The 104,327-nt window shown below is 38.5% G+C and overlaps 9 protein-coding genes, 1 long non-coding RNA gene and 1 other non-coding gene across 21 annotated transcripts; 7 read left to right on the top strand and 4 right to left on the bottom strand.

Moving 5' to 3' along the window:
• The first annotated feature begins 21,083 nt into the window (after positions 1-21,083).
• LOC126410599 (uncharacterized) lies at positions 21,084-25,123 on the top strand. The gene is made up of 2 exons (XR_007574855.1): positions 21,084-21,233; positions 23,303-25,123. It is a non-coding gene; the product is annotated as an uncharacterized LOC126410599 (long non-coding RNA).
• LOC116266212 (pentatricopeptide repeat-containing protein At1g66345, mitochondrial) lies at positions 21,266-25,998 on the top strand. Of its 7 annotated transcripts, none has more exons than XM_031647333.2 (3): positions 21,266-24,216; positions 24,307-24,411; positions 25,608-25,998. In XM_031647333.2, exon 1 carries the CDS (start codon positions 21,421-21,423, stop codon positions 23,227-23,229), a length of 1,809 nt encoding a protein of 602 aa, XP_031503193.1. In that variant the 5' UTR covers positions 21,266-21,420; the 3' UTR covers positions 23,230-24,216; positions 24,307-24,411; positions 25,608-25,998. The 7 variants fall into 7 exon arrangements, with proteins under 7 accessions (XP_031503193.1, XP_049936718.1, XP_049936716.1 ...); XM_050080761.1 differs by lacking the exon at positions 25,608-25,998 and adding an exon at positions 24,540-25,123 and having other exon boundaries at positions 21,266-23,926; XM_050080759.1 differs by lacking the exon at positions 25,608-25,998 and adding an exon at positions 24,540-25,123.
• On the top strand, positions 23,805-23,902 carry LOC116266497 (small nucleolar RNA snoR113). The gene has a single exon (XR_004175394.1). It is a non-coding gene; the product is annotated as a small nucleolar RNA snoR113 (small nucleolar RNA).
• A 1,244-nt stretch (positions 25,999-27,242) lies between the features above and the next one.
• On the bottom strand, positions 27,243-31,284 carry LOC116266215 (mediator of RNA polymerase II transcription subunit 11). 2 transcript variants are annotated; one of them, XM_031647336.2, is made up of 4 exons: positions 31,093-31,281; positions 30,301-30,413; positions 30,093-30,209; positions 27,243-27,584 (listed from the first exon to the last, which is right to left on the bottom strand). In XM_031647336.2, exons 2-4 carry the CDS (start codon positions 30,364-30,366, stop codon positions 27,408-27,410), a joined length of 360 nt encoding a protein of 119 aa, XP_031503196.1. In that variant the 5' UTR covers positions 30,367-30,413; positions 31,093-31,281; the 3' UTR covers positions 27,243-27,407. The 2 variants fall into 2 exon arrangements, with proteins under 2 accessions (XP_031503196.1, XP_031503197.1); XM_031647337.2 differs by lacking the exon at positions 27,243-27,584 and adding an exon at positions 27,755-28,200 and having other exon boundaries at positions 31,093-31,284.
• A 10,265-nt stretch (positions 31,285-41,549) lies between these two features.
• On the top strand, positions 41,550-42,778 carry LOC116266213 (uncharacterized). The gene has a single exon (XM_031647334.2). It carries the CDS (start codon positions 41,795-41,797, stop codon positions 42,626-42,628), a length of 834 nt encoding a protein of 277 aa, XP_031503194.1. The 5' UTR covers positions 41,550-41,794; the 3' UTR covers positions 42,629-42,778.
• Positions 42,779-48,638: 5,860 nt separating this feature from the next.
• LOC116266214 (ras-related protein RABH1b) lies at positions 48,639-56,978 on the bottom strand. The gene is made up of 6 exons (XM_031647335.2): positions 56,680-56,978; positions 55,708-55,778; positions 53,892-53,980; positions 53,308-53,419; positions 49,361-49,451; positions 48,639-49,050 (listed from the first exon to the last, which is right to left on the bottom strand). Exons 1-6 carry the CDS (start codon positions 56,794-56,796, stop codon positions 48,904-48,906), a joined length of 627 nt encoding a protein of 208 aa, XP_031503195.1. The 5' UTR covers positions 56,797-56,978; the 3' UTR covers positions 48,639-48,903.
• A 4,185-nt stretch (positions 56,979-61,163) lies between these two features.
• On the bottom strand, positions 61,164-68,328 carry LOC116266210 (SH2 domain-containing protein B). The gene is made up of 12 exons (XM_031647326.2): positions 67,858-68,328; positions 67,556-67,732; positions 66,643-66,849; positions 66,425-66,526; positions 65,038-65,115; positions 64,779-64,946; positions 64,267-64,653; positions 63,888-64,159; positions 63,581-63,743; positions 63,141-63,484; positions 62,350-62,415; positions 61,164-61,585 (listed from the first exon to the last, which is right to left on the bottom strand). The coding sequence occupies exons 1-12, from the start codon at positions 68,314-68,316 to the stop codon at positions 61,549-61,551; spliced, it is 2,460 nt and encodes an 819-aa protein (XP_031503186.1). The 5' UTR covers positions 68,317-68,328; the 3' UTR covers positions 61,164-61,548.
• A 3,977-nt stretch (positions 68,329-72,305) lies between these two features.
• LOC116266211 (pentatricopeptide repeat-containing protein At4g19890) lies at positions 72,306-77,327 on the top strand. Of its 4 annotated transcripts, none has more exons than XM_031647328.2 (4): positions 72,306-75,290; positions 75,440-75,513; positions 76,611-76,827; positions 76,916-77,327. In XM_031647328.2, the coding sequence occupies exon 1, from the start codon at positions 73,002-73,004 to the stop codon at positions 75,231-75,233; it is 2,232 nt and encodes a 743-aa protein (XP_031503188.1). In that variant the 5' UTR covers positions 72,306-73,001; the 3' UTR covers positions 75,234-75,290; positions 75,440-75,513; positions 76,611-76,827; positions 76,916-77,327. The 4 variants fall into 4 exon arrangements, with proteins under 4 accessions (XP_031503188.1, XP_031503189.1, XP_031503187.1 ...); XM_031647329.2 differs by having other exon boundaries at positions 76,611-76,833; XM_031647327.2 differs by having other exon boundaries at positions 76,611-77,327.
• A 4,218-nt stretch (positions 77,328-81,545) lies between these two features.
• On the top strand, positions 81,546-85,086 carry LOC116265999 (uncharacterized). The gene is made up of 2 exons (XM_031647035.2): positions 81,546-81,906; positions 84,429-85,086. The coding sequence occupies exons 1-2, from the start codon at positions 81,813-81,815 to the stop codon at positions 85,019-85,021; spliced, it is 687 nt and encodes a 228-aa protein (XP_031502895.1). The 5' UTR covers positions 81,546-81,812; the 3' UTR covers positions 85,022-85,086.
• A 154-nt stretch (positions 85,087-85,240) lies between these two features.
• On the bottom strand, positions 85,241-92,320 carry LOC116265853 (cell division cycle 20.2, cofactor of APC complex-like). Its single transcript, XM_031646807.2, has 8 exons — positions 92,195-92,320; positions 89,864-90,217; positions 88,520-88,639; positions 88,234-88,413; positions 86,503-86,769; positions 86,318-86,420; positions 85,920-86,242; positions 85,241-85,645 (listed from the first exon to the last, which is right to left on the bottom strand). The coding sequence occupies exons 1-8, from the start codon at positions 92,318-92,320 to the stop codon at positions 85,355-85,357; spliced, it is 1,764 nt and encodes a 587-aa protein (XP_031502667.1). The 3' UTR covers positions 85,241-85,354.
• Positions 92,321-92,939: 619 nt separating this feature from the next.
• Positions 92,940-97,104, top strand: LOC116265943 (UDP-glucose flavonoid 3-O-glucosyltransferase 7-like). Its single transcript, XM_031646955.2, has 2 exons — positions 92,940-94,467; positions 97,046-97,104. The coding sequence occupies exons 1-2, from the start codon at positions 93,009-93,011 to the stop codon at positions 97,096-97,098; spliced, it is 1,512 nt and encodes a 503-aa protein (XP_031502815.1). The 5' UTR covers positions 92,940-93,008; the 3' UTR covers positions 97,099-97,104.
• The last annotated feature ends 7,223 nt before the right edge of the window (positions 97,105-104,327 follow it).

Here is a 104,327-nt window from a genome sequence, read left to right as displayed (position 1 = left end):
CGACGTTCTGACAGGGCCTCATGGCCACGGCTTGCGATGGTCTACTATGGGATAACCTGAGTGATGGTGTGCGAGTGCGTAGCACTCCTCATTTAGTCCACAGTCCTAAAAGATCGATGAATGCTTCCGCAATATTAAGAGAAAGTCAGGCTAGCCAAAAATTTGGAGAATGCTTTCGCGCCACGCGGGTCAAAGATGGCTTGAAAAAGTCGGTCCGTGACAAATGGTATCAGAGCAGACGATTCTCGGAAAGAACTTAGAAAAAATGAGAATGTTGTGATGATAACAAACAATGGTTCAGAAAAAAACGTTGACTTGTTAATGGTGCCCTATGGTTTGGGCATGTTTGTCGGACACTAGTTCAGGTGACCGCGTTGGTGTTGGCCAGATGGAGATCACACGTTCTAAAGAGGGTATCTAGGCATTAGGAGTAGAAGGACCAAGAGGGTCGCTCGCTGAGAACAGATAGGGATAGAGGCCCGACGTGGAAAATGATTGTCCAGGAGGGCAAGTGCCCTTAGTGTTGACATGACTCAAGCAAGGAGCATGCGCACAGGTTGGCAACACGACTTGGAAGTTTGAGACTTAGTGGTCGTCGGAGATGTTCCAGACTTTACAAAGGAAAGTGCAAAAATTGACAGAAAAGTAGGAAGATACCAAGGTGAGACTAGAGGCAAAACACCCGATAAGCAGATAGCCTCGACGTGATGGGTGCGTCAATCAGACGAACGGACATGAGCTCAGTTGAAAAGAAATGAAAGGGAACAGTTGCTGAACTTCTCTCGCTTGGGGCAAAGTGACTGAGGACAATGACGATTTTGGCGGTGGAGAATGTTGCCGGCCGACTATGTACGGCCCGACCAAGCCAATAAAAGGTTATGCTGCTTGGCCAGCTTAGGCATAGCTCGAAAAACATGTGAGATTCAATCGGACGTTAAGTCAAGCATAAAGCAATACACGTAGAATGTGCAACACAGTGGTGTGACGACAAGGCGTATAAATGCATCAAGGTCAGCGGTCCCTTTGGAAGTACAAGTCTGTCGTTGGGGAATCAGATGGATTCCCCACGCGGAGCGTTTGGATGCGCAAGGGGGTGCACGTGGTTTAGGGGCAATTTCCTCAGTGGATGTATATGTTGCATCCACAATCACGTAGAGTCACGCGGGGTGAGTAAGTGAATGCTCGTCGTCGAGTAGAGCGGTGGTCGGCCGCCTTGCTTAATAATTGTTTGCATCCCAAAATTTTCATTGGTTTTGGAGTGCTCCAGAAAAATAAGGTTTTTGTTTTGAAAGAGGAAAGAAAGGGACTCGCCCGTCGGTACGAGGATCGACCATTCCCGGCGCCTTTACCGGGGGTAATCAACCCAAGGACTATGTTTATCATTGATGCATTTCGTTTTAACTTAAACATCTTTTTGATTCTATATGCGGTGTAGAAAATATTGAAAGTTTGGAGTTTCAAACTTTGAAAAGGTTCTTGAAGAATTGCTTGAAAAGTGAAATGTTTTGAGGAAAAAGTGAAACTAGTAAATATCATCTGAAAAACTTGTGAAAACATTTTGAAATCACTTTAGTGTTCTCTTAAGACTTTAAGTAGGTTTGAGATTTTGCTCTAATTCGGTTACCACTAGCTAGAGCTTCATCCTTCTTGCTTAAGTTCTTTTAGAGATGTGCTTGTGATCATAAGTGAAATAAAGTGGGTGAGAATGCATGAATGCATTTACCCTATATGATTGAAAAAAGTAAAACATTCCCTACCACAACATTCATCTAATATCATTCCTACCACAACATACATCTAAGATTTCGTTGTTATAATTATTATATATAAGAAGGAAAAGTTTTTGAAAATGGATAGAGATTGTAGACCATCAAGCATGATTCAATATTGGGTCATTACTTGATTTGTGGTCTTATTGAAGTTGGTAAATAGAAAGTTCATGAGATGAGAATGTTAAGAAGAATACAAGAGATAAAACACTCTTATGAAAGGAAGAGAGAGATATAAAAAAGACATGCATATTTGTGTACATATCATCACATATAAGAGAAAAAGATGTATTGATTCGAAGAGAAAGAGAGATTTTAGAGGAAAGAAAAATATCGTACGCATATATGGGTATGAGAAATGTTATAAGAGAAGATATTTGTCTTGAAAAGAGGATAAATATTTGAAAGAGAGGAGATGGAACACATGTACATACGTATTCATGCACAATAGGAAAGTGAAAGCATAGAGAGAGAAAGATGGGGGTCATCATGTTGGCATAAATGTATATAACATGTGTATACATCCATACCTTCACAAGATTAAAAAAAATCAAGGAACAACTTAAAATTACCAACTTCAAATTTAATGTGGGCGGAGGGAGCTTGGACTCATGCAAGAGTCTAAGCTAAGTCCCTAAGGCCATATTAGAAGGTTCTTTTTGAAATGTTTTGGAAAATATGATTTATATAAGTATAGAATGTATTATTTAGTTTGTTGTAAGGGCTATATTTCTTCCACCGTTGGGTATGAAAGAAAACAAGCAACATAACGAAGCACTCGTTAGGGTTCCTAATGTGATGATTAAGAAAGAATCTAGCGCAAAATGTCATGAAAATGCATATTAATATGTACATTTTCGTGAGGGTTTATCCCGGGTTGGACAAGTCCCAACCTCAAAAATTAATATGAAAATAAAGAGTCCCCAAACCACACTCTCATTCCCGACATGCATTCACATGTAAGTAAAGAACCAAACAACTATGCATGCATAATATATAGATAACTTTCAAGGAAGGAAAGAAAGAAGAGGATAATGAAAAAAGCAAAGTTCAATTAGAAGGGAAGACATGATGTAACTATGAATTGATATACCACCTCATCTTCTCATGTTCTCGGTGCACTTGAGTATAGCCTCTTGACTCTAAAATAAAGATTGAGAGCTATCTCTTTTGGCCATGGAGAAATGAGGAAGAGAGGAAAATAAGAAACAAAAAAAAAACAATAAGAATGTATTCATGAAAAGAAAGAACATGATTAAAATGAAAGATCATCTCATCTTTCTATGCTCCCGGTGCACTTTGAGTATAGCCTCTTGTCTCTAAAAAGAGATTGAGAGCTACCTTTTTTAGCCGTGGGGAGATGAAGATGAGAAGAAAATGTAGAAAGAGATACAATAACGAAGAAATGAAATAACAAGAATAATATATTGAAGAAATGAAATAACAATAACAACAAAAATATATTCATTAAGGAAAAGAATAACAACAAGAATATATATTGAAGAGAAGAAAGAGCAAGAAGATATTGATAAAGAGAAATAACAAGAACAACAAGAATACTTGAAAGAGCATGATTTAATCATAAAATAAAATATCATCTCATCTTCTCATGCTCCCGGTGCATTTGAGCATAGCCTCTTGTCTCTAAAAAGAGGTTGAGTGCTATCTCCTTTGGCCATGGGGAGATGAAGATGTGAAGAGAAAATGAAAACAACAACAAGACTATATTTAAGAAAAAGAAATAAATAATAATAAGAATATTAATGAAAGAAAGAAGAGAGAAATGAGAGGGATGAAGATTACATACCTCTAATGGAAATGACCTAAGAAAGATGAACACCTCCACTTGAAGATCCCCTTTTGAATGAAACTCCAAGAGTGCTTGCTCTAAGTTGGAGAAGGAAATGGAAAGAGGGAGAGGGAGAGAGAGAGAGCTCAAGAGAAACTCTAGTCTTCAAGTGAGAATACACTAGAGTTTCTCTCAAGGACAATCTTGCCCAAGAGGGAGGATATGGGGGGGTATTTATAGAGGTTTTTGGAGCCAAAACCCAAATTTGAATTTTTTGACCTAAAAATACTAAAATCACCCTCCAAAGGAGATTTTTTTGGCCAAAAGGAAGGACAAATCGGTCTTGTCACCCAAAAAGACTAAAATTACCCTCTAAAAGGATGTTTTTTGGTCAAAAGGAGGGGTAAATTGGTCTTGTTTACCAAAAAGACTAAAATCACCTCTAAAAGGAGGTTTTTTGGTCAAAAGGAGGGGCAAATCGGTCTTGTTTAAAAAAGACTAAAATCACCCTCTAAAAGGAGGTTTTTTGATCAAAAGGAGGGGCAAATCGGTCTTGTTTAAAAAAAGACTAAAATCACCTCTAAAAGAGGTTTTTGGTCAAAGAAAGGGGCAAATTAGTCTTAAATGATTGATTTGGATCTGAACTTGGGTTTTGGATCTAAAATTAGTATTTTTGGATTTAATTTGGATCTGAGAGTAGTATTTTGGATTTAATTTGGATCTGAAAGTTGTATTTTGAAAATCTTGTGCCTAAATTGAATTTCGCACTTGGATAAAACATCATAGTCCTTTAGAAAAATTTGGGGTGATTACAGATGCCCCTCTTTGTTAATAAGCCGGTGTTAGCCGTGCTTAGTGACAAAGATAAACGCCACAAATTTTTCAAACAAGACATTTTCATAGAGATGTTTCAGGCTTTACCCCTTACCTGAATGTGTTGTTTGAGCTTAAATTGCAGGTTTAACCCCTTACCTGCATGGGTTTGCCGATTTCAAATTCAGGATTAACCCCCCTGAATGGGTTGCCTTGACTTGCATCACAAGTTGAACCCTTTAACTGTGTGGGTTGCTTTGGCTTGTAGCACAGGTTTAACCCCTTTGCCTGCATGGGTTGCTCTCAAGCTCTGAGCGATAAAAATAAAAATGCCCCAGTGTAATTGTCATGTTTTACAACTGGGAAGAATTTAGATTGAATAGTCGATGTGGAAACACAAATGATTGACATTGATTGGAAAATGAATACAAGAGAACTAGGCATAAAATTTCTTGAGGTGAAGGGCATTAACAGGATCGGCAAATTCCACCCCATCAGCATCAATTAGTCGGTATGAATTGTGGGGCAAAACTTCCTTAATGACATATGGGCCTTCCCAATTTGGTGCCCACTTGCCTCGTGGTCGTCCTCTCAGGTACACTGAAGATCGTAGGACCGAGTCATTCACTTTGAACTGTCTCTCGATAACTGACTTGGCAAATTGTCTGGCTACCCTTTGGCGATAAGCTTCAGCATGTTCAGCCGCTTTTAGCCTCTTTTCATCTAGCAAATCGAGTTGCATTAGCCTTTTTTGTTGATATTGAGTAAGAGGGAGCTCTATGAGATAAGCGAACTTCAAAGCAGGTTTCAACACATGTAATGGTAGAACCACTTCTGTTCCATAGACTAGCTCTGCTGGAGTGGCATTTGTTGGAGTTCTCATAGTGGTGCGATATGCCCATAGAGCGTTGTGCATCTTTTCATGCCAATCTCTTCCTGTTTCTACTGTTCGTTCCAAGATGCGGATCAGGATCTTGTTGGTAGCCTCTGCTTGTCCATTGCCTTGGGGGTAATAAGGAGCTGAAAAATGGTGCGTGATGTGGTATTTGCTGCACAACTGTCTCATCTTTTCATTCTTGAAATGAGTTCCATTGTCTGATACTATATCATGAGGGACTCCAAATCTGCAAAGAAGATTTTTGTGAATGAAGGACACTACATGACGTCCTTCCACCGTTCTAAGTGTGACGACTTCTACCCACTTGGTAAAATAATCTGTTGCAGCAAGAAAATACTTATGGCCGTTAGAAGCTGCAGGGGATATCGGTCCGACTACGTCAAAGGCCCACATTGAAAACGGCCAAGGAGATGTCACAGAATGCAAGTGAGATGCTGGGGCATGAATTACTGGAGCATGCAGTTGACATTCTTTGCATCTTTTGACAATTGGTGACAATCTTTTTGCATGGTAGGCCAATAATACCCTGCTCGAATTATTTGTTTGGTGAGGGTTTGGTAACCAACATGGCCTCCACAATCTCCTCGATGTGATTCTTCGATTACTTTCTTTGCCTCATCTTCATCAAGGCACCGAGAGTATTCAGTGCTAAATCTACGTCTGTATAATACCCCTGCTAGGATAAAGTACCTTGCTGACATACGTTGTATTGCTTTTTGTTCATTTTTAGACATTTCAGTCGGGAATTCTCCGCTTTCAATATACCTTTTGATGTCATGGTACCAAGGCGTATCCCCCCCTTGGATATGATGAACATGCGCCATCGTTTCAAAAGCAGGGTGTTCTAATCTTCCAATCTCAAAAGAGCGGATTGCTTCATTGGTTCGAAAAGTGATGGTTGATCCTAAGCTCGCGAGGCCATCCGCAATAGGGTTACCTTCTCTCTTTACGTGAGCCAATTGTACTTCTTCGAATTGACAGATTAAGGAGGTAGCAATTTCTTGATATGCACCAACTTTTCATCTTTGACTTGCCATTCTCCATTCACTTGGTTTATAATAAGCTGAGAGTCGCCGAAGGCATGCACTCTTTTCACTTGAAAACTCAATAAAGAACGAAGTCCTTGTATGAGGGCTTCATATTCAGCCATGTTATGGGTACATGGAAAATCAAGTTTCAAAGAGTACGAGATCATTTCGCATTCTGGAGTGATGAGTAAGATGCCTATGCCTGCTCCCATCACATTTCTGGACCCGTCAAAGTACATCTTCCATGTCGAAACCGTTTCCAATCTTAGTACATGTTCATCTGGAAACTCATCATTTGTTCTGATTTCTTCGTACTGAGGGAAGTCTGCTAACTGATCCGCAATTGTTTGTCCTTTGATTGACTTTTGAGACACATATTCAAGATCATATTGCATCAACAGAACTTGCCATTTTGCGATACGCCCATTAAGGAATGGTTGTTCCAAGATGTACTTGAGAGGATTTAGTTTGGAGAGTATCTTGACCTCACAAGCCAATAAGTAATGTCTCAACTTCTGACACATCCAAACCAATGCCAGACAAGTTTTCTCTATTGGAGAGTACTTCTTTTCGTACTGAACAAAAGTCTTGCTAATGTAATAGATTGCATATTCGATGCGACTTCCTTCCTCATATTGTGCCAAAAAGCCGCTACATGCTGACTCATTCACTGTGATGTAAAGCAGCAGTGGTCTTCCCAACGTTGGTGGTTTTAGAATTGGTGGATTTAGAAGGTATTTCTTGATCCTTTCGAATGACTGTTGGCATTCAAAACCCCATTCAAACTTGACACCTTTCCTCAGTAGCTGGTTGAATGGCTCGCATCTCATGGCCAGATTGGAAATGAATCGTCTGATGGATTGGATTCGTCCTTGCAAGCTTCGCAACTCCTTGATATTGGTAGGTGGTGACATATCGATTATTGCCTTGGCTTTTTAAGATCCATTTCAATTCCCTTCTTACTGACCATGAAACCCAACAGTTTGCCTGACTCAACCACAAACACACATTTTTGAGGATTCAGGCGAAGCTTGTACTGTAAAAGCCTCTCGAATACTTGGGCAAGAGTTTCAATGTGATCTTCTCTTGTCTTGGATTTGATCAATATGTCATCGATATATGCATCCATGATTTTATGCATCTGGTCATGGAAGATGGCGGCCATGGCTCTTTGATAGGTTGCTCCAGCATTCTTCAACCCAAATGGCATTACCGTGTAACAAAAAGTACCCCATGGTGTAGTAAAAGCGGTCTTAGGTTGATCTTTGACTGCTAATTTGATTTGATTATATCCCGAATATCCATCCATGAAAGAAAACATTGCATGGCCTGCAGTACTGTCTACCAATAGATCAATGTTTGGAAGAGGATAATCATCCTTTGGTGTGGCTTTGTTCAAGTCTCGAAAGTCGATGCACAACCTAACTTTGCCATTTTTCTTGGGGACCACCACGATGTTCGCCAACCATTCGGGGTAATCGATGGCACGAATGAATTTTGCCTTTAGCAAGTCCTCTAGTCCTTCTTTTACAGGGCCTTCTAGTCGAGGGTCAAGCTTGCGCAATTTTTGCTTAATCGGCTTGCAATTAGGATTTAAGGGCAAACGATGTTCAACCAATTGGGGGTCTAAGCCTGGCATATCTTCATAAGTCCAAGCAAAAGCTTCTTGGTTACTTATAAGAAAGTCCACCAATCTTTTCTTCTCATTCGCTGACAAACTGGTGCCAATTTGAAGAATTTTAGGATCTTCACTGGTTCCAATATTAATTTCTTCAATTGGATCATTCACCAAAGATGAGGGATGCTCTTGTTTCTGAATCTGAGTGAATTCTGGTAATTCTGACTCGGGTATTGCCATAGGTTCCATTTCACCGGATGCTTGTTTGATAAATGCTTTCTGGGGGGACTTTCGTGGAAAAAGAATAAACTGAGACATATTGAGTTCCGACATCCTGTAAAGAGGATAAAGGAAAGAGTTGGACGAAATTGACAACAAAAAATTACTTGCATTTGCATATATATAAAAAAAAGTTCTTAGTTCATAGAATGGGTTCTCTCATGAGACGAGACAAAAAGATGTTCAAAATTACAAAATTCATGGGAGGATTTTGAAACAAAAGTGAATACTATCAGCCCCCAAGATCTTCTTCAAATTCCTTCATGATATCCCAGTCCTCTCATGTTCATCTGAAAAGATATGCTAATTGGTTGCAAGATGCCATCTTCATTTTTCCCAAGGCCAGTGAATGGACGGTAGCCACCTCTCAGAAGCAACTGAAAACCCTTGGGGTTTTTCATGAAATGAACATACAATAGGTGTTCTTGGTAACTTGCACAATTGCTTGAAATAGCATAAGCATTCCCGGATGGTTCATCTATCTCCATGTTCTGCATCCATTCTTCCAAAGGTCTGTCATTTGTTGTTCTTAAGCTCGGTACATCTACCGGATCAATTGGCCTAGGGAGCATAGGTTGCATCAACCTCTTGACTGAATCCTCAGCACGGACAGTGATGACTGATGGACCAAAATTCCATTTTAGGCATTGATGAAGAGTGGATGGGATCGCTCGTACTTGATGGATCCAAGGTCGTCCCAAAAGCAGGTTGTATGATGGTGGTACGTCTACCACATGAAATACAATGCAATGGCTAGTATTTTCAATGATCACATTCATGTCGAGGGTACCTTTGCTGTTCATGCCTCGGCCATCGTATCCGTAGATCTTGGTATTATCAGAACGATATCCGTTTTCACGAAACCCCAATGTTTTAGCCGTGAGATCAGGACAAATATTCAAACCACTTTCTCCATCAATCAAAACATGTGGCACCGTCATCCCATTGACCTGAACAACGATGTAAAGAGCATCTTCATGGAAATATCCCCATTTTGAGAGGTCTTTTTCTGAGAAGGTAATTGACTGATTTTTAGAAGCTTGAATCGAGTCTCCCTCATCCATATGCTCTTCCAAGGGGAGAACGTCCAAATAGCATGGATCTTCATCTGAGGAGTCATTTGATGATTCGTCGCCTTGTAAGATAAAAGTCTTTGGAATCATAGGAAGTTTCTTGGGCAAACTTTCTATCCTGCCTTTCATCATAGCAATGAAATCTAGAGGTTCCTTACCTTGGTCTACCACCATGATTTTGTATGAGCTGCTCCCAATATAAGGTCGAATGTGCTCTTGTGGATGGTACGGAAGTGGAGTGACTTAGTGATCATGGCTACTACCGCCTTTCCGTGGTCAGGGAATGGATTCCTTAGTATTTCAGGGGTACTATCATCACAAATCTTGAGATCTTTGTTGATGAAGTCTTGAATAATATTTTTGAGAACAAAACAATCCTCAGTGTCATGACCAGGGGTACGATGAAACTTGCACAGTTTTTCTTTATTTCCTCCCATCATTTTCGGAGGCTCTGACACTTTTGGCAAGACGATAGTTCCTTTGGCGAGAAGGTATTCCAGGATCTTCTCCCGAGACTGGCTCAGAGGAGTGAATTTTCAGTCGTAGCTCCAACCTGGGTGTTTGTTCTTCCTTTCATCGTCGCCTTTGAGAAACTGTGTGTTCTTCTTGAAACTGACTCCCTTGTCATGCTTGTAGTTATTATCATGGTCCTTTCTAATGCCAGCATTGGCTATGAATTGTGCAGGCAGTTGTGTCCTTCCTCCTTTCTTTCCATCTTCTTTGTACTTAGGAGCAATAATTCCATCAAAATCTCCTTCATCAATCCCTTCTTCTATCGAGTTTGCTTGTTCAATTAAGTCAGCAAAGGTTTTGATCGGGGCATTGCGGATGAGACTTTTCAAGGGTTGGGCAAGATTTTTCCTAATGAGTGATAAGGCTTGTGTCTCAGAAATGGGCTCCTTCATCTTATTGCATTGCATTCTCCATTTTTGGATGAATTCTCGAGCCTTTTCTCCCTGTTTCTGACGAAGACTGCAAATGGTACTGAGGGTTGGAGCCATGGGAGCATTTTGTTCAAATCTTTCAACAAACATGTTAATCAACTTGTCAAACTCCTTCAGCTCGATTGGATTGATATTTTCTTTATACCATTGTGCGGCAATGCCTTCAAGACTTCTTGGAAAATATCGGAACAAAGCTCTGTTATTTGTCCGAATTTTGTAGCAATCATTGAAAAAGGTTGAAACATGAACGTGTGGACAGGTGGTTCCATCATATCTGATGAATTCTCTGGGCAAGCCTTTCACGTCTTCGTCTCCTTCAATGCCAAGGTAGTAGTCCTCACATGAGTATGAACGTTTCCCCTTCCCCCTAAGCTCAAGATTGTTCATTCTTTTCTCCATTTCGTAGAATCTGCGCTTAGTCGGACTTTCATCATCACTTGATTCGACCAATTCTGGCTTGGTCTTTTTCTTTTTGCCCTTGATCTCCTTTACTTTTTCTTCAGAACTCTCACTGTCTGAGCTGCTGCTAGTGATGTATTTCTTTGTCTTTTTTACTTTCTTGGTAGGTTTTCTCTTCCTTTTGGGCTTCTCTTCCGAACTTTCAGTGGTGATATGACTGGGTGAGCTGTTTTCTATCATAACATCTTTTCCCTTTTTATTTTTCTTTGTTGTCTTTTTCTTTTTGAGAGAAGACAGTTCGGGTTTTTCTTCCTTACTAGTTGTCGAATCTGAACTCAAATGGCCTTCATCCTCAACAAAAGACTTGTTTTTCTTCTTTCTTTTCTGCTTGGCAGTCTTTTCATTATCCGTCTCTGGAGTAACCATCAAAGCCTTTTGCTCTTCTTGCTCCTTCATAAATCGCTCCATGAACAAACGGAACATATAGTAAGCTTCTGGCTCGATTGCTGGGAGGCCAAGTGTTTCTGGACGGAGTTCAGAGGATGAAGCCTCGTTTTGAGGAGTCTGCTTAGCTTGCGATCTAGTTTCAACCATCTTGTTGGCTTTCAAGTATTCACCTTATGACATAAGAAAATAGAGTTATTGGATGGAAATGACGACAAAATGAAGGTTCATATTACATTACAAGTTTTAAAAGTTACATCCATAGACACTAATAAAGATGACAACGACAGAAGGAATACAAAGTTGACAACATAAAACTTTTAGGGAAGGATGGATGGTGGTCGGTTGGCATCCCACCACTCAGCATATTCCTTCTTCACCACTGGGCCTATGAACCAAGTGTATGATATTTGTGTCTTCCATTCTTGTCGAGCTACTGCAAACAATGCCGTCCATTGAGGAGAACTAAGGTCAAATTCAGGAATAGCTCCAATTGGTGCATGCACAGAGACCATCTTCTGCCTTTGAGAGAACTGTCTCATACATCTATCAGCACAATAATCAACTATGAAGTAAGGGCCCAAGAGTGTGGTACGCCCATGATGATGGTGAGTGTATCGAGGTAGGCTCTGCCGACGATCACAATAATCCCAAATGATCTCTCCTTCATTCAATTGCTCGATCAAACGACGGTATTGCTCCAAGGTTGTTAATGATCCATCAGTGTTTCTGAATAGACTGGCTTGGGGTCCCGCATGCTTGAGGAACCACAATTGTAAAGCATATGTGCATCCTTCTATGAAGTCGATATCTCCAATGGTAAAGCGAGTGAGTCCTCGGTAAAGGAAGGCTAAAGCTGTCATTGCTACTGACAAGTGTCGGGTCCCTCTATGCCCCCATACTCGAAAAAGTTGGGCAATACGGACATCTAAAAGGTCACTTCCATTGGTAAAAAGGGTCACTCCTACTGTGCAGAGTATCATACAATGTTTAATTCTCCCTATGGCTTTTCGAGGTAGGGTAGAAGGTTCAACATAGGTTCCAAATTCTTCATACAAATTTTTCATGTTGATGCTTTGATTTTCATGGTTTTCTACTAAAGGCCAAGTTTTCCGTCCAGTAAAGTGAGCAATGAGGTCATTTGCATTGACCTTGGTTGGGTTCATAAGGAATTGTTTTTCCAATAGATCATTTGGGTCACAAGTTGGGGTAGGGAGGTCTAGTATTTCGGCAAATTCATCTAGTAATATTGTCATTTCTCCCCATGAAAACCAAAAAGAGGAGGTCATTGGGTTCCAACGCTCGGCGATTGCATGTACCAAATTTCCATCAACTGACTGCATTCCTCCAGCTGCCACTGTCTCTAGCCCACATTCTTCAAAGTAAGAAGGAAACATCCGAGAGAAGGTGGGATGCCAAGTCCGATACCATTCGGGAGCCAAAGGTTGAGACTCAAGAGAAATGTAGGTGGACCGTTTGGGACCTTCCCCAAACAGGATGTGATCATAAGGGAATGTGACACCACGTTGGAAAGAATACATCTTGAATGATGACTCTAAAAGATAAAGATGGAATTAATGGAAAACATTGACTATGTTGACAAAGACAATATGAGGTAGATGTGCGGAATGAGGTTGCAAATCATCACATAAGGTTTCACGCACATAAACATCTATCATGATTTTTTTTTTTTTTTTTTTTTTTTTTAAAAATTGGGTATAGGAACCTAATTGAGATAATTTTATATCACGATAATCCGATATCAAGTTATGCTTATATACCTTACCCAAATGGCTTAGTACGAGCATAGATTCTTCCTTAGGCAACTAAAGGTATAGCTCATGAACTTCTTCTTGATCACTCGTCGATATACCATAAATTACCACTCATGGTACTAACGAAGGGGCGTTCCCGCCCAAGGTGTGGTCTAGTTGTAAGGCTTAGTCTTGTGCTACCGCCAAAGACCAAGCCCGACAACATGATGACCGGGACAAATAGGTATGAGGAATTTTGAAATATAAGAAATCATATAAAATGAGTTGTCTCTAATGCAATGTTGCCTAAGTTTGAAGATTAAAATAGAAGAGCAAACATGGTTTTCAAACAACTCCTAAATTGAGAAGGGTGGTATGTGATCATAGATATGTGTGAACATGATTGATCCTTCTCAATTAGTCTTATGTGCAAGAAAACAATCACAATCACAATCACCAAACAATACAATGAAATGCCAATGGGGTCGAGGCCAAAAGAGAGGACATGCTTTATCATTGGCAATGTATGAGATGTTCAAATTATTGAAAATGTATCAATTATAATCATAGCCAAACGATAACGGGCCCCATCACGGTCGCCATCTGTTTGCATCCCAAAATTTTCATTGGTTTTGGAGTGCTCCAGAAAAATAAGGTTTTTGTTTTGAAAGAGGAAAGAAAGGGACTCGCCCGTCGGTACGAGGATCGACCATTCCCGGCGCCTTTACCGGGGGTAATCAACCCAAGGACTATGTTTATCATTGATGCATTTCGTTTTAACTTAAACATCTTTTTGATTCTATATGCGGTGTAGAAAATATTGAAAGTTTGGAGTTTCAAACTTTTGAAAAGGTTCTTGAAGAATTGCTTGAAAAAGTGAAATGTTTTGAGGAAAAAGTGAAACTAGTAAATATCATCTGAAAAACTTGTGAAAACATTTTGAAATCACTTTAGTGTTCTCTTAAGACTTTAAGTAGGTTTGAGATTTTGCTCTAATTCGGTTACCACCTAGCTAGAGCTTCATCCCTTCTTGCTTAAGTTCTTTTAAAGAGGTGCTTGTGATCATAAGTGAAATAAAGTGGGTAAGAATGCATGAATGCATTTACCCTATATGATTGAAAAAAAGTAAAACATTCCTACCACAACATTCATCTAATATCATTCCTACCACAACATACATCTAAGATTTCGTTGTTATAATTATTATATATAAGAAGGAAAAGTTTTTGAAAATGGATAGAGATTGTAGACCATCAAGCATGATTCCAATATTGGGTCATTACTTGATTTGTGGTCTTATTGAAGTTGGTAAATAGAAAGTTCATGAGATGAGAATGTTAAGAAGAATACAAGAGATAAAACACTCTTATGAAAGGAAAGAGAGAGATATAGAGAAAGACATGCATATTTGTGTACATATCATCACATATAAAGAGAAAAAGATGTATTGATTCGAAGAGAAAGAGAGATTTTAGAGGAAAAGAAAAATATCGTACGCATATATGGGTATGAGAAATGTTATAAGAGAAGATATTTGTCTTGAAAAGAGGAATAAATATTTGAAAGAGAGGAGATGGAACACATGTACATACGTATTCATGCACAATAGAAAGTGAAAGCATAGAGAGAGAAAGATGGGGGTCATCATGTTGGCATAAATGTATATAACATGTGTATACATCCATACCTTCACAAGATTAAAAAAAATCAAGGAACAACTTAAAATTACCAACTTCAAATTTAATGTGGGCCGGAGGGGAGCTTGGACTCATGCAAGAGTCTAAGCTAAGTCCCTAAGGCCATATTAGAAGGTTCTTTTTGAAAATGTTTTGGAAAATATGATTTATATAAGTATAAAATGTTATTATTTAGTTTGTTGTAAGGGCTATATTTCTTCCACCGTTGGGTATGAAAGAAAACAAGCAACATAACGAAGCACTCGTTAGGGTTCCTAATGTGATGATTAAGAAAGAATCTAGCGCAAAATGTCATGAAAATACATATTAATATGTACATTTTCGTGAGGGTTTATCCCGGGTTGGACAAGTCCCAACCTCAAAAATTAATATGAAAATAAAGAGTCCTCAAACCACACTCTCATTCCCGACATGCATTCACATGTAAGTAAAGAACCAAACAACTATGCATGCATAATATATAGATAACTTTCAAGGAAGGAAAGAAAGAAAGAGGATAATGAAAAAAAGCAAAGTTCAATTAGAAGGGAAGACATGATGTAACTATGAATTGATATACCACCTCATCTTCTCATGTTCCCGGTGCACTTGAGTATAGCCTCTTGACTCTAAAATAAAGATTGAGAGCTATCTCTTTTGGCCATGGAGAAATGAGGAAGAGAGGAAAATAAGAGGAAACAAAAAAAAAACAATAAGAATGTATTCATGAAAAGAAAGAACATGATTAAAATGAAAGATCATCTCATCTTTCTATGCTCCCGGTGCACTTTGAGTATAGCCTCTTGTCTCTAAAAAGAGATTGAGAGCTACCTTTTTTAGCCGTGGGGAGATGAAGATGAGAAGAAAATGTAGAAAGAGATACAATAACGAAGAAATGAAATAACAAGAATAAGACTATATTGAAGAAATGAAATAACAATAACAACAAAAATATATTCATTAAGGAAAAGAATAACAACAACAAGAATATATATTGAAGAGAAGAAAGAGCAAGAAGATATTGATAAAGAGAAATAACAAGAACAACAAGAATACTTGAAAGAGCATGATTTAATCATAAAATAAAATATCATCTCATCTTCTCATGCTCCCGGTGCATTTGAGCATAGCCTCTTGTCTCTAAAAAGAGGTTGAGTGCTATCTCCTTTGGCCATGGGGAGATGAAGATGTGAAGAGAAAATGAAAACAACAACAAGACTATATTTAAGAAAAAGAAATAACATAATAATAAGAATATTAATGAAAAGAAAGAAGAGAGAAATGAGAGGGATGAAGATTACATACCTCTAATGGGAAATGACCTAAGAAAGATGAACACCTCCACTTGAAGATCCCCTTTTGAATGAAACTCCAAGAGTGCTTGCTCTAAGTTGGAGAAGGAAATGGAAAGAGGGAGAGGGAGAGAGAGAGAGCTCAAGAGAAACTCTAAGTCTTCAAGTGAGAATACACTAGAGTTTCTCTCAAGGACCAATCTTGCCCAAGAGGGAGGATATGGGGGGTATTTATAGAGGTTTTTGGAGCCAAAACCCAAAATTTGAATTTTTTGACCTAAAAATACTAAAATCACCCTCCAAAAGGAGATTTTTTGGCCAAAAGGAAGGACAAATCGGTCTTGTCCACCCAAAAAGACTAAAATTACCCTCTAAAAGGATGTTTTTTGGTCAAAAGGAGGGGTAAATTGGTCTTGTTTACCAAAAAGACTAAAATCACCCTCTAAAAGGAGGTTTTTTGGTCAAAAGGAGGGGCAAATCGGTCTTGTTTAAAAAAGACTAAAATCATCCTCTAAAAGGAGGTTTTTTGATCAAAAGGAGGGGCAAATCGGTCTTGTTTAAAAAAAGACTAAAATCACCCTCTAAAAGGAGGTTTTTTGATCAAAAGGAGGGGCAAATCGGTCTTGTTTAAAAAAAGACTAAAATCACCCTCTAAAAGGAGGTTTTTGGTCAAAAGAAAGGGCAAATTAGTCTTAAATGATTGATTTGGATCTGAACTTGGGTTTTGGATCTAAAATTAGTATTTTGGATTTAATTTGGATCTGAGAGTAGTATTTTGGATTTAATTTGGATCTGAAAGTTGTATTTTGAAAATCTTGTGCCTAAATTTGAATTTCGCACTTGGATAAAACATCATAGTCCTTTAGAAAAATTTGGGGTGATTACAATAATATATAGTCGTCAATTAGCTTCGGCTGGGGACTTCTTTCCAAGGGAAGTCTACCCCCATCTAGATTTCGTTTGGTAGTAGATAGACATTTGGAGGAATGACGACGTTCTAACAGAGCCTCATGGCCACGGCTTACCGATGGTCTACTATGGGATAAACCTGGGTGATGGTGTGCCGAGTGCGTAGCACAGCTTGTCTAGTCCACAGTCCCAGAAGATCGATGAATGCTTCCACAATATTAAGAGAAAGTCAGGCTGGCCAAAGGATTTGGGCAATGCCTTCGGCACCACGTGGGCCAAAGATGGCTTAAAAAAGTCGGCCCGTGACACTCCTACTGTGGCTTTTAATTTCTCTTTATAAACTTGATATGTGTTTGTATGTAAAAATTCTATTGTTATAGTTGCAATATATTTTTCTAGGATGTCTAATGAATTTGTTGTTGAGCTTCCTTTATTATCCATTTATGTTTAAGAGAATCTTTTTTTTAACTAGATAATTGTTCAAACCATAATTTTACATTTTCTATAAACGAGTTTTCTATGTATTTTAAAGTTGTGTTGCTGTCTATTTTCGTTTTTGTTATGTGCCTACTGATTTCTGACTTCCATATGTTTATTAATACCAATATGTTTTTAGAATTGTCTAAGTTGAGCATTTCTTGTTCATCGATTATATTATCTGATTTCACCTTTCTTCTTGCTTCCCATAATTTTCTTTCTCTATCAGTTTTCTCATAACTGTCGGTATGTCTATTCCTAGAGGGATTTCATTTGTGTCCTTGGCTCATGAATGTATTCTTGTTTAATTTTTACTTCTTCTTTAAGGGTTGTATTCATATTGATTTCTGTTTTTTTGTTTCTTCTATCAGGTCTGTATATGTTACACTTGGGTTAGAATTGTCACTTTCATCATATGTAAGATTTATTTCATAGATTTATAGATTTTCTTCTTGTTTCTGTATTTCTCTTACCTTTTATAGTACTTCATTATTTTGTTGTTTAATTTCTTTTATTTCTTGTATAATACTGTTAACTTTTGCTTCTACTTTGCGGATGAGTTGTTTAAGTAAGCTTATTACTTTATCCATTTGATCTCCTTGATGTGCTGGGCCACCATGTACTGACTGTGTTGTGTAAGCAGGAGGTCCTTCATATTTTCACACCTTTCCTTTTTTAACATTATTCTCTTCGTATAGTCTATTCATTCCGTCTAATGTAGACTCGAGTTTCATTTATTCATCGTCTATTATGAGTCTGAGATCATCTTCATGAGGTTCTAGGAATTGTCTGTCATAGTTTGTTTTTATAAGTCTTGATTTTTGTCCATAAGCATATATCTTTCTTGAATTGGATTCTGTTATTGTTCTTTCAACTATCAAATTATTATTATAAATTATTGTTTGATATGTTATTTTTCTATCAACTATGTTTTTAGAGATATAATTTAACCCTTTTTTAATTATATGCCTTGCTGTTCAGGTTTTATGTTTCCTATTCTTCTTAGGAATTCTACGAGTATATTATACATCTCTTTCTGATTTTCTAATATTAAAATCATGGTTGTTTTCATTTCATCCTTTGGTTCTATTACCATGTTCTTAGGTTGTTATGGCATAAGGAATTTTCAACTTTCTTCCTTCCAGGTTTCTGATCAATTCTTACTGTCCAAGTGTGTGTTGTGTGAATGTTAATCTTTTATTGTATACACACATCATAGGCTTTGGGTAGTATAGTCATTTATGGTTCTAAGATCTTCTGTCAATCCTGCTACACTCACCACGTAGCTATTATTTTTCCCTTTTGGCCTCTGCCTCAATGGATACTCGTCGGTGCCTTTGTCTCTTGGGTTTCAAAAATTTCAGATCTCCCTTATTATCAATTATTCTTATACTATACTTCAACATTCATCTCATGCATACAATATCAAATTAAAACTCAAACAAAATTACTCGAGGCTAAACATTAACCACAAGTCTTTCAAGAAAAAAAGATTCTATTCCATATACTGAAATAAAACGTACATAAGGAAATTACACATAAGGAAAATACATACCACTATTTTTTACTCACTTTCTTCCGAAGTCATGCTCCGAAGATCTACATTGGCAATTGGAGACTCAGGTACAAACTCCATTCTTGAACTACTTACGGAACTAGCTAAGGAAATCTATCCTAGGCTCCGATACCAAGTAGTGCTTGTTTTTATAGTTGGTGTTCATCTCACCATGTGAAGTCTGCACAAAAGGACCAATCTCGGGGGATCAAAACTAACAACTAGACTTTTACAGTATGCTACATTAAAAGGAAAAGACAGAGAATTTTAGTGAGCCCTATGGAAGCAGCTGTCCATAATGGGAGGCTGATTTGATGTTATGTTACTAACATAGGCAATAGTGTTTCATAATTTACTTAGGTATATTAAGTTATTTTCTAAAGATACCTTTTTTTTTTACTCATTCCACTTTTGCTTAATAGTTGAAGTTCTGCATTTAATTAATGGGAATGACATGTATCATGTATACATACTCACACATGTGAATTTGAAGTATATATGCAAATGAGGGTTCCTCAAAAAGCATAAAAGATCATGGGGATTGAGCTAGGGCCAATCTCAACTGCAACCATAGAGAACAAGCTGAATCAAACAAGTTTTGTTATTGACTTGTCTATTTGGGAAAATGGAGAGCATATTAACTTTATCTTCTCATTGATATTCAAGATCGATCTGCATAAATGTAGTGGATAATTTGTTGCAAGTGTGATGATAACTAAAAACAAACAAGAATTACTCAAATTATTTCATATCAGCAATCTTGCAAGGAAATTGATGCAACACCAGGTAGAGCCCAATGGAGTGACGGTGCTAGGACTTTTTTGCTGTCACTCGCGTCACCAGTGCAAGTCCGGTTTTGGCACCCCATTTAACTTTTATATCATCATAGTGTAATTTTAAGTTCTTTCAAAGAAGTTATCAGCCCCCATGTATCTCCGCAACTACCCAAAGTATTTATAGGACGCACCATTTACCGAGATACATCTGGTTGATTGAGAAGATAGTTACAAAGGTTGCTTGCAAAGCTCATTGCTTAACTTGGCCAATATGTGTAACTTTAGCAAGGTGAACCCTAATGATGGAGTGAGGAACAAGATGTGTTTCCCTTAGCTTTTTGACAAAATGGCTAAAAGTTGGCCACACAAACTCTATAGGTCTTCGTCCATAGTTTAAAAGGCGCATTTAGAAAGGGTGCAACCTTTGATCTAACCCTATTATATATAGCGAATAATTTGGTCCAATAATAGTTGCCACTAGGGCCAGGTTAGGTGAATTAGAGTAGTCAGTGTGCATTAGGAGAATGGAATGAACCATGATATCTCATGTCTCGGGCAAGAGAAGGGAAATAGATAAATGCACCAATTTATAAGGCCATAGGAGAATGGAACATCAGATTAAACACAAGGCTGGTGTGCAATTGAAACTAAGCTCTAGGCTGAATCGAGTTTTAGTAAGAGCCAGTGAGCCACAAAAATTTTCTAGAGGAACACTCATTCACAAAACTTCCATATCCAATGGGACACTCGTATATATATATAATATATATATATATATATATATATATATATACACACACACACACACACACATATATATATATATATATATATATATATATATATATATATATATATATATACACACACACACACACATATATATATATATATATACACACACACACACACATATATATATATATATACACACACATATATACATACATATATATATAGAGCAAATATTTGAAATTGTTAATATAAAAATAAAGAAACATTGAGGGACGGTGAAATGTAGCTCCACCGTTGGTAAGAGCTGATAGTTGCAGGAGATTTGGCTAAAAAAGACTGGCACTTTGAGAGCCTAATCATACAAAAGATATGCAAGACTGAGGTACGTGAGCTCGTATCCGAAACACAATGTATGCTCATATCCAAGGTTACATAACATGCTTCTAGGACTATCTTTTATTTTTTTCTAAAAAAAAAAAAGACTTGTTGAAGTCCCTAATTGACTTGCTCCAGGCATTGGGATAGATTTGGTCAAGAAAGCTGAGTTCATAGCCCTTGCTCAGCAGGTATGTCCAAACAAATGAAGTATATTTGGTGGAAGCTTTGGCTCTTCTCTAAGCGACAAATAAATAAATTTTGTACTTTATATGTGTATTGCATTCTCAACAAAATCATCGTGAATTAACTTTTACGAAGGATCCATGGGCTGCTCTAGCTCAGTATATTTGGTAATCAACGTAAAAATGAGCTCCTCAGAAGAGAATGTTAATAATATATGACTAGTTTGATACTATAACCAAAGGATGTGGGCCTAAATGCAAAATCCACTCTGGCTTTTAAATCAGGTTCCGCGCGTTAGGGTTTCGTTAAACGGTCGCCGCATCGTATTCTTGCCGCGAAGATCTCCCGCGGGAGCAACTCTTTTGGGCCCTACGAGGTGGCGGTGGCGGTGGTCTAACCATCCTTCTTCTTCCTTCCAGTTTATTCTGTTTGTTCTTCTTCGAGGTAACGCTCTGTCACATCGCATTCACTCGATGAGAACTTTTTGGGTGGGCTGGGTTTTTTTCTTGTTGTGTGGGGTGGGGTGGGGTATCGCGACAGTATAATTGCTCTTCTTGTTAGGTTTCTTAAAGGACATCAATGGTTGTAAGTTTGGTTTCCTCGATTTGCTTTTTAATGTCGCATATAAAGCATGAGTTTGCTGAGATCAGTTACCAGAAAAGGTGTGTTTGGTGCACGTTGGTTATTCTTATATAGTCACAAATCCGATCCCAGAGTTCTCTTAAGACCGTACGTTGTCAACGAACGAAAAATCTGTGGTACCCAAATCGAGAAATCGAAGGTTGGACCTGAAAATTCTTGGTTTTGGAGTGAAAAAATCAATGATGTGGAAGTAGTCAGGTTGGTGTCTGAATTATTGAGAAGGGGGGATGATTGGGATTGGCTGAGCGGTAAACTGGATCACATCCGACTAACGGATTCGATTGTTGAAGACATATTGCTTCAGCTGAAGGAGCCCTCGGATGCAAAGAAAGGGCTTAGTTTTTTCCATTGGTCATCAGTAAGGAAAAAATTTGATCACAGTGTCCGGTCGTACTGTATTCTAGCTCAGATCCTTTTTCATGCACGGTTAGATACTCATGCTAAGGTGATGCTGGAATCGGCAGCGAGAAAGAATTCGTACCGTGAATCACCGTTTAGATTAGAGGAGTCTTTGTTAAGTACATATGCCGTTACTTGCTCTAGCCCCCAGCTCTTTGACCATTTGATACAGACATATGCCAAATTGAGGATGTTCCACGAGGCCATCTCTAGCTATCATTACTTGCAGGAGCACGGTTTCTTGCCCAGTATAGCTACTTGGAACATGTTGCTTAATGTTGTCCAAAGATCTGACAAGAATCTCCTAATATGGAGAATTTACGAGGATATGATCACAAAGAAAACATTTCCAAACGCTGTGACTTCCAGGATTATGGTTGATGCAATGTGCAAACAAGGGTTGCTGCAGAAAACAATTGATTTACTTGACAAAATTTCCAGCAAAAGATGCCTTCCTGGAGTAATTGTTAATAGTGCATTGATTGTTCGGATGATTGAAGATGATCGTGTGGATGAAGGAATTTTGTTGCTAAAAAGAATGTACCGTAAGAATATGGTCACTGATAACGTCACATATTCTCTAATCATTTTTGGCCTATGCAAGCTGGGAATCATGGAACATGCTCTTGCAATGCATGATGAAATGCTCAAGAGAGGATATCCTGCAAACTCATTGACCTATACCTCATTAATTGGTGTCCACTGTAAGGATGGAAGATTTCAAGAATTTGATCAGTTGGTGCAGGAAATGGTAAAACAGGGGTTAGTGCCATATAATGAAACCTATAATTTTTTAATAGAAGGGTGCTGCAGAGCAGGGAAATTGGGGTATGCTACAAGATTCTACCAAGAAATGCTTCAAAGGGGCTTGTTACCAAGTACACATGCTTTCAATCAACTCCTTGAAGAGATCTGTGAAGCGGGAGATGTTGATAAGGCCAATGACATTCTGACTACTGCACTGGAAAAGGGACTTTTACCTGATGAGGTGACATATGCTCACCTTATTGATGCATATTCTAAGATGGACAATGTTCAGGAAGTTCTCAAACTGTACCATGAAATGGAATATCGAGGGCCTGCTCCAGGATTATTGACTCACAGTTTGCTTGTGAGGAGTTTATGCAGATGCAAGCAGTATGACAAAGCAGAGAAAATTTTAAGTGCTATGAAAGAGAAAAGTTTGATTCCATCTACTTATATTTACAACTGTATCATAGAAGGTTTGTGCATGTCAAATAACACAGGAAAAGCATTCCAACTCTATGATGAAATGAGAACAACGGGAGCCAAGCCTAATTCTCATACTTTTGCTGTTCTAGTTGAAGGAATGCATAGATTCTATACTCTTCAGACTCCAGAAGATGCTATAGATAACTTATCTTCTGCTTTTAATTAGCATGTCCAGCTGTACAGATTCCTGTCTAGCTTACACATAACTATAATATGAAGTTGACTTTCTCGGTCCACAGGTCTTTGTTCCAAGGTTAAGGATGAAGGCTGTCTGGCGGCGTCTGCATAAACATGACTATCTCACCAAATATTTTGTCTGTTGAGCTCTTTTGTCTTCTACACCCAAGGGCTATTGATAGATGTTCGTCTCAAATTGTTGCATCTATAAAACATTGTGGCTGTAATGTTGATCAAGCAACTTCCTTCTTTGCCTTTAGTTGATTACTTGTTTTGGCATGTCTGCTACAAGGTTAGCTGACCCTAACCTATAACAACAAGAGGCAGCCTGTATTAAGTGTGCAGTTGAACTGCTATTTCCTTCTAGGTCTGTGTCCGTATGTGTGTGGCAATACACATCTGCTTGTGTGATTGTTGGAGGACAAGGGAGGGTTGGTGTTTTATCTAACTCTAAAGAAGTTAAAAGCCAGTTAACATGAAAGGCCAGAACATTCTTAAAAGAAAGTGAACTCTTTTAGTTGTTTTTTGAAGTGAAAAAGTTCTTTTCTTTGCTTTGATCTCAACTGGCAATGAGGACACAAAGGCCGGACTTACAGCTGCTCTGGTTACAAACCTGTTGGTAGTAGAATGATGTGGCACTTTGTGAGGTGTAACTGAGTCAGTGGAGACAAAATTGAGCTATCAATGTAAGCTCACCTTTTAAATTGTTTGTGAGCACTTTACCTGATTGCCTTTAAGAAAAGATTCACTTAATTAATCTCCAAATATTTTAGAACTTATGTTGCTGAGAAATCATCTATTTAGCAAGTTTCATTGAAGATTTGAAGGCTTCTTCTTCTTTTTCTTCTTCCAAGACCTCATTTAATTGCAGGGGAAAAAGTCAGCAAAAACTATTTTCTCCTTTTTTTGATGTCCTGCATGTTGAATCAAAACAAGGAAGAATTTTGTGATGAAGATTTCAATTCCCTGAAATCTGGTGATTCTCGTCTCCACACATGCACATGTCATGTTTGTCTGTGTGTGTAATTGATCAACCAATGCCTTTGCGGTTGTCTCCCTTGTGCAGATCACTGTATAGGTTCCTGCCCTCTGAGTTCACACCTTCCTGCTTCACTAATTAGCCACTTAGCTGCTGCTGCGGAACTCCTCCTCTGATCGTAGTTATGTCAAGGTCTCTCTCTCTCTCTCTCTCTCTTCCCCTGTTTGTGTCTGTTCTCCAGTTCCATGGAATTAGTCATGACGCTGGGCCGTCCAATGCCAAGGACATATCTAAACCTTAAGGAATGTCATCTCATGAAGAGTTCAGGTCTGAAAGTACGTTTCAAGGTTGCGGAGGAGTGGGTGTGTGGAGTTATGGAAGGCCATGATTGAGGTCAATGAAGACAGTGTCTTTGCTGGGATCCAGATAGCAGAACCGATAAAGGCATCCCCAATACTAGATCCTCGAAATAAGAGGGTTCAGGATTTGATCAACATGTTAAGGGAAGATCAAGGCTTTCTTGGCGATGCACTCAGTTCACTGGAATACGAGGGGTATCCTAGATTGATGGCTGATGATAAGGCTGGGAATTGAGATTTATTAAGGAGAATGGACTCAGAAAATATTGAAATTAACTGATCAGTTGTACCTATCCTTTGTTTTCCTGCAAATATAGTGAAGTATCTTTGTTGGTTTTTGAGATAGCCAAATTTGGGGTATTTGTTCTTTCTTTATTCTTTTCCTGTAGAGTTTGATAGATGATTGGCTATCTTTGCCTATTTCTCTACTCCAACCATGAAGTACTATTGTAATGAGTCTTTTGGTTGAATTTTAGGGATACTCAAGACTAGACCTTGAGACGTTGCATTGTACAGCTAATTGAATGTAATTTTAGGTGTGTCTATATGGTGGTACTCTCGAGTTTATGAAAAGATGCTGGTGGTTTTTCTGCTTTTCTACTATCATATGTAGGAAAATCAAGCACTTAGGGTTTGTAAATGCAGGAAGAAAAGGAAAATGGAAAAGCTTTCCTCTAAAATGTAATTCAAGTGAAATATGATTCCGAAAACTTCTCCTTCTAAACTTGTAAATGCCTTTCAACCGGAGGGAGTATCTGGCATCTTATAAATGCTCTCACGCCCTGTTGTGGTGGTGAATGATTTAATGTTCTTGCGACTTGCTTTTGAATCTATTAAGTTATGTTTCACTTTGTCTAGTTTGAGCCTTCGGTCTGCAGTATCATTCTTGGCTACACCCTTTAGGTCTCATTAATGCCAAGAATATTGATCTCACTGCTCTTGCCTTTGAGTGTGTAGATTTCTCACAAAGTTCTGTAAGTTTCATTTCTGCAATCTCAATACCCAAGTTTCTTGCGTCTTTCTGTTCAGGTGGTAAATTGATGAACACCGTTGGCATGGCTTCAAGGTGAAAAGTGAAGGTTGAGCATGATCGCAGCCTCTTGCCTTGTCGCATTGAGATATTTGTGGAACTGCGTGCCAAAATTCAGTTCGTCAAGTCCAGAGGCTGTTCTGTTTGCAACGCATGTCATTTCACGTGCTGATTGCTCTATTTTGTTCGCAATGCACGCTACTGACCATGGGTCTGTACATGCACAAAACTAAATTCTTTTAAATTTGAGGGATTCATAAAATGCAACCCGTGAACATACTTTAACAGCTTTTTTTTTCATTTTTATAAATTCGAGCTGTCGGAGCTAATTCGTGAACATAAAATGTAATCCGTTATGTATATGCGTATCTAAAGTTCCTATTTCTTGTATACTTCATATTTCGAAGCCTTAATTAATATTTTTATTTTAGCTCTTAAAATAGATCGATGTATATATACGAGCACCAAGTACAACCCCTGATAAGAATCTACAATACAAAGCATCAACTGTGGAGTAAATCTGAAAAAAGCATGAACCTTGTCTATTTTCGGATTAAGTCCAAGAGAAGGCTGGATTCTGAACTCTCACAGTAGCAGCGGCAGGATCATTGATGCAGCACTTGGAAATGCATCTAGATCTGGGGCCAAAGGCTCCCCACAAGGTTTTACAAAGAACTGCCTCAATGCTAATTCTTTGCTAAAGAAACGAAGTGCCGGGCCGAACTCCATTTGATGATAAACAAGTCAGTCCAGCTGTCCCTCAAGCATTTGCTTTTTCTGGCATGTTCAGCTTTGTAATGTATATTTTTTCAGTTGCGTTGCGAGTTACAATTTGAACGTCTACTGTTTAACAACTCGCAAAACATGTTTCTATTTTTCATTTTTCTAATTTTTCCTTCTTGAATACATGGCTTTCGCATTTCATAATATGTTATTTTTCCAACGTTTTATTAGATGACATCAAAATAGATGAAAGATGCGCTCTTGAATCAACTCCAACTCAATTCAAAAGAGCCAAAGGAGATCAACCAGTGAATTTGATATTGGGTCCCTTAACTTTTTTTTTTTTTTTTGTGTATTTTTTGGTTACACTCCTATTGAAGTGGGTAAAAGAAGATTTCTGGTCGTTGATTGTTCACCCCTTTCAACTTGGGAGGTTTTAAGTCTAAAGTTCTAAACCCCTTGCCAGGTCTGTCTACAGAAACCTTTTTACCATGTTCCAATTTAAGAGACGCAGTACTTTGAATGCAAACAAGGCATGAGGGCGGGCTTTCGAGTTGTACTAAAATTATTACATTCAACTTCATCAAATTGTCATGTCTGATTTCACCCTGTTATATTATACTGTCAAGGGCGACGTATCACCGGTATGCAACTCTGAAGTAAAGTAAGAACGGACGATAGTCGTCATAGGATTGATGACCTCGAAAATGTTCTCTTGCTTCATCCCATTTTGCTTCTCAGATTCTTCCAAATGCCATGCTTCATGTAGAGCGCATGAGGTGGGTCTTACTCTTACCGGTAGCAGTTCAAAAGGGAAGGAAGCACGATAGACACCATTCACTTTTCCTTTTATCAGGATGCATAAATTAGGATCAGCAGAACTTCCTAGACTTTTGAGCATGTATACACACTTTTGCAGCAAGCATTTTCATATTTACTAGTAAGAATTGCACAGAAGTTAAGAAGTGAGGGTGTAAGCATCATTCCTGCAACATCCTGGTTCACAAACACAGAGAGCACACGTGGCTCCTGAAAAATAGCCAGTGCATAAACTCATGCATTCACCTGAAGGAACGTTAGTTTCCACCATTGCACTCGTTGATGGTCTCTTTCATCTCATCCAATTTATCTATTACCAACTCAAGCTTCCTACAGCAAATCTCATTAGAAATCCGGGCACTGTAGTCACACTGTTCAAACGGCCGATACTCGCAAGCGCTCTTTATTTCTTCTCGGAGAGTCAGCTGAATGTCCTGTTTACATTATTTAATCTGCACTTAGCATCTCAAAAAACCAATAGAATGGTACTGAAGAAGCCAACTGAAGCAGAAGCCACGGAAGCTGGCTACCAAAAAGCCATCAGGTGGGAGGAAATAGGACGTCACTTAAACTAATACATAGAACAAGAACTGACTGACATGTATATAAAAGCTAAAAAGTAATACCTCTTTCACATAACAGCACAAAATCATGTATGCAACAATTGGTCTTAATTATGAAACTTGCTACAACATTTTCAATGACATAACAGACTACAAAGAAACAAACTTGTATACCCCCAACACAATAACAGCAATGGAAGAAACTACGGCTCCCTATGAGAATGATCAGCTTCAAATTTCTAGGTTTAGCAGGGATAATCCTTCTCCGTCACATCCTTATTGGCCCAAAAGCTGAGAGGAAAAAGTTTCGCCCCTAATTTAACTTTCAGACCCTCCCTTTGACTGTTGAAAGCTGGAATAACATCCTGAATTCTCCCCTATTGAGAAGGTCTCCTACATTGAGGTATGGCAGCTTTGTAGTCAAATTCTTATCCATTGACCAACTCAATGATGCCAACAGATATGATGGACCTGAGGTAATGGGATTCTTTTGAGGAGAGACAATCAGGTTAATATCAAAAAGCAAAAAAGCAAGAAGGTAAAAAGATGTCAAAGGAAAAAGAAAAGAGAATAGGACCACAGAGGATTTGCATGAAAAGACGACAAATGCAAAAGAAGAAAACATAAAGGAAGAAAACAACTACAAACCAAAACCAGAGCAGAAAAAGATTTAGCCTCATTGTGCTTGCAAATTGAAAAATCTCTCTCTTTCTCTCTCTCTCTCTTTTGCTCTCACTGGTGCTCCAGAATTTTCTAGCAGTTTGTTCCTTCCAAGGATGTTGCTTGAAAGTGGCACGAGGCATTCATTAGCATGTTCCACATGAGTAAGAAAAAGCTCTATAGCTTTTCCCCTTACAAAGGTAACTTTCATCATTTCTCCCTGTCAAATGTCAATTCACGTAATTCCCTAGATATTATTTACTATGTGTTACAGCCTTTCACCATTTAGGAGACGGATGCAAAAGTTTCACAAGCTGCACCAAAGTCCAGCCTCATTGCTTAGCTTAGAAAAGTTAGGTTTCCTGTTACTTCAGGAAGAAAGTTAGTCCCTAACAATGAAAATCAACACAACATAATACAGTTTCTGTGTCATCTCAATGTAAAGAACATTATCCCAAACAAATAGACAGAAAAATTAGGTTCAGGTTCTCCATGTCAAACTTTCTTTAGATGGCCTTATTGATATCTGCACTTTGTAGAGCACAAGATAATAAGAGATTGATTAACTTTACAGTGAACTGGAGCTACCAGCACATAATGCAAGTTATTTAGAGTAGATGATCCAATTGTTCCTGGATAGCCAAAGCCCTCTTGTGCCTAGGCTAGTCTGACTAGTTCATCTAAGTAGGTCATGAATCAGCTCTAGCATGTCCTCATGGTAAACATGTCCACTATAGAAGTGATTTAGTTCTTGATCTCACAGCCTATTGACATAGATGTGATTCAAGTACCAAAGTTGCAGAGAGGCTTATTAACTATTCAAGCTAATGTCCAAGGAAACTATGAGGTATGAGCAAATAAAAATGGTGTTTCTATGATACACATTTATATTATTTGGCCTGTTATATCAGTTCATTGCTTAATGAAATATTTTACTAAGATCACACCATGATAACCGCAGTGTGTAAGTATTACACCTTGATATATGGTGTATCCAAGCAACTAAGAAACCATACTTATGCTGATTAAGACATTCATACTATTCTTATTGAAAACAGAGACTTTCAAGATGTCTGATTTGCTTTCTGACACCCTCATTGTAAGCAATTACAACTTTGTCAACTGAAACTAGAAAAATAACTAAAAGTAACCATGACTATGTAATGGATGCCACCCCAGATCCACACTTCAGCCCATATCGCTAATTGAGACAGGGAGTATGGAGCCCAATAAACAACTAAAACGGTTCGTCCTATCTCTTAACATGTAAAGAATGAGTTCGTTGATCGGCATATGTTCATGTAGGATACTGTATTAGGGATATTTCTATTTTCTCAGTGCTGCAAGTTCTTGTACCAATCAATCAGAAAGCTTTTGTGACTGGTGTACTATTATCCTCTATTCAGCAACATAGATATGGTAACAATGGCAAACTGGAACCTGATCCTGAATCCAGTTGACTCAAACGGAGGACAAATAGATGGAGGAATTTACGCCTGGACTAAAAAAATCGACTGTTTTCCTCATATTCCAGCATGACTCTGATAAGTCAATCACATCAAGACCAATCTGAGATTCGATACTAGTGTCCTGTCAGACTGTAATTTCAATCAGCTACCACCATTGTAAATTATTCAATCTCACCACATTTGAAACAGTAACAAGACTAAACTCGTGTGGAAAAAGGCGTATTTGTAGCATTGTATCATAGGTCCAGACCTTTATAGACTGCATGAAATCGAGACAGTGGCTATTAAGCACATCCATCCTAGGGCCGGTCGCATTTCCCAACTCCTCCATTACACCTCCAGCAAGCTCCAAAACATGAACAATCCTCTGAAAACCAAAACATTTAAGGTACAAAAATTACAAGCTTAAAATTTACTAGAATTGCATGGCAATATGACATACAATTGCCAGAAAGTACCTTCTCGACATGATGAAGCCGCTGTAATGATGTGCTTTGGGCATTCTCTGTACTGGGTGGATTCATAGGACCACCAAGATCTAGCTACAGCTAACGGATCAAATGGCTTTTGTCTGCACCCAATTTCAGCAAAAATATGAGGCTACAGAACCAAAAAGTTTGAGAAAGAGTATTTTTCTTCTCCTCGACTTAGGGTTCTCTCATGAATCCCTGTATCGAACAACCACTTTTCTTGTAGCAAGCAAGGGAAACCTAATGGCAAGTTCCTCAGACATCGTTCTTGAAATGATTCACAGGAATAAGCTTCAAGACGAAGAAAATCAAAACAGAAAAAGGGAAAATAAACCCTCAATTAAACAGATGGCAGAACTAGTTCTTATAGTTGTGATACTGGAACCCTATCTCTTACGCATCACCACATTGGCCTGCGGTACGATCCCCCTTGTTCCTTTGATCTTACCAACCAATCCAACAAATTCGCGGAACCTAAACCCTAGCTCCCTCTTTGTACAAGCACATACCACCTCAATGCCAATATTAAAAGTCACGATCCACCATTTTTTCTCTGTCTCATAAGACTTTTTCGCAGATTTTAAGCCGAATACTATGAAATCAGAATCGTGCAGACGACACTAGGGATGTCGGAAGACGAAATACAAGGGAGAAAATTAGCTGGAGAAGAAACAGATTGTCTGCCCTTGGAGGAGAAGGAGAGCACAAGGCAGAACCGTCACGGTTTACAACCGTGTGAGAAAACAGAATTTTCGGGCAGGAAAGAGCACATCAACATACCGGGGATGGGTCGTCGGGTGCCAATCAACGAGCAGCAGCTGTTGATGGTGGAAAGGGAAGGCCGGAGGGGGCTGCCGTCACTCTGCTGCAGCGAACGAAAGCGGCGACTCGAATGAACTTTGAAACTGAAAAGAGGAGTTGAAGGATGAAAACGCGAGGGGAATCGATCGCGGGCCAGGCTCGATTCGTACCAGCAGATTCAAAATGATTTTTGCCAATTTTATAAACACTTTTAAAATAAAATAAATAAATAAACAATTTGTGAAAATAATAAACTTATGCTCCAATTCTTAGACGTAAACAAACAAAAACTTAATTTTTGGGAGAAATTCTTATTGATAAAAAAACATTAGCACTTTTTATGCAGAAATGACATACTTTGCAATAAAACTCAACTAATTGATGAAAAATGTTCCTTTTGTAATTTTATTACACAAAGGTGAATGAAAAGTTGCAAAAATTTAAATATATTAGAAATCAATTTTGCTTATTTAAATTAAAGTTCAATAAAACCAATTTAAAGCAATGAAAATAAAGAAAGAACCGAGAACAGGTTTCGACAGTTTTGCTTAGTTTCACTCGCGGCCCCTTACAAACATGAAGCGAGAATTTTTTAATGGAGGGTAAGTTAAAGTTTTTAAAATTTTGACCAGAACTCAATATCATTTTTCAAAATTTTTATATAGGACAAGTAAAAAATTTTAAAATTTATATGTAATTTTTTTTTTTTGAGGTGGGGCAGAATCCATGGGAACTCTCCTGGCTCGGCCCCTGGCCTCTTACAAAAAGAGATCTATAGATTCCAAAGGCATTGAGAAAAAGAATATGGAGAACCAAGTCTCCCCTTCCCTTCCTCCACCTCTATAAGGTTTAGAGTTTCTTGAGTGCCCATACACTTTAATTTGTGTGGCATTTTCTCAATTGGCATAAGAAATGAGGGTCATGTTACTCGAATCAGAGACCAGCCGCCCATCAACCATTGACCCAAGCAAGTCGCACCTAGAGCTGCATAACGAGCCGAGCCAACTTTGGCTCAGCTCGAACTCGCTCAAAAAAACTCGGCTCGTGCTCGACTAGTTTATAAACGAGTCGAGTTCAAGCTTACAAAGATACTAAAAACTATAAACGAGTCGAGTTCGAGTTTCAGGAACTCGACTCGTTTATACTCTACTCGACTCACAAACCGATATTTTATATAATATTGTCAAAACAGGTTTCACAAGTTACATAAGTTAAATGAATTACACTAGCTAACTCTTATACACGAGTTAATGCTACGAGCAACGCTTAATGAGTTAATGCCTAAACTAGTTAAATGGGTTAAAGGAGTCGAGTTCGAGTTCGATTTTATGTAGTCGAGTTGAGCTTGCTATAATAAGCTCAACTCGAGTTTTATCTCGAGCTGGCCAAACTCGGGCTCAATTCGGCTCGTGTGCAACCCTACTCGCACCAAAGGTTGCGCCCTGGGAGCCAAACACTACAATCTAAGTTGAAGCAAGTGTTATAAAAATCGTAGAGAATCGTCCGATCTGGGCGGTACACCAATTCAATTCATTAACCGATCATTTTTTATTATTTTCGAACAATTAAGCTTAGTTGTGAATCGGCCGATTCAGTTTTTAATATTGTTAAATAATTAAGGGTTTCTAAATTTACCAATTATTTTTATATAATTGAAATGGGGACCATATGGTGCTAGATCCAAGTCCAAAATCCAATAAAAAGATAATGTTCAATAATGAATCTTCGGCAACAAATCGATCGAGGGGCATCATGATATCGGATTTTGAATAAGCAGAAACGGATTTATCTGTCAATTAAAAGAGAAATCAACTACCATTGGCACAACTACGTTGTGTAAAAATTAGATTCTAAGAAAGAAAGACCTATAATTATGTACCCGAGAAAAATCATTTTTCTTATAAAGGGAAAATAAAAAAAAGGAAAACCTATATCATTTTAGAAAATAACTAAAAGCTGACACATGTAGGGCTGTCGAGCCCGAGCTTGGTCACTCGGCTCATAAAACTCGACTTATAGCAAGTTTATGAAATAGAGCTCGAACTTGACTTGTTTAACCTATTTAGCTTGTTTAGGCGTTAACTTGTGTAACTTGTGAAAATTTGTTTTTATCATCAAAGTTAAAACTTGTGATTCACTGATTTTGACAATATTATATAGAGTATCAGTGTGAGTCGAGTGGGTATAAATGAGTCAAGTTCTTGAAACTCGAACTCGAGTTGTTTATCGTTTTGAGTATATTTGTAAGCACGATCTCGACTCGATTAGTACAAGCCAAGTTTTTTCGAGCGCATTCAAGTGGAGCTTAAGTTGGTCGGGCTGGTTGTGCAGTCCCACATGACACCCTTTCATCCACCACCAAACTCAGCTGATTGGCCACTAATTCGATTCCAATTGGTCCACTCAAAATGCTTTTGACAACATTGGTGTGCGCTTAGGTCCAAATAGGACCAATCAGTAGAGCCAGAAATTTCCAATTAAAGCATTCTAAGAGTTTTATACTCAACTAGTGGCGGAGATACATGGCGGCTGGTGTCGGCCACCGCCCATGCCAACCCATCAAAAAGGGAAATATGACTTTGGGATGACTTAAAGATTACATGGAGTGCCCACACCAAATCTGTGCTGGTGACTTCTGTACTTTTTAGCCAAAATATCATGGCTCAGGCACTAAAGCCGACAATTTGGCACAAAAGCACAAACTTAAAAGTTGGGTTTGACTGCCCACATGGGCTTTGGCCCCATCTCAAAAAAAAAAAAAATTACATGTAAGTTTTAGAAAATTTTACTTGTTTTCTATAAAAGTTTTGAAAAATGATATTTCGACTCGTGTCAAAATTTAGAAATTTTAAGTCGGCCCTCTCATGAAAAATTTCTGGTTTCATCCATGAAGCTGGGTACAGTTTCATGGCAAAGAATAGAACGAGCAACAAAGTCTCTTGACACATGGGTGCAGTTCTTTTATATCACAAATCAAACACAAAACATTCAAAGCGCTCTACTGTATAGACACTTGTGTGTGTATAACACCCAATTGTTTTCCAACACAGGTTCTAAAGAAAATCCAAACCCAAATTCTTTTGATCGTCATGTTCAACACCTACCAAATCATAAACCCAACAAATATAATCCTTCGGCTGATATATAACGTTCTATTTCAATACTCAACTTTCAAACTAATATTCATATCAAAAAAACTTTTGTAAAATTTAAGAGGGGGGTTAAAATTTCTAGAAATTTGAAATTGGAATTGAAAATTATAAATTAACCCGTTAAAAACAAAAAATCTGGGCTCGGCCACTGAAAAATGAGTCCTTTTTCATTGGACAACTTTCAAATCCCAAACCATTCTAGAGATATTATGTCTTGACCTATCTGTCTTTGAACCAATAGAGCGATGCTGTTGAACTGAACAGCATAGGGATAATTTGACCGGCGACAGTTCAAAGTGAGCGAAGTCCAAAATCACATGTCCCGGCCGTCCTGGCGTGGGCTGTTCTGCATCTCAAACTTATAGATTTCAAAGCTTTGACCAAAGGTGTTTGCGTCATGGGTCCATGGCGGCCCAGCTAGTGTGAAAGCCCACACCCAAGAGTGGATCCCCTTGGACCTAGCTAGCTACTGGCCAGCACCACACTCAAAGTGGTCCTCAAAAATCCTTCTGGGTGCGCCATGTAGACTTTTTTGCCGACATGTTGTGGCGGTCGGCAGTGACATCTGTCGCGAGTCGCTAACAATGATTTCCAAATCATTATCCCACTAAAAAATTTAGTCTTTTAGAAGAAATAGGCTGCTTGGCACGCTAAACAACCTCGAGAACATACGAAGGGAGGGAATTTGGAAAACTAATCCTTTGCAAGGATCTTAAATCCATAAACATGTCAACCAATCCCATTCCTTTCCCATCAGATCTTAGATCCACTGTTTTCCTGAATGACATTTGACAATAGTAACAAACTATTACTGTTGTATGAATCTGTCAGACAATAGTCTCGTGTCGTTGCTAAAAGTAATATATATATATATATATATATATATATATATGTGTGTGAGAGGGAGAGAGAATTTTAGTGTGCACTTGTGTGCTCCAGCTAGGTCCAATAGTCTTGGTGCACCACAGTCAAAGTGGTGCTCAAAAATCCTTATGATAGGTACACTTGGTCCCTTTCGAGTGTGCCACTTGGACTTTTTGTTGGGATGCTGTAGCGGCCAGCAATGACATCTGCCACGAGTCGCTAACAATGATTTTCAAATCATTATCCTATTAAAAAAAATTGTCTTTTAAAGAAATAGCTTGTTTAACATGCTAAACAACCTGGAGTTTCATTTGGTGATGGGATCAAAGATTTTAGATCCATAAATATGTGAACCAACCATTTTAAACATAGATCCAATAATTTTCTATATCATATAGGAGTTGTTTGACAAAAGTAAGAAACTGTTACTGTTTCATAAATCTGCGAGAAAATGATCTCATGTTGTTGCGAAAGCTTTTACTTTTAAATTATTTAGCAATGTGAAACATAAACTTATCATTTACTTAACATATTATGCAAGTAACTCTCATCAATGATTCTAGATTGTCTATTATTTGACTAGATGGTTTTGCAACATAAAACATAGTAAATGAACCTAACCATATAAACCTACTTAAAATATTTAAAATAATAAAAAATGAATAAAATTGCAGAAACTGAATATAGATCTTATAAAATAAAATCTTACAATTTTAATTTTGTGTGGCATCTCATGTTAAAATACTTCATATCAAGTTAACGGTCGGGTTTTAGAGCCCTGTGGATGATCAGATGGACCACTGAACTAAGTGGGTCGGCTCTTTCAACATTCCCACATGGTTCAATGAGTGCGTCAGGACTCGGTCTAACGGGCTCGGCCCTGCCCGGGCTTCAAAATTTCATATTCGGGGGCTCGAGAAGGCCGTTCATGTTAGAGTTTCGACTTTCCATTCGGCCTTTGGCTATCAACTTTCAAGTTTCATTGTTTTGTTTCAATGTTCATTTTTCCTCATCGACTCATCGTTGACAGTGTGGTTGTAGGAGAGAAGCAACCAGCGAGCGAGACTGCCTCCTCCTCCTGTTCTCCCCATCGCCCATCGCTTGTCGCCGGTCTGGCCCATTGTCTACTGCCCGCCTTGCCATCACTGCCACCCAAAAGCCCAGCAAAGTCCTCGAGATCGATCTTCTGGAAGATGCAGGATGTCCTCGTCCATCTCGTCCTCCTGTCCTCATCGTCCTCTGCCCAGTTCAACTGGAAAACGTGTCCCCTCGAGCTCGGGCTGGGGTTCAGGGGGGTCGAAAGACGACACCACCGTCCCTCTTCACGCTCCCCTTGTCCTCGTCCTCCTCGTCTTGCTCCGCATGTTTCATCTGCAACCATAAGCCCTCCTGACTTAGGGTTAGGGTTTTGAGGACAGGAAGGCACATAGATGAAAGATGGTGAGAGATTTTAATGAGATAAGGAGACGAACGTTTTCTCTGCACTTTTGGATTTGGGTTTTTCCTTTTCCTCGTTTTACAGGGCCCCGTCCAAAAGCTCAGGTCAGCCCACTCGGCCGGTTAATAATCGGGCCGGGCCGGCCTTAGGCATAAACCGAAGCCCGAGGCACCATATCACATGGGCTCAGCCTAACTTGTTTATAAACAGGTCAGGCTTCGGGCTGGTCCGATACAGTGGACGGGCTTCTGCTTTGACATTTTTATCGGACCGGCCCAACCCGATGCCCAAAATGGAGCAAAAGTATGTATCATATGGAGACAAAGAATTGACCAGAAGTTTGTTTCTGCTCTCTCTCTTTTACCTGAGAACAAAAATAGGTAGTCTGTTTCCTATGAATACATTTTTTGAGAGAAAAACTATACTGGTAGTGGGGAGGCTCTGGCCGGCCTATGGAAAAAAACTGCCCCACACGACAAGGGAACCGGTGGCCGTCACCGTTTGAAGGAACTATTTTGCCCCGACAGAAACTGCTGTTCTCTTTAGGAAACAAAAGACAAAAAGGAGTCAAAACGTAACATGTCTCTTCTGAAAATCAGATGGCGACAGAGAGAGCTTTTCTGTACGCCATCTCAGAAGGTCAACCAGAAGGTTGCAGCATAAAAAACCAGTAGATTTCGATCGCCGGTCATTAGATTTTTTGGTAATGCAACGTTCTGTAGTCTACGCTTTCTCTTTTGTATTGAGATTTCCTGAGAATATTCTGCTGTTGAGTGTTGATGAGCACAAAAAATCGACGGAGTTGGCAAAGTGGGATCGTGCAGAATAGAAAAATAAACGAAGTTTCACTAAGGGAGGCGTTTGATGTGTAAATGTTTTCATCGGAAAAGCCTCGTCCTAAATTAAAAGAAAACTTTGGTAGGAATTCCTTTCCCATGATTGATAGGTCGAGTAGGTTGTTTGTCATTGGTTTCTCTCTCTCTCTCTCTCTCTCTCTCTCTCTCTTTTGATGTGTAAATGTTTTCATTGGAAAAGCCTCTTTGTAAATTAAAAGAAAACTTGATAGGAATTTCTTTCCCATGATTGGTAGCTCGAGTAGGTTGTTTGTCATTGGTTTCTCTCTCTCTCTCTCTCTCTCTCTCTCTATATATATATATATATATATATATATATATATATATATATATATATATATATATATATATAGTGGCGTGGACCGAGGGGGTTAGTGTGCATAGTTTTCAAAGAAAAGGCAGAAAGAGGAAAGTGCAGCACAACGGGTATTTATTGTTGCAAGACTTTAGCCTGCAAGCGTGCATAAATTTAAAAGCACAAAGCCAAGCAGCTTCGACTTTTCTTCTTCCTCATTTACTTTTTATAGCTTCGTACCCTGCTCTTTTCAATTGCCATACAGCACCAAGCAGCCCACTCTGAACGTCGCCTTCCTAAGAGTTCCACTGGGCATCTGAAGGTGCCGCCATTAATGGAGTTCTGCAACTCTGGAACGGGGCTGCCTCTGTTGATCGGCGTGGTATATATGCTGGGATCAGCGCATGTATGATCGGTTTCTGCAAGTTCTGTCCACTGCAGGAAAGGGCAGTGCTTCAATCCAGATCAAATGTTTAGGCATGAATGCTTTCCTTGTTTAAAGAAATGGAAAAATTTTCATTTAGCTAGAGAAATTCTTACGGTGACATCCCAATCTAACTCCAGCTTTGTATGCAATGGCATTTCAATTTTTCATTTGATAATATGGAAAGATTTTACTTTTCAAGGTGAGATGTTACCAAAAAAATTATTTGCTGCATATTTATTTGTGAACCAACTGATTATATTGGTCTAAGGGCTAAACTTTGTGCCCACAAATTCTCATTGTTGATAGCATTCATTTTATATACCCTTCAATAAATTCTTGCTATAAAACTTTAGTTTGTTCTAAAAAATTAAAAAATAAAAAAAATAAGATACTTGGTGTCCGGACTTTATGGAATCAAGGGGCCATATGGCGTGTTTGTGTAAAGTTGCTCTGGATCATACTCATAGAACAACTTTTTATTTCAGCAAATAAACACGTACAAGTAAAGAAAAATTATCGATGATCCATCTATATGCCTTCATTTTAATTAATTTTTATCCTGCTTCACATAGTGAAACAGAAAAAGTTTAGTGTAATTATACTAAAAAAAAAAGAAAAATCTTTCTCCTCTCCTCCATTGGTAGAACATAACAAGAATTGGCTGACAGAAAAGTAGGGAAGAAGATTAGCAGTTTTGACTAAATCACTTACTTTTGGATCTTCCTTCTTGGAGTTGTATTATACTAAAAGATGGACAGCGTCTTAGTGGATAAATAATATAAAAATGACCATACTGATGCTGAAGTCGTGCAGCTGCTTGATCGATTTCTTTATGATTTAATTTACAAATAAGAGAAAGATAGAGAGAGTGAGAAAGAGAAAGCACGTGTAGTAAGGGAAACTAGGGTCACCAAACAAATGGATTTGTGAACATCAACAAAGAAAAAGCATACACAAATGAATATTGTCCACAAAGTTATCCGTTGTTGTATACTTATAAAAATACCAGCACCAATAGGGATGGTATGGTATATTTTAAAGAAATAAAGAAACGCACAAGTAAGGTTGGGCATCGGGCCAGGCCACCGGCGGATACTGCTCGAGTCGGGCCTAGCCCCATAAAAAAGGCAGGTTGGGCCTTATAAGCTCAGGTGGACTAGATAATTTTTTATTACAATTAATTATATTTATATATTATTTTATGTTAAAAATATATTTTCTTAATTTAATCAGGCTGGGCCCAGGCCGGGCTCGGGTTTTAATGGTTCGCTTGGGCTTGAGCTCGGATTTCGAGTATCGGGCTGGCCCGATGCCCAGGCTTGCACACAAATATGTGATCTAATGGGGGTGATGGCATATGTGATATAAAACGCAATGTCTTTTCAATTAGGTTTACTTACTCACATTTTCTTTTTTTTTTTAGAACCCTTTTCACTAAGGATCTAGAACCTTCTTTTATTTCTAAGACCTCTTTCACTAAGGATCTAGAAGCCAACCCTTCTCCCTCCCCTTCTTTCCCTTGCCCTCGGGGTCATGGACTCTCTTGACTTTTTATGTTTGGTTGACACCTATTAGAATCTAACATGAGGCCGTCCTTCTATTAGGTGAGATTGTGAAGGCTTTCTCTTTTCTTTCTTTCCTTTGCTTCTAGGGTCTACGACTCCATTGATGTGCACATACGGTTGATCCGTGGTAGAATTGAAGTAGGAAGTTTTTTTTCCTACAAATTGCTAGTTTGACAAGCTATGCCAAACCTCCTAGTGACTGTCTAAACCTCGGAAGCAGTATTAAAACCATTTAAGTGTACCAACATGAATATTTGAGTTGCTTGATCCCTTGAGGAGGTTAGTGAAATTGATGGGGCAAGGCAGGCGACCAGTCACCATTTCAAAAAAACTGTGGTAGTATTAGCTCCCTATGCTATAAAGGAGGAGGATGGTACCGATATATAAGTTGAAGCATAGTGATGGCTTCACCTTGAGACATCAAAAGAAGTCCTGAATAAGGCTGGGCACCGGGCCAGCCTGGGCCGCAGGCTGGTACCTGGCCCGAGCCTAGAAAAAAGGCCACTGGGCGGGCCCGATAATTTGTTTTCGATATTTATTTTATTAATGTATATAATATTTTATTATAATTAATTACATTTGTATATTATTTTATATATATGTATTTTTAATTTAATCGGGCCGAGCCCGTTGGGTTCAGGCTCAGATTTTAATGGTCGGGCCAGGCCCCGACCAGCCCGATGCCCAAGCTTAGTCCTGAACTCTGTTATGATGGGGAAAGGGGGAGGCTTCAGCCTTCATTGGGCAGTGGGCAGTGACATTAGCCTCTCACATACCCGAATAATTTATTTGCTTCGGCTTAGGTTATGGAATATGAAACCCTGACTATATGTCTAGTTATTAAATGCCCTTTTTATTTATAAAAACTCACATCAGTTATTTCTATAAAAGATACCCAAAAACTTATTTTGGGTGTCTAGAAGAACACCCATCTTCTTCACCAAGTTAATTGAACCAGAAAAAGAAATTGAAGTCTCTATCAGCTTGCCTTTGAAGTTCTAGATACAGGCTTCTGGATTTGGTGACAGGACTGACTGTTCTCTATGACCTTATGTGCCATTTTATGTCTTCTTGAAAAAAATGGTTAAAAGTTAAAGCATAAAACACCACTTTTGCCAACTGTTGCGAACGTGAGAGTGCAAAATTTCCAAAGTTGTAAAGAGAAGAACAGTAAATTATGAGAAAACCAAAAACAGAATCTCTTAAAAATGTTAACTTTTCATACGAAAAGCTTTCACATGGCAATTTGGATTCCCCTTCTTTTCCCTTTCCGGTGCCGGGAAATCTTTCCTATGGAAAACCAACTTATTTTTACGAAGGTTCTCTTTTCAAAGCGGGAGTGATTGAGTTCCAGAAAGCGTTCACCTGCTTCACTAATAACCAACCAACCGAGGAAGACTGTATCCACTGTTCGAAGTCATCGGCAAATAAAGTTGTCAGTCAAAGTCTAAATGGGCAGATCTAGAGTTACGCTTCATCCCGTGCAGCTTTAATTCGTTGGAAATTAATGACCACTTGATCCATCTAATTTACGCATTTAACTTCACTATCTTACCTTTGGTTTAACAATCTAAACGACCAATTAAATCACATCAAAGATTTCCACCACATATGGAGACGATAGATTCCAGATGGGAGAAGTGAATAGAATTTGAAAATTAACTACCAACTTGGTCCGCAAGAAGCATCTTTAAAAAAAATATCAGATGAACTTCGTAAAACATAAAAAAACTAAGGTGAACACATTTAAATATTCCGAGATGGAATATATGTGATGGATCACATGAAAATTTTTTCCTCGATGTTTGAGTTCAGATTTGAGAGCTCTCTCTCACGGTGTTCGCGTTAAGAGTAAGGGTATTTTGGTCATTGAAATAGTCAAAAATCGTCTCCTCCTAATAAGTAGCGTCGACCAGCTTTAGTTAAGGAGTGGCTTTCCCGTAATAATATAAAGGACCAAGGGTATTTTCGTATCGAGGAGAAGGCCCCTCTTTTTTTAGCCCCTCTGCGGCTCGGCTCTCCTTCTGTCCGTCCTTGAATTGCCCGTCCATCAGCAGACGTCGCAGAGAGCGAGAGAGAGAGAGGAATGAGGTGCAGGTTCCACCCGTTCGAGCCGGGCAGAGTGGGCGTGTGCGCGGCGTGCTTGAGGGAGCGGCTGGAGGCGGTGGTGGCGGAGAGGGAGCGGCTCGGAACGCCCTCGTCGGCGGAGCGCTGCTCCTCCGCCACAGACACTTCGTGCTCGGAGCAGCTCCCCTTCTCCTTCCCGAGATCCGTTTCTCCCTACGTCTCCCGCCGCGACCGGGAAAGCCTCTTCTTCAGCACCCCGCAGCTCAACGCCTCCAGGACGACGAGCAAGAAGAAGCGTTCCAAGTACCGGAACCCCGATCCCGCCCTCAAGAAGGAGAAGCGCTTCTCCTTCCTCTCCGCGATCTTCGGCGGCCGGCCGGAGCGCGAGAAGCCGAGAGACGATCCCCCCAGGGTCTCCTCCTCGTGGCTTTCCTTGATCCTGCCCGTCCGGCACAAGAAATCGCGCCTCTTCCCCGCCGGAGGTGGCCGCACTGCATGCCGGCGGAGGGATTGCGGGATGTCTCCGGTGGCGAGGGAGGGAGACGGCGACGAATCGGGCGACGACGCCGGCTACTTCAGCGACTCCGCTGGCGTGCGGCGGACGCCAGAGGCGATCACGACGGCGGTGACCACGACGTTTCCAGGAGCGAGACGGCGTATTCTGCAGCACAATCCCTCGGGCTTCGCCTTCTGCCTCAGCCCGTTGATGCGGCCGTGCCCGAAGGGCCGCCACCAGGAGTCCGCCGGCCGTGACCGTGCACCGTACTCCCCCGAAATTAGGGTTTCCCTTCAAGGCAAGTACCTCTCCTGCAATCGATCCAGGAAGCTCTCAGATTTCGGAAAATTCCCCTAATCCCTCTGTTCTCCTCCTCCTTGATTTCTCATTTTTTTTTTCCACGAAAAATCCCTCCGTGGATTTTCTTCTCACGGTGTATGTACAAAAGATTGACAAAAAAGTTTCGGAGAAAAAGAACACCCATTCACGCCGATGAATCCGGATGAATACTCGTGCGCCTCTCTGTCTTCAGATGACCACGGTGCCCCTGTTTTTTGATGGCATGGACGACTTAGTGTAGTGGCCGTGGCTGGGCGGTTTGGTCGGAACCAAGTGAAGGAGGTCTCCTAGCCCGGTCCACCCAACTCGCCCCGGGTCCGCTCATTGCCGAGGGAAAACAGCGTCAAAGCTGGGGATGGCTCGACGCCTGAACTCAGTCAAATGGACCCAGGCCAGGGCGGATACGGCTATCTGGGTCGAGGGATACAAAAGTAAATTGTCTTCCTGTTGCTCGGACGGGACGAGGACAAGCCTGGGGCTGGATTTAGTGGATCCACCGAGACTGCACGAGCAATTTAATGGGTTAAAGCTTTCGTCCTTCGGGGATCGCCGGCTCGTTTGATTTGACGAAATTGGCCTTTGACTTCGGTGGCGTGACGGAAGTGATGGTGTGAAGGTGGTATCTTCGTCACTTTTCCACGAAAGCTCTGGCGTCGGCTTGTTCTTCTCTGCCCCCCACTGACCGTCACCCTCGGAAGTCAAAGGGCAGAAAAAGCACGGGAACGAGCTGGAGCGAAGGCTATTTCCGTCCTTGATGTTCTTTTTCCTGAACGTTGTTCGTCACGGGCTTTGACGCGCTTGTCCTGAGTGGGGTTTGAGAAACGAGTCGGAGCTCCCGAGGCGTCGTATCGGTTTGAAAATCGATCTTAAATCTGCTGCGAAATTTGTGGGAAAAACTATACGGGATGCAGCTGAAACCATCGCTTTCTTCTAAGATGTAATCTTGGCGGATGGTTATAGTCGAGGCCACGTAGATGGCAGCGCAAGAAAGTGAAATTCAGAGTGTTGCATCGACCTGTACTTGTTAGGAGCCGTTTGATTCTCTGGTTCTAGCGAATTGTGAATTTGAGAATCTCAAATCTAAGGTCACCATTATGCAAAAAAGAGTTTGAGTTGAGATATACGGATTTTTTAAGATACTAAGTTTATAAATGTATGGTATAATTTTTGCCTCCTTCAACGATAGACTTTCATACTCGTTTTAGAAATTAAGAGGGGGAGGGTGACGCTATTGATGCGCAAAGTTGAAGATTTTCCGCATTTGACTCGTTCCGTTGGAAGCAAAATCAGGTGGCGAATGTTCTCATTTGAATTGGTAGGGTATTGTGATCGGCAGAAACAACGAAAGGTCGTTAAGGGGACAGAGGTTAATGACGTTTGGCGACAATCCGAACAAGTAAATTCCGGCTTGTTTCCAACAGCAAGATCAGAAGTTAACAAAAAGTTTTTTTTTTTTAAAAAAGTATTTGCTACTAAATATGTGGTAGAGCAGAGCCATAGTTTTAGGAAAGATTAAACAGATCAAATTCACAAATTACCAACAGAAAAAAAAAATAATTAGATTCAGTTGAATGCAATAACTGTGCTTGAGGGGATGATAATGAAGCGTGTAAGCACAACAAAGTCATAAAGCATCCATTATAAAAAATTTATTAGGGAATCGGCCTTGCGTGCTTCCTTTTATGTTTAGTATGCTTTCATCAATACATTGGCAACTCAAATTAAGATAATTAACATTGAATGATATAAAGAAATAAAATGAATGACAACCTAATTTCTACTTTCGCAATAAAGACCAATAAGTCTCTCTCTCTCTCTCTCTCTCTCTCATATTTGCATGTGATTTTGGAGCTGACCGTTTAGACTATGTAATTTGAAATTATGCCACTAATCTGTAATTAATTAATTATAAGTAAATGTCTCCACATTAAGAAGCAAGTTGGCATTTGTCTATTCTGCAGCATGAATCTCATGCGTTCTCGATGATCTTTTCATCATCTTTTTTCTAATGACAAGGCCACATAAAGCTCAAGCCTTTAATTTAGACTGGAACAGTTGTCACGCTTCTTTCTTAATCCAAATGCAAAAATGCACTTCTATCATAAAAGAGTTCTAAAAACCCTCATCTCCTCGCCTCCAATCCATTTTTCCTCCTTCACGGTCTTAGGTAATTTCGGTGTCATAGCCGTAATCTCGATGCATCATTCAACTTAGGTACCAAACCCACCACTTTAAGACTGCAGACATATAATACCCATAAAAATCAAATTACAAACTTGTCTTTTCACGACGAGTTTTTAACCTGAGCCAACTATTTTTTGTTGAAATATATTTGAAAAACTTTTTTTTTTATTATCAAGTTTGTAACAATCACATGAACTGTTGATCTTTTGTATGTTTTAAATCCATATTCAAAAACAAAATACTTGCAAATTTTGACATAGTTTATCTTCTTTAAATTATACTATAGTATTCGCAAGATTAGATTAAGTATAAAGGCATACATAACCATGTAAAAGCTATGTGGATTTAATAACAGTCTGAGCCAGAAAGTTTTCGAGGCCTCTGAGTGCATGTTTAAACGCTGTTTTTCACCTATTACATAGCCTTGTAGACATGTTTCAATCATTAAAAGAGAAAATATGTCGAATCGAGTAATTTTCACACACGTCGACTTATTCTTAATTAGAAAAAAAAAAGATCAGCGGTAGCTCGTGAGCCAACCAACTCTTGATTCTGAAAAATGAAGATTTTTTAGATAGAATTTATTCAAAACAAAAAAATCAATTAACTTTTATATGTGACATGACACATTGTTAACCATTAATTAACACTTGCAATTAATGGACATAGGCTTTATAATTACTTAATTAATACGATTACACATGTCTGTGCGGGCACGAATGCGTGTGATCACTAGAGCCAAGTCTCCTTCTTGTGACCTAGATTGCGCATCGGATGTGATAGCAGTAAAGTGGTGCTTCCAAACGTCACCATTAATTATATTAGGTGCACCGAACCTGATACAAGTGCCGTAAGTTTCAACAGTTGCAGCTGGTTGTCACTACTATGTACTATGCATTGACTCAAGGGGGCGGAGTAAGAAAATTGTTGCTAATAGGTACTTATCTATAAAAATTTAAAATTTTTAAAGGGTATTAATATATAAATAAGAAAAATTATTCAGAAATATCAATATAAAAATAAATTTGACTCCATGTAAGCAATTACCCACATGTAGCCCACACCTGCCTCCATCCCTGCATTGACTGACTCTCTCTCTCTCACACATATATTGCACTCTTCTATGCCATGGGCATGTGCAGGATTTGCCTGTTGAATAGTGCTAAAGCATTCATATAGCTGAATCAATGTTGTCTTCAATGACAGAAGACTGAACCGGACATGCCCATTGATAGGACTGCACATGAGCCGAGTCGAGCTCCACAAAACAGGCTAAAGCTCTACTCGACAATATCTTGATTCATTTAACTTGTTTTTGTTAAGCATGCATTGTTATTAACTCATTTAACTCATTAGTTGCTACTCGTTTAACTATTCTCCCCATATTTTTCAGCATTCATTACATAGTCGAGCTGAATCGAGTATTTACAATTCAAACTTGACTTGTTTAACGTTCCGAGCACACAATTTAACTTGAGCGAGCTCGACTCATTGTGCAGCCATCCATTGACATGCCAACAACTGATGGTTAAATTTAGGCCGAAACTTAGGGATCTGGTTAGGAAGATTAGTTCAAACATATAATCACTTGATCTGAAATTTATGATCTGCAAATGTCTAGTGGTGACCGATCGGAACCGATGTATGTCATTCTACAATCCTATCTGACAACTAAAAAGTCGCAATAAAACGAAGACAGTGCAGGTAGCAGTAGGTTTAATTCAAGACTATTATTATCCATGGAAACTTTTGCTGTGGAACTACTCCTATAATACCAGATGCTATCATCTACCCTTATTAAAGAAAAATACTTCTGTGCACAGGTACTGACTGTCTGTCAACTCTGCCCAAAACTTACTGTTGCTCGATCTGATGGATCCTAACCGCTCCGCAGCATGTCTTGCTTCAGATGCTGAATTTTTAGTACACACTAAAGGTTTTCAGATAGCAATCATTTGTTCATGAAGAAAATGGAGAGGAAATGTCAATTTGATTAGTGTAACAAATGAGAATCTGATATGGCATAAGCCAGTTATTCGAGTCATGACGATGATGAACAAGTCTAAGATATTATCACTCAAAGATGCAATAATATTGCCGTTGATAATGATGACATAGATGGTTGCAGCACGAAACAATTTAGGGCAGCCATGCTCCTTTTCTAGGTAAGGGAGACACCACCGTGGCCCTAGTTGGAGATCCGCAAAGCAATTATTTAATAGTGTCCCCAGTGGCGTTGATTTCTTCAAAGAGACTCAATGAATAAACCTGTGGACTTGAGTTTTCTTGATGGTAAGATTCTTTTTCGTTTTCTGTAACGAACCTTTATTTGTGGCACTAAATTTTTATGCTTTGGCCTGATGCAAGATGCATGCTCCTTAACGGTCTGGTTGGTTGCATTATTTTTTCTTATGGTGCATTATTCCTTAACAATTTTCTAGGCCTTTTAGCGGGACTTTCATTTATCTAGACACTTAATTTTAAAGAGATTAGATGGTTGGTTAAATAGAATTGAGTATGGGGCCAACCCTGTCCACCTGATTCGAAGTTGGGCTTAGGCCGGCTGTTGCTTGTACTTGGGGCCAGCCATCAAGATCTAGGTTTGGCTGGACCCAATATTAAAAAAAAAAAAAAAAATAGTCATATTTAATATATAAATATGGTACTTATAACAAAGAACAAATAATATAATAAATATAATTTTCTATTATATATGCTATCGGGCCAAGTCGGCCAGCTTAATTTCATGGCCCAATCCTGGCTCAACCGGGGACAAGCACCGGGCCGACGCCTTGTTCTAATATTAAACTGCAAATATATAAGTTGAGTTGTTTTTCCAAAAGTCTAAAGAGCACTCAAAGGAGACGAGAGGTTTGGATTAAAGAAACTCACATATTTCCCTCTTAACTTCTACATTTACAATTCAATTTCTGCCGTCTAATTTTCTTGGAGTCAATCACCCATATGATTATCATCAAAGTAAAGTATATGAAGGTCTAACAGCTACTTGTTTTCTTTTATATATATATATATATATATATATATAACGAAATTGGATTTCTTTCCCTCCCTACCTAATAAGATCCACCAACATAAAGATAGAGAGGGTGGTTGAAAAAAAAAAAGGAAAAAACAAACAGTTGAGAAGGGAAAAAAAAAGAAAAGATTTTCCTTATATACTAGAGGCCTAGAGGTTTCTCCTAATGTAAGTAAGAATAACTTAATGAGCGCCAATATTAAGCAGTGCATTTTCCAATAAGCAACGGAAACCCCGAGCAATTTTTACCAACCGAAAGACTGGCCAACGTACTCCATCCCCCTCATTTTAGACCATGCGCAGTAGGGTCCAAGCAGACCATTGGTCACGTTTCTACCTTTGCGGATGCCTGCTTCTTGGAATGTGCAACCTAGTTGCCAATAACAGCATAACTAGGAAAAGTTGGGGGTAGGACTCGATCAATTGGCTTGGTGAGGTCTACACCTTAGGGCTCATTAAAGAGTAGAGCCCAGTCAAGACAAGCTGGTCCACGCGTGCTTAACCCCTAGCAAAGTCGATCCATAAAAGCTAGCTCTGGAGCATAAATGCTAAGTGTTCCTTTAGCATAAATACTTCAACCACAAGATTGGACCATACCTCATGCTGGTAGGTTTCCTTGACTGACCTGATGAAAGGTAAGACCAGATCTTGGCATGGACATGTTCGCCGCGTTCCCGGTCAAACCTCTGATAGGTTTTATACTGATTTCTTGAAAGACCAGCATTTCCGTGTCTGTCATATACTGATACACATTAAATCCAACTTAACCAAGCTCAAAATTCCAGGAATATGGGTGTTGAGTGAATATACAAGTAAATTTGGAATCAATAAGGTTTTGATGCAAGTATTCTCCAAATATCATGACTGGTTTTAACTACAAAGCAAACTAATGGATAGAAGAAACTCAACTCTACAACCAGCCTTCATCCAGCATGTAGTATCAATGTCAACGGCCTTCAAAGTTGCCAACCTTGAGCTTCTTTCTCACACATTAACAAACAAAATGTGACAACCCGGTAACGGGTTGGTCCAAATGGAAGACCTGACAAGAGGCCAAGGATGATGCTGCGGTTTAACAAGAACAGCCCCCTCCTTGCTGCTGTGCTTGTGATGGATTTGAAGAAGTAGCCTTCAGGTTTACGTCAACCATGTCTTCTTGCTTTGTTGAAGAGAGAGTCTCCATGCCTGGAAGTGCAGCTGCGATTTTCCGGAAAAGGGCCTGCATTAGGAGTTCACCGGTTCTTAGACTTAAATGCAGGAAATAGAATTGCATGCATGAAATGAAAACCTAAACTGGTAGGTACGCAGGGTTATTTTACTCGGGTCAGTCCGACAAACACAGATCAGAATGTCCTGGATCTGACCCAGTTGACCCCTGAAAGTCAAGACGGACAAGCACATGCGACTTTATGCTACAAATCAAGTTTTTCAGTGACTAACGTGGATTTGAAATGGGAGAGGACGAAGTAGCATGAATGCTTTTCAGCGTGAACTTCAACTGGAGGAGGACCACAAGAAAGGAGTCAGACCTTAATGTTGAATCCAGCTTTAGCACTTGTTTCGATGAACATGACCCCAAGTTCACGGGCTTTGGCCTCTCCCTCCTCTATAGAAACTTGCCTGATGATAGAAGAAGCATGAGCTGTTAAAACTTAAAACAAATGTTGCAAAAAGTCTGTCATAAGTTGTATCGATCCGGCCAGTAGATATACTATATCGTAAAGTCTCGTACACGTATCATAAAATTATTTTTCATTCAAACAAATCAGAAAAAATAGAGAAAAAATCAGAGAAAAAAAGTGCAATACATAATGATATAGGTATGAAGTTACTTAACAAACATTAACAAGTCATAATACCATATAGTAACACAGCATGATCTAAGACATCAAGAAAATAACATGATCTACAAAATAACTCATAAGTCATAAGATCCATAACACATAGGAAAACAAGTTTTACAAACATTATAAATCACATCACAAGACAAAACTGTTCAATTTTAATGCAAATAACAAATGAAAACAGCTTCATCTCATAATCTTTATCATCTCCATTCGCATTTTCATCTTTCACACAAGATATAAACTTTCTTTCTTTAAACAAGAATAGGTCACTCATGCATAAATCTGCCCTCAAATCGATAATTTCATGGTGAAACCGGCTATTCCTTTTCAAAGTTGCCACAACCTCCCTCTCCTTTCAACTCTTAGATATGTTCAGAAATGGAGGAAGGCGAGTTTTAAAAATTATTTTAAAAAAAGGGGGTTCTAAAAACCTATTTCCCAAGATAAACCTGTATCGTATGAAGGAATCACACGATATGTGTGATACACCACCTGTTTGCGTATTATATTGCAAATTCAAAAAGCAACAGTATGTATCGTATGATATGGCCCTGTATCGTGCGATACATATAACACTGATTAAAACACCTCTATTCTTGCACTACTAATTTGAGCTTACGACAGCAACTCAATCTAGCAAATCTCCATCCAGCTCAAGTATAGCCTACTGTCTTTCTGTGGCCAACAAAAACTGCCTTTATCAGACACACCTTCTAGCTTTCTACTAGTCACTATCACGTTCTCAGTAATTTCTCTGGAATGTTATTCCTTATTTTTTTAAGATGTGCTTTTTCCAAGAAAATCTGAAAGAGTTCAAAAAATAAACACACAAAAAATAATAAGAAATTATGAGATTTGTAGTGTTTTTCCAATATAAATATTCATAGCAGCTTTTAAAATTATAAAAAGAGAAAAGAAAGGTAAATGAACAACTAATGCATAAAAAAACATTTTTCCAGAAATATCTTCTTGCAATATCCACAGAAAGACATGTTTTGAAAATATGACGAGACCTCCCATCATTATCAACTGGAGCTAATTTGCCACTAAAATTTTAATCTTTTGACATTGGGAATTATGCTTTTAACCAGACCATCTTTGACTGATATTGGTGATTATGTTTTTAAGTAGACCATCTTTTAGTCATCAAACCTCAGATACCCACCTAATCAGCAGTTCTCCCTGTCATTCAATCTTTAGCATGCCAGGTGTAATGAACTCTCAAATGCCTTCAACTTGAAAATCTTAAGCTGATAACAAGCAACCTGTGCATTGTTGGCCTATAATAAACTTACTTTTACATTTAAATGGCATATGCTTTTACAACACAGACAGACACATAAGATTGATCAGTCACAAAAAGATTCATTTAGTTGTCCTGCTTGTTTAAAAATGATACTCCATTAGCTGGCTTTACTTTATCCAAACATGTCAAATTTTAGTAATAGGAAATTATGAGTTTCTAGTGTTTTTCCAACTGCAAATATCCAACAGAAGCTTCTAACATTATAAAAGAAAAAAAAAATGGTAAATGTACAACTAATGCATAACCAATAGATTTTTTTTCCAGAAAAGGAACACACTGATCTTGTTGCAGTGTTAACTTCTTGGTGATGTTTTGACAATAACATGAGATCTTCCAATAGCATCATCTGGAGCTATTAGGCCATTAAAATTCTGATATTTTGAACAAATCTCCGATATTAGTGATTATGCTGCTCACTAGACCATGTTTTAGTCATCAACCCTCACAGACACCTGCCTAATCAGCTTTTCTCCCAGTCATTCAATCTTGTAGCATGACAGGTGTACAAACTTCTGAACACCTTCAGCTTTAAAATCTTAAGCTGCTAACAAGCAAGGTTGTGGGTCCTTCTTGGTCCATAAGTTCACCTATTTTTAGATTAAATATTCTTCTACCACAAACTTGTTACTTGACAGACAGACACATAAGATTGGTTAATGGTCAGTTCCATCAAAAGATTCACTTAGTTGTCCTGCTTGCACAAAAATGATACTCTATTAGCTGGCTTCACTTTGTACAGTCAAGACAAATTTCAGTAATGGCATACCCCATAGAATACACCACTTTGTTATGTAAGAAGGTTATGTATAAAAGTACTGTTGAGTACATGGCATTGAAACGTTAATATTTTTAATCGTTCAACTTAGATAATTATATCATAGCACTTTTATTTGCACAGGAAAAAGCATATAGACAAGATTATATTTGCTAGTAAAGGAAATCAAAAGGCAACTGTGCACAAGCCTTTGCACATGGCATTGTGATTTTATAATCATAAACCTTTCACCATAGTGATAAAACCAAGGATATACATGCAACTGCATGTGCTTGGAAATGTAACCTCAAAAATTAAGTTATTGACATACAATGCATAACAAGTGCTTGTGGCAGCATTTATCTTCTACTGCAGTACCACCTATGCAACAGCATGTAAAATAGTGCCATCTAGTCCTGTACATATCCACTCAAACCAGGAAGCAACACCAAATATACACCCAAATGCCATCACAGAAAAAGGCCGCCTATGGATCTGCTTTTTCTGTAATCTAGCATATCAAATTCCACTGAAACATATCAAGTTTTCAGTATTTTCATACTGCTCAAGAGGTGGAGCCAGTGGTCCAGGGCATCCAAATTCCCATGTAATCTTTTTGCAAGAAATCATTTTGCCCCCTCACCTTGAAATTTAGAGAAAACAATTGTGGGTTCCCTGGAACAAGTTTTCTGGTTCCATCCTTGCTTACATGTTCATATCTCTTGATTTTTTCCCACACAACAAAGTTATCATGCCGAGATTTTAGTAATCACTATAACTAAATCCACAAGGATAATAGAAGTGGATTTAAATGAATAGAAGATGAATGGGCCTGAACAAGTCGACAAGCCTCTCCATGTATTATTGGCTTCGAAAATTAGAGAGATCCTTGGTCATTTCAATAGGTAGATTATTATGATTCTGTGATTATGAGAACAAGCAAAAAGCCATTACCAAACCATGCGTACACATTTACACATATGCATGGTGAGAAGTAAGTAAAACATATGGTAAGAGACCACAAAACAGTTGTCTGTACTCTGTAGTGAAAGAGGCCAGTAACAACTGAAACGTGAGGGCAACTTCTATTTGGAAACACATGCATCAATGAGATAGTTAGCTTATACAAAGCAAAGACGCATTTGAAAACATACTTCAAAAAGTATTCACAAGCAAGCAATAAAAAGTATGCACAAGACAATAAATCTTGCACAGACATGTTCCCTAGCATCATACTTTACTTAGACATGCACTAAGACTTTGTAACAGAAAATACAGATTTCCTACCAAAAAAAAGGTTATTCATTGGACATCAGCACAATCAACAACATCAAATGTAGCAAGAGGAAAAAAAAACTTTTAAGGTGCTTGCTTTTGCAATATATTGGTTCAGTACTGAGGCCTCAAGAAACCATAGATGTGACCAAGGACAACTAAGGTACAATTGAGCACAGAACAAATGATAAAAACTTACATTACAACCATCATGAAATGGAAAATGAGCACAACATAACAAGGTGAAATAAAACCTTTTGATGGTGGGGTATTATGAATAGCACATAAGGTTACCTCTTGTCTACGAGATCTGTCTTGTTACCAACAAGAACGATGATAACATCACTGCCACGTTCAGTTCGTACTTCCTCAATCCACTTTGTAGTGTTCAGAAAGGATTGTCTACCTGCAAAGGAAAACAATGCAATATAAAGTAACATTCTGCAAATCTATTAACCATATATACAGCAGGAAAGCAAGTATGCCACTTGAATGTGATTTAGAAAATCAGAAGCACAGATTGACAGGATCTAGACCGAGATGAAAACAAACAGTTTTGCTTAAGAAGTGTCAACTTTGGACATAGAAACACATCTATTGGAAAACTAAGGCAAACATGTAGGCTTAGGATGAGAACAAATTTACATATAAATGATTGTGGCAATGCATCTGGGGTATGTATGTAGAGAACGTAAATAAAGAAAGATACATATTCATGGAAACAACTGTCACAGACAGCACTTTAGATTTCCGATGCAATCTCAAATCAAAACCTTCAGCAAATGATTTAAGCAATCGACCCATCATGGTGCACTGTCACCAATGCATTTCACAATCCAGGAGGATAAACAAGAAAATAGTTATTGAGGTTCACATACTTGCAACATCATATACAATCACGGCAACAGAGGAATCCCTGATGTAGCTTGGAATGAGACTCCTAAATCTCTCTTGTCCAGCTGTATCCCTGTTAATGAAAGCCAATTGTGTTACAACTTACAACCAGAAGGCAGATTAAGCCTAACCACTTAAAGGATGTGTTCCACTAAAAATTATATTAAGCTTTTATGAGTCCCTGAAAATGTCCAGAAGCTTCACAAAGGGCTCCCAATTTAGAAAGGCACATGCTTATGAGCTGGAGAAAACAATTTATACAGGAAAATGGACCAATAAATATGCCTGAAGTACATGTTAACAGGGTATATAGTCAGGCAGACCTTGTCTATTTTATAAAGTATAGACATGTATTTTTCAAAAAATGTGCATGAATTGACAAAGATAGTCTGCCACTTTGAAACTATCTGTTGAATTATGTAAATATTGTGCCAGCACGTTTTCTTGTTACTCCATGATACAAAAAGACAAGGTTTGCGTTTTTGAGTCTTTTGAGTCATGACAAATAGGAACTATACTATGAAACTTGAATCCTTGATGTTCTTCTGCCACAAAAAGGTAAAGACCTTTAGAATCTAGAGCATCACATAAATCAAAAAGAGAAGCCATCAGAAGCCCAAAATGAAGCCATAGCCTTTATGAAGTCCTCAGTATTCTACTTAATTGCATGTCTAAGAACACCTAGCCCAAGATCACCTCATTAATTTTGTGCTCTGGTGATATTTGATTACGTTGTAGAGCCCCAGTGCAGGAGGCTTTGAACTCAACCGGACCCTAACCCCCCATGCATAGTGCCTTTGTAAGAATGAAGACATTGATACCATTATCAATTACCATGTTGGATTCAAAAGGGAAAAGTGAGCCAATCCATGCAGATACTCTAAGGACCAAAGGCATCAATGCCGTCATACACTGAGACCTTGACTAGACTCAAAGAAACAAGACCAAACTTACACAAGGGTGCTACATGGTTGAAGCTACAGAGGTGTTCAGCCTACAAAGTTATGCTCAGAAGCAGTGTTGTACGTATCGTACGATACGGAGCTGTATCGAACGTAAAATACGATACGATACACCCCCGTATCGTACATTTACGACACGAGGACCGTATCGTACGATACGGTTACGATACGGCACGATACGGTAATTTTTATTAATTTTTTTTAGAATCTTTTATATTTTTTCTGATTATTTTTTAAAAAGAAAAAACGATACGGTTACAATACGTTACTATATTTTACGATACAACGTATCTTAAAGTTAGACCGATACGGCTTACGATACGCTCTTTACAACATTGCTCAGAAGCGTCAAGCCTACATAACTATGCTCGATACTCCTTTTCTACTTTCTACAGTATTTGAAGTTCTCCAACCAAACCTTAAAGTTTGCTTTTTTAAAAGTGACAAACACCAGTGGTCCCTAAATTATACAAAGAGTCAGGACCAGCACCAACCAACTTCTAAACCAAGTATCAGAAATTGAGTACCCTTTTGAGTACCCTTTAGGCAGTAAAACATGACACCCTGCAGATTGATAGTAAATGTCAAAATAAGGCAGACTTAAGTAACAAATAGGCACATTATGCATCTGAAAATGGAGCCAAACTTTTTTAAATCGAGTTTGGGAAATAAAGCAGGCTTCAAAGTTTTTACTTTTCAGTGATGCCAATAAGCTCATGGATGTTACTAAGTTAATGAACTGTCAACAACCTACAAGAATGACTCGATTGCATCTTGTTCACAAAAAAAAGGATTCATTTTCATTGGATTGAACACATGATAAAAGAGAATATCCTACCAGAGCTGCAATCGGACGGTTCGATCCTCAAGATACATCGTCTTCGACAAAAAATCAATGCCAATAGTAGCCTGCAACGAAATCAAACAACAACAAAAATTGGATCGAGAGAACAGGCAAAAGAAAATCAAAAGCAATTAAAGTTATTAAAACATACACGCATACAACTGGGCCATATGGTACTATTAAGAAATTTTTTTCAATAAATTTTCTCTATTAGATCAAGTAAATCGATTCCAAACTATCTAATATTAGCTGCCGATTTAGCGCACCGGTACGGCAACTCATTCTCTCATTTCAAAAAGATAAGAAAGGAACAATACAGAGGAGAGTTCATTTGTCTGTGACTTCTCCATTTAAATGAATTTGTTAAAGAACACTGACATGCTGAAAAGTGGCATCAGCATGCAGAAACAGCAGATGCAAACATGGGAAAACCCAATGAAGGGATCGAACACAAGGATCGAAAAGAAGTTACCATGTCCAGAACACCGGATTTCACATACATATATCGAAGTAGCACAAGCTCGTCAATTACGAAAAATACAATCAGAAATTTCCAATTTAATCGATCATCATATCATCCGAATCCAGCAAAGCAACATCAAATAAAATCAAACACACGAATGCACGAGTGATGAGGAAAATGCTTCGTGATCAAGATTTTTTTGAATTCCATCACGTAATTGAAGCAATTTCAGTTGAACAATGTAGATCCACGATCTCCTTTCATGAAATGCATGAAACGAAGAGCGAGTGAGAACAGAATCAACTAGCTGCGCATAAATGCTTAATCGAGCCGGATCGTGCAACATCACCACCGGATCGGACGCAGAAACCGAATTCGCATCAAAAATTAAAACAAACCATAGACAGACAGACAGACAGATAGGTAGATACATAGGTAGATAGATAGTTAGATAGATAGATATATGTAGAGAGAGAGAGAGAGAGAAAGAGAGAGAGAGAGACCTGGTAGGTGTTGTCGAACTTGTCGTACATGAAACGGGTGATGATGCTCGTCTTCCCGACGGATTGATCCCCCAAGAAAACTAGTTTGTACTTCGCCAGAGGAGAGACGGTCGCCATTTCCCCCTCAGAATCCCTAATTCCCCTCAGCAGGCAGAGAAAGATAGAGAGAGAGAGAGATCTGAGAACAAGTATGCCGGGAAGAAGGGGGAGCCCTCGACGCGCCTTCCGCCGGCAGAAAAGAGGAAGAAATCAAACTGAGAGAGAGAATTTGGATCGAAAATCTTGACTTTAACTCCGCAACCGAAATTGGCAAGCTGGAAAGCCCGCTCAAAAATGCCGAGTCTGCCATCTTAACAAAAGATCGGGTCAACGTTATTTGGATCTGGATCCGATCATATAGCCCAAAATCTCTTTTTCCCGGGGACATCTCGGCATGACGATATATTGCATGTTGGGTTAATTATCGGGACCATCTAAGGAGCCTCCGGGTGGCGTTAAAATTCTCCGTATCATTTTTGAATGCAACGGCTATTTTGAAAATTTACATATTTTATGTCATTTTCTGAATTACGATTTAAAAATCAATTGTGTTAATAGGCGCTATTTTGCCAATAAAAAGTTTTCGTTTTTTTTATTTTCAGGCTTTGTTTGAATTTTTAGTTAATTAGCCAATATTATCTCCAGGGGCGCCCATAGACTTCTGGTAGTCAAAGCTCTCAGGCGACTTCGAATGTAACGTTTTTTTCTTTTGTCAGGCTCTTTTGTACGTGTAAAGTCGAGCCGTTATATTTAAATATAAGAACATAATAAATATTTGGTGTTACCTGCATAATAATGACACTGATTTGAAGAGAAGAATCGTTTGTACAATTTCTTTTTCTAAATTCATGAGTTTATTCGTGATTTTTTTCCAATTAATGCAGGATTTAAAAATACAAATTCGCACCCAAAAAAAGAAAATATTGTGGTCGAAGGAAAAAGAGAATTTGGTAAATCAAATGCATAAAGGCTTGTTAATTATTTTATGAGACTGACTAATAGGGATATTAACAGATTTGGATTCAAATTCGATATATATTTTATCGTTTTTGCTTTTTCGACCATTTACATATTCAGATTTGAATTTATATTAGAATTTCAATGCAGAAAAATGTATACCATATTCCAATTTGAAATCTGAATTCACAATAGATGAATATATGAATCTAATATTTGAACAGAATTTACACTATGTTACAGGCTTTGAGGATAGGATATTTATTTAAAACTATATCTGATTTGAATCTGAATCCTATCAATATTAAACCTGAATCTAAATCCGATCTGATGTCATTTTTTGTATCTGAATCTGATCCCAATTCTTAATTGGATATCAAAATTTTTTCACATCTTATTTTTATACAATTTGATCAGATATAGGATCTAATTTAAATTTATTGACATCTCTAATCTATATTAGACAATTATTGACGTCCACATTGATTTTCATATCAACAGAAAAAATATGATAAAAATTCTAAAATAATAATTATTTTTTGTTTGAAAATGGAGCCAAATTTTCATGTTCCTCGTTATTGAATGGCGAGAAAGTGGCGCAGTACAATATCCCCAGCTGCATTTGATTTGTTTTGCCATTTATTTGATTATACGATCATGTCATAGAATCAACCTGGATAATGATGCTACCAGTCATGGTCTCATCATCTTTTAGAACAATTTTAGGATTTTTTTACAATTATTTATTATATAGTTTTCTTTTTTGAAAAAGATGAATCTAATAACTGTTTTTGTTTATTCACAATAAATGAGTCGATTTTTCAATGGATCGGATTCGGATCGGATACATCTTCAACCATATCTGTTTTTTCAGATATTCATATATTCGGATTCGGATTTAGATTCGAATTCGGATAAAGCAAAGTTATATCCGAATCCGAATCCGAAATCCGATTTTACAATCTGAATCCGATTTTTATATTTATATCCGAATCCGAATTTTGAACCGGATTTTGCTATTTTTCAAGTATTAGATAGAGAATATTTGTCTAAAACTGAATCCGATTCGAATCCGTATCCGAATCCGATCCGATATTCATGTATATCCGCATCCGAATCGAATCCGATCGGCTGTCATTTATTAAATCCGAATCCGATCCAATTTCTTAATCGGATATTAAATTTTTATCCATATCCGTTTTTTCGGATCGGATCGGTCAGATATCCGATTCAAATTAGATATATTGACATCCCTACCTGTAATTCAATTCAAAATCCGATTTTACCATAATCTTCAAGAATAACAATTTTCATTTTCCCCCAAAAACTACAATAAACGAAGAATTGACTCAAAGATCCGGTGATGTATGTCTCCTTCCATAATGTTGGCACGTTTGATGAGGCAGGGAAACTTGAATTACAAAAAAAAAGGTATGCAAATCTCGTAGAGGGTTATAGCTTTGGTACGTTGAGTTGTCCATAAGGCTTGGCTTTATCAACATGGTGCTTTGTGATTGAAGGAAAACTAGCAAAATTTTATTCTTAGACCTTGACTTAAGTATAAATATCTTGCTTAGAGCATACTTATTATAGTCATCACATACTTATTATAGTCATCATACTTTTAATATGTGTCACAATGACCTCAATTTGCGTAACTTCACATGTGCTATTACAATCAAATGGTTAAAAATTGTCGCCAAAAGGACCATAAATTGTCATTAAGCTACGATAAAACATTATCACACTATAAACTGTTGTCAATGTCAATGTAATAATTTTTTTTAGCTATAAGATTTTAAATTTTAACCATCTAACAATATCTGCCAGACATCTAACGATAATAAATATATATATATATATATATATATAATTTTTTGCGACAGGTTTGCTCTGTACTTTAAACATATATAGCATACCATAATAATAATTTCTCAGAAAAATGGGGCCATGTCATTTTGAAAGTTATGGTCTTATATCATTTTATCAACTCAACTCTTTATTCCTTTTACATTGTTGGGCTCTCCTTCCATCCCAAGGCCTAGGATTACTTGCAGTGCCCCAAGATTCCCTCAAGATGATATTCCCTTGGAAAAGAAGATTTTAGTGGAAGTTTCTAGCTTGTTAATTAAAATGTTTTTCAGTGCAAAAATCTGAATCACTTCAGGAAAAGTAGCATGGGCCTTTCTTTAGCAGCAAGCACGTAGACTTATCACTTGCCCAGAGATGAATTTGAAAATTTGAAATAAAACCCTCAAACTCAATTATGTTTCATCTTTCACAGCAATGCCTAAGCGGGAGATTTTAGGTATTTACCAAGAGTGTGAACCATGTTCAACGAAAAATGGTTGAATCTACACGGATGAGAGCAAATCACCCTTACCTTTGAAACCAACCTAGGAAAATTTCTACATCCTTTCTTCAGGAGTCGGCCTTTCTGAACTCAGCTACTGTCCCCTTCAAGGGGAATACTCATGGAAACAAGCAGAACCATCATTCCATTTTTTTTCAAAAATACTGTATTCGGATTTAATCATAAACTCAAAACAAATTTATAGCTATTTGATCTAAAATGAATTTTTAAACCCAAATTCAGATCCAAATCAATCATTTAAAACTCAAAATCCAATATCGAGTTCAAAACAATAAAGTCTGGTGCTATGAGCGTCGTTCACGTGCACATACCGTCCTATTGTTTTATGCTTTGTCGGTTGCTAATTGAAGTCAATTCGGATTTAAAATGAGTTCGGAGTCACTCGTTAATATACCACAAGTTACCACTTATAGTACTAACGAAGAGACTTTTCTGCCAAGGTATGATCTAGTTGTAAAACTTAGTCTTGTGCTATTGCCTAAGACCAAGGCCGACAACATGATAACTATGACAAATAGGTATTGGAGAGTTTTGAAATATGAGTAAGCATGCAAAATTGGTCGTCTCTAATGTAATGTTGTTTAAGATGATGATTAAAATAAATAAAAGAATAAACATTGTTTTCAAACAAGTCTTAAATTGAAGAGAGTTGTCATAAATCTATGTGAACATGATTGATCTTCTTCAATTAGTCTTATATGTAAGAGAGCAAACATAATCATCAAGCAAAGTAATGATATATCGATGGGATCAAGCCCAAAATAAAAGGCATTGCTTTATCATCGGTAATATGAGATGTTTAAATTTATGAAAATGCATCAATGATAATTATATCTAAACGATGACGAGTTCCATCATGATGTTCGTTCCATCATGATCACCATTGTTTGCATCCCTAAAATTTCTTTTGGTTTTTAAAACACTCCAAAAACCAATGAATTTTTGAGATGCAAACAGACTGCCATCTAACTTGCTTGCTGAAAATTTCACCTCACCGTGCCAAACATCAAAAGGTTTGTCTTGCCAATAATTTTAAAAATTAAAACAAACACACTGGTCGTTCAGATAGAGTGCTTTGAGAAGCAAAAAGCTAAAGAAAACATGTAAAATAGACTTCAGACAACAAACTTAACAAATATAACATATCAAGCTTATACTTTTGAATTTTGTTGGATACAAAGATGAGGATGTAAATATCACATTCTATGCTACAGTGGTAAAGATGCTCAAAAGAAACGGGTCATCCTCAAGTGTGGTGGAGTTCCAGGGCCCTAGGGAAGGGGTAGATACACGGTTCAACAGTTACACGAACATGGTTCTGGGTGGACGTTGGTTCTTTCACTGTACCAAGTCTGGATCCTATGACCTATCTGCTTTGCTGCACATTCAGATCACCCGTCTGGATGTTCACATCCCTATGCTTAATAAAATTTTTCTGCATTAAGTGGTCACTTTCACCGTCTACCGGACTGTACAATAGCACTCTTGTTCAATCTTGTCTAACCTCCACCGCCACTAGATTCTGCTCTTCTTACCCTGCAGAACAATGGAACTGTATGTCACGATTGTGCCTGACACCATTATATCATTGCTCCGCTTTTAAGATTCCCGTGATCAACAAACAAGCTTGAGACCAAGAAGCACTTACTAGGCTGGTTTTTCTCATCCAGATCAAGGTTAATTTAATAAACCTTACCGCTCAGATTTTGAAATAGTAAAAGAGGCTATAACAGTCAAGATTTACTAAGTCGTTTCTTAAGAACCATACAGACGGGTATAAGCCAACCTAAATTCAAAAATTCATGCATGATTTTAGTTCAGGCGTTCACCTATTGCAATAGACCTTCAGTGTCCTCAGACCATGTTAGAAGGACGCAAAAGGCAAGGATACTTCATATCCTGAGAGACCAAGGTTTGGACACAGCCAGGTCTAATTGGTCCACTCTTAGAAATCAAACTTGAAGGTTTTCCCTCACGAGTTTATTTGCCTCAATCAAGAGGATCTACATGGACTCCACCATGAAATGCTAATTGAGCTCATTTTTCTAGGATTGCTTTCCATACAGAAAGTAGAATCCATGTTTTGCAAATATGGGTGGCATATAGAAAAACAACCTACCTGTGTCACGCAGACACCTGCTCAAGGAACACTAGAATTCTATGTCTATCTCAAGATTTCAAACACCAACAAAAGATGAAATGAACAATGTCATTGAGAACATAAAGTAAATTCTCTCCTTAAAAAGAAAGGAGGAAAAAGGAACTCTGCTTTCGCAATTAAGAAACAGAAAATATCTTGCCTGCCTAACTGTGAGAGCTCCGGTTGAGATAATAGCAAGTCCACGAGAGGCTTCTCATTCATCTCCCTGTTGGAACAGATGCAAAAAGAAAATATCTTTTCAACTTGTAGGTCAATCAACCAACCGATCAAAAAATTTATTGTTTGCAGGCGTGCATAGTCACATCTTGCTTCCATTTTGTTAAAGCAAGCTTACTTAACACCAGTGGCAAAGCCAGGTGTGGGCTTGTGTGAGCAGTTGTGCACACAGACCCACACAATGTAGTTTATTTTGATATCAAGTCCCTCACTTTAGTTTATTACATATTATTGCCTTCAAATCTGATTTTTTATATGATAAAAAAAATGTTGCCCCTAAGCCACAAATTTCTGGCTCCTCCACTGCTTAACGCCAAAAAAGACTAAAAGAGGATGGGGCCATGCTATCTAAACAAATTCTATACGACACTATACCACCTCCGATGGTTTCATTCCTGTTGTAAAACCAAAGCTAACTGATACTAAAGGAACAAAGCATGTTTTAGGCACACACAATTTCTAGTGTACCAAACTATGTGAGAGACAAGTATCTTAAGAAAGAAAAAGCCTTAATAGTTCATACTGTCAATATTGTTCCTTGAGGCCTACTCTTTTCACGTAACTGTGCTGTATAATAGTTTCTACACATCCATGATGATGTTGATAATTTTTACTTCCAGGCAAATATGATGCAAGACACATATGGGTTAAATCAGTTACCAATTTTATCATCAACTCAAACATCAAGAGAAATAAGCAAAGAACAATGTATACCTGTCATCAAGAGAAACTAATTTATGATGGAACGTGCAATCAGTGCCAACATAGCTAACAACCAAGCTGCCGGCATCTGGATGTGGCCAGCTTCTGGAATTAGCAAACCGGAGCAAGAATGTCCCAGACTTTTCAATTCCTTGAGGACCTCTAAGAGAAGATTCTGCCTCTTCTCGAGTAATCATCCCCTCAACCCACTTAGGTGACGTGCACTCCCACGCCGCATGCAACTGACATTTTGATAAAGTCAAAGCTACAGGATATAACCACTGCCAGAGTCTGTCAAAACTTTCACGACCAACTGTTTCAGAGCATCCAGCTATTCCTCTCAGAAATTCTTTGTCCTAAGAGAATAAAAACACAGGTTGCTATCATGGAAAATCCAACTGCACAAAGATTCTCAAGTAACCAAACATAAGAAGTTCCATTTGATAAGGAACCTGGATGGAAAGGCTTCTGTTGACAGATTGAGAGATCCTCAAAAACTGCCTTTCAACTTCGAAAATGGCATTTCTCCAAAGAACTTGGTGACCATTCTGGGAAAGCACGTTCCATGTTCTGTTTCCTTCTTGAATCAATCGCTTTGCGATTAATATTTGGTGTCTTTGAATCACAAACAGTAGAAAGTAGGATCAGCATGCATGTTTTCAAAGTTTAAATAACTAATATATGTCAACTGCATGCAAATAAGCAGCTAAATATGTTAACACACACTAAAACAAGCATGAGCAAGAATAGAGAGTCTACCTGTTATGGGAGCAACCTGTATATATAGAAACCTGAGCAGCAAAGTCAGCCAAAGCTTGTTCAGTTGCAGACACTACAACTTCCTTAAGAAAAGCTGCACGTTCATTTATACCCTCAAGGCAATACTTGAAAACAGCCAGGTCTGATAATTGACTCCCAGTCCTGCTGAAAGCAGAGACTCTGGCATGATTGCTTTGGCAATCAGATGGAATACTCTCTTTTCCATTGGATCCGATTTTTGTTTCATGCTTTCCTTTATATGTAGTATCATCCTGTCAAACAACAAAAGATTTCAATGGCATCTCATTCCAGGAAACGAGAATTAGTTCTGCTAAATAAAAAAGACAAGGAGGTATCAAACATGAAACAAAAGACATACATCATTTGGACTTATGTTCCAGACATTGCTTTCTTCACAAAGAAGTTCCAGACCAACATCAGCACCAACTCTTCGAGCAATCCTTCCATGTCCTACTTTGGCACGCTTGAGAAGAGGACCATGAACAGATCCTTGCAAAGTTGACATTAAGAAATGTTCATCTCCATCTTGTATTTCACTAGATCCCTCATCAGCTCCTGGTGATGGAGGCACATCAGGTAGATGGGCAGCAGGAAATGGCTTCCTCCACACAGACAATGGGCGAGCATTGCGATTCCTTGACACACAACGGATTGGCCGAGAATACACTACAAGGAAAGGATATCTTTGCTCATTTGATGACTCAAAACGAACACGAAATAATCTGTTCTCGCATTTGGAGGAAAGCTGTATGCCAAGAGCGAATGATCAGTTATAGGATCTCTAACTAAAATCCATAAGGTATCGAAAATTAATACAAACAACCCTGGAAATTTTCACAGAAGATTCCATTTATTTAAATGCCCAAGTACCTGAGATATTTTCAGCTTAAATGATGCTCGCCCATGCAGAAGCTTGATAGGTCTATCAGTAGAAGGGAATTCTACTCCATCATATGTTGTCAAAAGAGGAGCTTCAGCATCATCCTTTGATTTCTCAACAGGCAATCCATTATCCGCATACACAAGGGAAGCAATGACCTGAAATGTCAAGAATACCATATTTAGAAAATTCCAGAACAAGATAATTCAGATTTAACCTGAAAGGAGAACCATTTAAGAAGCAGACAACCTCAATTTCCCTCTGCGCAGAATGTCCAAGGGCATCTAACAAGAGAATGTCAAGGGCGAAATTTCTACGACAAGAGGCCTGAATCACAGTAAAAAGTCAGTAACAGCGAGTAAAACTTGCCAAGGTTGCTTATGTGCTAAAGCATAATACTCTTGATCCATACTAATGTGGACACATGCATTTTTTACATGTATGCATATGAAAGAGAGAGAAAAAGCACAAAATTTCACAGGTTTGCAGCAGTAAGGAGATCACAAAAAGCCAACGCCAAGCTTTCACAGCGCAAGGAACAGAAGGATCGATTACATTAAACATGCAAAAGGAAGGGGAAGATCCCCAGATAACCAGCAAAGTGCTAACTCTCCCAACCAAAATTAGTTTTTCTCAGAAGGAAAGCAGATAAGAAGTCATCACTTGACATATTGAAGCCTGTCACTCCAAATTATTGGGATGTGAATTTTAAATGCCTTGCAAGTGTAGAGACATAGTTTCAGTCCAGCAACAAATGGACGAGGGAAGTTCTCTCAGGATTGTTGGGGAAGGGGAAGGGAAAGGGGAAGAGAACCTTGACCCTATAGTTAATCGATTCAAGGCTGGACTTACATGAATACCAGAACATTGATACAATAATCAACCACAAGATCAACGAAGCAGCAAAACGTTATAATCTATGTTGCTTCCAGCCAACCAAAGGAGGACATGGGGGCCTAGATCTTGATGCTCTTTGGTGCATACCGACAGGGGATTTGTACTTTTTTGTTGAAAATATTATATCTTAGCAATAAAATGGTGGAGGGCCTATCCCTCAGCAGGTTTTCACTGGAATCTATATTCCCTGCAACTAACTAATATAATGACTAAAACCTTAAATGGCCAATTCCAGTTGATTCCTTAATTTGAAATGTAAAAATAGTTAATAATATGCCCTTCAAGTCCAAGTATATAGCTTCTGGAGAGTATCACATCGGCTAGTTGATGCAGGCTAGAAGGGTACCCAGACCAGGCAGTAACATATGTATGTGTGTGTAACCTTTTATCTAAAACAACTAATGGTCACAAAGTTTTTGCTGAGAAACCGAAAAGGGAACTCCATCATCTAATGGCAATTTCTTTACTGAAGAAGAGCAAAGGACAACCTAGCATAAGTGCATAACTTTCATGACAAGGCTTCTCATTTATCAATATTTTCTAGTATCGCAGATTTCATTTTGTGAGAAGATTTATCAGATTATTGCATCCTATGAACAGATAATAATGTGTCCATTTAAGTGTTAGGTTAAGCTAATATTTTGTCATGCAACTTCTATTCTTTAATCTTTAGGCTTTCCTGCATTATTTGCAGAGCAAAAAACTGACATAGAAAGCAACTGAAAGGAATCGTTCTGACCTTACCACCAACTACACTCCAAACGCCATCCCCACCTTCCACAACCTCAATATTTTCAGAGAGACATGAGGAACCATCAAGCGACAACATCAATGGTGGATTCTGCAAGCAGTAAGTCCACTTGAGAACCATGAAAGATTTTAAACCCCACAAAGCATAAGGAAGCATATGGAATCATGCCTTCATCCAGTAAGAGGAGATATGGCTATTCAGATTACCTTCACATAATGATCCTTGACAGATGGGAAACTTGCATAGACACAAGCATGATGAACATAGCCATGGAGACTATTATCTGCTTCCGCATTACCAACCAGCGTTATGTTTGTCATTTTTAATGCAGAGTCATTTACTGATGAGTGAGAAAGCTGCTTCTCATTGACGACTTCCCCATCAATATGAAGGCGTAGATAGGTTGTGCCCACCTGCAAGGGAGTTCAAACAACCACTTAACCTACAGAAGCGGCCATAATCAAAATGCCAGAACATTCTGTCCAAAATCCGAAATTTAAACAGGAAGACAACTGAAAGAAAGTTATGGGACATTCTATGAATCGTTCCACCTGATTCATAAAGTTGAAAGGTACGTAAAAGAATTGTATGAAGTTTTCCAAAGAATCATCGATAGTCAACTTATGGGACACTACCATTCTCAGCCGAATCCTGATTCATGTACACAGCTGGATTTCTGCATGGTTTTCACCCCCCATCCCCCTTCCCCCCCCAAAAAAAAAATGGTAGCTACCCTATCGCCTTCCATGTCAAGAGGAACACCAACTTCGAAACATGACATTCTATGGGTCATTTCACTTGATTCACAATGTGAAATTGTACAAAAGGTTCCAACGAGTCATGAATAGTAAAAAATGGGACTGTTAAGCTTTGTAATAAAGCAGATAATTCCAAAAATCTCGCAAGAATGAAAGCTGAATGCAGATCATCAACGTGCATGCATGAGAAAGGACTAAAGAAGCCATTTCAAGACATGCCTGTACAAGCAAGAGCGCGTTGTTCGCAAGGCAATGGCCGCGGGACAGGTAAATTCATGAGGGGAAGAAAAAAAAGGAAAAGGACGTGGATGGTTAGGAAATCAATAAACTTTTCACCAGAATAGGAAGAGAAACCACCAACCTCGCACCCAACGTGAACCCATTTCTCAAACGGGTATTCAAGCTCGGCGGAAACACATGGTCTTTCAGCCTCGTCGAAATACGCCTCTTCGTGCACCAAAACCGCCGGCATTAGAGTGATTTTCTTCTCGTCGTTGAGCTTGAGAAAAGGGACAGAAACTTCACCATCCGAAGAAACCTGTATTAGCAACCAATTGCGAGAAATGTGTAAATAAACTGAATAACCAACCAAAAAATCGACACCCAAAAGAAGCCGTGAAATGAACTTGAGAAAGAAAGTGAGTGAGAGAGAGAGAGAGAGACCTGGTTAATGATGGCCGCGGGGTACTGGGAGGAGCCAAGTAAGTAAATCCAGAGGCAGAGCGTGAAGGAGCCGTCATCCTTCATATCCAGAGCACCCTCCTCCCCTCGATTACGGGACTTGGAAATATCCAAACGGAGATCTTTGAGCTCAACATAATCCTCCTCACCCCCTCCATCCTCTTCGGCTTCCACTTCTCGCTTTACCTCTTTTTCTTCTCTTTCTCCTGCTTCCACTTCGCTATTCTCCTCCTTTTCTTCTTTTGCTCCTTCTTCCTCTTGAAGCAACGTCCTTTTCTCCCCTTCTTGTTCTTCTTCTGCTCCTTCTTCCTCTTGAAGCAACGTCCTTTTCTCCCCTTCTTGTTCTTCTTCTGCTTGTTCTTCCCCTCCTCCTCCTTTTTCTTCTTTCTCCTCTTCTTCTTGACCTTCTTGAGTCATGTCTCCTCCGTCTTCTTGAGACATGTCTCCTCCGTCTGCTGAACATCCTAACGGCAGCGCTCAGCGATTTTATACGTCCTTTATTCCAAAATTGTCCTATTACAACACGTTAAATTACTAACATTATCATTCCTATCCTACTGTTCAAAGAGCCAATGAGCAGTGGCTGCAACGTAAATGGTTCTCGTGTGTTGAATATTTTGGGAAACGACGTAAAATTTCGGCTTTTCTTGACCGGTGTTTTTTCAAAATATCGTTGGGGAGCGCGTGATTACGATATATTGGGATAGTTTTTTTCGGAATATACAACGGGTAAGGATAAAAAGATATTAGACATTTAAAAATCCACTTTTAGGTTTTTTTCACTGTAGTTGAAAACTGATCATGTTTTTTTGGAACTACTAATACCAAGCTTAAGCATTTACTTTATTAATAAAAAGCACCCTTCCGGCAATATAACCTAGGTTGCAATTTTCCAATTTGAATTACGTGGAGTTAAAATGAACAAAATATCTTCAAAATGAATTATTTTCATGAGATGTTGCGCATGTTCGTTTGTTGATGTGTTTTATATATTATTTAATATTAAAAATATTATTTTTAAATTTTAGTTGGGCCAGCGGCCAAACCTCACTTATTATCGAGCTAGGCGGGCCTAATGCATATATGTCAATTTTCATGTATATATACATGTTGCAGTGGAGTTAGTCATAAGTTATCGGACTCTTTTATTTTACTCCACTGCAGCTCCGATTCACACCTGCGCCTACTTAGAATGTCATATTACTAAATTAAACAATATTTTTCTATGCAATACAATTATTTAAATATGTTATATATATTAATAACTAAATTATAATAATATGTTTATTCTGTTATATATATAATAAATTAAAGTAATAATAATAATAATAAATTATTCTCACTGCACCGCCGCACTTAAACTTTTTGAAATGTGCCATTCCGGCTGCCGCACCTCGCCCTATGGTGACATAGAGTTAAAGTTGAGAAAATTTACAACAACAAGAATATACATATATGCACTATGAATTGAAATCTACTGCCTATGGATGTTGCTAGTTGATTAAAAAGTTTAAATTCATTGGCAAAACTATCACAAATGTTGCTAAAACCATTACAAACCGTCGATACGTATATCATAAATCAATTCATTTGTTTAAAAAAAATTTAGTGGCAGTTTCAAATTTTTTTAACCATTAGGCGACCGATTGATTTCAATTCCCCATGTCGCAAGGGTCCTTTTGTGAAATCTTATGTCGATATAGAGATTTCATTAAAGAACTGGTTGAGTCCACTATTTTGAATCAAATTGATGGGAAACCAATTCCAAATTTCCATTTGGTAGCCAATTCAAGAGTGTCATATGCCAGTTTTTAACTATTATTTTTAACATCTTGATATTTCATATTTTTAATTTTTATATTTTTACTTGTTTTCCAATATTGTTTGATATTTTTTGGTTGATTCTCAAATGATTTAGCTGATTTGGTCGATTTACCAAATCAGCAGTATGATTATTCAGTTAGGCAATGATGCTGAGGCAGCCAATTTGGTGAATCGCCCCTTTCACGTATTTAGGCCGTGAATCGGCTAACAATATGTAAAAAAAAAATGTTTCTTAATAAGCAATATATATATATATAATATTTAACATTAAGGAATTCAGATAAATAAAAAAAAAAAGGTGAAAACTTGACACATTGCACTACTGATTTAGCATGAAATCAATCTATTTGCTGTCGATTTGATTTGGACAATCCGATTCAGTCTGATTTTGATGACATGATTTGTTACAAGGAAAATTGAATCAAACGGCTAGTTCACGTTGAATAGTTTTTTTTTTGCATTTATTTATTTTGTGTCACTAAAACCATTAAAAACAGTGACCAAGCAACTGTTCATCACAGACATAAGGGTGTTTGGATGATTCGTTTTGGAAGCAAAATATGATTTTTTTCCCCTTTGATGCATGTCAAATTGTGCTTTAAAAATATATAATTTCGATATAATGATTTTTTTTCGACAGCAGAGAGGGAAAAGGGAAGAACAAAAGGTTTGAGGTGGGGGTTTCGGGCCGTGTCAGGTCGTCGTTGACGGTGGCACTCTGGCAGACCAGGGGGCGGGGAAAGTGACATCCAAGAGCAGCACTGGGTGCAGATAGTTGGTTGAGATATCTACTCACAACAAAATAAATCATTAGTTCGATTCTCATGGGCATCAACTTTCTATACCAAAGCTTTTTTTAGTCTTTTTAGACCCAAGTTCAGCTTCATTGAGTTGAAAAAAAAAAAAAAACAGTTTCTAAAGTTCTTATAATCACTTCTATGTTGAACACATTGCTCTCTCTCTCTCACACACATTTATGTTTCTAGCTGTCTACATGGACATGCTGGAAGCACATAGTCGTTATAGATTGCATTACTAGTTTTGGTTATTTTTATTTAAGAAGCGCATCTACAAATTGGAAGTGCTGGTCAATAGCTTAACTTGTCTTAAGGCAAAACCAGCAATTTTACATGAGAAGACAGATCACTCTTTTGTAACCATTTCAAAGCGACGGATATCATTTTTTAGTATAGAACAACTAAACTTGTCAATTATGTTTCAAAGATGAAAAGGTAAATGTTCAGCCTTTTTCATTGTCTAGGAAAACTTCTTTTTAGGTTTTGAACTATGGAGCTCTTCTATGAAGATTTTGAAGAAACAAATTGAAGCTGCTTTTAGAATATAGTTGCATTAATTTTGTTCAGTTATACCCATTCTCTAGGCAATGTGTGCAATTGGGTTCTTCAAAACTATGAATTGGGTGCTCACATGAGCCCATGAAAACAATTATCTCTACTAATAACCATTTTATCAAACAGAAGGGGCATAGGTCAGATGGGCGGGTTGGAGCACGTTATGCAGTGTATTTCAGTTCAACCTGCCAAACAAGTGAGTTGGGGCATGCTATACAATGTATCTTCAGTTTAACCTGCCGAAAGCTATGCTCTTATATAGAAAAGGGAGTTGGCTTTTATGCTGAAGTTGAAGTATTTGAAAATCTCACCACTTAGTGCCAATGCAGCTCTAGACCCTGTATGTAGGTAAGAAGAAGAAGAGGCTTCCACTCTTGTTTTGATGGCGGGATAACTCAAGGTAACATAGGGAAAAACTATTTACTCGTTCTTTCGAGAGAGAACCCTATTTTTCTCTCTGTTTTTCTCCCATTTTGCAATGACCAGATTTGGCCTGAAGAATGTACAATAACTTTTACATGAACCCTACTTTATTGCAAGCCAGATCTGCTGGAGGTAATTCTTGGTTCACCGGATCATTGCTTCCTCCACCTCCTCCACTCACGATGAACTCCATTTTAACAACAGCCGGGTCCGACTTTGCACCATGGCCATGTCGGACAAGGAACCATGATCCATTGTCACTTTCTCTAGGGCTTTTCTTGGTCTCCCCTTCCCTTTTGTTCTCACAATCTTACTCACAGGCTCCTCGCTTTAGGTGGTTGGATGAACTAAGGGCAGGGAGATAGGTGGGGGCTTTGTAAAACTTTGAATTTATATGTTGGACTTCCATAGACCTGTGTTCAGTTATATGAGACGGTCATACGAAACCCATACCACCTTAAGGCCAATTGTAAATTTGTTAACCATATGTTTACTGCCCCATAAAATAAAATTTGTAGCTCCACCCTGAGATGAACAGATTATTGAAGTGCTATGGGAAGGAGATAATGCTGAAGTTAGTATGCCACCCAAGAGATACAGATTACAGATTAGTTGATTTTTTTTTTCATGGTTTGACCCTTATTGGCCTCCAGCTGGTCCAGTGCTGGAAAAACACATGTTTGTGTGCTTCTATGTGCATGCAACCACACAGATATTTATCATCATAAAGCATCGTTAGGACCAAAGCTTGGCTTTTTCTAGTGGTAGCTTTATGGCGAAGTTAGTGGCCCATTCCACCCCCAGGCATACATTTATCATCTAAGTAAAATGTGAGACTTGCTTCTGGAGTGTTTGGTTACAATTGTATAGAAGCTGTCAATGTCACTACTCAGATGGCCTGAATAACTAGTAGCAATGAATTTGACATTTGTTGGCTTGTGTTGTCGGATGTGATTGCTAGTTTCATATGTTTTTTTTTTTTAATTCATACGATCGTTGGTTGATGCATATATGTTCTTGGGTATGCCATTTTCAGTTCCCAATTGGAGGTTTGTCTTGTCTGTCCTTGTTTAGTGTCGAATATTGAATGATTGCTCGCACGGTAAGAAATCAAACAGGGCACGAAAGAATCGTACAAGGACGACTGGAGGATCGCCCAAGGGGAGGGTTTCTTGCATTGTCAATGACGGGAAGAATGGTCCTGCAAGCCACCCTTCATCCTTCCTCTTCCTTCTTCTGCCATCTGTACCTTCTCAGGCTTTATCTTCCCTGATGCAGAGGGTTTAACTTTTCCGGAGCTGGTGGTATTCATTTGTTTTATTATATCGAATGTTGTTGATTAAACTAACTGGATTCGTGTTGGTTTCCTCCCACTTGTTTCTCTCGAGCGGTGCTACTGGTAGAAATTGGATGGGCGTGCTGTATCCAACAAGGGATTTCAGTTTGCGTTTGGCCATTAAATCAATCTGTTTATCACCAAAGGTCGTGATGTTTACTTGATCAATAACAGCTTGCCCACGCCAGAGGATGATGCCCACCTTCCGTCTCCAATGCAAACATCTCTATCTCCATCGTTTCTCCGTTATGGTACTTAGGAGGGCTGTGTTCACAACCAACCGTTCTCCATGCGTTGAAGATCAGGAAACCTTGTCTCCTCACAATCTTCTACAAGCTAACCCGAGGGCATCTTCTTTTATACCTTTTGATCCAGAAGAACAAGAGACCAGATTCGTCGGGTGCAAGGTCCCTACTTCTTGCGTTCTCTGCAACTCATCTCCCCAGATCATCAACGACGTATTCAATTTCGTGTGCCGATGCAGCGACGAAGGGGATGACAAGAGGGTGTGTAGCTTGAACATAGTTCCTCCTCTGAGCAATGAACAAGTTGTCACAGTCGTGTCCATGCTCGTCGAGAAGGCGGGGCCGAAACCAGCATCCTTCTTCTTCAATTGGGCGATTGGCCAAGAAGATTATCGGACTTTCCTCCGATTGTACTTGGCCATGGCAGGCGCACTCATCTGCAGACGAAATTTCAAGATGGCCCAAGAAGTTATGAGGCAAATGGTGGAGAATCTCGCCGTCGTGGGGAGGCTTAAGGAATCCATTGACATGGTGCTCGAAATGCAAAACCAGGGGTTGCACTTGGACGTCCACACTTTGAACTGTATCCTCAGGGAAGCCAGCAGTTTGGGTTCAAAGGATTTGGTTGAGTATGCATTCATGGAAATGGCGGAGAGAAATGGGGTGTCGCCGAATTCGTGTTCTTTTAAGACATTGGTGAGCTTCTACTGTAGAATGGGAAGCATTGGAGATATAGAGAGAATGTTAAAGATGATGGTGGGAAGGGGACTTTGCATAGATAATGTGGCTTTGACAGCAATTATCAGTGCATATTCTGCAAAAGGTTGCATCGGTAGGGTGTATGGAATAATTGAGACGATGGGAAAGAGGGGTTTGTCAATGAATTTGATTAATTACACGACATTGATCAATGGATTGTGCAAAAGGGGGAGTGTGAAACAGGCTTTTGAAGCATTGGAGGAAATGGTAGGGAAAGGGATAAAACCAAATGTTTACACTCATACTGCATTGATCAATGGATTGTGCAAGAAAGGATGGACAGAAAGGGCGTTCCGATTGTTCTTAAAGCTTGTTCGAAGCGATCATTATAAGCCTAATGTGCATACTTATAGCTCCATGATCAGTGGTTACTGTAAAGAGGGCAAGATGGGTCGGGCAGAAATGTTGGTGACAAGAATGCAGGAACAGGGTTTGATCCCAAATACTGTGACTTACAGTACTTTGATCGATGGGCACTGCAAAGACGGAAACTTCAGCCGAGCAAATGAATTGCTAGAAGAAATGGTAGGCAAAGGTTGCCTTCCAAACATCACTACATACAATTCCATAATTGATGGTCTGTTCAAGAAGGGAAGAGTTCAGGAAGCTCATACCTTGATCAATTCAGCTCTGGCTCAAGGATTGAAATTTGACAGATACACATATACCATACTTATCACTGAGAATTGCAAGCGAGATAATGTGGATCAGGCATTGCATCTGTTCAAGCAGATGATTGTGGCAGGTTGCGAGGCTGACATGCATACTTACACCACATTGATCGCTGCATTTTGTAAGCAACGGAAGGTAAGAGATGGTGAGAGGCTCTTTGATGAAGCTTTGAAAATTGGTTTAGTTCCGAGCAAGCAAACTTACACCTCTATGATCTGTGGTCACTGTAAGGAAGGAAATGTGGACGCTGCTTTGGAAGTCCTTGAGAAAATGAGGGATAACGGTTGTATGCTTGATTCTATCACCTATGGGGCCTTGATAAGTGGACTCTGCAAGGATTCTAGATTGGACAAGGCACACATATTGTATGAGGAAATGCTGGACAGGGGTTTATCTCCCTGTGAGGTGACCTCTGTAACTATAGCATATGAATTATGCATGAAAGAAAACTCTGACATTGCTTCATCTTTGCTGAACAAACTGGACAAAAAATTGTGGATAAAAATAGTTTTCATACTTATTAGGAAGCTTTGCAGCCAAAATAAAGTTGATTTAGCATCACATTTTGTGTACAAGCTATTAGATAAGGATGTGGCTCTGGACTCTATCACTGTGGCTGCATTCACGAATGCGTGCTATAGCTGCAACAAATATTCTCTTGCTGCTGAAGTTTCTGCAATGTCTTCCAAAAGGAAACATGGTCCCCTAGAAGATGTTTTGGTAGAAGATGACATGGTGGCGGTATGAGAGTAGTTCTTTGAACAGCTGTTGAGTGTTGAGGGCAAATAAACTTATCTTTCTTAGGTAAATGACGGCTACTTGATTGATTTGTATTTCACTACAGAATCCTCTGAGAATGAGAGCACTATTTTCTTATATATATATATATATATATATATATATATATATGTTTATTCTTTTTATATTTATATATGACAGCTACTTTATGGCAGAGAGAAGCATGTTCAGAAGAGTTGTCAACAATGCTTGAAAATAAGGTTATGCGGTTGTTCTCGTACATTACAAGGTGTGGTTTCATAATCTGTCTCAGTGATTATTCTCTTTACTCATCCCTCGGACGGAGCTTCATTTTAGTAATGTAGAATTTTTTACATACCAATAAAAAGTACAATGTAAATGTCAATCCGCTCCTCAGGTAACATATTTCTTTTCTTTTATTACAACTTCATGTATTCTTGATGATATTTAATCGATAGTTAGTGCTCGCAGTTGTTGCTTTTTTAGGATGAAAGGTTCGCAACGGGGGGCATATCTCTCTTCACATTGTAGTTGAATATAAACAGAAGCTACGATTAATTGTCTAATCTAAGGATCAAGTTCTTGGATTCTATTCCAATCGATAAGTACAATAGAAATTGCAATTGCATTGGTGGCTGAATGGAAAATTTGAAGTTTGAACTATGTGTCCATCATCAAACGTTGGAGAACTAGATTGTTTAGGTGTTTAACAGTTCAAGTATAGGAGTTTTGCTTTTCTTGATGTACGAAGTCCAACTCAAATCAGACTTTGTGTTATTTTACTGATGTAAATCTGACCATTTACATTCTGGATGTTGATATTATAGTATCAATGTATCATATGTTTACATGAGGTGGTGAGGAGGGATTTACAAAAGATTGAGGTGAAGATCCTGGATCAAGTTCAACCCTTGCCACCCTGCACCAGCTTGATGGTCGAGGTTCACATAGGGTTTTGATCTTAGGTGCTGGTCTTGATGGATCTCTTACAACAAAGAAAAGAAAAGAAAAAGTACGCATATAACAGGAGGAGATAGCATGTTTGAAGCTGGTAGGAGTAGGACATTACTATCGGCTGTGAGAATAAGTGGCCATTGTTGAATGACCAGTGTGCCGCATAAAAGTCTTATCTCAGGAATGGCAATGAAAGCAACATGATTCGAGCTGGGGAGTAAATCCTCGCACTAACCAATTTTTTATTTGAATCATGAAAAATCCACTTGATTACTCAGTATCGGATCTTATTGTGGTTAAGTGTTACTTTTGTTGTGCCTTTTGCTAAGTTGAAGTCAGATCCATAACCTGAGCCTTTTTATTATCTATATGTCCTTGCTGAATCCTCTTCACTCCTGATCTTTTACTCAGTACAACAGCCAAACAGTAAATATGAGGACCACAACAGCTGAGGTGGCCATCTGAAACTGGAAACTTCCTTGTGATGGTTGAGCCAAGGATGCCATGGGTGTGTTTTTTAGGTGCTGCTCCATCTGGTCCTTCAACAAGAAGCAGATCATATAGAGCATCAGAGTTTCAGGAGTTCAAACTTCCAAATTACAAGAGTAGCATGGCCGTCATACAGCAGGTGCTGGTATGGATAACCCTTCCAGTTACCTGGAAGTGTTCTTACTATAAATTATAAAATGACAACATGTTGACGACACTGTTTGCAGACTTTGAAAAATGGCCTTGCAATTTGATCTTCTCAATAGGCAAGAGATATCTTGCTTGGAGACTTGGTCATGGCTGGTGCGGGCATGAGAAGCAGTTTATGTTGGGGCTCTGATCATGGCAGCTAAAATTGTACCGTGCCAGCAATGGCTGTTGGAAGTAATATGCAGCGGCTGTGCATGCAAAGTGGTGCAGCCTCACAAAATTTTGCTTCACTTTCGACAGAGCACTATGATTCTTATAGTGTTGGATAAGTTGATCAAAATGTGAAGTGTTGGATAGGTTGATCATTTTTTTTTCTCCTGCAGTTCAGCCTACCAGCACACTTGTGTACTTGTATCAAATTCTGTTTATAATGTTATGGACCTGCAGTAATTAAAGAAAGTCTTCCTGAGAGGTTAAGTTGTTAAACAAAAGAAAGCGTATATCTGACTTTTTTGCTCAATTGTTGACATTTATGAACTGCTGATAGGTTAGGCCTGTTGGTGAATTTATGTTATGCATGAATAATAATAACATCAGCTAATCTGATGTAAAGAAACTGAACTGAGGAAAGAAGACTTTCTTAGTCATTGCTGGAAGCTTAAGACCCCGAGTTTAGGACCTCAATGCAACAAAGGGTTGTATGCTGCTCTCGGTAAGGATGAATTGCTCCCCCAGAAATTGTACTCTCATGGTTGGATCATAGGTACAATGGTTTATTGCACATTTGAGGTTTCTGGTTGAAGTGGCTGTCCCAGGGAAAAAGTAACGAGGAAGCATCTTACTCTTTTTATGCATTCCCCACTCGAACCCCAAGGGAATACCATGAGGAGGCCAATTTTTATTAGGTTAACATCCCAACAAGAGCTATGATCTTTTCAAAATGACTTCTTGTGGTCATCTCATCAACGATATAAAACTCTAAGGTGAAAACCCTTTTGAACTCTAAGAACCTTCACATGAGTACAGCTTGATGGTGCTCAATGTGAGTGTTTCATTTGTTCCTGTCTTACATTTTTTGAAAAAAAAGAAAAAAGATAACCAGTTCGGCTAGATTTCTCATTTTATAACTGGGTTTTTTATAAGTAACCATTATCAAGAAACAGGTAGAAAATCTTGTTCATTACCGGTGAGAAGGTGTGTTATGGGCATTTATTAATTCAAATGCGCCAAGATGTTCTCAAAAACACAAAAAGCCACAATTTTAAACTTACTCAAATCCACCATTTGTTTCTAAATAGTTATGTAGCTTCATGGCTCCATCCCTAAGGATTGAGAATTGCCAGTTGATGAAGTCAGATGCACATGCTTGTTTATCCGAATTAATGGCCGCATGTAAGATTACTTTAGGCTACTTCTGCAATGATTATGCCCTAAAACTTAGGGGATTGAGTTGCGTGCACACCACTGTGCATACAACAAATATATACCAAACCAAAACCAAAAGGGAGGTGGCGGTATTTTTGAAACTTTTTATAAAGTACTGGACATTTTAAAATTTTTCTTTTTTCACAATCCTTTGTTTACCCTTATAAAAAGCTTTTGTATTTTAATAGAGATATTTTGGTCATGGCATGCCTATGTGCTCCTGTACATGAAAAAGTTGTGCAGGTGGTGTATATAACTAGGTTCAAAACTCGGGGCATAAAAAAGTTGGGTATATGTACCACATTCAATTTTCCTATCCTTCTATTTGAACCTTCTATTTGAACATCTAACGATGTGGCTCAGTTTTTGGCTCATTATAGTCTTTTAATGCCCTAGCTGTTGTACTACATATTTGATGGAGAATCCCTTCGAGATCATAGACCTATTTTTAGGTTCTAACTCATCTACTTTTCATGCTCTGTCATGAATTAAACAAAAACTCAACATAAACAAAGGACTGTACAGACTCTAAACATATGAGAACATGCTCAATGCACCATCAAAAACTATTGTTGGAAGCTAATGTTGGCATTACCGTGCAAGAATTTAAGATCTGGGGGTCTGATTTGACATGGCCCACCTTAAATTCATTATTTAAAAAATTACAAACTTGATAATTTCTCACATATTTAAGATCCTCCTCATCTTTGGCATGAAAGAAAGGAGGTAGGGAGCTAAGTTGACATATATATAAAAGATGAGAATTACAATTTAATGGGCTGCATCTTCCTGTAAACATTTGCTGGGAGATAGGCTCCGAACCTTTATTAACAAAACAATTTGACATGTACATCCAAAAGATAAGAAATCCTAAAACAGAGCCATCAAGAGCAGTAAGAATAAAAATCCACGTTAGCACCTGCTAAGGGAAAAGAACACCTCATTGCAAAATTTCAAACCAACTGTATCTGCCGCACTGTTGGGAAGAGTCAAATCTCCTCACAAGGTCGAAGGATTGGTGAAAACCATGCCCCCGTTCAGCATACTGGTGCAACTCATGATTCTATGTTGAACATTCAAGATCTTTTTGTTTAGGATCATGAATTGAAATCCTGATCCTAAACAGAAAGATCTGATATCTTCAATATTAGAATCATGAACTGCACCACCACAGCACTGTAGTGAGCATAGGGCGGACTATTCTTTCGCCTTTTTACATGAACTGAAATCCTACGGTCTAACATCTCAGCTCTCAAATCACTTTAGATATGAGATTCAAGTGAATCAAACGCCTCCTGGGGTTCATACATTTTTTCTTTTCCCAAAAAAAAAAAAAAAACTTGGGCATCTACAAATAGATTGTGTGGCCAAGGGGCATAAAGCAACTGGACAGTAAGGCGGCTCACATTTAAGGAACCTAATGTTCGAATCCTAGGGTCACTATCATGCTCCAATTGAAATATGTACCATAAGTCCGCCCAGATCTCTAAAATAAACCAGAATTTTATATTCTTAAGGCTTAGTATGAGACTCCCTTTGCTTGTTTTAAGGTCTATAAAGGGATCTGAGGAAAATTTTGAGCTCCCCATTTAAGCTATTGTGCCCTTTGCTTAAATCTTCCTGGATCTCAAATTCGAGGGAGACAAACGTGCCCTAGCCGTACTAAGTGCTCACTATATTAAACCTAAACCCTTCAATTGGCCCATTGCATTCACGTTAGTAATATATTGCCCATTACAAAATAATAAAAAATATTATTTATTTTTTTAAAATATTTTAATATTAATTACCAGATCTAGACAAAAAGTGTCCTGTACGGCCGTCCCAATGCATTACACTGCACATTACATGATCTTGGCAAGATTTCTTGTGATGCCAGCGTTTCGATATTTTATCACAAAAATCAACCTCTTATATTTGTTTGTTCTGGCTTTACCATTTGTTAAGGTTTTTGTCCCTTCTGTTTTGTTCCCTCAACACTCTGTTTGTAAATGGCATGTTAATTTCCTTCTTTTCTTATATGTTTCCATTGTTTTAAGTTTAACTATTTCCCTTTCGTTATTATCATATAATTTGATCGTTCTATCAGGTTAAGCCAGTTGGATCGTTATTAAAGAGTAAGATTATACCAAGTTCTTATCATCTCTGTCTCTCATCCTTCTACCTTTCTACTTGGACATGCTGGAAGCACATGGTCATTATAGCTTGCATAATTAGTTTTGATGATTTTTATTTATGAAGCGCATCTACAAATCCACCTGCATGTAAGTAAGTACGTACAGCTAATAGATTGACTTGTCTTTGGGCAGAATCCAGAAAATTTATGTAAAAAAAGTCGTTTTTTTTGTAAGAATTTCGAAGAGAGATCATTTTTCAGTATGAGAACGACAAAACTTGTCAAACATGTTCCAAAGATGAAAAGGCAAATGCTCAACTTAGTTCGGCTGATTATATAAGATAATAGATGAGTGAACATTTTATAATTCGTGTTCATGAATAAGGATGTTGGAGTTTCTAGATTCATAGCAGTAAGTCAAAATCAGATTTGTATGGCTAGTAAAATCGAAATACTTTGTATACAAGACGATCTAAGAATTTGTCATTGGGTCCGTGAAAGAGGGCGCGCTGAGGTTGAACCCGTGACCAGCCCAAATTTCTTGCTTACTTGTAGTTCAGAAATCAATTTTACAAGTTCTTTGACAATGTTATTGGCAATGTTATAATCAGATGAGTGTGATTTACAGCGTCAAGAACTGGTTATTTCATGCTTGTTTTTTTTTTTTTATAAATGTCATTTATAAACAAAACCATTTTAGAAATAGATCATTGAATTTTCAATCTTTTCAAAGTTCCACTAGAACATCCAATCCAACAAATTCAAGGATCTGTTGTTGAACCATGGAGATCAGATCTGTTGATGGTTTTTAAGAAAGAATTTTTAACTGATTTCATAATATAATTGCATTAATTTTGTTCAATTACACCCTTTCTCTTGGCAATGTCCAACTGTAACTCATTAGGAATGGGTGCAGTTGGGTTCTTAAAAACTGTGACTTGGGTGCTCACATGAGCTTCTGAGAACAACCTTTTCCATTAATCACCACTTTATCAGAGGGTCAGCAAGGTAACAGGGAGAAAAGCTACTTACTGTTCATGAAGAAGGAAGCCACTTTTTTGCCTTTTTTTTCTCCCATTTTGCAGTGGCCACTGACCAGACTTGGCCTTTTTCTTAAAAGAAAATACTATAGTAATTTTTACATAGGATCCTACTTTATGATAGCCAGATATGCTGGGGCAAATTCTTGCGGCACCGGATCATGGCTTCCTCCACCTCCGCTCGCAATGAATCCCATTGTAACAACAGCAGGGTCCCACTTTGCACCATCGCCGTGTCGGGGAAGGATCCATGATCCATTGTCACTTTCCCTGCTGCTTTAGCTGCTGCTTTTCTTGGTCTCCCCTTCCCTTTTTGTTCTCACAGTGGCTCCTGGCTTTAGGTGGTTGGGTGGTGGTGCCTCTTAGTGTGACCCGTAGAACAGGAGGGATACGATGATGGGGAGGACAGCTAAAAGTCCCAATGCCGGTCTCCTGCAGCTGCTGCTACTGCTCTTGTTTCTCGGTGCAGTTTCCCCAAAACACCATGGTACTCTCTCTCTCTCTCTCTCTGTGTGTGTGTGTGTGTGTGAGAGAGAGAGAGAGGTAAATAAGAATACAAGGAAGAAAAAGAAGTTGGTATGGTAAAGAATGAGTGGTATCTTGTTTGCTTTTTTATTCTTCTTCTTCTTCTTCTTCTTCTTCTCTCTCTCTCTCTCTCTCTCTCTCTCTCTCTCTCCTTTTTTTTTTAGTGTTATATACTCTCATTCTGGCATTGCCTACTCCGCTTCATTACTTACAATTGGTTTTTGAGTTGCTGTTGGGTAAAGGAAATGAAGTGACATAGAGTTCAGGATTGCTGCTTCATCCCGAGTGCAAAGAGCACCTCCCCTCTTTGTGTTCATTCTCGTCTTTCCCGACAATGATACCCTCTTTTTTCCTTTTGAATCTAATGGTTGATGGTGGTTCTCCTAGTTCAGGATAATAGGACTAATAGAAGTACTGACTTGTTGGTCACAGCAATATCCTGCCCTTTCTCACATTTTCATCCGATTTAAGATGATGAAACCGAACACCTTCTCTGCGTCATATTTTGTTCGTATGCCGATGATGAATCATTGTCTGCCATTTTAGGTCCTAGACATAATACAAACTAGTTATAAGATGGGGCATGTTTCTTCCTCTCTTTTCCCTCTTATGCGAACGGCAATGGACGGCATTCTACTACATATCAGAGAAGCTTGCTCATTTATCTGTTCATGAAATAAGTATATGTGATATCCATTATCCACATCGATCCAATGTTCCTGCAGTATAAATGCCTTGAAAGGAAAAACCTGTCGTTTCCACTCTGGATTTGATTTTTGACTATTATTACACCTGGTAGATATACTGGCTTGTTGATCATCGTAGGGCTCACTTTCCTGTTGCTTGGGTGGCTGGAAGGAGGGCCCTTGTAAATACGTGATTATGATGTCAATTGATAAAATTGAAGCTCGCTATCTCTACCTTTCAAGTTATTGCTGTAATGGGATGCTGCCATGCTGGTAGTTTCTTTTTTCAAGTAGTCCAGTCCACCTTTTAGGGTTAACAGACCAAATAACGGTCGGATGTCAAACATAGGTTCTAATTCTATATAGCTGCTAATTGCAAAGGCAGCTATTCTTGCCCGTCCTTTACTCTTGGAGAATGAAGAATTCATAATTGAAGAATTCATAATTTCTTGAAGAGAAGTGGTGTATAAGAGAATTTGTGAGCTAGTTTTTTTTTTGTCAAATAATCATATAAAAACTGGTTTTTGAGTAACTCACTAGAGTTTTATTGGACTTGGACTTGATTTTATTAGCAACGAACAACTAACCTTCCAGATATCTACCTTTCGCTTAGATACTTTATGTCATCTGTCATCATATGGTTTGACTGGGGCAGATCCACATGGTGCCATCTTGACCTGGATCCACCCCTTTTAGTTTCTCCTTTCCAGCAACTCTTCCTTACCTCACCCATGACATGACTCTTTGGTGGGGCAATGACTATCTGAGTTGGGCCTGGCTGTTTAACCTAATAACTCACCAGAAATGCCCGACTGTTCTGGAGCCATTGATGATTACCTGATTTTACCTTGGAACTCGTGTTTCATGTTGGTGGTGTCTGAGTTTTGGCGAGATGATGCTGAAATTAGCATGCATTCAAGAGATACATATTATTGACTAGTTGATTTTATTCTTGGTTTGGTCCGATGCTGCAAAAACACCTGTCTGTGTGTTTCTATGTGCATGAAACCACACAAATATCTATCGTCGTAAAACATCATTAGGACCAAAACTTAACTACCTTTTTCTGGTGGCAACTTTATTAGTGGCGCATTCCACCCAGACATACATTTATTAGCTATAGTAAAATGTCAGACTTGGTTCTGGAGTTTGTGTTAGAATTGTACAGAAGCTGTGGAATGGCTACATCACTGCTCAAATGGCCTGAATAACTAATAGTAATGAATTTGACATTTGTTGGATTGTTTTGTCAGACGCAAATGCTTGGTCATATGCTTTTTTAATCCATGTGATCATTGATTGATGCATATAGATTCATGGCTATGGCATTTTTGGTTCCCAATTGGAACATGGACCATGATAGCTTGAGCAGTAATAAGTTATGGAGGAACCTAGTCACCTAATTTTTCACTCACTTTGGTTGGATATAATTATTTGATTGATTAAATTGACATGAGAAATCACCCATCTAAGAAGCAAACATAAAATTCAAATCTATGTGGCAAGCACTGCTTGCTCCAGTTTTACATTGGAAAAGTTACATTGATTTCACACGTTACCAAGATATTACAAAATTTAGTTGGGACATTTACTGAAATCAAACAATGTTATTGATATTGCATTTGAAGATTATATTCTGCAGCCATAGACTCCTATTTTATCCTTTCCTCTTTCTTGCTCTATTTGCAGATCCCTGTCTTTGTTTCTTTTTCTCTTAACTTCAATAAGTAATTCCTTTCCCTTAGGGCCTGCAGTTTCTTTGTTATCATCTTACACATCATGTGCTTTTGCTTTTCAGGAAATCCTGCTAATGAGATTGTTGAAATAATTAATGCCAACCGCACATCCAACAAGTTACCAATACTGAATAACAATCCTGGTCTGGGTTGCATGGCCTTACAGTATATAATGGAATGTGGAGGAAACTGCAGTAGGAACAACACCTCAAGCTGTACACCCCCTGAGGTTGACATTACCGAGGTCTTTGCTCCCAATTGTGGTGTAGAGCTACCAACTATCGACATCATATCTGGTCGCCTAGTTGGATGTAATTGGAATTATCTTGACCCGTTGGAAGCATATGCTGCTGTCCTGGTTCCAGACAACAAGACACTCTCTATTTTATATCAGAAGAATCACACTGAAGTTGGGGTTGGACTTGGTAGAACAGGTAATAAAAAGCCATTCTTTTGGTGTATCCTATTCAGCAGCGGGCCATCCAATTCCACATTTGTCGTTGATAGTAAAGAAATGGTCAAGCAGAAGCATGGGTGCTTTAGCGGGATTGGTAGCACCTGTAATTCTAGTTCCAAACTTTCTTCTATGTCTGGCTTATCTAGTTGTCTTCTTCTTGTATTTATTTATTTTTGTTCCTTGTGTTTTAACATTTAAAATAGTCATCAAAGTGTGTTTACTGTTAAAAAATGTTCAATCATGTTCCTTGAAATTTTGTTCAATCATCTTGCAAATACTTCTAGTTCTGCTGATACACATCGATGGGCTTTTAGTCCTTGAATACCTCCACTTGGCTATTAAAGAGAAACAGGATATAGAAATCTCTGAAACAATTGACAGTAACTTCGATAATATATTTATACAAGTTATGGCTCTACATTGTCTCATCGACCATCGTTCTTTAATTATTTTAATTCCTGAAACTTTATTTTCTATTATACTCTTTTGTACAGATCTCCGGTTGTCCCTCAAAAATAAAATTACTCTTGTCTATCTTATATGAGAGAACTTCAACGATAATGGGCTGTCATCTTCTTTCAGTTTTTTTGATGCTTGTGGGGGTACAAACACCTTCCAGAACCGCAATGTCTCGTCTGCGCTTGCTGAGACAACAGTGGTTCCATCTGGGCTCTGTGATAGGTAGAGAACTCTGGAAGTGTGTCCTTTCAGTTCCCCCAATTTGGTCATGGAAGGGTATCTCCACAAGGAAAGCTGGTTTTGGCTGTATCCATGACTGCTTAGAATCTCCTTCTGGTGCCTGTTCCACTCCAATGCACATACCTGTTTTGGCATTAACTATTTCATCATTTTCGTTTTTTATGTAATTGACTCAGCCAAGTATATTCAGCAGCATCCTTCCACAGAAATTAACCTTGCTGTAGTGATGCTTATCTAACACATGCAAAGTTCTAGTGATTTCCAATTTACAAATCCTAGATTGTTATAACTTATATCAGTATATTAGCTCCTTTGCAGCAGTCCAATGGTTTGTGTGCATGCATGGTCCAACAAATCGCCTAAAAAAAGAACCTAGGTAGAGAGTCTAGAGACATACCTGGGATTGAGTATCTGTACTGGAAATACATTGGCCTGTTTGAGTATTCCACATCTTAATACATCGATCTGCTGTTCCTCCTCCTGATGCCAATATATTGGACTGATAGGGGCACCATGCTATTGCCTTGACGGCTGCTCGGTGCTCTGTTAAACGATGCAGGTATCCTTGTGACGATGATGCCATGACAGAAGCATCCCATATGTGAAGGAGATTGTCATTGCCTCCACTTGCTAACTGATTGCCACTCCCTGACCATCTTAACCCGCACACCTCTTGGGCATGTGCACGTAGACGTGATACAACATTGCTTCTTGATCTCACTGTCAACCGTTCATGTTAGACCACAAAAATAATCAAGCAGTATAAAGCTAATGCAACGAGATAGATTAACACACCGTCACGGTTGATGATGGTGCTGTCGCCACTGCCGGATGTCAATACAGAACCGTTCCATGCTAGACATCCCACTCGCTTCATGTGTCCAGAGAGGCTTCTTATCTGTGGGAAACCAATCACACAATCTTGATCTCCAAAAATGGTCGAAACAGCCATTCGTAGTCGAGAAAGCGAAACCACTTACCTTGCGCTGTGCTTTACAATCCCATATCTGGATATCAGAATTGCTGGTTCCAACAGCTATCGTGTTCCCATCTCCAGTCCAAGCAACACTACTGAGATAGTGGTCCTCCTCAACTTCCATGAGCACTCGCACCTTCCCAGTATCTGCACTCCACAGATACAACGTGGATCCAAGAGCAACTGCTAGTACATTATTGGACCCCCAGTCCAGGACATTCAAATAGTAATCGTCCATTAGGTTTGGTGCATCAAGTATCCGATCAGACGACTGGTTAGAAAAGAAATGGCATTAGATCGTTCACTAAATTAGGCACATAAAATCTGCAATCCGGTATCTTCCACTGTATATGCCTTTTTTGCCACGTTAAGCCAAAATTCTTATTCGCTGTACACCTCGTGCTATCAATTACTTATGTCATATCTTACAAGTCCATGGCACGGTGAACAATAATGGGACCTGTAAAACCTTTTTCGTTAATTATTACTAGTCCTGGTTCGAGAACCGGTTGTGGTGTTTATTGGAAGTGAGGACGACACCGACCCGGAGGAGCTGTTTTATCTGGGGGTCTCTCTGATTAGGTTATGATTCAGACAATGGTTAGTCTACTTGAGGTCTAAAAACTGGCTTCATACTAGGTTTTTAATATCATCCAAATGCTGTCTTAAATATGTGAAAAGCCTCGTCACATTTTGTAGATAATATGAAACTGCGACATTTTAGGACACCATTAGGAACAAGTACCACAATACGTAAAACCGTAAAGGTCTCACATCCACAACACAGGCACACCTTTTATCTTCCAAATTTATTTTAATGTACTTTTTTTTTCCGGAGAAAAGATAAAAATTACAGAAGTGCTCGAGTTCTAAAAATTTCCACAGTGACAACAACAGTTGTTTGGCTTTGTCATCTTTCTTACTAGAATTAAAAAATTAGTAACCCAGTTACTTTATAACGCTACCTGGTCATTTACGCAATAGAATAGCTGACTTTAGTCCGCGCAAATGCCTAAGGCTTATAAAGGGATTGGTGGGTAACTGATCAGAACTAATTAACTTATCCAAGATTTTACGGAAGTCGGAAAATCCAATTCAGAAAACTGGGACACCAACTTAGAAGAGGACCTAAGTTAATTCAAATTCACGTAATCGTCAACAATAAAACTAAACGTACTTGTCATTTCTAAGAATACAGAAACTTAGAAGTCATGATCAGATGTAGATTTTGTACTATTCCAACATGAAAGCAAGGAGGACATATGTGTTAAAGCGGTTCCGTTTGCCACACGTCAAGCTTGAAATATTTTCTTAAAAGTCAAAAAGTATCATGTCATGAGGCGACAAGTTTGTTGCATTATAATTATTAAAAAGAATTATAGCTGTCCATTTCCCAAGCACTAGAACTTACCGCATGTTCCAACAATCATGTTCCACTGACCTAAATAACGCCTACGAGGTCTAAACTTTATTAAAATGATGTCTGCAAATCAATCTTGCGACTTCAAGAGGACCAACTTCTTTCCCTTCAATTAAAAATTCACAGACTCTAATACCTTTAAACATTATGAATTTATTGGAAAAAAAAAAAACTGGCTATCTCCCATGTAGACAGTCCCCTGCTCAAGCCTTGCTCTTATTAGTTATTACCGTTTTCAGCTTCATAAATACTTAAGAATACCAATTTCATATAAAACAAATTAGAGCAAAAAGATAGGGTTGAGTTTAGCCAAACCTTCGGTAAGCAACGGACGCTCCTAGACGAAGGCGGAGATTCGTCCTCATGACGCATCTCGTCGATAAAACGCGTTCTCTTCTTCATCGATCCTGTGCTTGGCTGAAATCTGAGCATTCTGTACGGTTTCCCGTCAGAATCTGTCAAAAAAACGTCTTCAAGCATTTTCTGGTAGAGTTCCTGTTCAAAAAAGATTAAATTGCCGCTTAAAGAGATGATCTTTTACTACCCAAATGGCGTGTCCATTTGAATTCATACAAATAAACAAACACCTGGATGGAAGTACCTTGGGTGTTGAGGATGCTGGTGATATGGGTGGGGAGGGACCCTTTTTCCCTGTTGTACTTAACAGAGACTGCGCAAATCCTATATTCATGGGGCTCCTTGAAGGTATGAACCGATCCGCCTGTCAAATATTTCTTGTTTAATAGGAAAGGAGGGAAAAACATAAAAATAAACCTGGACGAAATGTTTTTCTTATCCTAAAAGCCTATCTCTCCCAAACTTTTTTTTAAAATTAAGTTCCGTCTACATCAGAATGCATCAGCTAATATGTGTCGCATCTGCCTCTTGTCGACACAAGATAGGGCCGGTCCTGGTTTTCCATTTTTATTTTTTAATCAATTTAAAATGTTTTAAATTAATTCCAAATTCAGAAAATGCAAAAGGCAAGTAGATTGGCCGACAGGTCAAAATTTGATTATATTTACCCCTTATTGCTTGCTCACCACCGACGGCAGTAAAATAATTTTCTTACCAACAAATGTAAAGATAGCAATTCTAAAATGTAAATCCTCAATGCCATTATAAAAATGAAATTGCTAACTAAATATTGAAGTTGTCTTATGTTTACAGGCATACAAGCAGAGTTGTAAATAATTTTGATAAATAACGACACATCTATCGCCGATTAAAGTGAAAAAGTAACTTGATGAGAGTTACATGAAATGTGAGATTCGATTTAATAGGTTAAATATTTTGTTTTTGTTAAAAGCATCCTGAAAATCAAATGAGAGGTTATCAGCTAGCGCAGCAACTACTAATGATGCCTAATTATATTTTCTAACTTACCGTAATTATTTATGTGGAATAAAGAAACAAATTTAATTCCCTCTGCGTGGGAAGAGCAGCGGACTTCATGTTTTCCCTTGAGCAAGCAAATTTTCATATGAAAACGCTTCCTTCCGGACGGCACCTGGGTCAAATTCCTTGTAAATCAAACAATTCATGCTTCTATCTAAGCGGAAGGGGGGCGAAAACATGAAATGGGGTTGAATTGGCTACGTGCAACTCCACCCGTTTGAGCAAGAAGCCAACGAAATGATCTCAATTGTTCATCCAGATCGTCGGGTTACTCATCTGGTCAGTATCGAATCGTCAGATTCAACAAGAACAATTGTTTAAGCGCTCTGTCAATCCAATTCGCTTATCTTCTCGCTAAAAGATCTCGCAATCATCTCCCTATATCAGAGAGCCCAAAACTGCTAAAAAGATCTCTGCGGAACCATGAAAACGACACGGAATCTCGACGCGAAAATATCGGACAAGAATTCAAAGATTCTTAAACCAGATCGGAAAACCTCACCGCTTAGAATTAACCAAACCGGAAACCGATCGAAGAAAGACTCACCTGCTCGGTGCGATTGGACGGACTGTCCGGAAACAGGGAGCGGAGATACGAATCCCATCCTATCATGGTCGCCTTTCCGTCCCTCTGCTTCTCCCCTTTCCGTCCGATTCCACGAGCAGGGGCCTCCTTCGTGCCAGCCAAGCCCTCCCACCGGTACGAACGAAAGCGCTCTCGCCGGAACCAACACGGCGACCGAATTCCGGTGGCCGGAAACAGTGGTGGTGCGTCTTCCCTCAGGAGGAGAACGAAGAAGAAGACATCACGATTCCTCCAGCCTTTAGCTTGAGGAGGTGGCGCCAAGAGTCGTGATCTTTGAATCCGGTCAAGGGCGGGATAAGAAGCCTCCTTTTCGTCCTCGAATAGAAAAACAGGGCCAATTCAGGAATTCCGCCTGTTCAATTCTTTTCCAAAAAACCGCACACTTTAGAAAACATTCGCAAAAAGCGTGCTCAATCCGCGGTCGGCTCTACCTATTTAGCACCAGAGCTCTCAGAATACTTCCACCTTTCCTTCCCTAAGGACCGTTCATCTTCGAGATGGACGGCCGGAAAAATTCTTTCGAAAAGTTGGGAACGTAATAAAATCTTCGAAAAATACATTTATGGGCGCATTTCCAAATCTTGTGACACTCCCTCCTTTTCGATATCCGAATGGAGCAACTAAAATTCAAATGGAGAACCAAATATAAGCAAAGTTAGGTGAAAATAAAAGACCATATTGGAAAGCAATAAAAATATAAAAGAGGAGAAGCATCATATAATATGGGCCGGTTTTCCCATAATAGGACGGCACAACATTACAACTCAGAACCGATTTTCCCACTTTGAGAGATTTGGTTTTTGAAATTTGATTTGAGAAATGAAAGCAATTGATACCAGAAAGATTGCTTGGAGTTCAAATATTTATGAGAAGATATCGTATTTGGGGCAATGCTATGGTTCGGGTCCGGGCCGGGTCAATACAACGGCATCGGGTTTTGGATCCGGGTCTGTGAATTTTTGTGGTTCTTTTATTTTGCTTTTCCGAGCTCATGTCCTTTCAGGAACTGCTTCGACAAGAACTTTTTACATGGACGATGCTCCTGCCGTGGCCCATTTGACGTCTCATCCGGATGCGTTTTAAGTACATAATATATTATGTAGATAAACTGAAGTCTGTCGATTGTTCAATGGTTAAATATTTAAAAAGTGAAAAACAGAACCCCCGCCAGCCATCTTTATGTTTTACATCGTTGGTAGTGTTTTTACTGCTTGATGCTTTCAGTGATTGTTTTGAAAGATTATGTCATTTGACAATGTCCAGCAGCCAATTGATTTAATCTTCAATCCTATAATATATATATATATACACACACACACAAAATATAGTTGTTGAATATTTTTTTTTTAAATCATCTCTAAAAAGATCATAAATTGTCGCTAAAACTACTATAAACCATGGTCAATACCAATTCACTGACGGTTAAATTTTTATATTTTAATCATGTGACAAACAATATCTTGCATACATAAGTGTTATATATATATATATATAGTTACTCAGAGGAAAAGAGGCAAATAATTTCACATTATTTGAAGATAAAATGAGAACTTGCTCCACATGTAATTTTCTTGAGTTGTGAACGTTTCCTAAACGACGCTATCTAGAAGTTGTGGACGAAAGCAGGCCTACATGTTGAAACCTGCCAATTTCCCATTTTTTGTCCTTATGAAGGGGTGTCCTTCCAAACACACAAGACTTAAGCTTTAACTTCCTCTGGGTAAACATTTAGGTGGTGTTTGGATGATACTTTCAAAACTTGGCTTTCGTAAAACCTGGTTTCGTTAAAACTTGTTTTTAAAACCTGGTTTGCTTGTTTGCATGACAAGGTAAAAACCAGGTCTTCACTTTTCCAAACCTGGTTTGTGTTTGGATGGCAAAAAATGAGTTTTTGAAGATATTTGTAAAAAAAAAAAACAGTTCATATAGTAATGTTATAGCTATAACATTTAAGAGCATTCTCAAATGTAAATTTCATTATCTACAGTCTTAATAAATTGGGCAGCCCTATACACTATGTCTTCTTGTCTCATCAAAACCAAGTTCTAGGTGAAAAAATCTAGGGAGGGTCCAAGTTTTTCATCACCATATTAAAACTCAGTTTTATGTAAATTTTCATAAATTCTATGTAATTCATTATTTATATATTAAACTGCAACATCATTAGCTTATTCATAAATTGGTGACCCTCAATCATTTTACCGCATATTTGAGAAGTATTAATTTTTCGAATTAGAGCTCTTTGGGCAAAAAATTCTAACTCTACCAGTGACATATTGTAGAGTTACTTACCATAGCATTTGAATGTGAATCTTTCAAATATAAAGCGCCGTGCCACCCAATTGTAGCAAGTATGTTGGCGTTTCTTACCGACACTTTATTTACATTTGGCCTCATTGTAAAGAAGCTAACTGGCATACCTCCCATGGAAAGTTCTCCACTTCGTCTCTTATCTTAATTCGCGTGCCCCCTTCCAAGTTTTGTCTCCTTCCCTCATTGCTGGAAAAAAAACACGAAAAAGTTCACTTGGAAAGTTCAATTATATATTCGTTATATGTGTGCATGTAGTTTCACCTTTGATTCTTGCATAAATTACGTACATTTATTGGTTATATTGTATACTAAGGGATCTAAGGCTAAAATATTCTTGGTAAAAAGAAAAATAAGCAATCTAAGTGTATTTTCTATAAGACAAGAATACTTCGAAAAGATAAATATTTTTTGTTATTTAATGTGTCAATCCCAATCTTGTAAGTTATATCTGACAATTGAAAATCCATTTTTGCTAGATTTATCATTTACTACTCTAATGTTGGTTGACCGAGTCAAAAATCTTAAATGTTTGATTCAGGAAGAGCCAAAGGCTGCATAATTCTTTTTAAATTAAGTGTAAATTTTAAAAAATTTTACATAAAAATTTTAAAGAATGATATTTTCACGTTCAAAATCTAGAAACTTTAATTCTCCTCATAAAAAAATTTCTACATCAAAAACTTTTTAGCTACAACCACCCCTGGTTTGATATTAAATGAATCGATTGAACCGCTCTGTATCGTTGTAATCTTCGTCGGACAGAGAGAGAAAGAGAGTCAAGAGAGGTTTTGCCATGGCGGAGACACCACGTATGATCATCTTCCCGTTCATGGCACAAGGCCACGCCCTCCCACTGCTCGACCTCGCCAAGATGCTGTCCTACCAGGGCATCAAGATCACCATTTTCACCACCCCGGCCAACTCCAACTTCATCCTCCACAATCTCTCTCAAACGCCAAACGTTGAGCTCGAGGTACTGGAGTTCCCACATTCTCAGGATCTGCCTCCTCATTGCGAGAACACCCACCAGCTCCCCTCCATGGACCTCTTCCTCCCTTTCCTTCTCGCCACCAAACGCCTTCAACAGCCCTTCGATCTGTCCCTACAGAAGATGGTCGACTCTGGCGACGTCGCCGCCGCCGCCGCCGTTCGCCCCCTCTGCATCATCTCCGACTTCTTCCTCCCCTGGACCCTCGACTCCGCGTCCAAGTTCGACATCCCCAGATTGGTGTTCCAGGGGATGAGTGCCTACGCCAGCTCCGTCTTGAGGGCGCTTGCTTCGCTCCAGCCTCTTACGAATGCCCTCTTGGACTCGGAGGTCTTCGAGGTTCCGGGGTTACCCACCAAGGTCCTGCTCACCAAAGCCGAGATGCCTAAGATATCGACTGATCCTGATCTTGACTGTAGCGGTCCGCTGCCCGAGCTCATCTACGAATGTTACCGAGCAGAGCTGCAGAGCCACGGCGCCATACTCAACACCTTCCTGGAGCTGGAGCCGCTCTACGTCGCCCACGTGCTGTCCTGTTACTACCGGCAGGGCTGGTGCCTCGGCCCCCTTTTCTTATTCGACGAGGTGGCGGAAGGGAGACGGGGTGCTGAAAGTCCCCACGTCCGAAGTACGTGCTCGAGTTGGCTGGACGGCCATGCGGATCGGCCGGGATCGGTGATCTACGCCTCCTTCGGGACGCAAGCACCGGTTTCCGACAGCCAGCAGACGGAGATCGCGTGCGGGCTGGAGGCCAGCGGCTGCCCGTTTGTGCTCGTAGTCAGGTCGAAAACGTGGTTGGCGCCCGAGGGGCTCGAGGAGCGCCTGGCCGGCAGGGGGCTGGTATTGAGAGAGTGGACTCCGCAGTGGCTGATACTGTCCCATCCGGCCGTCGGCGGTTTCTTGACGCACTGCGGCTGGAACTCGGTCTTAGAGAGCCTCTCGGCCGGGGTTCCCATGTTGACTTGGCCCATAATTGCCGACCAAACTGCGAACCAGAAGATGGTGGTGGACGAACTGGGCGCCGGAATCCTGACGGTGGCTCCCATCGAACGGGTGCGCGTGGGCGTGGTGGAGCGGGAGACGGTGAGGGGAAGAGTGGTGGAACTGATGCTGGGGGAAGAGGGTCGACGTGCGCGGGCCAGGGCAATGGAGATCGGCTGCGCGGCGAAGAGAGCTGTGGGACCGAGCGGGTCCTCTCGAACTAGCCTGAGATCCATGATCGGCCATCTACGCAGGTGGCCGGAGCTTCCGTACAATTCCGACGGTAATGAACGTGCAGTTTAACATGTTTAAATGACTAGTGTCATGCAATAATATGCAAAGTATATATATATATATATATATATATATATGTCGAGTCTTTGCTATAATAGTGTAACATAGGCTATATGTATCGCTGACAATCCTAAATGGGATGAGTTTTAGCATTAAGTCCTCCAAGGCTATTTTGGCCAATTTTGATCGCTTGGCTAACTCAAGAAGATTTTACCTTGGAATTATATTTGCTGTTTGACAGCCAAAGCCCAATCCACTACACCAACCATTTTCACTTGATTGGCGGAGACTTTGGGTGAAGTTAGATCGTAACGGTCAAACTATGAGGTCAAAACATAATTTTTCAATTTTTTTATAAAGTTTAAATTAAATTCAAAACTTTTGATTTTCTTTAATCAAAGGAGCCATGGCCTGCTGCCGGCCCCCATGCCTTTGCCCCTAGCGGCATGATTCATACCAATTTAGTGATTGTTTTCTAGTGATAAAATTTTTAAATTTTAATCATATGATAATATCTTGCATACGTTTTATATATATATATATGATTTTATGCTATAAAACGTCGTTAAAGTAGATGCTAATAGAAAAAGAGTAAACTAATTTCACATTTTTTGAAGATAAAACCAGAGCTTCCCTCCGCATCTAATTTTCTTGAGTTGTGAGCATTTTCTATACATGGTTACTTATAATTGTGGAAGGAAGCAGACCTAAGGGCGTGGTAGGGATGCTTGGGCCTAGGGGTGAACACAGGCCGAGTCAAGCCTGAGTTCAGTCAGCTCTAGCTCAGCTCGACTAATGAAACTTCGAACTCGAGAATAGATCGACGGAAGCAGTTCGAGCTCGACTCGGCAGTTACGTGTTGAACTCGAGCTCGACACGATTAAGGGTCGAGAAACTCGTTTGAATAGAATTGATATTCATCGTTACATGTTGAGCTTGAGTTCGAGTTCAACTAAAATTCGACAGACTTGTTTGAATAGAATTGATATTCATCGTTAAGTGTTGAGCATGAGCTCTATTCGATTAAGGCTCGAGTTCGATTTGGCAGTTATGTGTTGAGCTCGAACTCAACTCAATTATTTGAATGAGTCGACTCATGAACTCAAGCTCAACTTGTTAAGCAAGTGACTCAACTCAAACTTGTTCACGAACCCAGCTTTAACGAATTAGTTGTTCACCCCTACTTGGGCCTCAACTTTGCAAGTTCAACCAGGGGTATTCTGATACATTTTGAGAAAAACAAGGGGTATTTCAGCTATTTTACAAAATTTTTTGTCTCTATATATAGAAGGGTCTTGTTTAGAAGACTTAAGCTATTGGCAAGCCCCAATATATAACTTCATCAAGTGACCATTTAAAAAATGCACTACTGCATAACATTGGGTAACAACATTGATTGTTGTAGCATTGGGATTTTGGCCATGGTGAGCTAAGCTTTTTTTTTTATATAGAGAACTAAGAATATAGTTAACAAACTTTCAGTTGGCCATGAAGCAGTAATTTGAGTCTCGTGAGGCTGTCCTATATAACTAGACATAGCCAAGTTCAACCATTAATTTAAGTTTTCATATAGTAGAATACATGAGACATATGCCCCATGAAAACTCTACCTATCTATGCCCCCACATACATATATGTTTTGGGCAATGTTATATGCAGGCATGTGTGGACAATTTTTCATAAATTTAATGAGATTTATTATTTATATTATAGTCATAAATAACGTCTCGGAATTTTAAATGGCGAGGTTTTTCTCGGGTATAATACGGCGAGCTTAAAAAACCAAGAAAAATACGGTAAATTTTAAAAAAAATAAAAAAACTAAAAATGGAGAAAAAATAAAATAAGTGAAAAACTACTAACACAAACATCAAAAGATAAGTAGATTTGCAACAAATTAAAAAAAAAACTGTTTGACATTAAAAAAACTAAAAAATGAAAAAACTGAAAAAAACACTTTTAAATGTTTTTTAAAAAAACATGTTTTTTTTTAATTTTAAATGGCTAGTTAATTTATCTTGTTTTTTTTTCAAAAAAAATGCATTTGCTGTGATAATGATTTATATATCAAATTGCCACATAATGTTCATAGCAATAAAAATTGTTTGATATAAGTGGATGAAGTCATTGTCACTAGCGGCACCACTCATTATGTTCAAAACATAATCAAACATCTCGGGCCACACTTTCCAATCCAAAACTTATGGTCTCTTTATCATTAATTATGTTCTTGGAATAGAGATAAGAGGATGTGCTTTTGATGTCACAATGAAATTACATCAAAGATATCTTGGAAAAAGCTTAGATGACTAACACCTTTTGCTAGATGTGAAGAAACTCAACTTACTGATGCTAATTTATACCGGAGTTTGGTAGGGGCATTTCAATATGGTACATTAATAAGACCCGATATTGCCTTCACAGCCAATAAGGCTTGTCAGTTTAAGCATGAACCCATTAATCTTCATTGAGCATATGTCAAACATATTATTTGCTATCTTCAAGTCACCATAATTTTAGACTCAAATTTGGCAACCGTTTAAATTGGGCACTTGAAATTTATGCAGATGCAGATTGGGCGGGATGCCGTGATGATCGGCGATCTACTGATGCATACTAATCTAGACAAACCAAATTTTGAAATCAATTACTCCTATTTGATAATTTAATTGTTATACTCTGGTAAGACTTAGATCTATCTCTTTCTTTATATACATAACGAATTGGACTATTATATGACACTCTCTTTCATCCTTTACCCATAAGGCTGCACAACAAGTCGAGCTAGGTTGAGCTTGATTCAAATTCACTAGCCAAAGCCTGAGTCACGCTTAGCTCGTTTGTAAACGAGTCGAGCTCGAGTTCGAATGTATGCTCTACATGTTAATCGAGTTGAGTTTGAATGGTAAGAGCTTGACTCAGCTCTACTCTCAAAATTTGTAGCGACTAAACCGCGCCTGAGCCAGTTTTTTCGAGCCCCAAGCCTAAGCCCAATCGGGTATTCAGCTGATTCAGTAGACAATAAGCTAAAAGCATTAAAAAATACTCTAAAAAATAAGAAATATATAAAAATTAATTAAAAAAATTTTAAAAACTGGATGTGAAGCGACCGATTCGATTTGAAGGCCGATTCTGACAACGTCGCTTTAAACAGACTTCTCAGCACCATCATGAGAGAAGTGCGGCACTACTCGCGACAATCAATCCTCCCTTTGACTTGAGCTGATGGTGGGGAATGGGCTCTTTAATATTTTTTGTCCCTTACAACTTGTCTCTACTTTCCTGGCTGTTTTGGACAGTATATATTGTCCGCATGCCGGGTCGTTTAGCTGGGTATCCAATGTTGGGAAAATTCGATATCAGCTTTTTTAAAAAGGTACTATAATAATTTTTTTTTTTAAATAATATATCGGCCTTCATTGGCCATTATCCATATCAAGTTTTTTTAAAAGGTATGATAACAATTTATTTTTTTTGAATAATATATCGGCCCTCGTTGCATTGGCCATTATTCAGCGAATGAGCTACGAGTTTTTCCTTCTTTTTTTTTCATTTGAAAATTCATGAATGTATAATTTTTTAAATATTAAATAGAACAAACATGTGTTTAAATTTTCAATCCCCATAATGGTGGTAGTTATTGTTTCTATATCAAACATGATCTAGAAAGTCGTTTGTTGGTAGGCACGCAGTGTTCCATCACATCAATTTAGGAAAAACGGCAAAAAACTTCCTAAGGTTCTGCCTAGAACTTACTATCCTATGTTTGCATCAGCTCACTGCATGACAGAGGACAGACTATTAAGGATCAAACAACTCTTAAGATCGGCCCTGCCCCATAAGAAGTCAGGGCCAGCTGACACCCAAAATTCAGACTCGATTAAATTATAAAATATATATTTTAATATAAAAATATATAAATATTAAGAACGGTAATAAAATATTATAATTATGTATCAAAAATAATATAATATATATTAAAAACTGCTATCGGGCCCACTCAAGCCAGCCCAGTGTCTTTTTTTTTGCCCGAGTCAGGTAGGGTACGGGGTACTGCCGGCGGCCCGGTCCAGTACCCAGACTTATCCTTAAGTGCGACTCACTCAACACAAGCGGTCTGTGCCATGCATGGAGAGGATTCAGGAAAAGCAGGCACTGTTGTTCTTCCGGAATGCAGGAACAAATTGTTCTCTCCATCATTCCCTTTAAATCTCTGTCAAACAATGTGTTTTAAATGATATCAAATGCACCTCTTTTAGGGGTTGTTTGACATTAAAGACATTTTGTAAATGTTTTATAAGATCTACGAAAACTATTGTTTGATAAACCTAATTCAATTTTTGAGATACATTCAGAGACACTCCCAAAATGTATACCAAACTAACCTTTAAAGTGCACTTTCCTACCTTTTTTGCACTTGCCCTTAGCTCTTTTAAAGTGCACTTTCCTACCTTTTTTGCACTTGCCCTTAGCTTTATTGTTGATTGAACTTGAAACCAATTTCATCTTATTGTTTTTTTTTTTAATTTTGACTGTGAATATTATAAAATTGTGCCTCTAGGACTTTCTACAAACCGCCGACCCTACCAATGCACCAAGATGCGGAGGAGAATCCCAATGCTGAGTGAGAGCGACCCCTTTATGATTTTTGTTCTACCCCCAGAGTCCAAAACTGCATTGGCGCCTCTAAGACTTTCTACAGACCGCCGACCCTACCAATGCGCCAAGACCCCTAGGGCAAGAGCTGCTTATAAAATTTGCACGGCATGCATTTTGCCATTTGTCAATTCAAACATAAGAAGGCAAAAGGTAAAGAGGATAGTTACAAGTGTAATCATTGTGACCGCCCAACCCGATGGATGGATAATGTGGTCTAGGCTCGTTTTGGCCGTGAACCTGGTGGGCTCGACATGCAGAAGGTGCGTTTTTGTACAAAATTTGACTGGAAAGAAAGAGACAGAACTATTTTATTAGTTTAAATTTTTGTTTGAGGGTTCAGTCTTGCATTATTAGCCTCATATGTTCTATTTTCTTGATAAGGTAAGGTCCCTGCTTTTGCTGAAAAGTTTCAGGACGTACTCAAGAAAAAGAATTTGTTTTTTCTGAAAATTAAGAGACAGATGCGTTCCAATGTAATTGAAAGGCGACGATGAGTTGCACTGTGCCATAATTTAACTTGAAAACAGGAATTTTGGCTATGGGGTACTAGTTATAAAATTTTAAAATTTTAAGGGGCATTATGTATAAATAAAAAATACTTTGAAGTATCGATATGAAAAGAAAAGAAATATTTTTTCTTGGTCTGTATGGGTAAAATGCCCCACACAATGCTCACACCTGCCCCGCCTCTACTTGAAGTGTTTGCTTCCGCTTCACGCCTTAAGGGTGGTCGGAAAAGTGCAACGAAGGTTGTGACTTGTGTGGCCCACCGATGATAAAAGAATACCATGCGGCACGACTTCACATATTTTTATACTTACACATATGGCAAAGTAAATATTAGAAACCTTTAATGTAAAAATGAAGGAAAAATTGACAGACTGGGGTGGGCAACTGCCCACACCAGTCTATGTGCGGTTCTGCCACTGCCATGCGGACCTGTGTTCGAAAAAATAGAGACGTCTCCTTGTCAAATCCGACTAATACAAGATCTGACCTTTATATTTTATCAAATTGGATATGTATCAAATCTCAATTGAATATAGACTCTATTCGACGCACACTGAATGAGGTCAGTTGCCATGAAATCTAGATTTCTTTAGTAAATCCTGCTAAACAGTTGAATTCAGAATGATAATTAAGTGCATCCTCCATTTACATCCCCCACTGAGATGGTGTCGTATTTGACACGAGGCTATTTGACACTAGTAGAAAATTGTTAGTAGTTACTATTCAATGAAATTGCCTTAAAAATTGTGGCAGATTTATGAAACCCTGTAACATAGTGTTTCATAAATCTACTCCAAATTATGAAATAAAAAATTAAAAAATAACAATATGTTATGGATGTCGAACAACTTCCGCAATCTATAAAAAATGTATGGTAGTAACTTTTGGAGAAGAGGCTATAATAAAAAATAGTTGGCTAGCCCTATATTGGTTTTTTTTAAAGAACTACGTACAAATTCTTGAAAAATGATTTTTAATTAGCACCTTCATAATATTATAATTAAAAAAAATCACTTGCCCCATTCACAAAGTTTCTAATTCTGCCCTTTTCTTGTACCAATCTCAATACATCATAATTATGACTAGCGCTTCAATCAAACGATCATAGTTGCTCCAAGTTGACAAGTGCTTGCTACTTGAAGAAATAGAGTTAGTACTTGAAACAAGTACTAAGCACTCTAGCCAATGTCATGTTTGTGCTGCTTAAGCGCGAATTTATTCACTCACCTAAGCTTACCAAAAGGGTATTTTGGTAATCTCATATGCTAAAAAATTCCAGATTCCACTTTTGCCTTTATAAATGAAAAAATATATATTCTGTTCAGTAAGCGCTGTATTGTGATTTCTGCTACACGAATTCTGCTACACGAATACTTGGGTTTAACCCACGTACCCGTATCTGATACGCGGACACGCGTATCCGAATACAGGACACGGCTAGGACACGTAAAAAATAAATTATTGGTTTAATGTTTTTTTTTATTTTATCATTTTTTTTATCAATCCTTTCAAATACTCAGCACTTTTGTGATAAAACAAACTTTTTTATAAGAGTGAACTATTAATTTATTTTTTTTATTTTATTGTTTTTGAGAATATAAAATTTGCACTATTCACGTATCTAAAATTTTTAAAATTACCGTGTCCGTACCCATATCGTACCCGCACCCATGTGACATAGATTGTGATCATTTCCAACCAAATAACATATTCTCTCTTGTGCCATTTATATATATACATATATATATATATATATATATATAAAGGAAATAGGCATTTTCATTATCTTATCCAAAAAAAAAGAAAAACCTTTTTTGCTTTCCAGTTTCTACCCTTAGAAGAGACGAGTCTTCTTTTCATACCCAAATATAAGTTTCATCATATCGAGGCAGCAACAAAGGCAACTTTTTGTAAAGCTCATTGAAGACAAGGCTTCTTTCATACAAGTTGATCTGATTCCCGTAGAGTCATAATTTGGAAAATAAGTCCCTTGAAAGAATCTATCAAATGCTCTCTAAAAGTAATTAGGGATAGCTTTGAGGGCGAAAATCCACTTTATTTATTTATTTAAAGCATATCAAATAGTGTCATTTGAGCAATAGACCAATATGCATTCAGCCAATATGGTTGGACAATTAATGATAGAATCACCATTTATGAACCTTGAAATCCTTCAATATGGTGGGGCAATTAATGATAGAATCACCGTTTATGAATCTTGAAAGATTTCACTCGATTAAGGCTCAACAAACTCATTTGATTGCAATTGATATTTATCGTTACTTGTTGAGTTCAAGCTCAACTCGATTAAAGCTTGACAAACTCGTCTGAATAGAATTGATATTCATCGTTACGTGTTGAGCTCGAGCTCAACTCAATCAAGTCTCGACAAACTCGTAAACTCGTTTGAATATATCGACTTGATTAAGACTCTAGCTCGACTCGGCAGTTTCGTGTTGAACTTGAACACAACTCGATTATTTGAACGAGTCAACTCATGAACTCGAGCTCGACTCGTTAAGCAAATGACTCAACTCGTTCACGAGCCGAGCTTTAATGAGTCGAACTTGAGTAGCTCGACTCGTTGTTCACCTCTGGTGGCAACCTCATACCAGGGGCGAAACCATAATTTTTTTTCCATGGAGCACGAACCATGTAGTTAACAAATTTTCAATTAGGGGGCGTTTGGTTGGCAGGAAAAGCACTGTTCAACAGGAAAAAAAATTCAAATTTTTAAAACTTTTCCATTTCATCAAACATGGAAAAAAAATTTGGACCGTTGGAGATGATTCTGGAAAAATATTTCCGGAAAAATTTTTCCAGCCAGAGGGGTGGAGAAATTTTTCCAGAAATTTTTTTGTGACCGTTGGAGGAGGAAATTTTTTCTCCCTCCTCCCTCCTTCTCTTCTTCCTCCTTCTTCCTCACCATTCCCATCAAACAAAGAAATTTTTTTCTAGAAAAATAATTCCTCCATAACAAACACAAACTGGTTTTGGAAAAACAGAAAAATTTTTCCGTTTCTTCAATTCGAGAAATTTTTTTCTAGAAATTTTTTTCCAGAAACTTTTTTCTGACCATCAAACGGCCCCTTAGTGATGAGGCAATGGCCTGAGTTTTGTGGGGCTGTCCTATATAACTATAACCAACTATATTCAAATTGAACTATTAATTTAAGTTTTGAAAGGGTTAATGCCTTGGAAGATACTTAGATGGCAAGGTTGTCCAATGCCTTGGAAGATACTTAGATGGTAAGATCTAAGTACAACTGTTTGTAAAACGTTGTTGGTAGGGTGCTTTATCAAACCACTTGGAAATGGATCAACTGACTTGCAGTAACTGGGTTTGACAGCTTCAGATCTCAAATCCTTCTTTCTATGCTGTCATGAGATCTACTTCTAGACAAATAATGCATTTCAACATAGTGGAATTTCGATCCATGTTTGAATGCAAAAACCCGGATCTTTGGCCTAACTCAAATCTAGTCGGCTAAGGCAGTGTTTGATAGCTTGGGATCTCATATATGAGACTGCATTAAAAGGTGTGCATTGTAAGACCGATCTTAGTAGCGTGGATATTAAATCCACATATGTAAAAAAATGGCAGATTTAAGGTCATATGTATTTTGAGGGGAGGGGAATGTCAGACCTTAAATCTATAAATCCCATTAATTTCAGATCATTGTAGATCTCAGATCCACGATGAAACAAATACACATCAATTTTGTGAATATTGTATCACCTTAGATATTATGTCTGAGGCAATCAAACACAACCTGGTTCATGTACTTGCTAATAGCCGAAAAGAAATTTATAAACATGATAACATCGTCACATGTTTATTTCTTCATCTTTACAAATTTCAACTCATGCAAAAGAAAAAAAAAACCTTGTCAAATCTACACCAAATCTTAATTTATTAAACTTAGGTTGGAGTAAAATAAAAAAATAAGTTTCATATTTAATATCGTTATGTTACTATTTTGCATTGTCAAAGGTTGGATTTAAGATCTGTGGGCAGAGGATCTGATTTCAAGTCCACGGATCTCATTAGCAGATCCAACCCGGAAACGATGTGCGCACTTTTAAGTAGTTTGTTAGAAATCGAGGGGCAGATTGGTAATGCTGTGCTCATTCGCAGACAAGGACGTACACATGCGCCCGAATTGAAAGAAAGCGACGTTCCGATTCTCGTTGTTCTCTCGCGCCCGAAACTGGCGATGGCACGGTCGTTATATCCAGGAAAGGCGGGGGCTTTTATCCTACCTCACTGTTTATCGTGGCAATCAAGGGAGTGGGGAGAAACGGCGGGAGCGGCCATAATGAAGAGGCGAAAAGCGCAAGTTTTTTTTCCCGAATCTATCTTCACTTTATGACAATTGACAAACTCATGCCTGTGTTATGTTGATTGACAAATTCATGCTTGACATGATGGCGCCTACGCTTTTGGGCTTTTAACACAAAATTTATCCCTTGGTTGCCTTAAGTAAGGTTGGTTCTCAGCAAAAAATGAGTATGATATTGCATAAATGCTTGCATGATATGCTTTCCAGTAATATCATTCAATATCATTCGGATTCATTATGATAGTATGAAAAAAAATCATTGACACGTTAATGATCAGTTAGAATATTTTGTGAGTGTTTTATAAATGTATTCTAAAAATTAAATTAGATTTATAAA

Source organism: Nymphaea colorata, chromosome 12 (genome assembly GCF_008831285.2).
Source record: "Nymphaea colorata isolate Beijing-Zhang1983 chromosome 12, ASM883128v2, whole genome shotgun sequence".
Classification (NCBI taxonomy): domain Eukaryota; kingdom Viridiplantae; phylum Streptophyta; class Magnoliopsida; order Nymphaeales; family Nymphaeaceae; genus Nymphaea; species Nymphaea colorata.
This window is presented reverse-complemented; position numbering and strand designations above follow the sequence as displayed.

Excerpts from the sequence above, each read along its gene's own strand:
- LOC116266214 (XM_031647335.2), bottom strand. The coding sequence starts at position 56,796 with ATGGCGACCGTCTCTCCTCTGGCGAAGTACAAACTAGTTTTCTTGGGG. Across the intron at positions 55,779-56,679 it reads AGTTCGACAACACCTACCAG|GCTACTATTGGCATTGATTT; the intron begins GTCTCTCTCTCT and ends ATTTCGTTGCAG. Across the intron at positions 49,452-53,307 it reads ACAGATCTCGTAGACAAGAG|GCAAGTTTCTATAGAGGAGG; the intron begins GTAACCTTATGT and ends TTCTATCATCAG.
- LOC116266213 (XM_031647334.2), top strand. The coding sequence starts at position 41,795 with ATGAGGTGCAGGTTCCACCCGTTCGAGCCGGGCAGAGTGGGCGTGTGC.
- LOC116266210 (XM_031647326.2), bottom strand. The coding sequence starts at position 68,316 with ATGTCTCAAGAAGACGGAGGAGACATGACTCAAGAAGGTCAAGAAGAA. Across the intron at positions 65,116-66,424 it reads GGAGTGTAGTTGGTGGTAAG|GCCTCTTGTCGTAGAAATTT; the intron begins GTCAGAACGATT and ends ACTGTGATTCAG. Across the intron at positions 64,160-64,266 it reads GGAACATAAGTCCAAATGAT|GATGATACTACATATAAAGG; the intron begins GTATGTCTTTTG and ends GTTGTTTGACAG.
- LOC116265943 (XM_031646955.2), top strand. The coding sequence starts at position 93,009 with ATGGCGGAGACACCACGTATGATCATCTTCCCGTTCATGGCACAAGGC. Across the intron at positions 94,468-97,045 it reads GCTTCCGTACAATTCCGACG|ATGCAGATTGGGCGGGATGC; the intron begins GTAATGAACGTG and ends AAATTTATGCAG.
- LOC116265999 (XM_031647035.2), top strand. The coding sequence starts at position 81,813 with ATGATGGGGAGGACAGCTAAAAGTCCCAATGCCGGTCTCCTGCAGCTG. Across the intron at positions 81,907-84,428 it reads AGTTTCCCCAAAACACCATG|GAAATCCTGCTAATGAGATT; the intron begins GTACTCTCTCTC and ends TTTGCTTTTCAG.
- LOC116266211 (XM_031647328.2), top strand. The coding sequence starts at position 73,002 with ATGATGCCCACCTTCCGTCTCCAATGCAAACATCTCTATCTCCATCGT.
- LOC116265853 (XM_031646807.2), bottom strand. The coding sequence starts at position 92,320 with ATGCCAGTTAGCTTCTTTACAATGAGGCCAAATGTAAATAAAGTGTCG. Across the intron at positions 88,640-89,863 it reads CGTCCAATCGCACCGAGCAG|GCGGATCGGTTCATACCTTC; the intron begins GTGAGTCTTTCT and ends AATATTTGACAG. Across the intron at positions 86,421-86,502 it reads ATTGTAAAGCACAGCGCAAG|ATAAGAAGCCTCTCTGGACA; the intron begins GTAAGTGGTTTC and ends GGTTTCCCACAG.
- LOC116266215 (XM_031647336.2), bottom strand. The coding sequence starts at position 30,366 with ATGAATCCACCCAGTACAGAGAATGCCCAAAGCACATCATTACAGCGG. Across the intron at positions 30,210-30,300 it reads GGCTTCATCATGTCGAGAAG|AGGATTGTTCATGTTTTGGA; the intron begins GTACTTTCTGGC and ends TTTGGTTTTCAG. Across the intron at positions 27,585-30,092 it reads ATTTCATGCAGTCTATAAAG|GACATTCAGCTGACTCTCCG; the intron begins GTCTGGACCTAT and ends TAATGTAAACAG.
- LOC116266212 (XM_031647333.2), top strand. The coding sequence starts at position 21,421 with ATGAGTTTGCTGAGATCAGTTACCAGAAAAGGTGTGTTTGGTGCACGT.